Source organism: Canis aureus, chromosome 6 (genome assembly GCF_053574225.1).
Source record: "Canis aureus isolate CA01 chromosome 6, VMU_Caureus_v.1.0, whole genome shotgun sequence".
Lineage (NCBI taxonomy): Eukaryota > Metazoa > Chordata > Mammalia > Carnivora > Canidae > Canis > Canis aureus.
This window is the reverse complement of record NC_135616.1, coordinates 5,345,315-5,462,700: the sequence shown is the minus strand read 5'-3', so window position 1 is coordinate 5,462,700 and position 117,386 is coordinate 5,345,315. Positions and strand designations below refer to the sequence as shown.

At 41.2% G+C, this 117,386-nt stretch overlaps 1 protein-coding gene, 2 long non-coding RNA genes and 1 pseudogene across 8 annotated transcripts; 1 reads left to right on the top strand and 3 right to left on the bottom strand.

The window, feature by feature from the left end:
* Positions 1-11,084: 11,084 nt before the first annotated feature.
* On the bottom strand, positions 11,085-72,386 carry PPP4R1 (protein phosphatase 4 regulatory subunit 1). 6 transcript variants are annotated; one of them, XM_077899960.1, is made up of 20 exons: positions 72,272-72,386; positions 72,049-72,093; positions 51,942-52,077; positions 51,001-51,107; positions 46,324-46,466; positions 45,482-45,628; positions 43,067-43,174; positions 42,873-42,938; positions 42,047-42,205; positions 37,892-38,019; positions 30,451-30,974; positions 24,653-24,825; positions 23,235-23,330; positions 21,216-21,401; positions 20,307-20,468; positions 17,312-17,412; positions 14,044-14,164; positions 13,812-13,946; positions 13,175-13,316; positions 11,085-12,236 (listed from the first exon to the last, which is right to left on the bottom strand). In XM_077899960.1, the coding sequence occupies exons 1-20, from the start codon at positions 72,276-72,278 to the stop codon at positions 12,073-12,075; spliced, it is 2,850 nt and encodes a 949-aa protein (XP_077756086.1). In that variant the 5' UTR covers positions 72,279-72,386; the 3' UTR covers positions 11,085-12,072. The 6 variants fall into 6 exon arrangements, with proteins under 6 accessions (XP_077756086.1, XP_077756087.1, XP_077756090.1 ...); XM_077899961.1 differs by having other exon boundaries at positions 51,942-52,026; XM_077899964.1 differs by lacking the exons at positions 72,049-72,093; positions 72,272-72,386 and adding an exon at positions 71,221-71,629 and having other exon boundaries at positions 51,942-52,026.
* Positions 72,387-72,566: 180 nt separating this feature from the next.
* On the top strand, positions 72,567-76,586 carry LOC144315444 (uncharacterized). Its single transcript, XR_013381149.1, has 2 exons — positions 72,567-73,182; positions 74,694-76,586. It is a non-coding gene; the product is annotated as an uncharacterized LOC144315444 (long non-coding RNA).
* Positions 76,587-77,457: 871 nt separating this feature from the next.
* Positions 77,458-102,156, bottom strand: LOC144315445 (uncharacterized). The gene is made up of 3 exons (XR_013381150.1): positions 101,903-102,156; positions 80,095-80,293; positions 77,458-77,840 (listed from the first exon to the last, which is right to left on the bottom strand). It is a non-coding gene; the product is annotated as an uncharacterized LOC144315445 (long non-coding RNA).
* LOC144315098 (alpha- and gamma-adaptin-binding protein p34 pseudogene) lies at positions 84,645-85,455 on the bottom strand (annotated as a pseudogene).
* Positions 102,157-117,386: the final 15,230 nt, after the last annotated feature.

Below are 117,386 nucleotides of genomic sequence, written 5' to 3'. Positions count from 1 at the left end.
TGAAGGAGTCACTGAAGCCGACGGGCTCATTCACAGATCTTAGCTAGCAGAGTCTCACCTTCCATGTGGGCATCAGTTCAAGTCCAGCAAGTGGCACTGGCCACAGCACACCCATCTCCTTGCTCAGCTGACAACCAAGGGCTTCATATGAACAAGAGTGTCTCTGGTGAGAGAGCTAAGGGTTTGCTTATTACTGTTGCTGTGGTGCAGCCATTGCTTTAGCAGCAGATTCTTCAGTGTCCTCAGGAGTGAAGAAGTTCCTGGTCATAGCCTTATTTGCACTTATGCTTAGCCAGGGGAATCTCCTGGAGGAAGTGAATTTGGAATCATGAATGCTTCCTGGAGAGGCTGGTCTGAGTCTGCGGCTTGGGACTGGACAGCTGACACCCATGGAGTCCAGTACAGTCTCAGGATCTGTGGACTGCACAGGTGGTTTTCTTCTGGGGAGTGTCTCGTATCTGTTTCTTCATCCAGAGCCTGGGTGCAAGGTTCCCTGGGTTTGGGGTTGGTAACTGGTGATGGGGAGATGGACTCCAGGGGTGAGGGAGCCTGACGGGACTGAGAGAACACTGAGCTTGTTCAAAAGAAACCGAAGTGTTGGAAATCAGAAGTTTGGCATGGGCAAGACTATAGGATCACCAGCATCCTGGCAATCCACCAGCAGTTGTTTAGATGTCGATTACCCACTTCAAGTATGTGAACAAGGTAGTTTCTGGGCCAGAGGCGAGGCAAAAGGTGAACAAAAGAATCCTAAAGACCTTCATGGTGCAAGAATTGGGAAAAGGTCAGAGAGGGAAGGAGTAGAAAGAAACATTCTTGGCCTCACGTCTTCCGAGGAAGCCTTCTACCTCAGTGTTGGCTGCTTCTCTAGGATCCCACTTTTATTTTCAGGTCTCCAGCCGTTTGCACAGGACTAGGCGTCAGGTGGAGCCGTCTTCAGAGTGAAATATGCACCCAGGGTTTAATACCTTGTAGGTCGGCAGCAGTGTCAGTAGTCAGAGTACTGATTAGTAGGGTCCTTTCCATGAATTTCAATCTACAAAAGCTTCAGAGGAAAGCGACTGTAAATGACAAAACTAAAAATGCCCACAGTTAATGATCTGATGAGTTCATTGGGGGAAGGAAATGTTATTTCTGTGGCTTACAATCATTTAGGGTAATAGTCGGACAATGAGAGTTTTGACAAACATCTAGAAACTTCAATTTCTGGAATACTTATGTTAATAACATATCCATACACATATAACCTAAGCATTTGACAATGCTTCCCATGTATTTTAACATGTTAAATTAATGAGAGACATCCTTAGATTTTCTAGGAGCCCTCTGGGAAATCTCAAAAGTTAGCTGGAGGTCTAAAAGACTATTGAGAATTTTATTTATTTATTATAAAGATTTTACTTATTTATTTCTGAGAATACACAGAGAGGAGAGAGAGAAGCAGAGACACAGGCAGAGGAAGAAGCAGGCGCCATGCAAGGAGCCTGACGTGGGACTCGATCCTGGGTCTCCAGGATCAGGCCCTGGGCCAAAGGCAGTGCTAAACTGCTTTAGCCACCTGGGCTGCCCAGACTATTGAGAATTTTAAGAAAATATCAAAAAGTTTCAACATTTGATTAAGTAGGATCACAGATAATTATGAAGTAATAATTGTCTAGTGAAAGTGACAAGAGGAGATACTCAGGTAAATACACAAATTCTATAGTTGTGAAACAAAAGTTAGCTCTGAATATTGTGAAGACTGGGTTTTATGGAATCAACAAGTCTGACAAAGACCGTGTAAAGCAGAGTAAGTAATTTGGGAGAAAAAAAAAATCTTTGCTGTCCAAAGGTTAAAAAAAACCCACAAAACAACCTTTGCAATTTCTCATTAGGAGAACAATCATCTAAGAAAACTTTGACCTTTTAACAGAAAACTAAATTCTAATTTTGTAGTTTTGTTATTAAAACTCATTTAAAAATAACTTGAAGAAACCTCTTCCAATCTTAGCTTGCTTCACCACACATAAAATTCCTTTCCCAACATTGCTTTCCACAAACTTTCTACAACTTTTTTCTATCCATTCAGATTTTGTCCTGGGTTTTCTCTTTTAATTCTGGAAAATTCAGCCATTTTACTTTCCTTACCTACTTTCCATACACAGATGTTTCCTTTCACCCTTTTTTTCCCCTTTTCTTTGGAGGTGGGGAGAACGGAGCGGGGGTGGGACAGGGAGAGGGAGGGAGGATCTTAAGCAGGCTCCATGCCCAGGGCTAGCTGTCAGGGGCAGCGCTGGATCCTTGACTGAGCAGAAATCGAGTCTGGGATGCCTGGGGGCTCAGTGATTGAGTGTCTGCTTTCCGCTAGGGTTGTGACCCCAGGGTCTTGGGATTGAGTCCCACATCAGGCTCTCTCCAGGGAGCCTGCTTCTCCTCTGTCTCTGCCTCTGGGTCTCTCATAAATAGATAAATAAAATCTTAAAAAAAAAAAAATCAAGGAGTCTGATGCTTAACTAAGTCACTCAGGTGCCCCCCATCTGAGTGACTTATTGCTGAGTAGCTTTCACATTGATTAGAATTTGTAACCTTTAGGATCCTTCATTCCTAGTGAAAGTGAAGAAGTAAGAAATTGTGGACTGTTAAGCTGGCATTCTGTGGATCGGCAAATTTATAAATACATTTTCATGGTTTCTAAATGCATATTCGTCTCAGTAAATTTTCCATCTAGCACAAAATGTGTTTACTGATAAAGTGGAATGTCTTTACCTCCTCTGTAAAAGGAAGCCAAAGTGGTAAACCTTTGTTCAGTAGTTAATGTTTCAGTATTTTTTAAAAAATATTTATTTAGAGAGGGGCATTCAGAGGGAGGAGGGAGAGAATCTCAAGCCAACTCCCCGCTGAGCATGGAGCCCCCCCACTGAGCATGGAGCCCTCCACCTGGGGCTTGATCCCATGACCCTGAGAGGATCATGACCTGAATTGAAACCAAGAGTCGGTTCCTTAAACTGAGCCACTAGGGTGCCCCAATGTTTCTATATTTTCATCTTCTTGGAAAGTGATCTAGATACTCCATGAATATCCATTATTTATCTCAGTGTAACTTTAAGGTTTTAAGTTACCAAAAAACTATTTTTAAGTAGACTTCTCAAAAAGCCTAATTATTGTTGAAAAGTTCATTTATAAAGTTTTGTCTTATTTACATCTATTTGATTCACTTGTTAACAATTTAGACCACTTGTGAAAATTTAACAGTATTAAACCCTAACCACCATCTTTTCTTGCTAACAAATACTGTCACAAACTAATGTAGAGTAAGTTGTATGTTCACATTATATTTAATGTTAAAAACTCAGAAGACATGCCTGTTTTAATTAAGCCAACAAACTAGATTTTATTTACTGAAGATTATCCTAGATCACATGAACTTGAAAAACATTTGGTTAGTTTCTGTGTTTGAGCATATACTTGATTGATAGAATATTTGTCTTAAGCCAAATTGGGCTCTTTACAGATGAATTTTGGCAACATCTGCAGCTACAAAAGACAGCGCATGTTTACAGGGTGCACACATTGACACACCTATGCCCATAGACACAGAGCTCTGGTAGCTTTCAAGAGTTTAGCTGTAAGACAGTTAAAATAGTGCAAAACTCACTAGTTTATTTTTTATTTATTTATCCATAAGACACAGACACACACACAGAGAGAGAGAGAGAGAGGCAGAGACACAGGCAGGGGGAGAAGCAGGCTCCATGCAGGGAGCCCGATGTGGGACTCGATCCCAGGACTCCAGGATCAGGCCCCGGGCGGAAGGCGGCACTACCGCTGAGCCACCGGGGCTGCCCAAAACTCACTAGTTTATTTTTCGCTTTGGCAGAATGGAATACATTAAGGTTACCTGCTCAGATGGCTTAAACTTTTCACCAATATTTTGTGGAGAAGATTTTAAAGATTTTTTTTCTCCCGATAAGAATTGCGCAGAGTAGAACTCTTCCATCATAGGAGGCATGCAGAGAGAACGCAAGTTCCGCTAAGAGGGACTTGCCCAAAGCCTCCTGAGGTGCACAGGGAGGTTTGGGGGTTTGTAGAGATGACGGGGTGAGCGGTGAGATGACAGGAGTGCCTGAGAACCACATTTCTATTCTTATCAAGACTCAATTTGTTAAGCACGGTTGTTTTTATTTATTTTTAAAAGTTTACTTGTTTTTAGTAATCTCTTACACCCATTGTGAGGCTTGAACCCATAACCCTGAGGTCAAGAGTTGCTCGCTCTGAGCCAGCCGGACACCCCAAGTACGGTTGTTTTAAATTCCTCAAAAAACTGGGCTGCAGCCTGAATGGTATCAAGAGGTTGACCCAGCCATCCAACTACATTATCGTCAATTTGCTTTTCTTTCTTTTCAATTAGGGAGACTATCTTCAACTAAGATGGGAAATCAAGAGATTTCCTACATTCTAGACTGAGAGCTGTGTGTCTCTGGAATGTTTTAGTAAATCCTTCCACAAAGACTTCAGAATGTGCTTCTTTCCTTTGGACACGTAGGAACTTCATTGTATGCCTTCTCCCCAAGGCTACAATGAAACTATCAGGCTCTGAATATCAGCTTCTTGGCCAACTTTTGGCCGTTTAGCTAGTTAAAAAAAATTTCTTTCAAACAGCTTGTTGGGTTTCAGCTGAGACAAACAGTAAATATTCCTGTCAGTGTTGAGCCACCCTGTGGTCCCAAGAGGTGTCCCCAAAGGAGGTGTGGAAGATAGTGCCATGTGACTACCCAGAGCCACCCCGAAAGACAATCCCTGAGAGCCCGCAACAGGTGCTTGGACCCTGGCCGCAAAGGGAGAGTGCAAGCCACCACTTCTGTCCCGACCATATTTCGGGGTCCCCAGCTTGACAGTTGACAAGCCAAGTTCTGTGGACACAAAATGAGACAACAAAGCAACAGAACTGTCCATGGGAGAGAAGGACCAACAACCAATGGGTAACTGAAAACAAATTTCAAGTTCTAACTCAAAGATCTAATTCTTAACAAATGCTTTTTTGCCTGCCAGTCTCAAGGTGGAAAGGAATGGACGAGGTCACATCTTAGCTTCCTCTCTAGTCCAGGCACCAGATATGGAAGACTTCTCTCATGGTTTGCTGCTCCTGCCAGTTTTCCAGGATCCCACCTGCAGATTCCAGGGCAGGTGGGTTGTCCCAGCAGGGCTCTTCCTGGTTCCCAGAAACTGTAGAGGGGAAAAAAATAACTTCCTACTTTAAGTGGGGAGGGCTTTGGCTGAGACCCATTCTTTCTCTAGACATCTCATAAATGGATAAGCTTATCTAGATGAAAAGTTGTCCACTGCTGCCACTAACCCAGGGTTACCCTTGGTAAGGAAAACCTGCTTGCTCAGCCTTAAAATAAAATGTTCCTCGGGCTGTCTGGGTGGCTCAGCGGTTGAGCGTCTGCCTTTGGCCCAGGGCATGATCCTGGGGACCCAGGATCGAGTCCCACGTAGGGCTACCTGCATTCTTCCCTCTGCCTTCTCTCTGTGTCTCTCCTGAATGAATAAATACAAACAAATAAAAAAAAAAAGTTACTCATCTGAGGCCTCACACTGGACCCAGTGCAGCTAAGTTAGACCTAGTCCTACCCTAGAGCCAGTCTGGTTTCCGCCTTGGCCCCAGTCCAGTTTTCTGGTTGGACCCAGATTTAACTGGTTAAACATTCTGGTTTTTAAGTCTGACCCAGTCTTGGAAAATAATGCTCAAATAAAGTCTGAAAGCTCACAATGCAAAAGCTGCGAGGTTGGTTGGATCTGAGGGCTGCCCACCACCTCCGGTGGCAACTGGAAAGCCAGGGGCTCAGTGGGCTGCAGAAGGTCTCCTTCAGGTCCCGCATCCAGCACTGGAGCGGTTACAGACGGAGGCATGCTACAGAACTCGAGCCTATTTGAGCAAAGATTGACTTGAATCCGGCAACAGCCCATCTAGCGGACGGAGAGGAGTTCGAGGCGCGGAACAAAGTCAAGGCTCATGGGCAGAAGGGCGCAGGGCAAAGAAGTCACAATCGGCAAAACAGCAGGTTGGCTATGCAAAGCCGCGACCTCGGGGGCCTGGCTGGGTCTGTCCCCTCCCAGGGTCACGGACGTTCGGTTCCGTGTCTGGGGAGCTGAGGCTGGAACTGGAGTCTGGGCTTGGGGCCGTGGGGATGGGCACAAGCGACTCCATTTGCGCGTGTTGTCTCGTTCCTGACGATGGCGACCGCGGCCCGAAGCGGTGGCCCGGCCCGCAGCTGGCTGTGGCCGAGCCTGTGGCCGCACATCCTGGGGCGCAGAGGGAAGGAAGGGGCGCCGGGCCCGCCGGAGGGGCTCAAGCCGCGGGGGGAGAAGCGGGCGCGGCCCCTGTGGCCAGAAGCTTCTGGGCTCACCCGGGGCCCAAAGGACACGGCGTTTGGCGCCACCAGGCCAGCCCGAGGCCTGACGTCCTCAGGGGCGGCGCAGGGCCGGGCCGAGCAGAGCAGAGCCGAGCTCCACCTCCTCCACCTCTGTGCAGTGCAGCCGTCCTGCCCTCCTCTGCGGCCGACGGGGACGGGGCCGGCGACCCTCGCGGCGGAGCCCTCAGCACCGCACGGAAACGGAGGGGGCCGCGGGCGGCGACGGGGCGAGGCACGGCCGCAAGGGGAGCTCGGGGAGCTCGGGGGGAGCAAGGGGAGCTCGGCCTCCGCGGTCGGGTGCGGGGCCGGGGCTCCGGGGCTCCAGGGCCGCAGCACAGCCGAAAGCCGCGGTTTGCAGCAGACGATTCAGAGATTCAGAGATTCCATGAACCTGATAACTGCGGGGGGAGTTATCCGAACAGTAAGGTCCCACGGCTGCCTCTAGGATCCTGGTATTTGAGAATGTCACCTTGAGGGCAGCCCGGGGGAGGCAGCGGTTTGGCGCCACCTTCAGCCCAGGGCGTGACCCTGGAGACCCAGGATCGAGTCCCCATCGGGCTCCCTGCGTGAAGCCTGCTTCTCCCTCTGCCTGTGTCTCTGCCTCTGTGTGTGTCTCTCATGAATAAATAAATAAAATCTTTTTAAAAAAGAAGTCACCTTGATCCTTGGGAGAAGTGCCAGATCCCACGCCCGACCCCGGACCTGCTGGATCACAGTGTGTACTTTAACATCCGAGTCCAGGTGACCGACATGTACATGAACGTTTGAAGGCAGCATCCTGAATTGCCAGCAATATTTAAAAGCCAGAATGAGAACTAAAACCCCAGAAGAATCTCATAAAGAACGGCCATCCAAACCAAGTCGATGGCAGCCCTATGATGCACGCAGATGCAGCTCGCAGCATGTTCTTACTGGGCAGGAGACCGAGACTTCCTCATGGACTGCGGGGCCGTGTCCCTGCTGTGACATATCAGAGCTTAAATGGCAGCTGGGCGGCCTCTGGGGAGCTGAGTCTGTCCCGTCCCGTCCGCAGCTGTCCCGCTTGCCCTCCCCTGGGTGACGGCTGAGGCAATGTTCCCGTGCAACTTCCCCTCCTCCAGGATTTCTGCTCCCAATCTTGTGCTTTCTTCGTGCTGGGCTGCCAGCAAGCTCTGGGCCGCGACAGCTCACGGGGACCGGATGGGGACCTGAGCTGAGCACAGCTTCCTCACGGGACATCTACAAACACTACCCAAGTGACGCTTGGAGTCCAATTCCTAACAGCCGTGGGCATTGTGAACCCTAAACACAGTGGGGCATGGTGAAAGATTTATAGGATAAAGTTTCTGACTAAAAACCCAAGTATCAAATCTTGCCACATGTATTTCGGCAAGACTTGACTTAAAATGAGACCTGGTGGAAATAAACCTGAAACAGCCACATAAAACGCTGCATGGAATAAAAGCTGACCACTGAATGAACACCTGCTGTCCCCTTTGCTACTAAAGGGATCAGCCCTGCTCTTGAGTTTAGAGAGGCTGAAGATGGGGAATTCACAAATACACAGAACTGCCAGGTCTTGCTTACATTTCCAGATTCAACTTCTTTCCCTCTGGTTTGACTCAGAAGATTATTAATTGTAGAGAGGCTGTTTGCTTGGTGTGAGTTGCCAGGAGTTTCTTTTCCTCCCATCACCCATTCCTTCTGTCTCCTGGAATCTTGCATGGAAATATTCCCATTAAAGGAAATCCTCGCGTGTGTCCCGGGGCAGGGATGCAACGCTCTTTCCTCTAGATGGTCAGTTGAAAACCTGCCACCGCCTCCCACACCTCCCTCCTCCTTGGAGCAGCATCTGTGAAGAAGTGTTGCTTCCTGATGCTCCCCCAAAATATCAGCTTGGCGTTTCAGGCATCCACGGTCCCCCGACTGCAGTGCCAGACTTTCGAGTTGCTTCCTTCAGCACATTCAGCTTCCAGCACGCCAGGAAACAGTCTTGCCCAAGATGAAGTGGGCCCTGGACGGAACAGGTACGAGAAGAATTGGCCACACACCGTGCACCTGACCACCTGCCCCGCAAACTAAGAATCAGGGTGCCATCACCTGGACAGCTCAGAAGGCATTTGCAGTGTAGTTAGGAACTCAGCATTTGCCAATTCCGCTAGAAGGTTCCAGACAAACCATGGTCTGGCATCACAGAAATACCTCCAAGACTTACGCACAAGGATCACAGCCCGAAGGCAGCCCGCTGAGCCATTCCACTCCGCCAACAGGAGGTCTGGTGGCCTGGGGCCTGGGTGAAGGGACACTCTGAAAACGCACCAAAGCCTGCAGACAATTTCTCCCGGACAAGGGGGGAGCAGCTGAGATTCCCCCGGGGACGCAGGGCAGAGGCAGGAGTGCGGCCTCCGAGTTTCCCTCGGGGGGACTAAGCTCCAGCTTTTGAAAAATACCGTTTTCCTCCTCACCTTTGTTGACATCACTTAAGACTCACGATCAGAAAGATAGAAAGAGATGGAGTACTTCCAAACTCGTTCTATGAAGCCAGCATCACCTTAATTCCAAAACCAAACACCCCACCAAAAAGAAGAATTATAGACCAATATCCCTGATGAACATGGATGCAACAATTCTCAACAAGATACTAGCCAATAGGATCCAACAGTACATTAAGAGGATTATTCACCACGACCAAGTGCGATTTATCCCCGGGACACAAGGCTGGTTCAACACTCGTAAAACAGTCAATGTGATTCATCATATCAGCAAGAGGAAAAACAAGAACCATATGATCCTCTCAATAGATGCAGAGAAAGCATTTGACAAAACACAGCCTCCATTCCTGATCAAAACTCTTCAGAGTGTAGGGATAGAGGGAACATTCCTCGACATCTTAAAAGCCATCTACGAAAAGCCCACAGCAAATATCATTCTCAATGGGGAAGCACTGGGAGCCTTTCCCCTAAGATCAGGAACAAGACAGGGATGTCCACTCTCACCACTGCTATTCAACATAGTACTGGAAGTCCTAGCCTCGGCAATCAGGCAACAAAAAGACATTAAAGGCATTCGAATTGGCAAAGAAGAAGTCAAACTCTCCCTCTTCGCAGATGACATGATACTCTACATAGAAAACCTAAAAGCCTCCACCCCAAGATTGCTAGAACTCATACAGCAATTTGGTAGCGTGGCAGGATACAAAATCAATGCCCAGAAGTCAGTGGCATTTCTATACACTAACAATGAGACTGAAGAAAGAGAAATTAAGGAGTCAATCCCATTTACAATTGCACCCAAAAGCATAAGACACCTAGGAATAAACCTAACCAAAGAGGCAAAGGATCTATACCCTAAAAACTACAGAACACTCCTGAAAGAACTTGAGGAAGACACAAAGAGATGGAAAAATATTCCATGCTCATGGATTGGAAGAGAATATCTCCTAAGATTAGCCGCCCCGCATTAACCCTATGAGGACATACTCACCACCTGATTCCTCTTCTGATTATGAAATTAGTTTGAGCTGGTTTGCAGTTTTTACCTCCTGGAGGGTTTCAAAGATCTGCTGGGACGGTCAGTTTTCCTCCTTTGCTGGGTCCTGTGCTGCCTCCGGAAGCCCACTTCTCTCCCTTAGAAGCCCTGGCGCTCCCGCCCCGAGGCAGGAGCAGCCCGGCTCGGCCCACGTGGCGCTGAGTGTGGAGCGGAGCCCCCACCTCCTGCGGCCCGGCCCGGCCCGCGGTTCTTCAGACGCGACCACGTGGGAGGGCTCCAAGGGCAGCGCCGAGCAGCAGCGAGGTCGCAGAGAGGCCGGGCCAGCGGGGAAGGGGCCTGTGCTGCCTTTGTACGCTTGCCCTAAATTCAAGTCCTTTATCCCAAATATACTATTACTGCTGTCGCTTACGAGAACACGCAGCACTGGGACGCCCAGGGGGGCTCGGGTGGAGCACCGCCTTCGGCCCAGGGCCTGATCCCAGGGTTCCGGGATCAGGTCCCACATCAGGCTCCCTGCATGGAGCCTGCTTCTCCCTCTGCCTGTGTCTCTGCCTCTCTCTGTCTCTCTCTGATGAATAAACAAATAAAACCTTAAAAAAAAAAAAAAACCACGCAGCTTCGTGTGGGACGGTCACGTCATTTACACAACTGAAATTCTGGGGCTGCGCCCTCCTCCCATCTGTGCCCCCCTTCTGGGCCAGGCCCCACCAACCCCCCCGACCCCCTCCATAGACCGCCGTGCACCCCCGCTTCCTCCATCCCAGGGCAACTGGCTCACACTTCCGCTTGCAGGGTTGTAATGCAAGAGGCAGAGACACAGGTCTCACCTGCGATAGTCGCGATAGTCTGTACACAACACGGCCTACGTGTTCCCCAATCCGCACCCCGAGGCTCGAGGGGACCCTGCCAGCTGAGTCATGGAAAGCAAAGCTCACAGGTGCACCCCAGGGACTCAGGCCAAGGGTCCTTCAAGCTGGGCTCAGAAGAGCGACTGCCACCTCCATGCAGCAGTCTGCAGCGTCCCAGTCCCAGCTTGTGCAAGGCCGCTCGGCCACAGATGGGGCATGGCTTCCCGTTCCCACTGTGCAGAGGCCGTGGGGACTCAGAGCTGCAGGACTATGTGTCCGGGGCCTTGGGCTGAACTCCGGACACCCCACTGTCTGCTGGGAACAGAACCTGGCCCCAAGTGGCACATGCAGATGGCAAACAAATTACTAAACTAGGTAAAAGACAAATATTTTAATCTAGTTTTCCCACTTCATACTAAATCATTAATACAGGTCACAAATTGCATTTATTTGCAGACATCTAGAAAACAATCAGAAGTGTATATATCTCTCTATATAATCTTATTAATAAATTTTATTCGGACAAGAGAACTTGTGCCACAAGTTTAGACAGCATGATTAGACTGCAGCACTCCCAAGAGTGGTCACAGGTATGTACACGTGGGAAGTAAAGCTGCACCTCAGAGCCGATCATGATCAAGTTAAAAACACCTGACATACAGCACGCGCCAATCCACTCCTTCGGGTCATGACCAGCATGAAGAAAATCGGGACATAGATACTCAGCCAACATTCTGTAAATGTGCACAGCAATATGCTGCATTTAAGAGTTAAAATCAGATTCTACTTTAGTGTTAGCATCAAGCCCTTAGGAGAAACCCACCCCCCAATCTCCTTTCGCATTTACACACGTCGGCAACTATTCACACTTAGGGCCGGGCTGGGCGGCTGGCCACGGAACCAACAGGTCCTTGCCTGCGTGGGGACAGTGCGGGCTAATACTGAAGGTCTCGGTCACATCCTGGCTTGCAGCCACCTTCTGGCTGCCACTCCATCTATCTGGCATTAAATAAAACCAGGAGAAAGCAATGCAGGTCTCTGGGAATCTCCTCCCTTCCATACGGAAAATGCTCTGCCAATTCAAGTTTCATTCAGTCAGGAAGACGGAAGGATTTAAGGCTTCGGTGACAATTATAATCCTCTGAGAAATTATTTTCCCTTAAAGTCAAGATAAGATAATAGTGTTTACTGTACTTTCTCTTGACTCTTAAAATCCCTGGTATCAATGTAGGCAACTTGCACCTGCAATTAATCTGCAAGCGAGGAAGGTCTCTCCTCCTCCCCAAGGCTGGCCCAGATCGCATGTGTGGAGCACTTGTCAGCCCTTGGCTCCCTATGAAGCGGAAGGATGAGGTTCCGGCCTTCTAGTAGGTTGAGGAAGCTGTGCTCATGGCATCATCAGAGATTTTGGTACTGGCAGGGTGGATGCTTGCAAAATACTTGACGTCACTGTCACGATCCATCTGAAGAGCCATGATGGTCTGTTCTACGGCTTCCTGATGACAGCTGGCAGAGGTTAGGAAATATTCTGGAGATGCAAAATGCAGATTACAAATAAAATGAGTTTAACATTTCAGTTTTATCAAGTATGAGTATACTAAGTTCTTAGTCATAAACATAATTTCTCCAAGTATAAACACAAGCTATGTCGAATTACAAATAGTAATCCAAGTTGATTGGTGTGATATGAAAAATATCCCCAAGCCTAAGAGAATTGTATGATTTATCTTGTTTTTAGAACAGACTAAATGGCAGCAAAGCTAATAAATATATTAACATTTATACTTGTGATAGGTATTAATTCACTCAGTACAAACACCCCAAGTACCAATCACACAGGTTGAGAACCAGTTTTCTTTAGCTATTTCCTTACTGCTATTAAAACAATTTAAATGAATTCTAAAGGAGGGAAAAGCAGTTTTCATTTACCCATATTCTTAGAAGCCTATTAACAAACGTTTCTATGCTTCATTCACGAGTTCATGCATTTAAATGCTATTTGTTAGATATGGGGGGGGGGGGGCGCTGACAATAAATAAAACACAGCTGAATCTTGAGCAGCTTATTAGTATGTGGCAGCAAAGCAAATACCAGGAAGCATCTGTCTTCTGCCTAAGGAGTGAAGAGGAGGAAACACAAACATGCCTCCTGGCCCTGAGCAACAGTAACACAGGTCACGTGGGACAGACTGACGGCAGTTTCTCATCCTGTCTTAAGAGAATACCTAATCTTTCAAATGACTGTCTTGATTATAGAAGAAATGCCCCTGGAGCAGGAAGGTGAACAAGTCCCTGTCATCTAATCTGTGCCCTCTCTCAGGGGGAGCCCCCACTTGACAACTCAAGTCTTCTCCCATCAGATAACACGTAGGAACATATAGTGCTTCCGCTCAGCTACGTCTCCATCCGTGCAGTCCGTGTACCTCCTCCCCGCAGCACACGGTTTTCCTAACAGTCACCTACCCACCTTTCTCCAGGAGAGTTTGTCTTAACGTCTTTGCAAGCAGCACTCGAACGTTCGGAACCCGATCATTTGCCAAGGTTAGCAGATGCGGCATCAGATGCAGAGCGAACTGGTCCATGGGAAGGCAGTCGTCCTCGATGACAGTCTAGGAGGACAAACAGTTCCTTTAATCTGCCAAGGTAATCGCCAAACCCTGGAATACTGGCTAACATTCTCTTTTGTTAACAGCCCAAGCACTACAGATTTCAGCTACTTCTTTTTAAACTATCATTCCACGCGCTCGGGAACCCCAAACTAAGAGGACATAATTTTAAGTCCTCACAGACAAATAGATTTTTAATGGCTCTCCTGAGTCCCGGAGTGTGCAGTCATGCTCATTTACACACACACACACACACACACACACACACACACACACACACACGCGCCACAGGCTATGCCATGGACCCCGAGCGCCCCCTAGTGGATGGCTGTGGGATGAGCCAGGCAGACACCAACTGGGGAACAGGTGATCCCCTGGAGAGCCAGATGGCAAAAGTGTTCCTTAAGGATCAGAAAGAGAGTGTTGGGAAGCACAGTGAAAGAAGAAACATAGTTTTAGATAGAAAAATGTGTCACGCACGCATAAGTCTTCACTTACCTGGCAGACAAAAACAAAGGCTTGCCGGCCAGACCACTTGGGACATCTACCAAAGTTTTCTACGAGCTCATTGATGAGGTCAACTCCAAACGTGGGGGGCGTTGCCATGTGCAGCTTCTTCACCATCTCACTAACCTAGGAGGGGGAGCGCAGAGACATGAGGAAGACTTTCTGTTCCAGGATCTTATTAAACAGTGTGCTGTTCTAAAATTGAAAAAATTGTAACACATACCAACTTGTAGGAAATCCAACGAACAGAAGAAACTTTATCTGCACATAGATTCAGAGCAATGGGACGTAAATAGTCATAAACATCTCTGGGACTATATAATTCTAGAAGTAAAATCAGCTGTCTACAAAAATGAATTATAAAAATAAAAATATAATTAAAATTTTAAAATAAATAAATGAAAATAAGTTAATCATCTGAATAATTTGTAATACTGGATACTATTTGTAAGATGAACACATGCAAAGACTAGTGAGCAATGTGGTCTCTCATGCACAGAGTCATCACCAGTCTGTATGTCTCTAGAAATGTTTTTAAACACTATGCAAGTTCAAGTATCTCCTCCCCTCAAAATGTAAGGAAAACAAATGTGGAATTCTAAGTCCACAGGGACTGAGACAGAGCAAAGCACTTCCTAGTATGTTCAGTTGGGACATGGACATATGTAACTGTTCAGAATGCTGAGAAACTTCCTTCTACAAATCAGTTTCCTAAATAAGAAGTTCTAGTAAGTAGTATTAGGTAGCCTGAGGTGTGTGTGTCCAAGCTCTGAGCGGCTCCTAAGGGAATGACACCCCTATTAGAGATAAGAGAAGCAGAGAGGTCCTCTAGTGACTGTTTCTATCACATCTGGGTAGACCTGAAGACTGACCGTATCCGCCTGGCTACTTTGAGTAGATGCAACAATGCCCGGGAAAAAAATACCTCCAATACCAGTGAGATTTTGCCTTTCAGATTTCATGTTTAAGACTATTTACATTCGTTATCAGCAGGGAGTAACTAGAGGCATGAATATACATAATGTAGCAATGACCAAGGTACCTGTATGTATGTATGTGTGTGTGTGTGTGTATATACACACACACACACACACACATAAATACTCAGAAATGAGAGGCACAATGATTGACTCCATTTTCTTTTTTTCTTTCTTTCTCTCTCTCTCTTTTTGAAGATTTTATTTATTCATCACAGAGAGAGAGAGAGAGAGAGAGGCAGAGACACAGGCAGAGGAAGAAGCAGACCCCATGCAGGGAGCCCCATGTGGGACTCGATCCCAGGTCTCCAGGATCACGCCCTGGGCCAAAAGCAGATGCTCAACTGCTGAATCACCCAGGCATCCCTCGACTCCATTTTCTGACTCTGCAAATGTTCTTGCTGGCTTGCCCTGGGTGCATACCTCAGGAGAAAGTCTGGGGTCAGGAAAGCAAACTGGAGAGAGGCCCCTCAGCAGGCAGGAAATGAGTGACACATGTTGAGGGACAGGGGTAAAGTCCCATGCACCGCCCCGGGGTCCTCTCTTTACCAAGCCTGAGCCTTAAGGTGCTGACAGAGGGGCAGCAGAGCCCGTCCATCCACGGGCACAGGCAGACACACTGCAGCCGGGGGCAGAGGAGAACGAACTCTACCCCAGAGCGCGGCGCGGCACGGCTTCTTGGGCTAAGGCCCTACCCGGTGACAAGCGAGGTCTCCTCCTGCTGAGGACGGCAGCGGCCTCTGCCCAGCACTGGCCACAGACACAAGGCAGAGGCTGCGTGCCATGGGGAGGGGGAACCTGACGGAGCCAGGCACACGCGGCGCCTCAGCGCCTGGGGCTGAGCCCACGACAGCTTCCCCCGTTTCCAGCACAAGCCTCCCACATCCGCGCAGTGGTCTGCAGCCGCAGCCGAGGGAGGGGGGACACCCGCCGGCTCTGCAGGGGTGCACGAGAGCCACCAGCTGCCGGGGGACAGCTGACCAGCTCCCGCTGCCAGCAAGGGGCCCCGGCAGGCCCGGGGAGAGGAAGCCAGGCGCGCTGGGCGCTCCAGGCAATCCTGGCGACCACAGAGCCAAACCCGGCCTGCTCGCGATCAGACGGCCTCTCCCCTCACACCACCAGCGGAAGACATGTGCCTAGTCCGTCAGAACCCGGCAGGCCAGCACTCAGCGGGGACCCCCTGCACGTACAGAGAAAACAAGCAAGACGGCCCGTCCCAATTCTGGACCCAGCAAAGACGTCTTTTAAAAATGTCAGAGGGGATCCGTGAGTGGCTCAGCGGTTTAGTGCCTGCCTTTGGCCCAGGGCACGACCCTGGAGTCCCGGGATCGAGTCCTGCCTCAGACTCCCTGCGTGGAGCCTGCTTCTCCCTCTGCCCGTGTATCTCTCTCTCTCTCTGTGCCTCTCAGGAATGAATGAATAAATAAATAAATAAGTAAATAAATAAATAAATAAATAAATAAATAAATAAATAAAGTAAAAATGCCAGAGTTCTTTATATATTCCAGATTCCAGACCTCACTTGCAACTTACGACAAACAACCCCATTAATAAAATGGGCAATGGACCTGCATAGACATTTCTCTGGATTATATACAAATGGTCAACAAGCATATGAAAAGGTGTTCAACACCACTAGTTATTAAATGCAAATCAAAAGATCACCACAAAATACTGCTTCACACCCACTATATTGAGGGCTATAGTTTTTTAAAAAAGGAAAATACCAAGTGTTGGAGAGGATGTGGCAAAACTAGAATCCTTGTACACTGTGCTCATGGGAATGTAAAATGGTACAATTGTTGTGGAAAATAGTTTAGTGGTTCCTCAACAAATTAAAAAAAAATTGTCAAATAACCCAGCAAATCCACCACAAAATAACTGTTCAAAGAAAAATTTATACATGGATGTTCGCAGCAGCACCACTCACATCAGCTAATACAGAAACAATTCAAATGTGTTGACGGGTGAATGAATTTTAAAAAGTGGTATGCAATGGAGTATTCAGTCATAAGAAGTAATAAAGTTCTGACACATGCTACAACACAAATGAATCTTGAAAACATTATGCTAAGTGAAGAAGTCACACACAAAAGGCTACATACTATAAAATTCTACTTATGTGAAATGTTCAGAATAGGCAAATCCACAGAAAGTAGAAGTCAAGGGCATAGAGGGATGAGGAATGACTGTGAAAGGGCATGGCGTTCCTTCTGGGAGGATGGAGTGTTCTAGAACTAGACAATGGTAATGGTTGCACAACACTATGAATGTACTAAATTTCACCAATAGCAAACTTGGTTATGTGTATTTTTCACAATAAGAATAAAAAAGGTGAAATAGTTAAAAAAAAAAAAGCTGAAAAAAATTCACTGCAGGCAAGACCCTTCAAGAAATGTTTTAGAGAACATGAGACAGAAACTTAATCTATACAAAGTAATGAACAAATCCAGAAAAGGTAAACATGAAGTAAATACCCCTCCAAACATGGTTCAATAAATTGTTAGAACTTACTCAGCCAGTTCAGCTCGAAAGCGCCAATTTCTACTATTATCTGTCACCAAAAACTCCTGAAGCTGATAAAGATATTCTCTTCTTTTGTCAATATGAAGAAGCTGAAGTGACAAAATAAAATTCATTTTTTTATTTAAGTGACAAAATGTAGGCATTATAACTTTTACTAGACTGCTTGAAAAAACTTGTAATATAGTTATTAATTCTTCTGAGAACAGATGTAGTAGGTACATTTACTTGTTTTAGAATTGACATTAAGTTCATTTTCCCTGATAATCCCATCTACTGTCAAGAGTCTTATTTTCTTCTGAAATATTTGTTCCTTGAGCCATGTGTGACCTTCTCTGAACCCTACAGTACCCTGGGCACAGATATATGGTAGGACTAACCTGCTATGTTCATAGGACACCCTCGTTACTGTGGACTCTTTGAAGACAGCAATATGTTCTTATTCACAGATGTGAGCCCATTGCATGGCACTGTGATGGCACATGGTAGGTGCTCAATCAATATTTGATGAATGAAAAAAAAATTATCCCAATAATTGCTCCACAGTCATTTTAAAGTAGGTTTATGGTCGGTAAGGGGGGAAACCTTAAAACTTGATATAAACAGAAGCAAACAAACTTAACTGAATATCAAACAGAAAAAAAGTACTGTGACCATGAACACATTCTAAGGACAAAGTGCCGAAAGAAGTCTTGGAACATTACACTTAGTGGAGTTGATGTCAGAAACATTGGTGGAGTTATTTATTTATTTATTTTTTAAGATTTTCCTTACTCATGAGAGACACAGACAGAGGAAGAGACACAGAGGGAGAAGCAGGCTCCCTGCAGGGAGCCCGGTATGGGACTCGATCCCAGGACCCTGGGATCAGTCCTGAGCCAAAGGCAGCTGCTCAACCACTGAGCCACCCAGGTGTCCCTGGTGGAGTAATTCTGAAACTACTTCATGTATGCTGTGGAACTGAGTGAATGACTGAATATGCTCATGTTCAGAACAGAGTTTTTACCTTGAGAAAAGAAAAAACAAAGTGGAAAAAGGAGAAGAAATGGTCTTGGACTGGAAGCTGAGCTCAGTTATATATATATAAATACCCCAAACCAAAAGCCCCTCCTAGCTCCTGTCCCTTGAGAAGGTGTAAAGGACAAGACACCCCGGGAGCAGTGTGCACATCCAGTGCCGGGGTCGTGGCTTCTAACTACCGCTCTCCACTAGAAAAAGCAGGCTCCTTGGAGAAACAGCTGAGGCAAAGAAAGGAGCTGGGGCAGAGAAAGGAGAAAGTGGCTCTGAAAGTAAGGATGTGCTTAAATGTGAGGGGGCCATCAAAGGGGCACAGGAGGCAGCTTTCAGGAGTTCCTGTTAGCCAAACTGATGTTCAGAACCAAGGACAGAAACGGATTACACGGAATAAAAAAATAATTCCAGGGTTCACACACTAAAAAAAAAATTTTTAAGTTTTTTTTTTTTTTTTAAGATTTTATTTGTTTATTCATGAGAGACACAGAGAGAGAGGCAGAGACACAGGCGGAGGGAGAAGCAGGCTCCCTGTGGGAAGCCCGATGTGGGACTCAATCCTGGGACTCCAGGATCATGCCCTGGGCAGAAGGCAGGTGCTAAACTGCTGAGCCTCCCAGGCGTCCCTAAAAAAACTTTCAAGAAGGAGGATGGAGAGAAGGAAAAGATCAACTTTATATGAGAATGTCACCTAATAAATGGAGAAGGAATTAAAAAATAGAAAACTGGTATTTTACAACCAACACAGCAACAAAGTGTGTACAAATGTACAGATGCAAATGCTCTCAAGAGACAAAGGTGTTGGGAGTTTGAAAGCACTGCCCCACCAAGTCATTACTAATCATGAAAGAGGTGGTTTTACAATGGAGGAAGTGAGCTGACACCACCATAATCAAGTAGCTGGAGTCAGCATCACCAGGGATTGTGCTCCTCCCGATGTGATGCAGATAGGTAATGTGCCTGCCCAGCAAACCTGTGTAAACTGAATCTCACTGTGTAACACCACCAGACAGACCGAGGGGCATCTGCAAAACTGGCTCAGCCTCTTCAAAAATGCCAGTTACCTTAAAGACCAAAGTCAGGAAACCATTCTTGATTTAAGAGAGCTAACAAGACAAGATATTTAAATTCAATATGCAATTCCTGATTGGATTCTGAATTGGGGTTGTGGAGGGAACCTATAACAGACATTACCGGGACAGGCCGAGGAATCTCAGTATGATGTGTATAAAATATAACACCACAATACCAACGTTTTGTGAAAGTGAGATCACATTACTTCTGTCCCCCAAAACTTCAAACTACAAGAGCCAAATTCAAGGTTACATTCTGAGAAACAATAGTATTCTAGGACTAATAATTTGTAAGATCACAACTGTTCACTTCTAAAACCACTTTTATTTTATTTTATTTTATTTTTTTTTTTAAAGATTTTATTTATTTATTCATGATAGTCACAGAGAGAGAGAGAGGCAGAGACACAGGCAGAGGGAGAAGCAGGCTCCATGCACCGGGAGCCCGACGTGGGATTCGATCCCGGGTCTCCAGGATCGCGCCCTGGGCCAAAGGCAGGCGCCAAACCGCTGCGCCACCCAGGGATCCCTAAAACCACTTTTAAATGCACACCGACTTCTAAAATACAGACTCCTAGAATATCACATAAAGGTTCCAAACTATGTTCAGGGAATTTTTGTACACATATTTAACTCAATAACTTTGAAAAGTGTTTGTAATCATGATCTAACAGTGTTTAAAAATGAAATTCAGTGTAATTATTTTAAAATTAAAAATTCAAAGGACACCAGCAAAAGTGATCAGAATGGGACTTTTTAAGTCATATCTCATTATCAACTCATGGCTACACTTTCTTTCTGGGAACTTACAGAAACTCCATCTTGGTGGGAACAGAAAACTAAAAATTTTGGCCTATGGTAGAACTTTAGTGTGTTTTTATGCAGAAGAATTTAAAGGTTACCTTCAGAAAATCATGCAAATGTTTAAGAACACCTATCCGGACTTCGTCAAGGTCTTTTAAAAATCCATTGAAGATCGGAACCAGATCTGCAGCTGTCAGCTGATCTCCCAGAATAACTGCAAGCTCATGGATGGAGAAGGCTAACGTTCTTCGAACCTTCCACTGCAGAAATAAAGAGGACAGTGTTCGTAAGTGAAGTACACGGTAATGAGTGGTTTAGCCCTCAGCTGGCCTATGAAGGCTAACAGATCTGAATGTTACTAATCAATTTCAAACAATTAGATAGGAACAGAATAGCAGGAATAGATGCTTATTTTTATTTTTATTCATTTTATTTTCAGATTTCATTTATTTATTCATGAGAGACAGAGAGAGGCAGAAACAGAGGCAGAGAGAGAAGCAGGCTCCATGCAGGAAGCCCGATGTGGGACTTCATCCCAGAAGTCCAGGATCATGTCCTGAGTCAAAGGCAGACGCTCAACCACTGAGCCACTCAGGCATCTCTATTTTTATTTTTTAAAAGGTTTATTTATTCATGAGACACAGACAGAGAGAGGCAGAGACACAGGCAGATGGAGGGAGAAGCAGGCTCCCTGCAGGGACCCAATGCGGGACTCGATCCCAGAACTCCGGGATTGTGCCCTGGGCCAAAGGCAGACGCTCAACCGCTGAGCCCCCCACGCATCCCAATGGTTAGTTTTAAATCCCTGCTCAGTCTTAAAAACTGGCAGAGAAATTTCTGGAAGAAAGCTCTCTGGTATTCCTCCTAAGCTTTTCCGCATATGATTTCCTCTAATACCAAGTATCTGCTGGAACATGAACAGAAAATGCTACTGGGCTCTGTAGGGACGATCACAAGGCCGTCCACCCACGCATACCCTCTGTCAACGCCTTTGTCGCCCCACTCACCTGCATGTCTGACGCCAGCGTCTCATACGTCTCTCTCAGGCAGTGCCAGTTCTGCCTGCCGAGCGTCAGGGCCACTCCGGGAAGGCTGTATGCACAGTGCTTAGCAATCTCAGTGTCGACCGTCTGTGCACGAGACGGGTCCGTCATAGATAAATACTGATCTAACAGAGCCTGAGGCACAACATCCTAACGAAGAGAGAGACACGGCAGTGATGCGTTTTAGCAGTCTAGACATAAACTGAGTAAACTTTCACCTAGTTGAGCATCTCAACTAGCAGAGAAAAACCCAGTCTCAAAGCTTCAGGTATATCCTAAGAGGCAGGAAAAACATGTTAAAGGACATACATAAATAAAACAGCAACTCCAGAAGAAAAACGTTAAGATCTTCAAACAGAATACAGCGTAGAGGATGATTAGAACTGATCACTAAATGTAAAAGACCAGCACCTCTTAATGTCGGCAAAGATCATCAGGTCTGACATAATCTTGTGAAAGTGATAAAATAGGCGCACTATCACCAACATGGATTTTATGAAAACAAAACCCACCTTTCGATGGAAATTGAGCAATTATCTATAAAAATTTGAAGTGAATAAACATCTAACCATTCATATAAATGTGAGGAAAAGAAGAATGTATACAAAATCTTGGTTGCTTTAGGGGAAGCCAAGTGGATGGTAGAAAAGAAAATCGAGAAGGAGGTATCATCAATGGCTTAATATCTTTTGAATTGTGAACTATATAAACTTATTTAAAAAAATATTTTAAAATGGAGTTAAATTCATTAAGAGAATGAAAATACATATATATTTTAAAGATTTTATTTACTTGACAGAGAGAGAAAAAGCATGAGCAGGGCAGAGGGAGGAGCAAAAGCAGAGGGAGAAGCAGACTCCCCACCGAGCAGGGAGCCCAATGTCGGACTTGATCCCTGAGCCGAAGGCAGACGCTTAACCAACCGAGTCACCCAGGAGCCAGAGACAATGTTTTTATGAGCTTGAAAATATGTCTATAATAGAAGTGGTGAAAGCAGGTTTACAACACTATGAGTACTACACTATGAGTACTAACTTCATTTTTTTACTAAATCGAATAAAAAAACATATGCCATTTGACCTAGGAAAACCAGTCCCAGAAGCAAATAGCACACACAATCACGATGAATGCAGCACTGCGTGTAAAATCACTGAGCTAAATTTGGAGGTGTGTATGGCACCACGGAAGGCAGAGCGCCTTTTTCAAGATGGAGGCCACGCTGCGCTGACACTGTGCTGCTGTGGTGGGTGGGGGTCGGGGGTTGGGGGAGTGAGCATATGGAAAGATACACATACACACACACAGAAGAAAGGTACAAACTGTCATAGTCCAAATATTTCTTAAGTGTATTTTCCCACTTTTAAAATTTCTGAAATTGGAGTAGTAAAACTTGCCACTGATGGCACTTTATATGGTTTTGGGACTTTTTTGGTATTTTCATCTGAAATTGACTTGTTATCTTGTAATTCTTGGCAAATTAGGCATCATGAAATACCTAGGTACGACGGCATGATTCTGTCTTTGACAGACATAAAGGGGTGTGTGTGCATGATTCTGTACCTACAAAATGTTTATGAAGAAATACACAGGGGAGTCTGGGTAGCTCAGTCAGTTAAGCATCTGACTCTAGACTTTGGCGCAGGTCATGATCTTAGGGTCCTGAGTTCAAGTCCCGTGTCATGTCTGTGTTAGGTGTGGAGATTCTCTCTCTCCTGCTCTCTCTACCCTAGGCCCTCCTCTCGAAAGAAAGAAGATAGAGAGATACAAGGAGTTGTGATCCATGGTTACTCTGAAGAATGTGATCACAGGTGTGAAAAGAGGAAGATTTCTGCTTGTATTTTACTCTATTTGAATTTTATCACAAGTATGATATAGTAGTCTTATTTTTAAAAAGCTCATTGTAAGGAGAACCAAATTCAGTGGGAAATGGGTTTAGAAGACAATTAACAAGAGACCCACACAGTATAAAGACTTGTTACTTACTTGTACTTTAGATCTCCTCTCCTCATCAGGGCTGAAACTACTGTTGGTGCTCAAGTCTGAATCATTATGAATATAGCGAAGGGCGGAGTCCATATTCTGTTAGGAAAAAACATTTACGTGAAGAACCGTCCCTTCTGTAAGTTTCCTTCACTTAAACCATCTTACAAGGTTACTTACCTTTTAGGACTGCCCAAAGATATAAATACATATAAATTTTTCATGTTTGTAAAAGCTTATGAAAATACCTAAGACCTCATAAGAACTCCCCTGACTTGAGTTAAACTTGCTGAATAGGTTGCTAACTGTATGAAAATGAATTCCAGAATAAGCTCATTAAAAAATGTAAACTGGGAAGTAATTCTGAAGTGGCTCAAATTTCTAAAATTAGCTTACTTATAAATAGTATTTAGGGGGTGCTCTTGGTCAACATTGTAGAGGCCATGGGATATCCTATGTAATTTTTCTTCTACTGTTTCTATTCCTGGCTGTTTCTAATTTCACAAATATACTTTTTTAATAGCTCCAAGAAACTCCAAACAAACAAAACACCTTCTAAAATGCAGAGATACCACAGTATTCAAATCTCCAATGACGACAGGTAGCCAGGGTTTCATTCTGAAGCACTGGTATTATGTAAGATTTCTAACTTGACTGTCACCTAACACAAAACAAAACAGAAATCCACTGAAGCTCTAAGAACCCTCTCCATCCCCAGTGTGCTTGCAGGCACTCTTTCCTGAGCTTATCACTCAAGCTGCTCTGATCTGTGACCTTTTGATTCTAGCAACCAGTGGTGCTATTCCTTCCCCTCGTTTATACAAACAAGGGATAAGAAATATCAATACCACAGGATGCTGGCCGGGGGTGAGGGACGTGGTAGGAAATTAGGGAAGGATCACACAGAACAGCTCCAAGTACACAGTGAAGATGATGCTAGTAACAGTACCCACCCTCACACTCCAGAGTCCAGATAATGCCACTGGCCCCTCCGCAACATGGCCTCAAGTCCCGATCTTCTGCTCAGAATACTGTGTTGCTTGCTGCAGTGAAATGGTCCGATCAGAAACAAAGCACCTCTCCAAAAAGAAAAGGGAAGAGTTAATTATTCTTGATAAAGGGCTTTGTTTCCAGTAAGACTATTTCACTGCAGTGAGCTACGTTAACACGTTGAGGCTACTCAAATGGTCATGTAGACGAGATTGGGATTTACATTTCTAAGCACTGAACATGACACACTAATGTCACAAAGACAGGATGTGGTGACAATTACTATTACTTTATGCAAAAGAGAGAGCTGAGAAAATCAGTAACAAACAGAATGTACTAATTTGAAAGTGATTAGCTACAACTATTCCCCAACAAAAGACTTCTGATTGGAACGATTTTTCACTAGATAAACACTTTACTGAGTGCATTACCTCAACAGCATCGCTGATTAAAGGCACGGAGGCGGTGTGATTTATTTTACAGTTTGGTAGCTCATTTACACCCAGCTCATCTTGCATGTCACTTCTCTTCTCTGCGTCGCTGGCCTCCTCACGAGCATCCAGGCTGGAAGCGCGCAGCGCGGCGGACAGCACGTCCACTTGCGCTATGGGCGGAACAGGGAAACGGCATGTGAGCGGCAGAATGGGCAACGTGCTCACAAGTTTCTTCTCCATTTGCATTACAGGTTATCAATGAAATGTACACTTTTTTGACACTGCCATCAAAAAGCTGAAAAAAAACTACTGTGGTAAATCATTAGTCCTTCAAGAGGAAAAGGAGAAAACTAATATGCTTTCGTGAGATTAAAAATGTTTATCTACTACTGTACATTATTCTGCGTTAGTATGAAAGAGAAATGCTATCTAGTTTTGGAGGTACCTCCAGTTTATTAAAAGGAGTCAATTTCAGTGTAAGTTAACTATGTTTTGGTAGTGCATGAATCAAACTGACAAGGCTTACTTACTAAGCTATTTTAGCAGAAGAGCAGTCACACAAACCCTGCCAACATAAAACAATGGTAATTACAAAGATTTTTGTTGCAGTTACATTTCAACATCTCATTTCTTATTCCAGTTTATATTATTTTCCTAATTCCTTTTGAAAATGAAATTAGTGACTTAGATACCCCCAGGTGAGCACATCTTGCTTGCAGCAAACCAAAACAACAAATTACCAAGCAGTTATTCCAAAATCTGGCAAATTTCACTGTCTACATTTTCAGTTATAAGGCACTCTTTCTTCTCCCAAACAAATAAGACATGCAGGAAAAAAAAAATTTTTTTTGATTCCTTATTCAAGTAAAATCCACCTGGATGTTCAAAATATAAAAATTCATCAATTTTAACTTTGAAATTAATTGGCAGAAAGATCAGAAAGTGTGTCCCCACTCCACTCAAAGATTATAAAAAAGCAATCACAGGACTTTCATGAAGACAGCCTCTTACGGTGCTGCAGCATTTATGACGCTTAGGCCCAAGCACATTGGGACCCTGGCAACACAGATACAGGATGAGGTTCTACTCTATTAGGTCATCAGCTGCTAAATTAAGTAAGTAAACTGAAGGCATTTAATCATAAAAAGTTACTCATGAAAATATGCTCATTCTTTTGAGAATTCTAGCTGCAATGTGTAATAATCCTTTTAAAATAGTTTAGGCTCCCTTCTGGAATCTTTTAAAAAGTTTCCAAAACAAAAATCAAAATAGTACTAAAGGAGATTGCACAATATATAAAGTTTAAAATGTTTTGTCCCACATAAAATGCACAGGGTGAAAAAGAGCCCTAATTCATTTTATTTGTTTCCAGGATAGTAACTAATCAAGGCCTTTCACAGAAAAGGCCTGGAGTCATTTCTCTCTAAATGGACTACATATGTGTCCACTTTAATGTTTGTACATTCACAAGAGTTTCCATGAGTTACACTGTGAAGTTACATTTCTCAAAAAAGTTGATATATAAATATCATCCAGACAGAGCCTACTGCTGATTTCTGAGGAAACCTTATGCTTCCACTTTCCAGCCAGAGAATGGAGACTCTAATGCCTGGCTAAATGCTGAAATTTCAGCAGGATACACCACAGCAACAAACAGAAGAACACCGAACACCTGGGCCTTCATCAAAATCTGCATTTTACCTAAAAGATACACAGAAATGCCAGGAACCAGGGCTGGTTTAATGGTGGACTTATGAAAAAACAGTCCCTAGTGACTCATGCTCAGAAGTAGGGACAACCTAGAAACTGAATTTTATTCCTTCCCTGAAGAAGCTGGTACAGTTAAGCTAAAAACTTTTTAGTAATCTCCAACTCTTCCATATAATATATACTTGTGGTTAGTCACAATTTCTTAACAATTTATTTATTTCAATCAGGGAACAATACGATTCTTCTGATCTTGGCTACCAAAATGGCCCAATTCTTCCACTGAGACAAAAGTGGATAGAAATCTGTATTTTGTGAGCTTGGGCATTTTTTCCTTTAGTAGTCTATGAATCTAGCTTTAGAAAACCAAGGTGGCATCACTTTGGTAATCCTACTTAGCTTGGTGATCCCAAATGCCAGAGATTTTGAAACTGCCCTAGACAAAGACAGAAAAACGTCACATTCCCTAGGTAAGTATTTTAGAAAAGGGGGGATCTCTTACAACTTCCCTCATTGGCATGCCATGTAGGGTATGTTTTTGTTCTAGGACTGAGAAACAGCTTTCTTTTTCCTGACAACAGTATCTTCCTAGTCGATGGAAACACATTTTTTGACCAAAAATCCACAAAGAAAAAAACCCCACCAATGCTTTGACAAGGGTAAGAGTTAAATTAGCAAGACTGCGAAGCAAAGGTCACCTTCTAAGAAGCAGCCCCAGCTTCGTTCCGGCTTGTGACAATACCCCTAAAGGCTAACGAGAAGGGGAAGACACAAGGGACATGGAGGCCTGGGAATGCTCAAACTTCACTTTTCAGCATCTGTCCTAAAAAGCTTTCTCTGGGCATTGCTGCTTTACCATTTTACAGCTCAGCTGACAAGAAAAAATTACACATGTGACAGAACTACTCCAAAAAGGTGGACATTTCTTGACAATTCGTGGCTGCCCACAATGGCAGAATTAGAAATGAGAATGCATCCAAAGTTAAGGTCCAGTCCCTTCAGAACACCTGCTGATACTATGGAAAATCAAGGCACAGTTACTGATATTTAACACAAGTTAAACAGACCCTCAGATTTCAATAAAATAAAACATTCAGGAATTCTGTAGCCTAAACAGAAAATGCTCAACACTGCCCACCTCTTAATTACTGCAGAACATCTGATGCACAGGCAGTCTGTGTGCTGTCACCCTCTGTGCTCTTTGAGGCTGGGACTTTTGTCTGGTTTGTTGCTGCTATATAATTAGTGCTTAGGAAAGGATCCAGCACAACAGTAGGTGCTAAGTAATGCTAAATGAATCAATGCGTATGTTATTGTCATCATTATGGACAGAAAGAACACTGTAATTTCAATTTTTCAATTCAGCAGGCTTAAGAGCTGAATTAGAAAGAGAACCAACTAAATCGCAATATAGCATTTGTATTGAAATCTCTCACCTGCAGCCTGTACATCTGCAGTACTATTTTAAATGAAACAGCATTAGCTATCTTCTGAAATAGTCATATTCTCAAACCTGTATGTGTGTACAGGTCTTTTTGAAAAAGCACACTATCGCTTTTAGCTTATTTGTTAAAAATTTTTTTTTAACATAGCTGATTCAAATATTTCAATTACCATTCGTTAAGTGCTAAGATGTGTCAGAGATCTAGCAGGTACTGGAATGCAGTGAGAGCTCCCAGAACAGGCCTAAAAAGCCAAACTAGTGATCTTTTTTCCATAAAAGTGGAATATAAGATTCACTCAATATATGAATTACTAAAGTTTGATCAACTGGATAACCTGATAAACAGTAAAACTGTTAAAGCTAAAATTTTTAAAGCTTAAAGCTGTAAAGCAAATGTTTATCAAACATTGAGTATCCTTGGCTGTAAACATCCTGAGTTTTTAGGAGTAATTCTGTGTGTCTCAATGCTTCTCATCTGAGGGGGGCAGAGAGGAAGGGATGCAGGCAAATTACTCAGGTAAGAGTCTAATGAAACTCAACTCAATTTTCGCAACCTCATCAAGTTGTCACATAATGCAGACTACTAGGTCAGGGGGTACATCAGCGACAGGAGCAACACTGAGGATAAGCAGAGAGAGCAAAGCTGTTAAGGTTTTCACAAAAAATAACCTACCACAAGAGATAAAAAATAGGATATTCTATTGGAAATATTCCATCCTCTGTTCTTGCCTTTTTTTTTTTTTTTAAAGATCTTATTTATTTATTCTCATGAGACACAGAGGGAGAGAGGGAGAGGCAGAGACACAAGCAGAGGGAGAAGCAGACTCCAGGCAGGGAGCCCAACGTGGGACTCAATCCTGGGTCTCCAGGATAAGGCCCTGGGCTGAAGGTGGCGCTAAACCGCTGAGCCACATGGGCTGCCCCTGTTATTGCCTTTGTTTCAGAATATATGAAACAGGAATGATTAAAAAAGAAAAAGCAAACAAAAGAGAGTGAATTGGTGATACATGGAATAACCAGGATAAATTTCAAATACAGATGCCAAGCAACAGAAACAGACTCAAAAAAGGCTTATATTACTTGATTCTTATTTATGTGGCATCTGAAAGAGGCAAAATCACAGGGACAGAAAATGGGTCAGTGGTTGCTAGTAGCTGGGCAGGAAAGGACAGATGGACTAGAAGGTGCACAGAGGAGTGTTCTAGGGTGGTAGAATGGTTCTGTATTTGGACAGTGGCAGTGGCTGCACACAACTGCATGCATGTCTAAGCTCATACAAGTGTCCATTCAGAATGCTAGAGTCTACTGATAGAAATTATATCCCGATAAACCTACAAGAAAAGGTTAAAAAAAAATGAAACCGATCATCTACCAGTTAAATTAAAATAACATTCAACAGTCAAGGATATGAATTTGCCTTCAGTCATTTAGTTTTTCTCTAAGTATAAAATTATAATAGGGCAACTTTTTTTTTTTTTTTAAGATTTTATTTATTTATTCATGAGAGACACAGGCAGAGGGAAAAGCAGGTTCCCTGTAGGGAGCCCAATGTGAGACTCGATACCGGGACTCCAGGATCAGGCCCTGGGCCGAAGGCAGGTGCTAAACCGCTCAGCCACCAAGGTATCCCAAGCATAACAGGTTTTGTATATTTTATACTGAAGCTATCATTTTATCTGCTTTAAAAATGGGCATTTCCCAACAATGAGCAAACTGATAGTTTAGAAGTTTTAGCTTCTGGAACTAACAAGGTGGAAAAAAAAAAAAGGGAAAGGGAAAAGAAAAAGAGGAGAAAGAAAAAGAGAGAGAAAAAGAGTGGGATAGAGAAAAAGTCCATGAAGTGATGGAAAATCTGAAGACTTGTAGTTATAGGAAATCCAAAACTGGTTTTTGTTTTGAATACTCTTTCAGATTTCACTGGTTACAAGAGTCATGAGGAGGGTTTTAGTCTTCTAAGGAAAAGACAACACCAGTATTAGGTCCCAGCCCCATGGACCTTAAGCTGTGTCCTAAGCCCCAGCAGATGGAACAACGGGGACTGGTTCAGGGTGGCTCATTTCTCACTGACTGACTTAGAACATATTTCCCCCCTTTGTAAGAGGCTCCTTTTTAACAAAGAACAACCTTTAAGGCTATCATTCACAATGAAAGGACCTGAGTGATACATGTGCAACCCAATGGAAAAAATTCGAAACTGAAGAAACAGAAATCCAAATGACTCTTATGTTTCTAACTCTTAAAACATCATATTCCATGGGAAACAGGTATTTCTGTCTACTGTTATAAGACCACAGTCCTTTCTTAAAGAGCAACACTGTATCTGCTGCTATTTTATAAAAAAAAGTTAATGAGACCCAGAGCAAAACAGCTAAGGCAGGGCTCCAGATCTGAAGTTGTACAGCACTGTTGGATGGACTGTGAAGATGTCAGGGCCAGTGACCCATCGATCTGTATGCCAGTTAGCAACAGTGATGAGCTCATCTAAATGAGATTTCCTAAGCATCAGATTAATCGTATTTCTCAAGACCCAATACATGATGACGATGGTGAAATAAGTTTTTAAAAGGCATTTTTTTCCGGGAAAAAAAGTCAGCAAATAACGTTTTATAACAGCTGTAAAGAACTTGAGAGACTCTTTCCATACCTTTAACATCTGGATCATCGATGTGTGGCTCTAGATTTTCTATCATTTCTTCAAGTTCCTTCCTGGTGGCCATAGTGATATTTGAGGAACCTGGTATGGTGACTTCAGGTGTTTCCTCTGGTCTCTCTGGGCTGAGAGTATTCCCACAGCCCTGCTCAAGCTCTACATCTAGGTCTATTTCAGGAAGAGGAGTCCTCCAGAAATGGAAGGAGTTGTACAATTCCTGATCTAAGAGAGCTGAATCTGGTGAGCTGGTGCCACCCTCTGGCCGTAATGCAGATTTGTAGTTAGCAGGCTTTTTATCATTCTCATTACTAGCTGCTTCCTGATGAGATTCTGAGGACAAAGTACAAAGTAAAGAGCTGTCCACTGGGACACTTATGTCACCTGGAGATTTCCCAGATGTTTCAGCACGATCTTCCACCATGTTTTCCAGTTTGACACTGGAATTACTAATACTGGGATCTGAAGAAACATCCTCTGGCCTGATCTGTACATCCTCTGGGACTTCTTGATCTCTGATCCTTTTATTGTGTCATTTGGGGCAGGAAAAAAATGAAAGTATAAAAATAATTACTGAAAAAAACTCAATGAAAGACACTACATACAGTATTTAGACAAGTTCAATATTAAAAATTACAGATTATTCATACAAAATGAGTAGTGTATGTACTGGTAATGCTTCTTTTTCCATCAGTTGTTCTGTGTTCAGAGATGTAAACATCTGTTAAGCATAAGTCTAGATATTAAAGCATTACATGAGTTGGAAAAGCTAACATTGCAGAGCCCCAGAATTCTTAAATACCAGGCTAATTCCAATAATAAAGAAAAATTGTAGGAAGATAAATTCCTACAATGCACTTCAAAAATGATCTGGTTCTTAGGATTATGGTATTGCCACTGCTCCAATGATGTATTGCAAAGCTGAAAATTAAAACCTATTTGCTTTTATTAAAAAAGAAAAGGAAAAAACCTCTATACAGTATTAGGAAAGATCCTTATTTACTATCTCAAAATATTAACATCCAGTTTAGTGTAAATGAAGTTTTTTTTTTTCCTTTCTTTCATACTTTCCAGCTGTACTCCCAAATGTTTTCCCAAGATAGTTATGACTCAATTGATATGGACAGATGGTACAAAGCTCCTAAATTAAAGTCCACTAATAACCACTATCCATTATCTAAACTAAAGCACTGACAGTTAAGTTTTAATGTTTATCCAGTATATTTTGACTCCATTAAATTTAACAAACACGTATTGAGCACCTACTAGGAGCCAGGGAAGGAAACCAGTATTGAGGATCCACATGTGAATGAGGTGCAGGTCTGGGCAAGGAGATTACAATTAGAAGCAAACAGGAGAAACAACCATGTAAGCAAGTAACCACCAGAAAGAGTGTTAAGTACAGAAGTACATACACTGCGCATAGCAGGCAGGATGGAGCGGAAATGAAGAGGCTCAGAGGAAATGACAGAAGCTGTGTTTAGAAGAAACCAGTAAATGTTTATGAGGCTAGGGGAAGAACATGTTTTCAAGGGAGAAAAAGCATACACAAAGGCAGGAATCACACAAGACATATTATAGTACTCCGAAAATAGCCATGAGGTTTTTTTGGTGTTGTTTTGTTGTTGTTGTTTTATGGAGAAGGAAATGTTGGGTGACTAGGGTGAAAAGCTTTGCCAGAACCACTGTATTCCATATCTGACACCTCTGGAATGGATCCTATGGGCTACAGGGAATAATGGAAAAATTAGGAGAATCGCATTTGTAGATGTGTGATTTTTGAGAGAGCATCCTGGAAGCAGTGTAGAAAATGGAGTGGAGGTGAGACAGGAGGCAGGAACTCTGGAATGGCAGTGAGAGCCAGAGAGGACTTGGTGAATGAAGGCAGTACGTCTGGGGCTATGAAGAAGTAAACACATTCAAATGATGACAAGACCAATAGGATCTGTTTACTTGTTGCATGCTGGAGATGGGAAAAAACAGAGAAATCTGGAAAGACTGCCAAATTTCTGGCTAGTGTGATGGAACAGATTCTGGTAGCACCAACTAAAAATGGAAAACACAAGAATGCTGTGATGAGAAGGCTAATGAGTTCCAGTCTGGTCAGTTCCAACCTGGTCTCCAGGTTGAGTGAGGTATCTCGGTTGCATTCTGGGTGGGGACGTCCATGGGAAACCAGTTAGACACCAGGATCAGAGCTCTATCAACTCAGAAGGACGGGTGCAGGGCACAGATGCCCACAAGGCAAGAAAGATGAATGGAAACATGACAGGCATATGGAGTAACAGAGTGAAGGCATTTTTCTTGTGATGCCTTAGAGAAAGAGGTCAGAAGAGATGTAGGAACTGCAGGCACAGGAGATGGATGAACTCACTGATAAAGCAGTGTTCTTCAAAGAAGCAAGAAAGAACGTGAGCTCAAGAACACAGGCCCACAGACTCAATGGGCCAAGACACACTTCCTTCTAAGAAACATGAGGGGCAAGTAAGAATGGGTGTAGGTAAACTTGAAAGTGAGTGTGGGAAAAAATTAAAGGTGCTCCTGTAACAATATGTGCCTTTAAATATACCCAGTAAAAAGCTATTAAACAGGAGGCTTACCAGGACCATGCAAACGGAAGGTGACATTAACACCTGTGGAACATCCCAGTTAAGTAGCTACCACACATGTTCTCATTCAATTATCAACTTCTCTCTGCTAGGCTTTATCTCATGGTCATGTTCACACTGTTTTCAAAGACATGTATTTTTAAAAATACATGATTATTATTTTTAAGATTTTATTTATTCATGAGAGACACAGAGAGAGAGAGGCAGAGACACAGGCAGAGGGAGAAGCAGGCTCCATGCAGAGGGTCTGATAACGGACAGGATGCATGTGAGACAGTTGTGCTACACCTGCAGGAGAGCTGGACCCTGACTTCTTTAATCCTTGTCCCAGAGCAGCCCGACATCACCGTAAACCTGTGAGCCTTTCAAGGCCTTGATGATTCCACATTTACTCCTCATTCATAAGATAAGGGACTGGCTTAGACATCCTTTAAGATTCCTTCCCTCTCTGAAACAGTTTTTTTTAAGATTTTTTTTTTTTTTAACTTTATTCACGAGAGATACAGAGAGAGAGAGGCAGAGACACAGGCAGAGGGAGAAGCAGGCTCCATGCAGGGAGCCCGATGTGGGACTTGATCCCAGGACTTAGGGATCACGCCTTGGGCCAAAGGCGGACCGATGCTCAATTGCTGAGCCACACAGGTGTCCCTCCAAAACAGTTCTTAAGCCTAGTGCTGTTATGCCAAATAAATGTCTTCTACACAAATTACATATTTTCCAACCACATAGTCCTTATTAAAAGACATTTTTTTCTTTTGTTTAAAAAAATTTAGTGGGGTGATTGGGGAAATTTGAATAAAGTCTCCAGATTAGATGAAAGTATTGTATCTGTGTTAATAATATTTTGGTAATTGGACCATGGTTATATATTAATGCCTGCATTCTGAGGAAATACACAGTGTAATATTTATGGTAAAAAGAGTATCATATCTAAAACCTCAAAGAATTCAGAAAAACAAAGCAGTAAAGCAAATATGGTAAAATGTTAACATCTAGAGAATCTGAGGGGCATATGGGATTCTTTGTGCTATTTTTTGCAGTTTTTCTGACATGAAAACTAAATTTAAAAAATTATAGAAACAAGATAATTGTTTGGGGGGAGTGGGAACCAAATGGGTTTAAACTTGTAAGACTTGTGATAAAGTTTTAAAAACCCTGCATTTGAAATACACAAAAAGAACCCAATTAAAAGGCCATTCAAGAAGGCACCTAGATGGGTCAGTGGGTTAAGTGTCCGTCTCTTGATTTTAGCTTAAGTCCTGATCTCAGGGTTGTGAGATGGAGTCCCACACTGGGTGTGGAGCCTGCGTAAGATTCTCTCTCTCCCTTTGCCCCCCCCCCCACCCCCCGCTCTCAAAAAACAACAATAAAGGCCATTCAGGATGCAAAACTATTCCATGGGCCTGAAATTCCTTAATTCCTTGATTGCTATTCTCACTGTGGCATTAAGATTAAATTTTAATATTCTTAGCAAAAAAAAAAAAAAAAGGAATGGCTAAATCATTCTATTTGTCTAATGTTACATTACTAGTCTGTCCAAACTTAAAACTCCTAGTGTATGGTTTTAAAGAGACAAAAAAAAAAAAAATTTCCCTACTATTAAATTCCGGGAAGAAGTACACTACATGAATATAGTTGCTTCAAACTGTCAAAAATATAAATTATCTGAATACTGATTTTTCCCAGAGCTGAGAGCTTGTCAATGCAAGATCGAGCTGCTAAATACCAAAATTCTGAGATTAGCTGTCAGATTTCCAAATGCTATTACACAAGCAAACATTGTTTTGAAAGCTGAGGAGACCTCTGATTCTGCAAAATGAGAGAATCCCCAATTTCCTAAGAGGTGTGGGTCAATAAGACCACCAGGGTAAGCCAGGGATTTCTCTAACAGAACCTGAATTTTCCTTTAGTGTCTGCATAGGTTTCCTATTAATACCCTCTGAGTTCTGCACTAGCAACTCAAGGCCTAGAAAAATAAGTACATGTATTTCATGGAGAAAATGACCTGTGGAACATCTGGTTCAAGAAGCACTATATCCTGAGACAAAAGCAAAGAACATACATCTTTCCAGTACTGTGAATTAACTAAAAGAAGTTTTCACATCAGTGAAATACTTCCAAATTTGTACCAAGAGCAATCAATCTCATTTTCAAAAGTTGCCATTGTGCTAAACTGACAAGAACACTGGCATAAGAGGTGTAGCTACTTAAGGCATCTGAGAGGAAATGATCTCCTTACAATTCATTTATGGTTTATTACGTGCCAACTATGTGTCAGGCCCATTGAAGGTGCTCTAATTTGCAAAAATACAGAACTAGACTGCTACAGCAGATGTACTTGCAGTTTGCTGGACAATACACACAAATACACAATTGAAAAGATACAGATCAGAAAGCAGTGCTCTCATTCCGGCACTATTGACAGCCAAGATGCAAAAGCTCTGAATATCCGAAAAATCTCAGGAAAAGAATTTGGGGGCGTAGTGAGTCTAGAGACAGCAAACACACTGACAATTTACTTTGTCAAACAGGCATGGATGGAACAGAACAGCTTCACAAACAGAAAGCAAAGAGAACCAAAAGAACACAGTGTATTCGGAGAACGATATATAATAGCTGATCAACTAAGAAGAAAAGAGAATGGTTATTTTACATAATTTAAAATTGCAAATTTGAAGATTTAACTCTGCTTCTGGAAGCTCCCTTTATTAACACCTTCCAAGAAGCACTAATAGCCTGATCTAGGGTGAAGAATACAACTGGTATACAAAGTCAGAGGTTTAAAATCAAGTAAAGCTTCAGAAGAGTATTAAGTGATATTAAATGTTTCCAGAATCAGATGAAACTATATAGCAAATAAATAGTAGTGGAAACAGGCTGTCAAAAACTTGTTTACTTTGTAAGATATTTGTTTGAGAGATCTGAATTCTAAGAAAACTGAAGAGGACCTTGAGAACAGGAACCAAGTTCTTTTTTTTTTTTTTTTTTTTTTTTTAGGAACCAAGTTCTTGATTTCTAGCTACAGGAGCTGGTTCATAGTAGGTGCTCAATTAATTTCTGCATAATCAACCAACCAATCTTAAATAACAAGTTTTAAGATAGAACAAAAGCTAGTACAGTATTTAAGAGGGGGTAAACAAACTAATGGTTCTGAGATTAATAGTACATAGGACTATTTTTTTTTTGAAGTTAGGAAATAAAACTACACAAAAGCTTTCACAGTATTTAACACAACTCCCTCCTTGGCCAGAAATGATCTCTTCTCTCTCCTATACCATTAACAGGAGTCAATAAAGTCTAAAAATATGGTGAAAACCCAACGCTACAAAGAGTACTGACTTGACATTAAGACATACTTCATTACAATGGAAGAGGAATTAAGGTTTGTAGGTAAACGAAAACTACCTTTAAATACCTCTTCCAATGACGTCCTACGCTGGCAGTCAGTACAACTATGGCCACGACGGCCACACCAGCTATTTTTGTCAATAAAGTTTTACTGGAACGCAGCCAGGCCATCTGCTTACGTATGATCTGTAGCTGCTTTCATGATGCAAAGGTAGAGCTGAGCAGTCACGGCAGAGCCTGAAAGTCTTTATTAGCTGGCCTTTTACAGAAAGCCTGTCGACCCCTGACCTATACAATTCTCTGTAAATTCATATTTTCACTTACTAGGCTCTCTCCAGATTTAGGTAGTGAACAAGGTATGCTGACTTTAAAAATGAAAGACAGGTAACATTTCCCCCCATCATCATTTTTGTCAAACTCCTTGCAGCAGCTATTTTTCAAAAGAACTGACCAAACTTGCTTGCTAGGAAGACAGTTTAGAGTGATTTTCTTCCTTTACAAAAAACAGTACCTCAGGTTTGTTTGGCTATTCAGCAGGACAGTAGGAGAACGGGCAAAAAGGTAAAACAAGGCAGCAGAGAAGAAAGGAAGAACTGCCAAATCAAAACACCAAGAAAGCAAATATCACAGTATCAAGACCTACAGAAGAAAATGTCCATTAGCATCATGACAAGGGAGGGACAAGACACCATGGTAACTCAAGCATTATAGAAGGGCCTGTTTCAAAAACACGTTTCTAAATTATTTCAAGCGTACACCTGTAAAAGTGCATATTTCCCATGCACTAAGATAGGCTTGGTTTTTTTTCCCCCCCTGAGTATAGAGTATAATAAATTTTAAAAACTTAAACTCAAAATTTTTTATGTTAAAAAAAACCTTAAAAAACAGAGTTGCCTTTTTTATCTTAATAAGTAGTTGCCCTGGTACTAGAGTTGATATTCTAGTTAGTAAGTACATTAATTTGGTGCTAATCATTATAATACTTTCCCCCTCAATTGTCAGATTATAATCATTCTGCAGAGTTCAAGGTCCACAATTAAATTAATTGACTGAAAGGGAAAAACAACAGTAAGAAATGGACTAGATACTGAAACATTCCTAAATTAGGTTTTACCCCTTAAAACACTAAACCCTTTACACTGTATAACCATTACTCATCTAGTCTAAATGTCAATAGATGGTTTACTAGGTAACTGATTTATTAAATAAACTTATTAAAAAATTATCATCATATCCATCATTTTGCACTTTTCTCTATGGACAGATCAAGCTCAGTGTACTACATGCATCTTCATCTTCTCACATAACATGAAACATTTAACAAATGTATTTAAAATATGGCTCTTTAAAGATATTTACTGATTTTTAGAATCAAGAGAAATAGCAAAGTCTCTGAAATGACCATTTATTATAAGATAGAAAAAATGAAAAATATGTCCACAAGCAATAAAGCTGGAAAGTAAAGCTTAAAGAAATCATACCTATTTTTGTCTTCTACTGATGTATCTTCTGAGCTTTTGCTTTCTTCTTTAAAATACTGGCCTGAGCTAGATGGATTAGCAAAAGTAGATATGAAAGGTCCCAGGGACTGAAAAGCTGCTTGGCGAACCTGGAAAGAATAAGAGAGTGGTAATAAAATATAAAAATAAGGGATCATTAACAGTCTACTTTCCATATACCAAAGTATGGTTAAGAGAGTAATAAGGTATTTTCTAAAAAACCTTCCCAGATTCAGAATCGTAAATCATTCTTCTGCTAGGATTTAGCTTCTTTATAAATTTTTTTACTTTTGATTTCTTAAAATCTGAATATTTAAACCACAAAAATATGAATATGAGACCCCATAAAGCATCTGTATAGAATTAAAGGAAATCCCATAGTGTTCTCAAGGAAAACAGAATGAAGAAAACCAAGATTGCCAAACAGAAAATGTAGAGCAATAAAGTCGACAAAATTTGATAAATCCATTTCATGTTTTCTGTTAGGAAAGACTATAATTTGCTTACTACAAGGAAACAAGGTAGGTGTGCCAGAACTATAGATGCACTTATCAGAAATAGAATATTGACTTAAAATGTTTCACAAAAATCTGGATGTACATACTACTGTTACCCATGAATGTCTCAAGTAGAAGAGCTGAAAAAGATGTTACAGAACTTTATTTCATACCGCATTCCTATATTATTTTTGTAATCTTGATTACAAAAAAAATTGGGGGAGGGTGGTTTTACAAAAGGAAGCAGAATGACAGACACCATCTGCAAGAGGCAACTATGATGGGAGAAACTGCAAACCAATGTCTCTAAGAACCTGCCCTTTAGGGGCACCTGGGTGGCTCAGTGGGTGAGTGTCTGCCTTCAGCTCAGGCCATGATCCCGGGGTCCTGGGATCGAATCTTGCATCAGGCTCCCCACAGGGAGCCTGCTTCTCCCTCTGCCTATGTCTTTGCCTCCCTCTGCATCTCTCATGAATTAAAAACAAACAAACAAAAAAAGATCCTACCCTTCTCCGTGATTTAAAATGAAGATTACATGACGTGTAAATTTTGTGAAGACAAATACAGGTGAAGCATGCCTATTATTAATATTTACCTTCTAAGGAAGCAGATACAAAATGATTCAATTGGTTCTTTAAAAGGCTAGAATTATACACATGATAGCAAAAAGAAGTGTATGTGTGAACTTACAGACTTTCTCCTTTATAGTCAATAAATGCTATTGCCATACAAACATAAAAGGTTAACTTTTAAATTTATATGCATGAGTTTACTTTGGATACTGTTAAAATTCTGAGCTTATCTCAAACAGGCATAGGATTTACATATACCTCAAATAACAGATTTAAGGAGTCCTTTATTTTAATATAAACATAATCGCAAATTAACAGGAAATACTGTATATCACTAAACCAAGACAATGATAAAGTTTCAAAATGAAAACATTGAATAAGCTTCATAATCTAACAATCTTGTATATTTTAAACAACATTAAAATCATGCTACAGCTTAACAGTCTTTCCCTCTATGTAGAAGAGTCTGTTTGGAAAATGAACATGATAAGGTCCTGAGATCTATTTCAGGCATGACAGCATAAGGAGTGCCACTGACCCATTGTCCAGTGAAACGGTTGAAAATGGAAAGAAAAACTCCCAAACCCCACCAATGAAAACACCTGGAAATAGTCCTAAGGGCAAATAACAAAAGAGGGAATAAACATTCAATTAAAAAACATTCAATTAAAAAACCTGAGCGTCTGTGGTATTTGAATCAGGGAGGCAGAACCTCTACTCCAAAACACTGTAGCCAGAAACACTGGGCTTCCTCTCTTCTAGCTTCCTGCCAGAGAGCTTTCCATGTGTTTCTCATCCTGCCCCCAGCAACCTGTTGCTTAGTGCAATAGGGGAAGTGGGGAGTACTCCCTTCTTCTGCATAACAACCACTGGTAGAATGGAGGCTCTACTTTGGATGTGGCTCAGAACACCGGGCCCTAAGAATACTCAGAATACAGTCCTGCCCCAGCTTGTAAGGCCAGGATAGATAGGCCAGAAGAACCTAGGGCTGCTGTCCCTCCCACACCCACCAAAATGTGGTCATTCCATGAGGGGATACAGGCATCTAAGCATGCCCAAAACTGTGCCTCCTGGGATGGGAGGGAGTGAGAGTTCATTGACAAATAAGGAAGTAACAGTAACAAGCGTCAGAGAGGGATACCAGTACCCAAATTTGCTGTATTATCTAAAATGACCAGTTTAAAAACAAAACAGAAACAAAACAAAAACTGTAAGGCATGCAAATGAAAAAAGTATGATCCATACACTGGGGAAAAAATTAGGGAACAGAAATTATGTGTGAGAACACTAAGATGTTGGACTTAGAAAGAAACTTTAAAGTGACCATTATAAATTGTTCGTGGAACAAAAGGAAAGCAGAGTAAAGAAGTAAAAGAAGGTGTGAGGACAGTGTCATATAAACAAAGGTTAATGAAGAGACCAGTTGGGAATTCTGGAGTTGCAAAGTACAATAATTGAAATAAAAAACTCACCACATAAACTTATGTAGATCTGAACTGGCAGAAAAAAAGAATTAGTGAACTCGAAGTATATTAATACAGATCAGGCAAAGAACAGAGAAAAAAAGAAAATGAGGAAAAACGAACAGAATCTCAGAAAATGTGGGACTCCACATTTTGGTGCACCAACATATGTGTAACAGGACTACTAGAAAGAAAGAGAGAAAAGACATAGTATTTGAGTAAACAATGGCTACAAATGTCCCAAAATAAAAATAATCTACTCATCATAAAAGCTCAACAATTAGGATAAACTAAAAAGGATCTACAAACACAACAATGCCAAAAGTCAAAAGTAAGAAGAAAATCTTGAAAGCAACAAAAGGAAAGTGATATATCACTTACAAGGGAACGCCAATAAAATAAACACCTGACTTCCCAGCGAAAACAAGAGAGACCAGAAGGCAATAGGGAAAACATATTCCAAGTGCTTGAAGAAATGAAAAAAAAAAAAAAAAAAAAAAGGTTAACCAAGAATCCTATACCCAATAAAGTTATCTTTCAAAAATGAAAGCAAAATAAAGACATATCCAGATAAAGTGAAACAGAATCTGTTGCTACCAGATTTATGTTAAAATAAATGCAAAAGGAAGCTCTTCAGGTTGAAAGCCAGTTACCCTGGATGGTAACTCAAAGAAAGAAGGATGATCTCAAACTGGTAACTTAACCTTCCACCTCAAGACACTGGAAAAAGAAGAGCAAGCTAAACCAAAAGCGAGCAGTGAAAAAACAGAAATACAGAGAAAATAAATGAAACTAAAGCTTTAAACAGATGAACAAAACAGACAAACCTTTAGCAGACTGGCCAAGAAACAGAGACCAGAGTCAAATTACTAGAACCAAAAAGAAGGGACATTACTACTGACATTACAGAAATACCAAGATTATTAAGAAAATACTGAGGATCATACACACCAGCAAACTAGGTAACTTACGTGAAACGAATTCCTAGACAAACTACCAAAACTGACTCAAGAAGAAAAAATCTGAATAACCCTCTAATAAGAGAAGAAATTAGTAAGAAAAATGAAAAACAAAAAACTATACACAAAGTAAAGCGCAAGCTGAGATGGCCATCACTGCTGAATTCTACTAAACATTTAAAAGAGAACACCCAATTCTTCACAAATTCTCCCAAAACAGAGAAGAGGAGGGTGCACTTCCCAACTTGTTTTATGAGGCCATTATTACCCTGTTAACAAAACAAACAAAAAACCATCACAAGGAAGCTATAGACCATTATCTCTTATAAAACTGATATAAAAAACGGCTCAGCAAACTGAGCCCAGGAACATATCAAGATTTATTAAACTATGGCCAAGTGAGACTTACTGAAGGTTAGTTTAACACCTGAAAACCAATATAGCACATCATATCATCAGAATGAAAATGATTTATATTTGTACAGTTTTGTCTAGTTAAAAAAATTAGTATGTAGTTTGCCTGTTGCCTATTCCTAAAAGGATTAACAATAACATACTTCAATAAATTATTTCTTAAATTATGAAATAAAAATGTTTTGTATAAAATGCATTATTTTGCAAAAACAATAATTAGACAAAGCCCTACCCAACGTGAAGGATCACTGATCAAATTAATAAACAGTGCTGACAATTTTGTCCGTCGGATTTCTTGACAAGTCGCACAGGAAACGGCCATGAAGCATTCGGCACATGCCTTCCGGACTCCCCATACGTTATCAGAACAAAGCTGGAAAAACCTGGGCAGCTACACAAGGACAGTGGTTTGTTAGGCAGACAACACGGGTTTCAGTGGTTCATTTTATTTCATTTTCTGCTTTTGCAGTGTTTCAAAATATTAGATTTTCCTATAATAAGTTAGGAGACCTGTTTCATATTAAAACTGAGTAATCTGAAATAAATCACACCTAATTCACAGCACTGTTGACTGTGGAAAAGCTGAAACAACAAACACAGCTTAAAGGTTATACAAAAGCTTGTACCTAAACTGTTTTGTGTAATGAATGGTTTCAGAAACTCCAAGTATGTTAACTTGTACAGGAAGCATGTATACCCTTGTACTAACCATTTAAAAACAAACTACAGACTTAATTTGTCACTAGAATACTTGAGAGTTGCGACAAAATGACAGATTTCTTTGAATAAGAATTGAGTTAACAGAAATGGAACAGGTAAAAATACATCAATGGTTCTTATATATCACATATCTGCATTTTTAACAAAAACTATCATCAAAACACAATTCAAGTGCTCAGATTATAGAAATTTAAACTCTCAAACTCAAAGTCATATTATCTTTCTAGTTTACATTCATGGGATTGTGTTAATAAAATCTGGGGGTAAATGTATGCATTTTCAGGTTCATGTGTTACTTTGTAACGTACTGCTTACTCCTTTATTGCTGCAATACTTACCAACATTTCCTCAGTAGCTTGCTGGCCAACTACACTGCAAATATCTCCAAAATTGGCAGCACAGACCTGAAACAAAAGCATCACTGACATTTCAAAATGGTACATACACAGTGCTTTTCAAATAAATCTTTTAAGTTTCACATATCAATAACCACTAAAATTATGTATTTTGAAACAAAATACCCAAAGAATACCTTTCTAACATGAAACATTCTGCAATCACAGCACATCTCACAAAACCTCGGGAGGATAAGACGCTCTGTAATGTCCTTCCCAACCATGGGAGCCATTTTACACATGATCTAAAATGGGTAAGAACAAAAAACACACTGAAAACATCTTCAAACTAAGACTTTTCCAGTTAAGTTTGCTAACTTATTAAAAGTATATACTTTTAAAATAAAATATATTTTATTTTATAAAATAAACGAAATATAAAAGAGGATATGGTATCATTTTATTGCATACATCACAAAAACATTCATCTTATTTATCCAAGTTGAAGACAAAAATAGGTATTACTACCAATAAAATCAATAATTACTAAATTTACAATAAAACCCAGAGAAAATCTGAAAAATTTCGTTCCTGACTATAGTTTTAATCTTATTAATCATTTTGCCTGATAACTTTAAAAGCAAACCACTCTATATTTTCCCAGTAAGAAAATAAATGGTCACTGTTCAAACAGAAAGATTATCCACAAGAAGAATTTGGATTTAGAACATTTGTACTGCTAAGGAAAGACTCTCTAGAGGCAGTCCTTACCTTGCAAAGTACCATATTAACAGAAAGTCGTGCATAAGAGAACTGTGTCCCTTGGTTCCAAGGAATGCAAGGACACAGTTCCAACACACACAGTTTCGGGTAACACAGCCCCAGGCAAATGAGGATGAACTATGTTTGAAAACTGGACCAATGCTATTAAAATAAATTCCCCACCCCACCCCACAGTTAGTATAGAAAGAAATCTGATAGTCTGTTATTATTACACCTACTTCTAGCCCATACGAACATGATTAGAAGTAAAAGGAATAGAGATTGCAAAGAAAGAAAGCTCTTCATATAGTTCATGTTTACATAGAAAATCCCAAGGAATCTACAAAGAAGCCACGAGAAAATATGTGAGCTTAGGAAGTTTGCAGAACCTAAGTCAGAATACAAAAATCAAATGTTTTTCTATACATTAGCAATGAAATAAAAACACTTAAACAGTATCATTCACAATAATGTTAAGAAATATAGTTCAACAAAATATCTATGTGTTCTGTCTACTGAAAACTACAAAACACTGATGAGATACATAGAAGATCTAAGTAAATGGTGAGATCTACCATACTCATGGATTGCTAAGGTGGGAGACTATCCCCACACTGATCTATAGATTCCACACAATCTCTCAAAATTCCAGCATCCTCAGAACTGGAGATAACATCTGTATCTCCCAAATCCCAAAGCCAGTTTTGTTTTTTCACTCCATACAGTTTCTAAGCATTTTCAAATCATAAAGATCCAATGTTACATACTGTATCACTGATCTAACATAATTAAACTTATCAGAATGAATTATTTCCAAGATAGAAAATTACTAGGAGGCCAGGGAGTGCATAACATGATCAAATAAACCAACTGTAAAAGAATCATGGGTTTCATACTAGTGATATATATCTATATATGCGCCATTATTTTAGGGTTTTTATTTAAAGTAATCTCTACACAAAACATGGGGCTTGAACCCACAACTCTTAAGAGTTGCATGCACCATCAACCGAGCCAGCCAGGCACCCCTATTTTAGGTTTAACTAGTAAACTCTCACTATCCAAAGAGATTTTTTTTTTTTTAAGATTTTTTTATTTATTTACTCATGAGAGACCCAGAGAGAGAGGCAGAGACATAGCTAGAGGGAGAAGCAGGCTCCATGCAGGAAGCCCAATGTGGGATTCAATCCCAGGAACAGGATCACGCCCTGGGCCAAAGGCAGATGCTCAGCCACTGAGCCACCCAGGCATCCCTCCAAAGAGAGTTGAATAGATTTTTAGATGGATTATACCTTTGTTATGTACATAATGATTAAATATGCATGTTTTTCTTATAATCACAATTTATATCACATATATAGCACTATAAAATTATGTGCCTGACTATCCTTCCTTCAAAGACCATATTGTCAAGGGCAGGAGCTATATTTTTTTTCCTGTGCTTACACAGTGCCTAGAAAAGTGTTCACCAGTAACTAGATTCTCACAAATGTTTCTTCACCCAATACAGCGTTTTTTGTTTTAACTGCACTGATTTCTCCTATCTTCTTTTTCCATAGTAATGAATTTACAGTTCCTTGTTATTCTCTTGATACCTATCTTGCTTTCTCAGAGTCTGGTGAAAGAGCCATCAGATTCACAGGTGTGAAGCATAATATGGGGCCCAGAGAACACAGACCTTTTTTTTTTGTATGCCTACATCCTTTTCTAGCCCTTTCTAATGATTTGTGGTTACTTTCATAGCTGATATATGTAAAACTCCGTAGCATATAATACAATATTTGAGCATCTCCTATTTGTCAATATAGTGACTAATTTTCACCTAAATAGAAAAAGCGCCTTCTACTTACAGCCACTGCTTCTGTTTTCACATCATCGTTGCTATCTGGGGCAGTTAGCTCTATGAGGATGGGGCATACTTTGGTCTCCACATCAAATCGCTCAATTAACTCCTGTTCCAGGAGAGCCAGCAAAGCTGCCTGACTTGTTTTCCTTACCTAGGGGAAAAAAAATCAGCAGTATAAACACAGTACATACACGATATAACAAAAATCTATCACTTGATTTTCACAAAATTGAAGACTTTCATCTCAACTTAAAGGGATTCATAACTGGCAAAACCTCGCAAATAAAAACTTGTTGCTATTTTCTCCAGCTATTGCAAAGACATAATGGTAAACTAGGATACGACAAATGAAATGAAACAGAAAAGCCATCCTTGTGGGACTAGGCAGCTCAGTCGGTTGAGCATCCAACTCTTGATTCCAGCTCAGGTGTCAATCTAAGGGTCTGGAATCAAACCCTGAGTTGAGCTCCCACTCAGTGAGGAGTCTGCTTCTCTCCCTCTGCCCATGCCCCCCACCCCTACCCCTGCTCATATGCTCTCACACATGCAGAAGAAGAGCCATCCTTGTGAAAGATGACTCACAAATTAGCAAATTTTCTGAGGGACACCCATAAGGGTACCACATAAGAATGCAGCTATTGGACAGTATCTTATAACACCATTAAGGAGACTTCCAAGATTTGCCAGACTCTCATATATCTTGTCTAAGACACATGGCCATTTTGAAAAACAGAATAATGAAGTTGAAGAGGAAAAAACACTCAAATGAGACCACCTAGAGTAGGCCATTCTGCATACACAGTACCATCTAAATTTCCATTAAGAACATGCAAATGGCACTCTTACCTGATTATTCTGATCTGCGAGATATCTAACCACAATAGGCAGTAAGTATTTGGAAAAAGCATATGGGATTGAAGGCCGGTTTTCTTGACAAAACAATGCAATATGAGGCACCTGTTCCATCAGTTCTGCTCTCACGGTTGGTTCTATTGAAATAATAAAAATGTGAGCAAATGCATTCTACCATACTAACAAAATCTTTGCCTGGAGTTAAGACTATATAGGAAAGCTTTGGACTTCCATCTTTGACATAAAAAGGACTTACAAAATGTTCTCTAACTCTAGGATCCTTTTCACAATCATATGCAGGTCAATCCCATGAGTAAAAGACCCTATTCTCATCCCAGACTTCTACTTCCTACTATGTACCAACTATACAATCATTTCCTATTAGGACCAAATTTATCCATCACCTACACTGTGTCATAACTGTTAATTGGGGTTAAATATCCAATATTCACATCAATAAAACATCTATTATCTATGAACTATCTAAAAGCCTCCTAGGTCAAGCCATAAAAAAAAAAAAAAAAAATTGGCTCCTAATCTAATCAACAAATGGAGATTAGATTTAAACAGTTAAATTTCACTAAGACTAAAATGGAAGTGACCATTTAAGTAGCCCAAAAGAGTCTTTAACAAAAAAACCTGAAAAGACTCAATATGTACAGCAAGTTTAAGTGTGACAAATATAGCATCTCCAATCTCTGAGTTTCAAAAGGATGAACTAAGAGTAATGGCAGGAGAATTACCTAGTTATGTGACCAAAAAAGATAATTCCTATATTGCACATCATACGTGAATTCTAAGTGCATTAAAGTTCCACATTTTTTTTTAAAGATCAAAAGCACATTAAAAGACAACATTAAAAAAGAATATTTTATCTTGAGGTGAGAAGCCCTTCCAAGGCAAACAAAACCCCAAAACCAACTATCAGACCAACTAATTCCACTTTATAAAGCCTCCATTATAGACCATAGGTACCAGATAAAGGCAAACCAGCCTAGGAGAAAATACATGTATACAGAAAATACATGTATATTGAAGTATTAATGACTAATTATACAAAGAACCCACTGTTCAAATGAACACAAGAAAGAAAATAAGAATATGAATGCGCAATTCACAGAAGAGATGCAAGTGATGCAAAACACATACAGACATGATGGATTATCAATACAAGTGATTTCATCAGACCTAATTAGAAGTTAATACCTATGCATGATTATATTATTAAAGTTACTTTAAGGTAAATATGTATGCATGGGTCCAGAGGAACTTTAGATTTCAACAAACAGAAATTAATGAAACTATTAGCAGAAAATGTACTAGCATTTTACAAACCTAAGAATCTTATCAACAAACCAATCAATATTTGAGATTTCTATTACATGGCTCTATCATCTGAAATTAGATAGTAATTGAACAAAACAGTGCTTCTGTTTTGGAAAATAAAAATGTAATTCATTAAAAAAAAAAAAAAAAAAAAAAGACCTAGGCTTCTCCTTTTCCTCACTGACCCTGAATATGCTAACACTGACTTAATAATATGTATTTTTGAAGCAAAAGAAGGATACAAGTTACAGTTCTGGTTAAGGATGAAATTGGTAACTTTTCTTTCTTCAAGCCCCAGTCAGGCAAATAGACCAATGAACAAAACAGTGTCAAGAAGTGAACCCACTCTGAGTCATTTGGGAGGGATCTCAGAGCTACCACGATGGCTGAGGGGAATGGAGCAAGAAAAGGCAATAGAACCTAATGTCTCTAACGTGGTGGGCTGGGCTGATCACGACTACTGAAAAACAGTTGTAAAGTTAATGCATATAATCCATTCTCCTAAGCAAACAAGGGGCTTAGAATCTTTACGTCTTTCCTCTGCCTTAACCTTACTGACTTTTTTGGTCACATAACTTCCTCTAAAGTTGTTATATATATACACACACACACACACATATATATATATAGTCATATATATATATTTTTAGGATTTTATATAGCAAGTGCTTATTTAGATTCACCACTAATTTGCTTAAGTTTTTCCCTCCTTCATCAGTACATCTTTCATCCAACTCTTTCCTGGTTCAATTTTTAATATCTATACAGTTACACATCAATAATATGATAAGCTTCCGAAGTATAAAGAAGCTAGACACAAAAGGATATCTTCAGTATGATTCCATAAAAAGTTCAGAGGGGCAAACTAATCCATATACTTAGTGGTCCAAACATGGATTACCTTGGGGAAGAAGAACAGGACAGAAATGAGCAGGTGCCCTGAGATGGTTTCTAGGATGCAGGTTCTATTTTTTGATCTGAGTTCTAATTTCATGGGCCTTTATTTTTGCTTTACTTCATGGAGCTGAAAATTTATAGTCTGTATACTTTTTGCAGTTAGTTTTATGCAATATTAAAGTAGCAAAGTTCCCCAGCAAGAGTTCCTGTTGCCCATCTATATCATGTCTATCACTACAAGTTAGCCTGTACTGGTACATGTAACTGTTCTAAATCACAAAACACGCTCTAGCTGGCACAGTATAAACCTTTACAATCTGGACCTCAACCACCTTATTGAACAGCCTCATTATTTTAAACTGCAGACACACTAAACCACACATTGATCAAATGGGCCACTACCTTGAACTCCTTAAGACTCCAAACTGGTCTTTTCTTCTGAGTATGCTCCTTCCCTTCTCTGTACCTCATCATTCTATTAAAGTCAACTCAATTCACTAACTTTCTAAAGCCAGCACCAATCCTCTCCGTTATAATTTATTGTTTATAAGTTAGTTGTGTTCATTAAACTGTTAATTTGATGACAAGAATTCTTATTCACCTTAGTAACTGCTCTAGCATTTATTCTAGACTCTGGCATAGGACTGTGCACTGTATTATGTTCACTGAATGAACAAAAAATATAAATGTCAATAGAGATATTTATCATGAACTCAAAGACTTGAGAATATATTTTAAAAAATACAGAAAAAAACAAAAATAAAAAAATAAATAAAAATAAAAAAAATACAGTTGACGCTTGAACAACTAGGGGGCTGGGGCACTGAATCCTCCCTGTGCAGTAAAAAATCCACATATAACTTCTGACTCTCCAAGAACCTGACTACTTATAGCCTACTGTTGACTGGAAGCCTTATCAATAACAAGCAGTTGATTAACATGTATTTTTTATACATTTATACTAATGTACTCATAAAAAAAAAAAAATCTGTATGAATGGACCTGCACAGTTCAAACCCATGTTGTTCAAGGGTCAACTATATATACACATATGTATTTATAAAAACAAGCACTATCAGTGACAAACAGGTAAAGGAAAATAAATTCCTCCCTAAAGAATATCTATTCTACTAAGAAAGCAATAGCCACAATGCAAAAAATAAGTAAAAATTATAATTGATGAGATTCTCCTAAAACCATTCTGAAACAAGGATACACATGAGCAAGTACATACACAGAATGTTGTAAATAGACAGATTTGTAAGTTTACAAATTTTTTTCTACCCTATAGGAAAATAAAAAATACTTAAGGCTATGTAAATAGTAAAATATATTCCCATAAAACAAATTGCTCACCCAAAGATGAGCCCATCTAAAAACTTAAAAATGAAACTGCTGACATGCAAAAAGTTTGTTAGGCAGTGAAAAATAACACATTTTAATAAAGAGATAATGGGCTTAAGAAAAAAATATATTTATTTTTAATTGTTTCTAAAATAAAAAATAAAGATATGCATATGACTTAAGATTAAAATGGGATGCCTGGGTAGCTCAGTGGTTGAGTGTCTGCCTTCAGCTCAGGGAGTGATCCCAAGGTCCTGGGATTGAGTCCCACATTATGCTCCCTGCAGGGAGCCTGCTTCTCCCTCTGCCTCTCTCTGTCTCTCATGAATAAATAAATAAAATCTTAAAAAAAAAAAGATTTTATGAATCTATGAATTCATGAGAGACAGAGAGAGAGGGAGAAAGAGAAGAGAGAGAGGCAGGCAGAGACACAGGCAGAGGGAGAAACAGGCTCCATGCAGGGAGCCTGACGTGGGACTCGATCCCAGGTCTCCAGGATCACACCCTGAGCTGAAGGCGGCGCTAAACCACTGGGCCACCAGGGCTGCCCTAAATAAAATCTTTTCCTAAAAAAAATCAGGTTAAAATGTTAAGTTTTATGTTATGCATATCTTGCCCCAATAAAAATATTTTTAAAAAACTTAACCATATTCCAAGCCTCAAGTCAAGTTTATCTCTTTCTTGAGCAAACCCTCCTGTCTTAGCTTTGGAGATAAAACGTTTTAGTTTTACCATGACTGAGTCACATTTTTCAGAAGTGAGAGAGCAGAGGAAAAGAAAGCATTTTATATTTGTCTAAAAAAAAACTTAAAGCCTACTCTACCCCTTTTAAATTTATTCAAAATCATTTCTAAGTTTTTAGTAATCCTATAATATCAACATATATGCTGCAAAAACAATTTTTAGATTTTTCTGATGAGAAATTTCTAAAATTAAACAGACCAACTACAAAATATAGCTCTTAGAAAGTTATTTTCTTCTTCCTGATGTGTTTGGTCATTTACTTAGGAAATCTTTTTAAAAAGTCTCATATCACACTAAGTTTTTCATTCATTTTTAAAACCTCAAATTTGGTAAAAGAAACCTTTCTCTGCATAAACATACCTGAATCATCAGCTAATCTGCTAATTCTTTCCAGAACAGCAATGCAATCTCTTTCATCATCACAGACTTCCCTCAACGTGTCCAGCAAAGTCCGGGCCACCATTTGTCTAACAGAAGAAGAAAAGGATCTGGTGTTTAGTGGCATTAATAAGTGATATTTAGAATTACAAAGAATTCCAAATAATTCCAAATTATGTAGATTTAGAATCTACATAATTTTAAGGAATTTTAAAATATATTTTATAATATATACTAAGTCACTAATTTCCTAAGTGACAAATGCCAGTATGAATTTTATTGTAATAAGAATATTTACCAAATTATTTTTCGTCTTTAGCTGATGTGACAAATTTCTAAGGTCACTGAAAATTCTATAAAATTTCCAACAGTTATCTTCAATTATCAAATAGGAAAATACACACATTCTCCATTATATAAAATATTACCTTCATGCATTTTTACTAAATGATATATACATCTATATTCAAAAAATTTAAGACTTTCAGATTTCCCAGAAATCTCTGGTACAGGTATTCTGAGGACCACAGCTGGAGAAACAATGCATTCAGAGGAGTGTCTCTCCATCCCCTTGAACATTACCTGGCACACAGTAGGTATATAACATTATCTGTTGAAAGAATAATATACTCCTCTCAGTAATCACCTTACACAAATAACAAAATTCTACCTATCAGCAAAAGTAATGCTTTTTTTTTTTGTTTTTTTTTGTTTTTTTTGCCAAGAAGCAAAGAGTGAGCTCCACATGCTTATTAAGATCATGAGTAAACAATTATAAAAAAGGTTTCGGCTGTGATTATTAACAAAACATGTTGACTGAGACTGCACGTTACTACCACTTTTAAACTAGAAAACTGTATTTTCCCTACTGAAATTAATGTAATAATCCTTCCACTTCCACAATGAAACGAATATGCACATACCTGTTAAATACGTTCTCACTTGCAGCATACTTGTCCAATCTCCCCAGTGGCGTCAACATTTCATCTTGTGAGACAAAGTCCAGGGCTGAAGGTATAATAATCACATCAGACTCTGAGCTGTAGTCATCCACACCAACTATCAGAGACATCAGAAATACTCCTTATAATACTTTGAAACTAAAAAGTACCCCTTGCCTGTCTGAAGCAGCATAAGTAAAATTGCCTTTAATGTTTCTGGAGGGGCAAAGCAGAACACAAGAGACTCTTACATCAATTCTGAAGCCATGAATAACTGAAAGATTCTCCTCTCCTTTTTCTATAGGCATTCTAGTTCTCTCTAGAAACACAGGGGTCAGAGGCTACAGAAAATCAGCATGGGGTGATCACTGACAACTTACACGTTCAATGAGAACACTAACAACTTGTAAATAAAATGTCAAACACTGATAAAGTAAATTCTGCAATGCAGTCAGAAAACCTCACACTATAAGCAAAAGAACAAACATAAGAATTACAGCAGGCTTCTCATCAGAGACAATACAAGCCAGGAAATAGAACAATCTTTAAAGTACTAAAAGAAAAAAAAAAAAAACAATGTCAACTTACAACTCTATACCCAGTAAACATCTTTATAAAGTATTTCTGAAGTTCATATCTTTCAAATACAAAGGTAAAATAGACCTTTTCAGACACGCAAAAGCTGTCAGACATCATCACCAGCAAAACTGCACTATAAGAAATATTAAAGTCCTTCAAGCAAAAAGAAAATTATACCAATTGGAAATCTAGATCTATACAAAGGAATGAAGAACACCAGAAATGGTAAATATGTGGGTAAATACAAAAGACTTTTCTTATTTAAAAATCTCTTAGATAACTGATTAAGGTAAAAATATGTACTTCAAAAAAAAAAAAAAAGATAAAAAATGTACTGTGGGGACTGTTAACTAGAGTGAACACACTGCTGGTTACCAGAGGGGAGCTGGGTGGGGGGAATGGGTGAAATAGGTAATGGAGATTAAGGAGTACAGTAGTTGTGATGAGCACCAGATGTTGTATGGAAGTGCTGAATCACTATGTTGTACACCTGAAACTAATTACACTGTATGCTAACTAGAATTTAAATAAACACTTTAACAAATGTACTTTGGGTTTATGTAGAATATATAACTATAATAACACAAAGGCAGGAAAAGGGTAAAGTACAAAGTTCTTACACCATATGTGAAGAGAGACATACTATTTGAAGGCAGACTGTATCAAGATGTATAATAATTGTAATCTCTACAGTAGCTATTAAACGTCAAAAAAACAAAACAACTCCACCAAGGAGACATAGTTAGTAAGCCAATAAAGGCCATAAAATGGAATCATAAAAAAAATACTCCAAAAGACGGCAGAGAAAGAGGATAAAAAGAAAAGATAGGACAAACAGAATAAAAATAGTAAGATGAGAGATTTAAATCCAACCTTGTCAGTAACCATGCTGAATGTAAATAGTCTCAATAGCCCAACTAAAAGGCAGAGGTTTTGCACTGGATTAAAAATAACACCTAACAGTAAAATAATTACTTACATAGTGCAGACAAGGTTAATACAGGTTATGCTGATCTACAATTCATAGCAAAGTACCTTATTTATTTTGAATCAGGAAGTTGTAAAAATCACTCAGATGCTCTCATTTGGCCTCTGTTTTCTCCTTTCTAGCACAGGACTATTGAGCTAGCATGACCTCGAAGGCACCTTTATGCAGGCTTTAGAATTCTATGACTATGACCAAACTGTTTCATCAGTCTCATACTTGTAAATCTTAAAGATAAACATTAAAAACATTGATTCTCGTCCTTAGAAAGCCAGGACTCCTGGAGTGCTGACCATCCAACATTGCCATTTACAAGACAAGCTCGGAGCACTTACCTTTAAGTGCAGACCTCTGGGTCACATAATCAAATACTGATTATGGGGGTTTGGAGTGAGGCCCAGGAGCACTCATTTTTAATAAATACCTCTACTAATTCAAATGCAGATTGTTTGCAACCGTATTTAAGAAACATACTGGTAGAAGGCAACAAAATGGTATTTTGCATCAACTTCTGTTACCATTCTATCCATCACGGTTGCCAAAGAGAAGGAGGTATTCCACTCTGGCATAGGCGCTGGTGATAGAGCTTCATTTTTATTTCCCAGAACTGCTGCTTCCTGCCAGCATCTGTGGAACCATTCTGGCCTAAACCCTCCTTTCTGAACTCAAGACTTCATCAATTCTTTTTTTTTTTTTTTTTAACATTTTCTTTATTTATTTGAGAGAAAGAGAATGCAAGACAGAGTACAAGCTGGGAGGAGAGACAGACTCCTGGCTGAGCAGGGAGCCCAATATAGGGCTCGATCTCAGAACACTTGGATCATGACTTGAGTCAAAGGTACCCAGGTACCCCTTTTCATCAATTGTTGATTGGACTAGTAAGACTATGGATCTCATCTTTATGGAGGCCACAAGGATTTGGTTACCATAGTTACAGACTGCATACTTTAGGTCTTGTACAGTCATCCTGCAAATGCCTGCCACAGGTTACAATAAAGAAAAACACGAAAATAACCAATAAAAAAAGATTTACCACTAACGGAAAATCCTACAGCATGTACCAAGTGATGGTACAGTAAAAAACACCCTCCAATGTAAAATAGACAACATAGAGGGAGTAAATGTAGCAGTACTGCTAACAAGGTTCCTATAGTTTATACAAAGCAGAACACTAAGTAGATTGTAATAAATTAAAGATATAAATTATAATCCTTACGAGTACTGTCTAAAACATGCAAGAAAGAATAGCTAGAAAGCCAAGAGGGGAATTAAAATAGAATACTAAAAAATATCATTAGCCCAAAAAAAAGCCAGGAAAAAAGCAACAGAGAAAAAAAAAAGAGCGAGACAAGTAGGAAAAGGCTGACCTAAATCCAACCAGACCAATAATTACATTATATATAAGTGGATAAACATTTAAAAGCAGAGATCCCCAATAAAAAAGTAATACCCAACTATAGCCTATCGACCAGAGACATAGTTTTAAGCCAAAATTTCAACCAAAGTTTGAAAATAATTTTTTTTTAAAAAAGATTGAACATGAAACTGTAAGCCTAAGAAAGCTGGAGTGGTGCTATTATCACTAGACAAAACAGACAAGAACAGGGACTATTACAGCAGATGAAGGGAGACATTTTATGCCTCCATACCCAAGCTGAGAGCTTTCTTTCTGGAGAACTAACTTAGGTTTATGGATTCTTGGACACTATGGCAGTAATAGTTCTTTAGGGTTTCACAGCCTTAAAAGCCTAGACTCTTCCACTGACGAAGTAAAAAAAAAAAAAAAGTCATGTCATCCCTTCATGTTGTCTGAAATTTCAAATTAACCAAAAAGCATATAAAAACAGTGATCACTCTAGGGGCACCTGGGTGGCTCAGTCAGTTAAGCATCTGCCTTCGGCTGAAGTCATAATCCCAGGGTTCTGGGATCCCCACATCAGCTCCCTGCTCAGTGGGAAGACTGATTCTCCCCACCCTCTGCCCTTCCCCCTGCTTGCGCTCTCTCCCTTTCTCTCAAATAAAATCTTAAAAACAAACAAACAAAAAACAATGATCACTCTGAAATGTTTTTTCAAATTATCTGACCTCCTCAAATTCCCATACTTCCTCTTCCCCAGTAAATTTACTGTCTTAGCTGAAGGGTAACCAGGATGGAGTGAAAAAAATGAAGAGGACTTGCAAGCTCTATGTAAGAGACAGAATTCCAATAAGTAGCCAATCTTCATTTTTAAAAACCTCATATTTAATTATAAAATAAAAGCTTCCACAAAAAAGCTGTATGATATCTTTAAAAAATTTAAGTTTTTAACTTTTAATTGCTGTATAGTTAACACACCATATTAGTGTTATATTAGTTTCAGGTGTACAATGTAGTGATTCAACAATTCTATACGTTACTCAGTACTCATCATCATAAGCGTACTCTTTAATCTTTTAATCAAAACTTGTGGGTTTTAGTGAATTCTAATAGACTAGAATCCTAATAGAATTCCTAATAGGAACAGAAACCTAAAGTACAAATTGAAGCCTTATATTTAAGGCTTAGTCCATCATATCTCAAAGGTCCAAAACATATATTAGACTCAACGGATCCTTCTAATTCCAAGTCATAAGCAAATGCACAATACAAAGAGATCAAGAAAAAAAAGGAGAAAGTGACAAGAGAAAACGACATTTCTCTCTAACTTATAAAACAGAATACTTCCCTTTGTATAAAGCTAACAGATCATATAAGAAGAGAAAAAATATCCTAACAGTTCAGGATGTATCCTCTACCTACTTTTAGCTCCTTGCACCAGCACCAAGAGAAATCCAAAGTAACAGAAAACAATGACCCAATTTTCAGCTGTTTTAAACTTAAGGAAAATGTAAAAGTTTACAAGCTGGACCCATGTGGAGTCTTGGTGATGATTAATTTAACGCCTACACAGTCACAGCAAAAGTGGTATGAAAAGGGCAGAGGCTCTTCAAAGTAAGACAGATCTGGGTTCAAACCTCATGTTTTGCTACTCATGAACTATTTATGTTAACTTATACAAATACCTAATTAATTTGTCTGCTTCCTCATCTATAAAACACCGTAAGACTTCAATAAAGCTATCAAGACTTCTAACACACATTCTAAGATAATGTCTATAAAGTCTCGAATATGGTATCAAGCTAATAAGTGTTGCCTCCCCTCTCTGCATTTAGGTCTGTTTCTAGATACAGAGAAATCTCAATGTGGTTTCCATGTGTTTTTTACATTTCAACCAGTAAGTAGGACAGCACATCTGTGAGTTCCAAGTTCTCAACAAAGAACACAGATATAAACACTAAACAAAAAGTGCATGCATGTAAGTATATATGTGCAGATATGTATACATATAGACATATATACTAAAAAAAAGATACACAGTATAAGAATACAAAATACACTGTTAACTATTACATGCTGTTAGTTGCTATATGTCTAAATCTCCCCTGGTGAGTACAAAAAGGCTTCAAAAAGTCAAGCAATTCTTGGAAGATACACTGGAGTTGCCAAGCAGGACAGAGGGCAGAAAGAGGGCATTCCAAGCACAGAGATGAGGAAGTAAAGGCAAACCATGGCATGTCTGGAAAACTGCCCAAGGACTATGTAGTACAGGTAGGGCACGGGGTTCCTACAGAAGCAAAGTAGGAAGAATAGGGGAATATGGCCAACCAAAAATCAACCTAGCCTTCTAATTTTTAAAAGTAACATTACATTTTGTAATATCCTCTTACTTGGCTAGAGAAATCACAATGCCACCCTGTAATTAGGATTGGCATACGAATACTAAGCAACGACTTAAATTTAATAGCAGTTACCTCTTTAGGGCAACACACAATTCTGGGCAGGATATACATTTATTCAACTGTGCTACACTAAGGCTTTATTAAAATTCTTGATTATTAATTAAAGCCATCATTTTTTTAAAGTTGTGCAAGAAGCAAAGATCATGATGTCTTTTCCAAGTCAAAAGACCTTTTGCTTTTACACAGCATTCTAAGAGAACCCCACGTGTCACATTACTCCTTTTCCGATTATATGACACTCTTAGTTGCTAGAGCAGAGGAGGAGGGGAGTAGGGAAGCCTTAGTCCCCTTCGAGAGTACAACATCCTAATTCAGTGGAGACAATCCTGGTTGTACCTGCATCACTACCGCAAGTAAGCCTCTTTTCTATTCCTTGTTAACAATGTTCAGACACTACAAATTCATGCTAATTTCATGCTCATTCAGTACGAATTTGGAATCTAGGATTCTTAAATCTTAAATTCTCTCAGATGTTCCAAATCTCTAAGTTCCCAGAACTAGCTTCAAAAAATCAACTCCCTTTCCTGCCTTACCATCATAACTGTATCTGATGAACTCGATATCACCAAGTCAGAGGGAAACAGTGCCAGCAACCAGAAGAACAAAAGCAGAGGAGGCCAGTCTGGGTAGTGCTCCTGACTGCCATTCTACTCTTGACTGCAGATGATTAAGAGCATGAGAAGATAAAGCAGTGCTTCAGCTGTCCTGGTACGCATCTCACAATGCAGAGGTAGTTCCCTCTGCAGCCTTCACCTCCTCCTCAAGATAAGCAATCTGTCCTATTTCTCCTTCACTCTTGTGATTCTCCTCTTAAGGATTTGCCCAAATCAGGCAGCCCTTCTTAGATCTGTTACGTCTTCGCCACAGCACTCGAGAAGGCTGACTTCCCTGATCTCAACATCCTTCCCTTAAATTCTCTTTTCTTGGGTTCTTTGGAAGTACACAATCCTGAGTATTTTCTTACTTCTCTGGACTATTATTTTTTTCTGATTGTTTTACGTAGTTTCCTTCTACTTTTGTCCTCACATTAAAAAAAAAAAAAAGATTTTATTTATTTATTCTTGAGAGACACAGAGAGGCAGAGACATAGGCAAAGGGAGAAGTAGGTCCCTCCAGGGAGCCTGATGCAGGACTCGAGATCACGGCCTGAGCCAAAGGCAGACATTCAACCACTGAGCACCCAGGTGCCTCTTGTCCTCACATTTTACACACACACACACACACACACACACACACACTCTCACTCACACACCCCCGCCCCCGCCTTCAAAATGCATGGCTTCAACTATCACTTATAATGCAAATAATCTCCAAAATTCTCCCATCCTGATCCCCAGATCCATACTTGCAGGTATTTCATAGAATCTCTACCTCAATGTCACATTTGTTCTAAAAAGTAAACTGTCCAAACTGATCTTATAAGACCCAGCTCTTCCTCAGGACTTTCTCCGTGTCCTTGAGTTCTCAAACATGAAGTTTTCAGTTACCTTCCTAAGGTACCTTTCTGGCTCCCATTATCTAATCAGTTGCTAAGAACCATAAATTCTACTTTTATAAAGTATTCTGTATTCCCACCTCTCAGTTCCTGACACCCTAATTCAGCGGCTCTGACATCTTTTGTTGACAGAAAACCAGGGCACTTGAATCCTACAAGGTACACAAAGATTTTTCCTGGGAATAAATACGATGGATGACTTTAAGGAATATTCCATACCCCAAATTCCTGGAATATTCTTATCACAAAAATGTGTGGAGGGGCTTGGATCCTAAGGCTTTCTCTTTGAAAATCTCTAGCCTCTCACAGGACAAGTAAAGACCTCTCAGGTCCAAGGCCACCATGTTACATTGCCCTAAAGCTGGAAAAACCTCCACTGTCAGACAAATGGACTTGTTGAGATACTAAAGTGTTAAGATATCAGATCACCTCTCTACTGTAACAAATACTTACACAAGTCAGATATTGATATTTTTCAATTCTTTGCTTTTAAAAAATTTGAAAGGCTGATAGCATATTATAAATGTTTTTTAAAAATTTAGCATATAAGTTGGAAGAAGTTCAAGGAAATTAATGGTGCTGTTGACAAAACCCTTTCCATCAACTTATGTTAACAAAATATCTCAGAGTACAGAAGTCTTAAAATAAAAGGTAAAAATTGATGATAAATATTGTTTCCTGGCAATAAACTATACTCATCCATGAATACGCTTTTTAAAAAGCCCCATCCCTGGGGTGCCTGGATGGCTCCATCGGTTAAGTGGCTGATTTTGGCTCAGATCATGATTTCAGGGTCCTGGGAGGAGTCCTGCTTCAGGCTCCCCACTAAGCAGGGGAATCTGCTTTTTTCCTCTCCCTCTCCCTCTGTCCTTCTGTCCCTCCCCCCGGCTTGAGTGGGTATCAAAGTGCTATGCTATACAGTTTTAACTTGCAAAACTTTTGTAACAGTTACATTTATAAGGTTTAAAAAAGAACTGTAAATTTAAAAATGCATGAGAGAGTTTTTGAAACTCTTTTAGGAAGCATACAGTAATTGTGTTTGAAGTCCACTGCCCTCAATTTCGTCTCCCCGCATTCTAACGCAGTTTACACATCACAACCACCTTCATCTTCCTAAAGTCCTACTCTGTTCAATACACTCCCTGCCCTTTCTTCCTGCTCTCCCCCATCCCAAAACTCCCAAGCAGCCTGGATTTAGGGACAACTTTCTCATGCTGTAATTCAAGGGACTACATGATCTGGGGCAGCCTCTTTCCTTCTCTTGCATACAGCCCATAGAGGGGCCCATTTCCCGTCACAGTTCCCACAACTCTCATGTCATATGTGATTATAGTTGCCCCATTTCTGCCCTTTTACCCTCATCTCAGTTTAAATTTACCTATTTAACATACCATCCAGGAAGCATTTCCTATTCTTTCCCATTAAGATCTCTTCCTCTTAGACATAGACATGGCCAACAAGCACATGAGAAAATGCTCCGCATCACTTGCCATCAGGGAAATACAAATCAAAACCACAATGAGATATCACCTCACACCAGTGAGAATGGGGAAAATTAACAAGGCAGGAAACCACAAATGTTGGAGAGGATGCAGAGAAAAGGGAACCCTCTTGCACTGTTGGTGGGAATGTGAACTGGTGCAGCCACTCTGGAAAACTGTGTGGAGGTTCCTCAAAGAGTTAAAAATAGACCTGCCCTACGACCCAGCAACTGCATTGCTGGGGATTTACCCCAAAGATACAGATGCAATGAAACGCCAGGACACCTGCACCCCGATGTTCATAGCAGCAATGTCCACAATAGCCAAACTGTGGAAGGAGCCTCGGTGTCCATCGAAAGATGAATGGATAAAGAAGATGTGGTTTATGTATACAATGGAATATTCCTCAGCCATTAGAAACGACAAATACCCACCATTTGCTTTGACGTGGATGGAACTGGAGGGTATTATGCTGAGTGAAATAAGTCAATCGGAGGAGGACAAACATTATATGGTCTCATTCACTTGGGGAATATAAAAAATAGTGAAAGGGAATAAAGGGGAAAGGAGAAAAAATGAGTGGGAAATATCAGAAAGGGAGACAGAACATGAGACTCCTAACTGGGAAACGATCTAGGGGTGGTGGAAGGGGAGATGGGCGGGGGCTGGGAGTGACTGGGTGACGGGCACTGAGGGGAGGCTTGATGGGATGAGCACTGGGTGTTATTCTATATGTTGGTAAATTGAACACCAATAAAAAATAAATTTATTAAAAAAAAAAAAAAAAAAGATCTCTTCCTGCTTTGAATTCCCCAGGCTAGGTGCCCTAGCTTTTGTTCTGCCTGTAATAGCAGTGTTGGAGTTGTTTTTTCTTCTTTCATTTTCTTCAGCCCTCCCCAAACATAGATAAATTCTCTGAAGGCAATATGGTCTTGTTAATCTTTATATTACCTAAAAAAGAGTCTAATGCTTCTCTGGAATAACACACATTCATTAACATTTGTTAGTGAAAGCCCACAGGGATCCTGGAGGGGAGTAGGATACTTCATCCTCAGCTCAGATAGAGTCAAGCTCATTAGCATTTTAATGAATCTGAGGAGTACCAAACCAAAGAGGAGTGGTTAATTTGTAGGACCTAACTTTCACCAAGCTTGATCACAATACAACATCCTTCTATTAGCTATATAGTCTCTAATAATAGCCTCTAAAACTGAAAAAAGCAGACAATGTATCCTCACTCTTCTCTTTCAATTTTTCCTTTGATACAAGTTAGACCACAATAAAACTTGCCAAATTTTGTTTCCCAATTCTTTACATTCTTTTTAAAAATGAAAACGAGATGTACTTTGGAGATTTAATCACTTTTATAAGACTTACCTATCTTAAGGTAAAGTCTTTAAGATAATGTTTTAACAAATAAACCTACAAATGAATAAGGAGGAAGGGGAAGCTCTTCTGTAAAGCAGACTGGCAGCCAGTAAATGTAAATTGATTCAAGTAAGAACCTTGGACATATTCTAACACTAATGTGTAAGTTTGTTTGGGAATGGGATATTTCCCCAGTGCCAAACTATTCCCCTTTCTAATTACAAAATAACAGAATCTTTAAGTGGAGAAACCTTGCACATATCACCTTAACCAAGTGGTTAAAATTACCACCACCAATAATGGACAACTGACATCAGGTGCCTCCTGAGATGAAGCACTGAGAAAATCACAGTACTGCTTATCTATAGTATTCTTGGGGGGCGGGGGGAAGGGGGGGAAGCACACAACCTGAATCAAATCATAAGGAAACATAAAACCAAATTGATTCTTCAAAAATATCAATATCATGAAAGACAAAGCCTTTTCATGAGGCATTATAACTACATGCAATGCTGAAGCCTAGACTGGCGAGATGGTCACCATAAAAAACATTATCAAACAACTGATGAAATTTGAAAATGGACTACTTATTACATATTTGAATTGTATCAGTGTTACATTTCCTGAATCTGATTGCTGATGAGGGAATGGCCTTGCTCTTAGGAGACCCAGGCTAAAGGGCCTGACTCCTACAGCTTATTCTCAAAAGACAAAATTAAGAACAATGTATATGTTACATTATGTATGTGTATACATAAGTGTATAGAGGAAAATAGAGCAGAGTGGCAAAATGTTAACAGTAACAATGTAGGTGAAGAGATTTTGGAATTAACTATAACACCTGTGTAACTTCTGCATGGGTCTGAAATTTTAAAAATTCATTTAATTCAACTTTTTAATTCAACTTTTTGTATTTGAAAATAAATTATAATTATTATTTGACTGCAAGTAAGGTTTTATGGTCATATTTAGCTTGGCCAGAAAAACCAAGATTCACTTTAGCATGTGCTGAAGGTCCACTATGTGATGGGCACTCTGCTTTAGATAAAGAATAAAAATGTAACAGACCTTGGACTTTACAGTGCAGGAACAACAAATTATGGCCAGCAGGTTAAACTGGCCCCTAGTCTGTTTTTGCAGAGTTTATTGGCAGAGAGCTATGCTCATTCATTTCTGTATTGTCTATGGCTGCTCCTACAATGGCAGACAAGAATAGCTGCAACAGAGACCATATGCCCCCCAAAACCTAAAATATTTAATTAGTCTGGTCTTTTACTGAAACTTTCCAATCCTGGTCTAGTAACACAGCAGAAATGCAATTAAGCCACTGCTTGGGGAAAAAAATAAAGACAAAACAAATTTGAAGGACTGTATAACTTAGTCCTTATGAATATAGCCTCAAGCAACGGGTATGCTGTTTCAATTTGTACTTTGTGACACTATGTTCATCAGATATCTTTAACTATAAACATGAAAAGCTTACTAAATCCTTACTGATACGTATAAAGTCATCCTATAGCATGTTTAATCTCCTCATTGAAGCCAGAGTAATTTCCTAAAGTTCACTCTATGTGAATATTCTAAAAGCGTTTCCCTAAAGTATACTTAAGATTAAAAGAGGCAACAGTGTGTTTATCCACTGTCAAATCAGTTACCAAGACCACGCTTCCTAAACAGTATTTGCCTGAGAAGCATACAGCATACCAAAGCCCTTGTAAGTGTGGATGGCCTATACATTATAGATGTGATGTTCGTTCACTTAAGTAGACAATTTCCTTACAGTCTTATTAACCCAATTACTTTGGTAAGTAATCCTTCCTTCCATAGGTAATCCAGGTATAAAATTAGAGCTAATCCAGGTCCAAATTACCACCAGTCTCTAATATTCTAATAAATGAAGTCCTGAATTTATTTGAAGTTACTTCTACCAAAAACTAAGTTGATAGATTTAAATGTAAAAATGGCTTATATATCAAAACCTGACTTTGACTATAAATTAAAAGTAGTATAATAAGTTTAAATATAAATTCAGATTTTGGAATGACCACTTGGATTAGCTAGTGACAGGAGTAGATCTCATCAACGTTCTTACCCACTTTTACTACGACGACTGGCTCTCTCTTGTACATGAGTGTTTTAAAACACAAAAGGTATGTATTTTGCTTTTAACATTTCCATGACAGACAGGAGCAACTTAGGACAAAAATTATTTTATCCATCAAATACTTAAGAGCATGTTACTACCTTTATATCTTCCAGAACCTTTAGGAGGTTAATGACCTAAGTGATAAATTAAGGACGTCAAGTTGGAAGACAGTAAGAATACAGTAGTAAAAGGTAATAAAGTAGAAAGATTGCGCCATAGAGGTTCATTAACCTAACACTTTCAAGTTAGGTGACTGAGCAAATTATTTAACCATCAGATGAACCTCATTGGATACCACTTTTGTAACTGTATGGTTACCACAGACCTCACGGGAATACTATAAGGTTATAGCACAATGCCCAACAGACAATAAATGGTAATTAGAAAAAATAAAATCCAGAAAAAATTTTCCCACCTCCCTTTTGCAGCTAAAGAGCTAGGTTACATGATATCTAGGAAAATAATATCAAAACCTACAAGATCTGAATCATATTCTAGCCTCTGTCACCTTGCCACCCTTATCTAGGAGACCTGGGGCCTAAACTTTCTTCTGCTTAAAGAACAAATATATAATCTGCCCTCTAACTCTTGGTTTCCTTCTTTTCTTTTTTCTTTTCTTTTCTTTTTCCTTCCTTCCTTCCTTCTTAAAGATTTTATTTGTTTATTCATGAGAGACACAGAGACAGAGAGAGGCAGAGACACAGGCAGAGGGAGAAGCAGGCTCCATGCAGGGAGCCCGACGTGGAACTCAGTCCTGGGTCTCCAGGATCACATCCTGGGCCAAAGGCAGCGTTAAACCGCTGAGCCACCCAGGCTGCCCTAACTCTTGGTTTCTATAATTCTGGGATCACTGGCTCATTAGAGGTACAGCACAACTCAGATTTTTAAAGTTTATGTCATTTTCCAGATAGGGCAAACCAATTTAAAATATAAAATTCAACTTTTGTTGACCAGTATTCTTTCGCTACCATAAAGGCTGGCCAAAAGGGTGAAATGTGCTTTGCTTGATAAAAATAAACAAGATGTTGCTTCTCTTAATCTGGTGATCAATATGAAAGTGAATTTAGTAATTATCAAATGTGCTTTATTGCAGTAGAACCAGCAAGGCAAACGTCTAAAGAATTTGGGATGCCCGGGTGGCTCAGCGGTTGAGCGACTGCCTTCTGCTCAGGGCGTGATTCTGGGGTCCTGGTATCTAGTCCCGCATCAGGCTCCCTGCATGGAGCCTGTTTCTCCCTCTGCCTATGTCTCTGCCTCTCTTTCTGTGTCTCTCATGAATAAATAAATAAAATCTTTTTTAAAAATGTCTGAAGAATTTAATCATTTAGGGGTGTATGAGTGGCTTAGTCGCCTGAGGGTCCAACTCTTGATTTCAACTCAGGTCATGATCTCAGGGTCCTGAGATGTAGCCCCATGTCCAGCTCTGTTATGGAGGTGCAGACTGTTTGGGACTCTTTCTTTCCCTCTCCCTCTGCCCCTCACCCCCACAAGCTCTCTCTCAAATAAATCTTTAAAAAACAAAAAAAGAATTTAATCATTCAAGCTTTCATTATTTACTATACCTTATTTACATAATTTACCACACCCTTTTGCTCATAGATTAGAGCATCACATCACACTTCAATACATGCCCTGTGAAATATAGTTAAAATGACACCTAGGATGTCTTTAAAGTAGCTACCTCCTCTCTTCTCCCCAAAAAAGCCCAGACGTTAGAGGGGGATAAATGAAAGTTGAAGCTAAGTAGTCAGTATACGATGACTCATCTGCTGTGTAGGTTTGAAATTTTCCATTAAAAAAATTAACAATATTGGGGCACTTGGGTGGCTCAGTGGCTGAGCATGTGTTTCCGGCTCAGGTCGTGATCCCAGGGTCCTAGGACTGAGTCCTGCATTGGGCTCCCTGCAGGAAGCCTGCTTCTCCCTCTGCCTGTGTCTCTACCTTCTCTGTCTCTCATGAACAATAAAAATCTTAAAAAAAAAAAAAAAATTTTTTTTAAATCTATGTAATTCATCATATTAAAAAAAAAACTAAAAAAAAACCATTGATGCAGAAAAAGAGGGCACTTGGGTGGCTCAGTCAATTAAGCATCTGTCTTTGACTCAGGTCATGATCCCAGGGTCCTGGGATCGAGCTCTGCATCGGGCTCCCTGGTCAGTGGGGAGTCAGCTTCTCCAACTCTACTCCTCCCCCCTTGCTCATGCTTTCTCTTAAATAAAGTCTTTAAAAAAAAGTGATAAAATCCAACATCCCCTCCTAATTGCAAAAAAGCTCTCAGTAAACTCAGGGAAGTTTCTCAACATGATAAAAGGGCATTTGTGAAAAAATAACAAACTGAACCTCAAAATTCAAAACTTCTGCTCCTCAAAATACACTTTTAAGACAACAATAAGACAAGTCACAGACTAGAAAATAATATTTACAAATCACATACCTGAAAAAGGACTTGTGCCTGGAATATATAAAGAACTCTCAAAACTTAAGAAAGCAATCCAATGAAGGAATGGGCAAAGATTTGAACAGACACTTTGTCAAAGATTGTAGATGGCAAATGAGCACAAGAAAACATGAGCATTATTAGTCATTAGGGAAATGCACATTCAAACTACAAAAAACAAAAATCAACCCACCATACATACTTAATAGGATGGCTAAAATGAAGGCCACCCACACCAAACACTGACAAAGGTGTAGAGCACCTGGAACTCTCTCACACTGCTGGTGGGAGAGTAAAATGGTACAACCACTTTGGAAAACAGTTTGGCAATTCCTTAAAAAGGGAGACAGCCATTCCACTCCTAGGTACATACCCAAGAGAAAGAACATATGTGTCCACACAAAGACTTGTACAGGAATGCTCACCACGGCTTTATTTGTAATAGCCAAAACCTGGAATCATTCCAAAAGTCTGTCAACATTTTAAAGACAGAGAACAGCTGAGAAAAGTGCAGTACCTTGCTCAAGATAATAAGTGAATAAACAGCACGGGCCAGAATCAGAATGTAGGCCTAATGTTTACAAAACCAAGTGCTATTTCCTCTGCACAGAACTCTACTGGAATTGGTGCCTGGGTGGCTCAGTCGGTTGAGCCTGCCTTCAGCTCAGGGTCCTGAGATCCACTGGCATCAAGCTCCCTGCTCAGAGGGGAGTCTACTTCTGCTTCTCCCTCTCCTTGTTTGTGTGTGCACTCCCTCAATAAATTTTTTAAAAGGAAACTATACTGAGATATATTCCAGAATTACAGTATGATAAATGCTCAAACACCAACCTGACATCAAGCAGGCCAGAGAACAAGTCTGCTCCCAAGTCTGTGGGTGGGGGGGTAGGGGGGTGGCGGGGGGGTGGTGGTGGTGGTGGTGGTGTGGTGGTATAAAGAACTAAGAACACTTGACCTAACAGGAGGATCAAAGGATGGATCTGGAGAAAAGGTGGGCCTTAGGTGACCTGCTGGCTGAAAGTCCAGTGCAAGCCCTTTAACCTCCTTAGCCCAAATCCCATAGGTGTGCCACATCCTCCTCCTCCCAAAACATTATTTTCAGATCCAAGTTAAATGCGGAGTAACACTTTATTTTTATTTTTAAAGATTTTATTTATTTATTCATGAGAGACAGAGGGTGGGGGAGAGGGAGAGGCAGAGACACAGGCAGAGGGAGAAGCAGGCTCCATGCAGGGAGCCTGATGTGGGTCTCGATCCAGGGTCTCCAACATCACGCCCTGGGTCAAAGGCAGGCACTAAACCACTGAGCCACCCAGGGATCCCCGCAGAATAACACTTTAATTCTAGTCTAGGGACGGCCCACCCTATCGTGTAGCTGATGATAAAAAGTTCTTTGCTATCAAGAGAGAAAAATTCCAAATTCCCAAATAGAAGGCAAACAGAAGAGTGAATAGTTTAAAATATAAATTCTCTGTTTTGATGAGAGGAAGAACTGAGGCAAAAGGACCAGAAATCTTAAACTACTGACCAAACAAATGTGGTAGACTAATGAACTTTACCTAGCAAAGGCTATTTGTCTTTCATAGGTGTAAAGAGCAAACAAAAACCTATGCTTTTTTTTTTTTTTAAAGTCATGCAACTACAAGCCCAGGCAGCTGACATGCATATTTACAAAGGGTTTTCCCTTTTCTTTAAAAAAAAAAAAAAAAAGTCTGATTCTATACACATGGGGACCACTAAAACCATTTTTAAGCATGCTTTTCTAGGATAATAATTATATTATCTCTAAATAAAGATTACTCCTGTCCAGTCTTGTTGGTAACAATCAAAATATGCTATCAAGTCTCATGACTCACTCTTCCAAATCCCCATTGAATAACACTTCTAAATATCATGACTTTCAAGGGCACCTTCCTATAGTTTTTTAATTGATTCCCTGGCCACTACTACACACAGCCCCAGTTTTTTTTACTCCTTACTTCCCTTAGGTGGCAAGAACTTTAAGAATCTTATCAAAACTAATTTTCAAAAGTAGTCAGAGGGCCCAGAGACTCTTTGAAAGTAGTACAGTCCAGGCAGTTATTATACCAAATTAGTTCTGGATCCACCCTTAATTCACTCATCCAACAGTTCCCTCAAACCTGAAAAACATTATAGTGTGAAAGATTTCCAAAACTTCTTCACATATAAACAATTCTGTGTATGGCATATGCCATGATACAGTTCCAAAAGCTCTTCAACATCATGCTAGTTACAGCTCAAAGAAAAATTAACATAAAGACTAAATAAGTTATATTACACCCAAGCTTCATTCAAATGACCTCTTGGTTAAATTAAACCATATGCAGCATGCTAGGTTAATCCTCGAGGTTATCCTAAGCGTGGGCTCAAGCAAATTGCCTATACAACAGGCTTGGGCTGTTCAATGTTGTAAACTGAGCAATTTAAAACAAGACAGTATTTCAAATACAATATTTAGAATCAGGAGGCCTAGCTTAAAATTCTGGCTGGAAGTTAAGGAGTTTCATTTCGTAAGAAAATAATTTAGTCCCTTGCACATCAGTTGACTTATTAATATCAGAATACTACAGCCTACATCTCACAGGCATGCTGTGAAGAATAATCTGTGTAAAAGTCCTAGCTCCCCTATTTTAGAAATGTAGCAATTGACATATAAATCAAAACTGTATCTCTGGAAAACTGACAATAGAAATTTAAAATCTCTCGCCCTGAAAGTCTGTGATTTTGCATTGCCTCCCATGATTCAGGAAACAGAAAGTGTTTTCCCAACTCTGAAGTCACTCTGCTGAAATACTCGAATGAGTGTCACTGGCTTGCTTTCACTTTGAAATTCAAAGTATGCTTCATGACACCGTATGTAGAGTATCACTTTTAACCTAGAACAACCTTAATAGCGCCTAATCATTTCCTTTACTTACCTTCATGATGTTCTGCTAGTACATACAATGCACCACTTTTCACATACTAGGATTTTGCTTCTTTTTCCTCAAGGGTATCAGCCAAGTCAGTCTTTGACCAACCCTTCTCCCAGTCTACCCACTTTTCTATGGGTTCTGTACAGAGACTTTGGGACGTAAGAGAAACCAAAACAAAAGACCTCGGACTTATCAAGGCTTGGCAATGCCTCCCCCTACCACTGTTCAAGATCCAAACCCCACCCAGATCCCCTTCTAGCCTCCACAGCTGCAGATCACCTGTACATTTTCTCTCTTCTTAGTCTAGGTTCTGCTTTTAGGAAAGACAACCAAGATTCTAGAGTTCGGCAAGAACGTAATTTCTTCCCATCACGAGCACCGACTTAGACCTAGTTGGGCTGAAGCAGCAGGACCTGGTATACAGTACCCTGGAGGCGGGCCTCCATCCCAGGGTTTGCCTGAGACAGAAAATCAAGTTCATACGATACTTTCTAGTTGTAAGGGCAGCCCAAGCTTCATTCTCTCTAACATCTCTGGTCCTCTCTACCTTCTCCAGCTTCTCCAGGAGGTGACAAGCTTTCTCATTTTCTCTCCATTTCTCTTACCCTTGGCCTAGGCATCAAAGCCAGATTTCCTCCTCATTCTTTCTCCCTTCACAACAGACAGCAGTGGTCCTTCAACTGGCCACATGTTCAAAGATCCTTTGTTCCCAAATATTCCAGGTAAAGGTAGCACCTGTAAAGCAACCTGTAAAGTTGCTAAGGCAACTGAAAAAAATATGCAATTATTCTAACGAAGTCTTAAATCAACTCATAAATATGCAAATAAACTATGCCTTCAGATGTGTAATGTTTTATCCTAAATTAAAACACACTAGGAACTAACAGAACCTTTAATAAGTTAATTGCAAGCATTAGCAACGTCTATAATTATATTAATTCTGTACTGTAATGTTCAACATCAGTATTTCCTCTTCTAAGCTTCCCTTCTTCACTCAACCACCACCACTTAACAGTATTTACCAAGTACTCAGCGCTTTACGTATCTTAATTTATGTAAGGCTCTAAACAACTCTAAATAGGCAATACTTAGTATGCTTACTTACAAACGATGAAACGTGAGCGTACAGAGGTTTAGGGAGTTGCAGGGGTCTGTCCAAAATGATAATAACAAAACTGGAACACAAGAGTCTGGCTCTAGAGTGTTGTCTGTTAACTACTGTTATGCTGCCTCTCATATCTTCTTCATCACACTTATATTAAAACTGCTAATAAACCACTAGAGGGCATAGATTGTGGCCGTCCTTTGCAGAGCTATATCCTCAGTACACAGAAGTCTTGCAGCTCATGAATAAATCATTGTTGAGTTCTTCACAGGTGTGCTTTCCCTTCTAGACTAGGCTTCTATAGACTCAATGAGGAAACGGGACACTAGCTCATCCTTTAAGAGTGCATGACACAAGAAATGAAAATAAAGGAAGGGGCAAAAGTTCTTGCTGTGTGCATTCCTAAACCCCTGCTGACTGCTGTGTCTTCTATTTATAAAGTCTTGAAGCTAATCACAGAAATGAGAAGCCCCTGTTTGAGATAACGGATCGGAGCCACCTTACCAACCTTAACTTTGCAAGCAATCACCAGCTGCCTTGAATGGCCTTTTCAACTCACTAGCAGGCAGACAGGTGGCCTAACATAAAGCGTTAGGTGAAGTGTAGAAGCTGTCCCTCACTATGTTAGTACTGCTCCCTGTGTGAGAGAGCTTTGAACTTCACAAAAAACACCAAAAACACCAACCCAGAGTTAGCGAAAGTTAATTCTGCATATGGTTCGTTTGCTTTAAAAATACTCTTTTTAGAGAACCCTTCTGAATGGTAAATTCCCCTTACCTCACTCAAAACCTAGGAATTCGAAAATGAAGCTTAATTCGGCCAAGGGAAACCACATTACACAGCGCTAAGGCTGAACCACACAGAATTTAGAAGAGCAATTTCAGAATGCAACCATCCCTGAATTACTTACCCAGGTATTAGCCACAGTAAATCTCAGCAACGGGCAGGCTTTCCCCCTAAATACGCCACAAATTCTACCGTGGTTATCATTTCCACGCAGAACAATTTCCAAATTATCTTCGGATGCTTAGGCACACACGAAATAAACAAATTCCTTTCTAAATACCAGTTCCTTCCTGACAGTCTTCTGCAGACAACGTCAAAGTTCTTTTTTCCTCCCCTTTCCTTTTTGTTTTTTTTGTTTTGTTTTGTTTTGTTTTTTCAAACAAAAGATCGCCTGTTTTAAAACTTCCCTTTCTCACGGAAAAGCTGAAATCGTCCTATTTTGGGAGGTCTGGGTGCCCCGCGAACATCTGCAATAGAGCAGTAAGCTCCCCAGCGCTAGGAACTCCAGCTAAGGCCACACCTTCCAGCCTTCCCGGAATCCACGAATCACAGGGGGGGTCCGGCATCCCAACACCGCCCCGAGCTCCGGGGACTCCCGGGTGCGCCGCCCGGGCCGGCTCCCTGCGGCCGGCCGCCCGCTGACACTCGCCGGCGACTCCGCAAGGCGAAGCCCGGGCGCGGCGGCTGGGGTCCGCGGAGGCCCGCCGGCCGCCAGCGCACACGTCGGCCCGCGCCCCCGAGCTCCCCGGGCCCACACGCCGCGAGTGCCGCCGCCCGCGGGCCCAGCGCGGGTCCCTCCTGCGGCTCGCGGCCCCGCCGGCCCAGGGCCACGCCTCGCCGAGCCCCGAGCGCCGAGCCCCGAGCCCCGAGCGCCGAGCCCCGAGCGCAGGCCGCCGCCGCCGCCGCCGCCCGTCCTCCCGCGCCGCTCCCCGCGGGCCGCCGGCGCACTCACATCCGTCCGCGTCCTCCTGCAGGTCCTCCTGGAGCAGCGAGAGGTCTGCGCCGAGGGGAGAGAAGAAAGGCCGGTCAGCGCCCCGGGACCCGGCGCGCCGCCCCCGCCGCCCGCCCTCCCGGCCCCGCGGCGCCTCCTCCCCGCGCCGGGACCCCGCGCCGGCCGCCAGTCGGGGGGAGGCGCCGCCGCCGCCGCCGCGCCCGGAGGCCAGGGGGCCACGTACCCGCCATCTTGTGGTCGCCCCCTCCTCCTCCGTCTCCCGGGGAGCCGGGGCTACATGGAGCGGCGCGAGCGGGGAGCCGGGGCGCGCGCGCGGGCGGGGCGGCGAGCAGGAGGGCCGGGCCGGCGGGGGCGCGCGCGGGCGGGGCGGCTCCGGGGCGCGGGGGGCGGGCGCCGCGGGCCGGCCTGGCCCCGCCCCTCGCCGCCCGGCCTGGCCCCGCCCCTCCCCGCCTCGCCCGGCCTGGCCCCGCCCCTCGCCCGGCCTGGCCCCGCCCCTCGCCGCCCCGCCCCGCCCCGCCTCGCCCGGCCGCTCTGCGCCGCTCCCGGGCGGCTCCCGGGCGGCCGCTCCTCCGCCTCCCTCGCTCCCGGCTGGGCGGCGCGCGCTCACACCCTGGGCCCGAGGCGCCCTGACGCCGAGAGCCGCCCGGGACCCTGCGGCGTGTGCCCGGAGCGCGGCCCGGGCGGGGCCTCCCGCGGCGCGGCCCGCTTTGTTGGGTCACCGGCCTCGCCCACCGGCCCTGCCCGGCTCTGCCCGGCCCTGCCCGGCCCTGCCCTGCCCTTCCCGGCGGGCTCGCCCCCGGGGCTGCACGCACGTCGTCGGCGATCCGAGGCCCGGCGGAGGCCGCGGGGCCCACCCTCCGGGGGCAGGAAGCGCCGCCTCCCCGCGCGCCGGGGCCCTGGCGCAGCGGCGGCGGACAAAGCGCGGGGTCCTGCCGCCAGGCGGCCGACGGACACGCTCTTCCCGGCGCCGCCCGCCCCCGGGCCTGCCCGTCGAGCGCTGACCCAGCGGGAAGAGCTCCAGCGAGGGCGCGGCGGGCCTGGGTTCGGATCCCCGTCCTGCCGTTTTCTTGGGGGGTAGCCCGTGTGCCGGTGGAGGGGGAGCCTGCGCCAGGATTACCGCGGCCGGCGACGAGCGTGAGCAACCCAGCAGGGCACTTGCTACCTGGGACGTGGTGCCCCGGGAACAGCCCTACGATTAGCCCCCCCCCACCCTTTTTTAAAAAAATTATTTTTTTAAATTATTGATTAAATTTGTAATTTATAATTAAATTAAATTAAATTTTAATTAAATAATTTAAAAATTTTTAAGTTATTAATTTAAAAATTAAATTATTTATTCATGAGACACAGAGAAAGAGAGAAAGAGGCAGAGACGCAGGCAGAGGGAGAAGCAGGCTCCGTGCAGGGAGCCCGACGTGGGACTCGATCCCGGCCCTGGGCACTAAACCGCTGAGCCACCCGGGCTGCCCGCTTTTTTTTTTTTTTTTTTTTTTCCACTTTAAATAGTTTCGCTAGCACTTCATGTGCACGACTGAAATCACTATTACAGATTTTATTATCGCCGCTTTTTTTTTTTTTCTTTTTTAACATGTATTAAGGGATTAGCTCAAGTGCAAAGTGGAGGCTGAACCCAAGTTTTCTGACTCCCATTCCACACGGTCCTATCTCCGAGACTCTAATCTATTCCAGCTCCACCTACGGGCCTCAAAAATGGTAATCTCCCAAAGTGGAGAACAAAACACCCAATCGTTTGAAGGATACCACATTGGCTGGCCTGGTGTCTTGGAGAGAGGAAATTCTGAATTATCAGCTTGTCCCTTTCTGCATTGCGGTCCTCACGGAGGACACTATGCAGTTGACCCTTGAGCGACATGGGTTTGAACTGTGTGTAGGTTTAAAAAAATAAATATATTGGAAAAATTGGGGGAGATTTGCAACGATTTAAAAATGCTCAACAGGACAGCCCGGGTGGCTCGGCGGTTTGGCGCCGCCTTCAGCCCAGAACCTGATCCTGGAGACCCGGGATTGAGTCCCACGTCGGGCTTCCTGCATGGAGCCTGCTTCTCCCTCTGCCTGTGTCTCTGCTTCTCTCTCTCTCTCTGTATCTCAGATAAATAAATAAATAAACAAGTAAATAATAAATAATAATAAATAAGTATCTTTAAAAAAAAAAGCTCAAACAGCGTAGCCTAGAAATTTTGGAGAAACTTAAGTATTATTGTAAGGATGCAGTATATAATACATACTATATACAAATCAACTAAGTTATTGGTAAGGCTTCCAGTCAACAATAGGCTATAAATAGTTAAGTTTGGGGGAGTCAAAAGTTTTACATAGACTTTTGACTGCAAGGGGTTGGGCACCTTATCCCACTGTATGGGCATTTAATGCTGTTGAAAATCAGACTTAAGGATCGCATCAATCCTCTGAAATTCATAATGCTGTGTAATAAAGTGGGTTCCAGATAGGTATTCCAAAAACTTCCCTCTCAGATATTAGAAGGTAGAACAGATTGTATACATTATGTATTACATTTCCAAAAGCAATAAAAATAAGAATAGAATCTATTACTCCAGATGTGTGTCTAATTTTCTCAAAAGTAGAATAAAGGCCAAACTCATCCTATTTTTTTCTTTCCATTGCAGAATGCCCTTATGTAAATTCAGCTGATGCTAAACCGTCAAAATGACAGAAATCCTTAATGGCAATTAGAAATTCACAAGCTATTAACAGAATCCAGTCCCAGTTGACTCAGTTCATGAGAGTTCGGCCCTGCTTGCGGGTATTTGTCTTGACCACCTACCATTTTAGCAAAAAAAGAGGGGGAGAAGATTTGGCTCTTTGCACTAACTGCTGCTCTACCAATAACACAAAATCTACAGGCTTCCAACTCTACTTCAGCCACTGGAGATACAAAGATGACAAAAACTATCTGGACAATCTACCCAGAAGTCAGATTTATAAATCTCAGTGATGGTAGTAAAATAGAGATGATGTACCAGATTGCTAGCCTGGGATACAGAAAGATGAAGGAACTCTGCCTTTGGTAGCTGGGCCTCAGTAAACTTTCTCTCACCCCTCTCTGGGAAGGCAGCAAAAGAGGAGGGTCTATGTAATTTTTGTACATGTTCTTCAAGAACTATGCACTTGTTATCCTACCTGCTTTACGTGTTACTACAGGTCCTTTTAGGCAGTATGATTTTTAGCCATTTTGATGAGGGTTTCCCTACTCACAGTTCAGCATAACTACATGTTTTTTACATTTGATTTCTTTTCTCTACTCCTTCTGTAAAGATACATGGTTTTTAAACCAGCACTTATAAAACTCACTCTGTTCCCTCCTTATGAAAAATGGTATTTAAACAAAGAATAGCCATCATTTTTCTATATGCCCTTACCCCAATTTCATTTATCATGTAGCCTGTGGATTCTAGAAGTTAAGTGGTGAAAGCACCACACAAAGTGTAAAGTCTGAACCTGCTTTGCCACTGAAATCTGTAAAATAGAGGGAATGTCACAGGTCAATTTTTCTCAAAGATTTTACTTATTTATATTTTTAGATTTATGTATTTATTCATGAGACACACAGAAAGAGAGGCAGAGACATAGGGAGAGGGAGAAGCAGGTTCCATGCAGGGAGCCCAATGTAGAACTCGATCCCAGGTCTCCAGGATCACATCCTGGGCCAAAGACAGGCTTACCCGCTGAGCCACCCAGGCGTCCCACTTACTTACTTACTTACTTACTTACTTATTATTTATTCATGAGAGACACAGAGACAGAGGCAGAGACATAGGCAGAGGGAGAAGCAGGCTCCATGCAGGGAGGCCGATGTGGGACTTGATCCCTGGTCTCCAGGATCACATCCTGGGCCAAAGGCAGGCGCCCAACCGCTGAGCCACCCAGGTGTCCCCACTTATTTATTTTTTAAGTAATCTCTACACCTGACATGGGGCTCAAACTCACAATCTTGAGATCAAAAGCCACATCTTCTACCAACTGAGCTAGCCAGCACCCCACAAGTCAATTTTTTAAAATTATTGAGTATGTGGCTATGAAAGCCTGAATTTTTCAGAACAAATCCTCTTTCAAGTGAAAACTTCCATTAGTTGCCAAGGAGCCTTGGAAATCAATGTGTTTGGCTCTTCAAACACAGTAAATATCATGAGGAAAATATTACCAGAAAAAGAAACCTACCTGGCACTGCTTGATGCTATTAATTCCTGTATTGGTAATTGAACTGTTTACTTTTTTCTTCAGAATTTTCATTCCTGAAGGTGAAAAGATATAAAAGGCAGATCTTTTAGTTATTGTTTTGAATAATAAAAGATGAACCAGTCTGAAAATGGAGAAATACTTATATGAGAAAGCGCTTTTTAAACACATTTTTATTGATTTTTTATTTTATTTATTTATTTTTTATTTTTTTAAACACATTTTTAAATTCATTTTTATTTATCTCTCTGTTTTCTAAGAGCCAGGTTGATGAAATGTCCCTCAAAGATTGCCATTGTCAAATAAAAACAACATTTTCTCTTTTTCTTTTTTTTCTTTTTTAATTAATGGCCACAATCTCTTACTGAAAGCCTCCATTACCTATTTTGGTAAATTGTAAAAAGGTAAATATTTGTGTAAAATATTTCTTATCTTTTTGTTCCCTTGCCTCTTCCAGGTCCCTTTAAGTTCTATGTCAAGGCGACATTCCAAAATGTGAAATCTTAGCCTTTCCCAGGTCTTTCATAGTTTGGTTGTTTTTCAACGACATTGGATCTCTTTTTACTCACATCAGCTAAACATCCATTTTGTCAGACCATCTGAGAAAAGAAAGACAGAATGGCAGAGAAAGTAGCTGCAGAACTGAGCCCCATCTGAGTCAGCCCTATTCAGGCCATTCTTTCTCTACTTCTAAGAGTTGAAGGTTGCCGGTGGAATGCAGCAGAACATAAGCTCTGTCCTGTGGTCAGCCACCACTGCAAGTTTTAGCACAGGCTTGTTCTGAACAGAATAGAGCATCCTGTTAGAACCACCATTGTAAACCCAGTATAAAAGAAAATAAACCCTCTTTCTTATCCACTATGTGAAGTGCTCTCCTGTTCTCCACATTAGTAGAGCCAAAAGGATTCTCCACGGAGATACAGTTATTCCAGCCGAGGTACAGCATCCTGTACAATTTGTTTCACAAGGTTTAACTTTATTGTAAATACTAAGATGTGAGAATGGCAAGCAAGAAGTGTATTAAAATAGCAGTATTAATGTGTGCCTTTCTCTTAAAATGCAGAAAATGTTAGCTGCAGTTCAAAGCAATGTTCAAGAGCCTACCCCACAAGAGTATGTGCTGAGGAAATGTTTATTATTCTAAATCTGGATGGATGAGTCAGGATGAACCAGGAAAATACCATAGGTAAACCGCATATTGAAACCCAGATAAACTCAGCGAATAAACCATACCTTGAGTCTTTTTTTTTTTTTTTAAGATTTTATTTTTATTCATGAGAGACACAGAGAGGCAGAGACATAGGCAGAGGTGGAAACAGGCTCTCTGCAGGGAGGGGAGCGGGACTGATGTGGGACTCGATCCCAGGACTCCGGGATCACAATCTGAGCCAAAGGCAGATGCTCAACCACTGAGGTACCCAGGTGCCCCTCATACATTGATTCCAAGGTCACTTCACAGGAATGTTGCCTTGTGGTTCTATGGTGGCTCTCTGGTTCAGAAGAAATTGCTTCCATTCTCATTTCACTTCTGGGTAACTCTTTGTAACCAATTGCTTGTGTTCCTGGTCTTTACTTCACTTGATGAAAAAATAAAACATTTTAAAAAGAATTAACACGACGACGCAATACAATTCGTACACAAGATAGCTAATACATTTTAAAACTGTTTAATTTGAAATAATTACAGACTTATAGGAAATTGCAAAAAAAAAAAAAAAAAAAAACGTGCAAGGAGGTCCTGTGTACCCACCACCTCATTCCCCTCAATGGTAATATAGTGCATTTGGCAACTATATTTTTTAGTTATATGTGTGAGGTATCCTGCTGAATGCTTTTATGCACTTCCTGCTTTAACCCGTAAAACAACTGTGAAGTAGATACTGGTATTACCATTTCTTTAAAAATATTTTATTTATTTATTTGAAGGGGGGAGAGGAGCTTAGTAGGGGCAGAGGTTAGCGGGGGGAGGGAAAGGGCAGAGGGAGAAACTGGCTCCCTGCTCAGCAGGGCGGGGACAAGGGGCTCTATCCCAGGCCCCCCCGGAGCCCCCAGCCCCCTGAGCTGAAGGTGGACACCACTTAAATGATGGACCCCCCAGGCGCCCCTTATATTACCATTTTTAAAATAAGGGAAACCAAAGCTCAAAGAGGTTAAATAATTTGTCAGAAGTCAGATCACAAGTAGGGGAATTGAAATTCAAACATTGGAATCCTCATTCTAATAGCATTCGTATATCATCATGTTCACGACTTTTCCATCAAAACTGTTCCTCAGCCAATTTCTCTGGCATCGGGAGAGCCTCTGTCCTTTTACGTGTAAGCTCTTGCCAACTAGGCCTTCGCTATTCCCTGCTGATTTAACCACTGAAACATTTAAGATCACCTTTTCAACTCTTTTCTCACAAAGCATCCTGACCAGAGTATTTACCACTTCAAACCACACTAGCAACTTTCTAACCAGTCTTTTTCAGTTCACTCTGGCCAAGAATGCAAAAACTATCTTTCTAATATTTTGCTTGTACTAATTCCGTGAAAATCCCAAACATGTGCCTTAATAGCATCTTTTCAGTAACTAGACTTAGTGTGGCAAACAGTTTGCAGTGTGTACAAGTGTCTCATCACTGTGTTGCACACCTGAAACTGATACAATATTGTATGCCAGTTACCTCAATTAAATATATATATATGTGTATATATACACACACATATATATAAAGACTATAAGTATATATAAATAGTCTTTCCACCAAATGCCCTTTGCTTCATTAGCTGTCATTTACCACCACCTAACACTTTTGTTTCAAGCCAAGTTATCCTGGGTTAAGACAATCTTGAACTCAGATGCCAATTCTTTGCTCCTTCAAACTATGTTCCTAGTGTTTTTGTTTGTTTGTTTGTTTTTATTGTTGTTGCTACTGGGGGGAGTTGAGGAGGGAGAAATTCTACCTCTTTGTGACATATATTCTTTTTTATTTTTCCAGTTATAAAAATAATGTATAGGGGTGCCTGGGTGGCTCAATTGGTTGTGCATCCAACTCTTGGTTTCGGTTCCAGTTGTGTTCTTGGGGTCACAGGATCAAGCTCTGTGTTAGGCTCTGCGCTGGGCATGGAGCCTGCTTGGGATTCTCTCTCTCCCCCACCCACACACACACTCTCTCTAAAATACACAAATGTTTTTAAAAAATACATGTATAAAAATCCAAAACAGTATAAAGAAAAAATAAGAATTGCCAAAAATCTCCCAATTCACCTATTATACTACAAAACGTTAGTTTATGTTTAGCTCCTTTTTTAAGCTTTCAAGGTCCCACATAAAAAAAATTTAATACTTTTATTGAGATATAAATCATATTCTATAGAAGTGATCCATTTAAAGTGTACAGTTCAATGGTTTTGAAACTATTTCATAGAGTTGTACCACCATCATCACATCTAGTTTGAGAATACTTCATCATCCTCAAAAGAAACGTACTCAATAGTCACTCCCCATTACCACCCCCACAAACCTTGGGCCTAGAAAATCACTAATCTCTGCCTGGATGGATTTGCCTGTTCTGGATGTACTATATAAATGGGTTCATAAAATATGTGGCCTTTTGTGACTGGCTTCTTTCACTCAGCATAATATTTTCAAGTTGCATCTATCAGTATTTCATTCCTTTTTATGGATGAATAATACCTTATTATGTAGGTAAACATTTTATTTATCCACTCATTAGTTGTAGACATTTGGGTGCTTTCTATTTTTTGGCTATTGTGAATAATGCCACTATACACATTTACATGCAAGTTTTTGTATAGATTCATGCTTTCTGTTCACTTGGTTATATACCTAGTATTGAGATTGCTGGATCCCATGGTAACTATATCTTTAGCATTTTGAGGAATTGCCAACTGTTGTCCAAGGCAGCCACACCATTTTATATTCCTATCAGTAATGTATAGGGGTTCCAATTTCTCCACATTCTCCTATATAAAGTGTGCCTCTTCCAAAGTAAAGCTGTCATTATTCATAAATGGTCTGATTGTATCTGCAGAAAATACAAGAATACACAAATAAATTATTAAGAAGTAAGTTTAGTAAAGTCACTAGACACAATGTCAATTCTATGTATGTCAGTATTCAATAATTGTACATAGATCTAAAAATATAATACCATTTATAATATCATTTAAAAAGTCAAATCCTAGAGGCACCTAGGTGGCTCAGTCAGTTAAGTGTCTGCTTTCGGCTTCGGTCATGATCTTGGGGTCCTGGGATCAAGACCCATGTTGGGCTCCCTACTCTGAGGAGTGCCTGCTTCTCCTTCTGCTTGTTCTCTCTCTCTCTCTCTCTCTCTCTCTTTCTCTCTTATGCATGCTCTTTCTCTTTCAAATAAATAAATAAAATCTTAAAAAAAAAGTCAAATCCTAGAAATAAATCTAATGAAAGATATGCAGGACCATTACATAGAGAACTAGAAAGACATTATTGAGCAAAATTTATTAAATTCTTAAGTAAAATGTAAGGCTACATCAAGGCCATGGATTAGAAAACTCAATTTTGTAAAGATGTCAATTGCATCAGATTCGATTCATTCTCAATAAAAATCTGAGCAATTTGTGTGTGTGTGTGTGTGTGTGTGTGTGTGTGTGTGTGTGTATTCACAGTCTGATTTGAAATGTCTATGTGGAGGGCAGCCCGGGTGGCTCAGCAGTTTAACGCTGCCTTCAGCCCAGGGCATGATCCTGGAGTCCTGGGATCGAGTCCCACATCAGGCTCCCTGCATGGAGCCTGCTTCTCCCTCTGCCTGTGTCTCTGCCTCTCTCTGTGTGTGTCTCTCATGAATACATAAATAAATAAAGTCTTAAAAAAAGATTAAAAAAAAAAAAGAAATGTCTATGTGGAAATGCAAAAGGCCAAGACAAAAATAGCCAATAATTTTGAAGGACAATGAACAAATGAGATGAATATCCTTTACTGAATGTCCAGATATATATTAAAGCTACAAAAATTAAGAGTGTGTGGTAATGGATTGGACATAACAAATACACCAATAAAGAGTCCAGAAGACAGACTCACACGTGTATGAATTGCCTGATAACAGCAGCAGCAATCTAAAGTAGTAAGAGAAAGACACTGTAGAGTTGTAATGGAAAGCTAGGTCAACTGGAGTGTCATGTGAGGGGAAAAAAAAAAAGAAACTTGATCCCTACCTCACTCCATACATAAAAATCAATTCCAGAGGGGTTGTGATACAAATATGAAATGCAAAACAATAAAGCTTCAAAATATCTTCTTGAAGAATATCTTGACCTTGGGGTAAGGGTTGACTTCTTAAACAGACATAACACTGGCCATGCATAAATTGGCCGTAGATAATAGTCCATAAATTGGACTATCTTAGAAGTTCTGTCATCCTAAGACACTATTAGGAGAGGGAAAACACATGCTATAAAGTGGAAGATAATATAAATACAAAGATATACAAAGAACTACACAAATCAATAAGAAAAGGACAGTCAATAGGAAAACGGGCAATAGACAGGGACATCATAAAGAGCATATCCACATGGCTAAGAAACATATGCAAAGGTGCTTACTATAATTTTTCATCAAGGAAATATAAATTAAAACTATGATGAGATACTATAATACACCTACCAGAATAGCGGAGAGCTTGAAATACCAAATATTGTTGAGGATGTGGAGTCTCTTATTTTATTGTTGATGATATAACAAACTATCACTAATTTAGGGACTTAAAGCAACTCAAATATATTCTCTTACAGTTCTGTGGGTCTGAAGCCTGAAGTCTGACACAAGTCTCACTGGGATATATCAATGCTTTAGCAGGGCCGTTTTCTTTTCCAGAGGATTTACAGGGAAATTCGTTTCCTTGCTTCTTCTAGTTTCTAGAGACCTCCATATTTCTTGGCTCGTGTGTTCTCCCTTCATCTTCATAGCCAGCAGCATTACCTGTCTATGACCATCCCCTCCATGGTCACATCTCCTCTGACTTTCTTTCCCTCTCTTCCACATTTTAGGACTCATGCGATAACATTGGGCCCACCTGTATAATCCAGAGTAATCCCTCTCTGTCAAGATCCTTAGTTTAATCATAACTGTAAAGTCCCTTCTGCTATGTAAAGTAATATATTCACAGGTTCTGGGAAGTAGGACAATGGATACCTTTACAGGGGTACCATTATTCCACCACATAGTGACACAACTTTCATACAATATTCTTGGAGATTTGGTTCAACCACTTTAGAAAATAGTTCGCAATATGTACTAATGCCAAACACACACAGAACCTATGATCCAGCAATTTCACTCCAAAAGATATGTACACATTATGTACACCATTATTTGTAAAAATTCCCAATTTAGAAAATATCTAAGTGTCCATCAGCATTCAGGATGGATAGGCAAAGTTGTGGTATATTCATATCATGAAAATACTATACAGCAACAAAAATGAATGAGCAAGTGTCATCTATTGTAAAATGAGTGACTCACACAGATGTAAAATTGATAGAAGCCAGAGAATGAAGCATACATTCCATATGATTCCATCTGTTTAAGATTTAAAAACAGGCAAAACTAGTCTTTGGTGTTTGAAGTCAGTTTATTTATTTTTTTTACTTTATAAATAAATCATATTTTAATCACCTGGCTTTGTTCAATCCACAAAAATCACACTCACAGCTTTTTCTAGTCTGTCTTTCCTAACCATGTGACCTGATGATTTTTTGGAACCCTTCATGTTTTGAGAAGAACATTCTGCCTTTCATTTTGCAATCCCAGAGCCACCTTCCCTTATATTCTTAATAAATAGCTAATGTCACCTCAAAGAAACAATGATGGGATGGTGTTCAACTACCGTCTCAAAGACCTTCACAATAGTTAAAAGAGGGGAAAAAAGAAAAGGAAGAGGGAAAAAAAGAGTCACCAAGCAAGGTAACTGCTAAAGTTGCCTGTGATGATGGCTCTTCCTGAGTGCTCCAATCACTGAAACCTTCCCTCCTGGTGGCTGCCCTGGTCCAGAACCTGAGACATTCCAGTCTTCCAGCCATTCTTTCTGAAGTGCTTAGAAGGCGGTGCACAGAGCGGCATCTGAAACTTGGTTCTGCTGGTAATCGAAGGAGTTCACAGTCCATGGTAGGCCAGGATTAGTTCTTAGCCAGCACCATCCAGTCAGTCTAGAGCCATGGGGCACCAGTCTAGAACCGGGGCAGTGACCACCACGGTGAAGGTTAATGGCATGCATTACCAAGTATCTACAAACACAGAAATAGGGATTTTTATTTGCTCTCTTTCCTCCCTTCCTTTGGAAACGTTCCCTCTGGCAATCAGTTCCCCTCAGGCTGCCCCTGCCTCGTCCCCCCAGCCCTGGAAGTAGCATAGGTCCTCAGAGCTTCACTGCCTAGCCCTTCACATCCTTTCCTGGCTCACCCACACTGCAGTATGGCTGTTTTGGCAGTGATCTGTTTGGCTCTCAGAGACAAAGAGGGGGAAAACTGCCCTGTTTTGAGGGTATAAAGTGTGATGGCAAAGCTCTGACATCTCAAGAGTTCTAAGGAAGAACAGTTTCTTCTTGGTGCGACTAATGCAAAAGCCTCCGGTTCCGATCACATGCTGCTTCAATGGCCCAGAACAGGGAATTCCTGAAGTTCCCTTCTCTCTCTTAAACAAAAATCCCTACCTGTGCCCCCACAACAGCAATCCAGCAAGGTAGATGGGTTTGTTTTATCTCTATAGCAGAGGAGGACACCTTTGCCTCCTCTATCATCGTCAAAAAATTCATACTTGTTTCTCAACAGCTTCTAGTGTGAGCTGAGACCCTCTATTTCAGATGAAATGTCCAGAGGCATTTTTCAGCTGGAGACTAACCTGAGGTCCACTGACTCTGGCCCCACCTCGACTACAGCACAAATCCTATCAGCAGCTGCTCCCTTTCTGCCATCGAAAGCACCGAAGCTCAGAGCAGCAAGCTCCCTGAAAGCAGAAAATCCAGAAGCCCGAGGAAAGGTAGCACCAGCTCCTGATCTGCAGTAATCGAGTGTAACTGCAGAAGACATTACATAAAAGGCGGACCTGGAATGGTGTGGTGGCCTTCTCTTTCAACTTGGGCAAATCACACAGGCCGCTGAGCCTCATTTCACTCCTGTTCCTGGAAAAGATGTATTTGAAAAACTCTCACTCCTTGTTGTCCTTGTACTCCTCACTCTCTTAAAATATACCAAGGGAGAAAAGCCCTACTATCCCCTACTAAAAACTAAAAGTAAGGGGGCCCCAGAACTAAGTCAGGTGGCCAACATGATGATGGGAAGTTCAGCAAAATAGAACTGGGTGGAGCAGGGAAGTATCTCAGGCAGTCAGACCCTAGCATGAATCATTTAGTGTTCATCAGATGAAAGACCTTCAATTTCCTCTCTGTCTCCCCCAACTGCCACCCAGAAGGCTTCGGCCACCTTTCCTGCATGCAACTGTCTTTGCTCATGAGGGAGCATCACACCCTTGTCTTTCATTTCCTTTAACTTTGTGAAGAGTCTTTCAAAATTCTCCAAATCTCCTCCACCAGTAGTAAGCCTGGCTAATTCTTGAATATCCAGATCTAACATGGGATCCACGATGCTATCAGCCTGAGCATCTGTTGTGTTAGATGCACCACCCCGATGCTCCAAGAGGGGTTCAGTCCTAGCAGGTGCTGGCAAATGGGGCTGCTCTGAATGATACGTCTCTGCTGACCCAATGCTATGGTTTGCTCCAGCCAATGAGCTAAGAGGGCTAAAGCCTTGGTTCCTGTCATTCTTCATTGCTACATTGGACCACACGTATGCATTCAAGGCTTGAACGATTCTCTTTATGCCTGTAGATTCTGGGAGGTCATCCTCCTCCTCAGGCAACTCGTCTGGACTGAGTGCTACCAATTCAAAGCCATGTTTGATACACCATTCTTGAGCTTTTTGCCGGTTTACACCATTTCCACACACTCTGTCACAGACCAAGATCATGACTACAGGTAACCATGCTTCTGCCAGCAGAAGCCATGAAGAAACACTATCAAGACCAGATTTTTGTGTGCTGTCAAAGTAAACCACAAATGCTTGGACAGACTCCATGACTTCTGCAGTGATTAGAAATTTGTTTGGCACCACACATAGATTGGTACCTGCTGAATAGTATTTATTATCAATGGTCCAGGGATAAAACCTCATGGCATCATCGGCAGTCAAGTGATCCTCTGCTCTGAGGTTATGCTGGACCAGCTGGTGTCCAGAGAAGGTGGAGGAGCAGCTGGTGACAAGCACACAGGGGGCAGCCATCGCTCTAGAAGTCAGTTTAGAGATAATGGGGAGGGGTCTGGGGGGGATGAGTGGATAAAATTAAAAGGATTTGAGCAGGGCTTCTGGGTGTGGGAAACGTTCCATTTCTTAACCTGAGTGAAGGCTGCAGATGTGTGAACTCCCTAATAATTTTTCATGCTTTATGTTACGATTTGGGTTTTTTTTTTTTTTTTCTGTTTGGATGTTTTATAAAGAAAATGTATCCTTAACTCAATTTGATTATTTAGTAACTATTTTGTCTTTTCAACCTGTTCTTCCATGAGCAAGGTAAACTTTTCTTTTCTCCAGGCTAATTAAAGAAACCATCACACCTCCTTGGTTTTATTCCTCCATCTGTTCTCTTTTACCTCTCATTTCTTCCCTTCCCTGCTGTCTTTAGCCCTGTGTCCCTCAGCTGCCCTGTTGGATGCTCAGCCTCTCCCTGCACCTGCTTGCCCCTTGGGCGTTAAGCGCTGGTCAAAGTCCCCAGGCCTGGGCCTGGAGAGAACAGGGCATCTTACACTCCTCGTGGGATCCCTTCATGTTTGCAGGACTCGCACACCCCCACCCCCGGGGCGTGGGGGTGTCAGCAGGGCTCCAGCTTAGATCCTGCTCTGCAGCTCCATGTCTGTGGATCTTGAGCAATTGCTTCACCTCTTTCTATTTGGTTCCCAAGTTTGTGAAAAGGCAAACTTTTTTATAAGATAGAAGGGCCTTTTTCATGGATCACTGTGAGGCCTGGATGGGTGAGTACCCGTGAGGTGCTTAGAGCGGCTGCCACACGGTGAGAACTCAGTAAGTAAACTCAACAGAGAGTCTATTAAATAGTCACCCATTATGAGCATCTGAAATTACTGAGGTAAGGAGTAACGTTAGTAGATCTAGCTGAGTTCCAATAAACTTTGCCTCTGATTGCTTTCTTTTTTAACTATCATTGCTCTTCAGAAAATGGAAATGACAGCCCCCCAAATTTAATGGCACTTAGGCCTGGGATCCCCACGCTCACAGAGCTCTCATTTCTATCTTTCAGCTGTTTTAGAGATAAATAATGCATAACTCAGGGATGCAATGGCATTCGACTACAGCCTTGGGGCTCAGCCCAACTCTGCTATTTAACTTTGACTTTGCTTTCAGCCTCTGGAAGGCTAAACGGCCCAGTGCTTCCGGAGCAACTTTTCGAGAATCCCTGAGATACTGCTTCTCAGTGATCAAGTATATGCACAGATTCCCAAGCATCTGATCAGTGTGACAGTGATACTAATGGCAATAACCGTGGCCTGGACTTGTTATTATCTGAAGATACCCTCTCAAATATAATTAAGCATTCTAAATATAACTTGGAGGAAAATCTCCTTACGTACTTCCTGTGTTGAAATTCCGCCAATGAAAAGTGCTCCATAAATTTATAATTGCCAGAGTAAATGCTGCAATATTCATGAATATTGTGAAATCTTTAAATGAGAGTGTTTTAGATAGTTAATTTTAGAAAGAACATTATATATTTTTGGAGCCAAAAAATCTCATAAAAATTTAATTACTGAGGCGCCTGGAGGCTCAGTCGGTTAAGTGTCTGCCTTGGGCTCAGGTCATGATACATGATTGAACAACCCCACGTCAGGCTCTCTGCTCAGCGGGAAGCCTGCTTCTCTCACTCTGCCTGCTGCTCCCCCTGTTTGTGCTCTCTCTCTATCAAATAAATAAGCCAAATCTTAAAAAAAAGTTTAATTACTAACATAAGGTAATAGGATAGATAGTGATTATATCATGATTCCAATCTTTTCAGAATTGTTTGTTGTCCTTGCAATTCTATCACTAATCAAAATAATCTGTAACAACTGCATTTGATTTAGGTTACAAATATTCTCTTTAGGCCAAGAGGCTTGTTAAAAAAAGTTCTTTTTTTTTTTTTTTTTTATGATAGTCACACAGAGAGAGAGAGAGAGGCAGAGACATAGGCAGAGGGAGAAGCAGGCTCCATGCACCGGGAGCCCGATGTGGGATTCGATCCCGGGTCTCCAGGATCGCGCCCCGGGCCAAAGGCAGGCGCTAAACCGCTGCGCCACCCAGGGATCCCTATTTGAAAATTCTTTATATCTCATGAGAGTGGTATTAAAATCATAATGTCAACTTGGCCATCTCAATTCCGCAAAGAAAAATAATTCCAAAACAGCATACAATAAATCCACGACAAGCTATCTTTAATCCAAATAGGTACAGTGAAGTGTGTCAATAGTAGGAAGAAAAGAAATATTAGAGGGGCACCTGGGTGGCTCAGTCATTTTGAGTGACTGACTTGGTTTCAGCTCATGTCATGATCTCAGGGTCCTGAGATTGAGCCCTGTGATGGGCTCCAAGGTCATCCAGGAGTCTGCTTGACACATTCTCTCTCCCTTTCTGCCTGTCCCCCAGCTCACACATGTGTGCTCTCTCTTTCTCTCTCTAAAATAAATAAAATCTTAAGAAAAAAAGAAAATTAGAGAAAAGCTAGGTATCTCAAATACATTTTGTTCCTTCGAATAAACTTAAAAATAGATGCTGTAAGACCACTTAGAAGAAAACCATTCTTTATAGATTTGAGCCAATAGAAACTAAACATTAAAATATAAAGCTTGCTGGGGTACCTGGGGGGCACAGTTGGTTAAGCACCTGACTCTTGGATTTGGCTCGGGTCCTGATCCCAGTGTTGTGAGATCGAGCATCCCCGGGGCTCTGTGCACTCAGTGGGGGGGTGGGGGTGGAGTCTGCTTATACTTCTCTCTCCCTCTGCCCCTCCCACATGTGCTTTCTCTCTCTCAGATAAATAAATCTTTAAAAAAATATGAAGCTTGCCAGATGTTTACTGTGGTCTGTCAACTATTTTTTGGTAACTGAAGATAAAGGATATTTTTGAGATTTTCCTAGGTGCACAGTTCCTTTGATAAAAGTCAGTCCTGAAAACCCAATTATGTTCTGTCATTCATAAAAGATTAATGCCATTTGTTCAATGTGCTGGTGACAGTTTAGTCACGTGAATGTGTGGCAAAGCACCTGCAAATGTGATCTCACAGATGACAGCATTGATAAATTTTGTTCCTTCACCATAACGTCAAACTTTAAAATATTGGTTACTAAAATATTTAAGGGTGAAATTATAATCCTAATTAAATTTTTGATAACATGCCACTTATTTTAATACTTCAGAGGTTTAATCTGTGATGATGACATTTAGCTTCTGCTTCAGCTTAGAGTGAATTTGGAGCTCTCCCAGCTTTGGCTGGATATGGTTTTTAAGATTTGGTTGTTTGGTGTTTTGCCATGAAAACTATTCAGTGCACTGCTCAAATGTAGGTAATGAGTAAGTTCGACTTGCCTAATGGTTTCTTTATATTTTTTATATTTTTCCTCAATGTGTCCCAAATCAATATGGGTTGACAAGGGACACTGGCCTGTAATAAGATGAAAGTATTTTTATATATATTAAAGAATTATAAGAAATGAGTTCCCCTGAATTCCAGTAAAAATTATTTATATATTTTGTGGGCAAAGGACTTGGATATTTTCCCCAAAAAGATACAAATGGCCAATAAGTACACAAAAGGGTGCCCATTATCACAATTATTAGGAAAATACAAGTCAAAACTACATGATGTATCACTCCATACCCATTAGAATGGCTATTATTTAAAAAAAGAAAAAGAAAAAATAACAAGCATTGGCAAGGATGTGGAGAAACTAGAACCTTCATGCATTTCTGGCAAGAACATACAATGGTGCAGCTGCTATGGAAAACAGTATGGTGGTTCCTTGAGAAATTCAACATTGAATTAGCATATGATCCAGCAATTCTGGGTATGAAGAAATGAAAGCTGGGACTCAAACAGATATTTGTACAACTATATTCATGGTAGCATTATTCACATTAGCCAAAAAGTAAAAGCAACCCAAGTGTCTGCTGATGGATAAATGAACAAACAAAATGTGGTAAACACACACACGTACGCATGCACACATATCCTCCATACACAATGAAATATTATTCAGCCTTAAAAAGGACATTCTGACACATGCTACAACATGATGAAACTTGAGGACATTATTTTAAGTGAAATAAACCAGTCACAAAGGACAGCTGCTGTATGATTCTACTTATGTGAGGCAGAAAATAGAATGCAGGTTGCCAGGGCTTGAGGGGGAGCAGGGAATGGGGAGTAAGCATTTCATGGGTAGAGAGTTTTAGTTTGATGGTTGCACAACAATGTGAATCTACTTAATCCCAATGAATTGTATACTTAAAATGGTATATTTTAGGTTACATATATTGTATCACAATAAAAAATCATTTTATATTTTAGATATTTCTGTGTTATACATGCTTATTTGACTACAACGGGCAGGGTGAGGATGAGGTTTTCCTGAGAAGTAAATGGGGAAAAGAACATTGATCAAGATGCTTTGACTTTGCAGATAAAGCATTTTCCTAGTGCACCAGGAGGATATAATAGAAAAAGGCATTTCTTTGAAAGATCTGATGTCCCCACTAGTCAGTGGACCAGGGTCCACAATTGGGAGCCAAGCTGGGACAAATACACTACTTTACATGGTCCAGGATTAGGAATCTTGGGGTGGGAGGTGGGGGATACACACCAGAGCTTTGAAGGAAGTCCTAAGGTGAAGAACTGGGCACGTGTCAAGTCCAAGTGGACCTTGATTGTATCAAGGGGAGAGGGAGGTAAGTCCAGAACTGGATGAGATATGAAAAAGTGAGAGCTAATACACCTGACCATGTCTGTGGTGTATGTCACGGTACTGCTTGACTTTTTTCATAATTCTAGAAATGAGGAAGATATTGAGATCAATTTTTGGAATGCAACTGGGGTGCTGTGAGTAAAAGGGACCTCATCAACTATTTACATGGTTAGACATGTCAGACAGGTCGTTTCTTATTACCCATAGTCCTGTATTCAAATGCAGGCCATCTTAGTGATGGTTAGAGACGCTGATAGTTGATCCAACTGAAAAAGCGTGTGGGGCACCTAACAGCTGCTAGTGTGTAATGGTTATATGCCATCAGCACAGTTGAGGAGCAGTCCTGGCCTCAAGGCTGTATGGATGCCATCACATGGAAGGAGCCAGTCTCCCAAGCTCTGCTTGAAGCTTCTCTGCTACTCGGCTTCCCTGGTTTTCATTCCTTCAGCTTATAGCTGGAGTCTTCTTCCCCTACTTACCTCTCTGGATGGATGACCCTCCAGATGGCTAGTCTCCATGGCTTTGCAAGTCAGCTCCTAAGGATGCTGTATCTCAGGTCTGTGCAGCCTCTGGACTCAGACTCTGAAACATCCTACGCCAATCCAGACCAGCACGGTTAGGACACCACTTATCCTTCTAGGGCAAGACTTAGCGTCATTTTTCTTGTCAAATAGCACCAGTGCTCACTGGAGATGCTGATGGACAAATAAAGCTTCCCTTTCATCTCAATTTATTCTCAGGAGATCCTGCTTCTGATGGAGGCAGATGTCCAAGAACTCAGCCTACTACATAAGTCTTATTCATTCACTCAGAAAAATATTTACTCAGTGCCTTCCATATGCTTCAGTGTTCTGTAAGAACAGGACAGGGTTCTGTAAGAAAAGCATGTTCAAGGAGCCCACAGTCCAGGGACAATAAAGAGTAAAACAGTCGGAATGAAATGTGTTGAGTGCTTTGATGGGAGATGGCAGAGGGTGCTCTGGGAACAGTCAGGATGACTCTGAAGAGGCTGGACACAGTACTGGGTCAGAGGTCCTAAGTGAGGCATGCTCTATGGGCAGCACCTACAGCAGTGTTCCAACAGAGTGCTCCTTTGTGAATGCTGGTCACCCACAGGAATCAGTTTACTCTGGTCTCCCCTCCATGGCTTGCCTGAGCCATTTGTAGGCGGTGACAGTTATGACCTTCATGCACCAAAGATGAAGTGACCTGGTCCATTCCTATTTGTTTATTGGCACCCAGAATCTTGCCTGTAGCTCCTCACCTTCTGTGAGCATGTCCTAGGTCAGCTCAAACATAGTCTCTGGAGACCAGTGAGCCTAGTATTGGACACTGTGGCCTGTAGCCTTCTCATGGGACTCTCCTGAAAATCCAAGCAATTATACCTCAAACAGCCATCGATGAGGCAAGGACTGTGATTGCCCCCATTTTACAGAGGAGGAAAGTTAATCTGAGAGACCGAGTATGGCCTGCCTCTGATCTTGTCGCTGTGCTATCCACGTCCTAGAGCACAGCTGGTATTGGTCACCCTCCCAGGAGAGCATTGCCTAGTTGCATAAGCCAGTACCACATCTTGCTGCCTCTCCCAACGAACAAAACACTGAAAATACCAACTTCTCAGGTTCCCCCTGAGAAGATTACAAGCTTGGAGAGCAACAGAAAGCTGTAGTTATACCAAAGTGATGCAGTTTCTCAGTCACATTTCTGAACAGAGAGAAAGGTCAGTGAGGACTCCAAGCCCAGAATCTGATGAGCAAGTAGGATGAGAACAAGAAAGGCCACTAAGGCCACTGAGAAAGACACCAAGAGCCACTTTTTGATTTCAATCAGACCTACGAATAAATATTTGATTTTCATATTCATTTGTTTTCATTCCTGCCACCTTCCCAATAATGGTGTCACTGGTGTCACCATGCTGCCCAGGTCACAGGGGGTTACAGGGGCTGGTGTTTGCTGCTCTTTGCTTCCTCATTAGCTACTACTGGGCACAGCCTACAAAGGACATTTTATAAATACACTGGCCTGAGTGCAGAACTGCCAAGGGCCCTATCAAGTAGGCCTTTTTTCTTTCATTTTGTAGCTTATAACACCTTTATAAATTATTTCAGTTGTTAATCAAAACAGTCTTGCGAGATCAAAGAACAGGTGTTAGTTCCAAATTACAGGTGATGAGACTGAACTTTGATGAGTAGAGACCTAGGTGAGGCCGTGTGGATAGTTTGTGGCCCAGTGAGGGCGAAACCCAGGCCTTCTGACTCAGGAGGCTTAAAGTAGGTACTTATTTATTATTTAAAGTGGGTACTTTATTTTAAGTAGGTTTAAACATTATAAAGTAGGTACATAGGCAACATGGAAGAAAAAAGGGACCACATAATTTTGAATTTTAGACAATTGTCTTTTCTGATTTTCAATCTGTATTTAGTATACACGGACCCATTTATGCATACACTATTTTTGTGTGATTTCTACACTTTTATTTTACAATAACATTTCCATGGAAGCTAACTTTTTAAATTTCTTTAATTTAAATTCAATTAGCCAACATACGGTATGTCATTAATTTCAGAGGCAGAGTTCAGTGATTCATCAGTTGCATCATCACATCATGTGCCCTCCTTAATGCCCATCACCCAGTTAACCCACCACCTCACCCACCTCCCCTCCAGTGACCCTCAGTTTGTTTCCTATAGTTAATAGTCTCGTATGGTTTGGCTCTCTGATTTCATCTTGTTTTATTTTTTCCTCTCTTCCCCTATGATCGTGTTTTGTTTCTTAAATTCCACATATAAGTGAGATCATATAATTGTCTTTCTCTGATTGACTTATTTTGCTCAGCCTAATACCCTCCAGTTCCATCCACGTCGATGTATATACCACATCTTTTTAAACCATTCATCTGTCCGTGGACATCTTGGCTCTTCCCATGGAAGCTAATTTAAAGACACCTAATGAGGTGCCGAGGGCCTCAGTTCTTTGCCTGTTCACAGATGTGCCCCCTACGGAACCTAGGTTAGCAAGAAGCACGGATTCTGTGTGAGCACATTCTACAGCCACTGACCCATAGTCCCAGCCTATAGTGAAGAGTCCATAGGGGGTACCTGGGTGGCTCAGTGGTTGAGTGTCTGCCTTTGGCTCAGGTCGTGGTCCCAGGGGTCCTGGTATCCAGTCCCACATCGGGCTCCCCACATGGAGTCTGCTTCTCTCTCTGCCTATGTCTCTGCCTCTCTGTGTCTCTCATGAATAAATAAAATCTTAAACAAAACAAAACAAAAAAGGGTGCATACCTGGACTTTGTCTGTAGGTCTGACCACACAACCAACAGGTACAAGCTGCTGCTTGTGGCCTTGTGTTTCTGTGTCCAGCCCTGCCTGCTGGCCACTGTGCCACAAACTATGCTATTACGCTGCTTCAGTCCACAGGATTTGCACAAGGATGTGAATAATTTTTATAGCATATGTATTTAAATTGTATTTGTTGACTAAAGAGATCATGTTTCTTTAAGGATGTAATGGATTCCAGCAAGTATCAGATTGAGAAAATTATGTAATCGACATGCTTTAGTTGACCATGAATTCAGTCGACCCTCTTGGGTTAGGAAGTTTAGGTGTCTGCTGAGTGTTGTGCCCAAGATTGCGAATCCGAGAAACCACCGAGGAGCCGACACCGATGCAAACACACGAGGATTTATTAGCAAGCTCGAGCTTGGGTCCAAGTGTGCCCGACACAGCAGAGCAGGGACTTGGACCTCGAAGTGGGTTACAGCTGGGTTTTTTATAGGCTGGTCTAGGGGATTTTCAGAAGGGATGGAAGAATTTCTCTAAGTTCTGTTTACATTCTGATGTGGGGCTTTCAAGGGCTTTGAGCTCTGTTCTTATTCTAAGATGAGACTTTCTACTATGGGTGTGGGCTCTGTTGTCTTTCTGATATGGGATTACCTGCCTATTGGTAAAGCTTCAAGTACGAGACACACATTGAGGACATTCTGCAGTTTTTCCCATAAAGTTCAGCTCTTATTCACAGGGGCCTAAGATGGCTGTACTTGTGCTAATGCTAAACTTGAGGTGGGATGGCCTTGATTTTTCTCGGCCTCCACACTGAGCGCATTGCATAAGCCTTGTAACAGTGGTTCTCAAACTGTAGTTTGTTTAGGAATACCTCTGGAGGTTTTCCAAAGCACAGATTGCTGGCCTCCATCCTGATTTAGTAGGTCTGGGATGGGCCTGAGAATTCATATTTCTGCTTCATGTCCTGATGCTGCTGATCTACAGGCCATGCTTTGAGGGCCACTGACATACACAAAGCTTGTGGTGAAAGCTTGTACTAATCTCACAAATGTGCATTAAATAACGATTGCTTCTTTCAAATGTTCAAATTTCCTCTTCTTAAACAGAACATCTATTACACAGCCATGAAAAAGTTTAAAAAATCAAAGGGATGCACCTTGAGATTTTCAAAATTTCATGGGTGAGAATGTACGATTATTTCCATAGAAGACACCTTTGTATTGAAAGAAAAGGGGGCAATAAAGCCAAGGCCTGTGTTTTCAATCCCTAAAGACCCAGTTGAGAAGACCCCAGGGCAGGACAGGCTGAAGACAGGCTATAGGGGTGGATCGGGGTCACATGACCAGCTTCTTTTCTTTCCCTACCTGGCAGCTGTGTTTACAGCAAAACACTAAGAATGCAAAGTAGATTAAAAAGATAGCAATGAAAAAACATGAATTACAATTCTGAAAAAGCATCTATATCCTTGGAAGTGCATGGTGACATCGAGGATATAGTTTTGTCAAACTCTCCATTTTTATGACATGCACGAGCAACGATATTGGTAAAGCTTCAAGTACAAGACACACAGTGCCTGACTTAAATCAATCCTCTATGGGCTATGTTCTTAAGTCAAGAGAGGAGAAAAAAAATCCCTGGAAGGCCCCCAACATTGCTTGTCTTGCTTTTAATTAAAGGCCTTCCCTTGGAGTCCTATAAATCATGGAATGGGGCTGGGCTATTTGCTGTTTAAATAAAAAGCTGCCTACCGATCTGCCCAGATTAATAAACACAGGACATTTGAAATGTAAGGTTGAAAGAATAGCTGGGACCTCACTTTATTTCTGCCACCTTTTAGCTGTGTGACCTTACCTTTACTCACTTAGTTTGAATATCATTATTGAAAGCTCCTCATCTGCCAGGTACAGAGCTCATAAAAAGGACTTTGTTTCTTCTGTAAAATAGCGATCATGCTAACCCATCTTCCTGTTGTTGGGGACACGTGCCTGGAACTCCTGGGGACTCTGGATCTGTGGGACCTCTTTGTCTCCTGATGACAAGCCATCCCACGAGAACCACTTCTGGGGGGCTTAGCTTATTCTATGCCTGGCTGTCTGGTGAGTGTGGCCTTCCTCAGAGTGACTTTCCAAATTTCAGCTGTTTTGAGAGCCAGATGAAACACAAAGTAATGGAAGTGGCTGGAAACAGCTTGCTCAGCTACAAGACCCCATGCACATGATGCCACTTCAAAGAGCCTCATGCACTAGGACACGCCATGCCACAGGTGGTGCCAGGGATGACACACACATTGGCTTATTCTGTCTTCATTCTTGCTTTGTGCAATGGATCAGCTTGACATTCTTACAAAATTGAAGTCCTTTTTGCAGTCCCCATTAAGGCCCTAACAAGGTGCCTTACACATGGTAGCATGAGCTCAACTATTTACTGAATTCAGCCAAGCTCCCTCAAATCTGATGCTTTTGAGCAATCATTGTCAAAAGGAATTTGCAACTGTTTTTAAGAAGAACCTAAACATTTTCTCTCCTGTGACATATTCTATCTGCTTAGGTGCCCACCCCCACCCCATATTTGAAATAAAAACAAAAAGTCTCTTGAATTAAGCATGGAATGGATATCTTCCAACTCATACTGACCCCATCTTTAGAAGTAAAATGACAACTTACCTCCACAGGAAAAAAAATATTTGTAGAAGAACAAAGAAGGAACATATGAAAGGCTAATCCTTAAGTTGCAGAAATTATATCTTTTCAGTAAGTTCTTTTGTAAACATGGTCAACTCAGCTGATTGGAAAATAGTTATAATAAGCCAGGTGACAAGTTGAATCCCTCTATAGGGTCCACACCACACACTTGCCACAGATGCTTCTTTACCCCAAGCAGCTGTTGGCCACTGAAGGGACCAGGCCAAAACTAGAGCTTGCTACTGTGTAGACCACCATGAATGTTTGGAGAAAGGACTCCAGTTTCCTTTTCTGGCAAATTAATAGCACTCTCAATTCTCTTTTATTAAATAAACTGACTAGGACAGGAGTAGTCTTCAACTTAGTCAATAGGTTGTCCAGCCTTGGCGATAATGCACCAAGAGGTGGTAAGCACCCTTGATGTGAATCTATAGAGGCACGAAGCCTACTCTAGCACCCCCAAAGTCCTCATTGGCAAGGTATGTCCTGGTTTCTTAACTTCCCGAAATGAAAAAGTCACTGACAAAGCTGGATGGATAATTATCATGGGTAAAATTTCTGTACAGAGTAATTCGGGTGATATAGTAGAACGAGAACGTATTTAACCTGAACATAATCAAGTTTTAACCATCTAACTTCCAAGTTACTGGAAATACAAGAGACAGAAGAGCAAGTGAAACGGCATCTGGAGAAAACGGAGAATTCTAGAAAGTGGGAGATGAAACAGGACGCTTCAACAAGTTAGTGTCGAGATTAAAAGCAGCAGAGAAGTACTGATGAAAAGAAAATTTTAATTTTTTTAAAGAATTCTTTTTATTTATTTGATAGAGAGAGTGAGTGAGACCAGGGGGAGCAGTAGGGGGTGGGGTGGGAAGCAGACCCCCCAATGAGCAGGGAGCCCAATGTGTGGGGCTTGATTCCAGGACCCTGAGATCATGACCTGAGCCAAAGCCCAGGTGCCCAAAATTTTAAATTTTTTTAAACAACCAAATGGAGGATGTAATCTCAATTGGAATTGGTTTGAATAAATCACCTGTCAAAGACAATTTTAGTGCAATTGGGGAAATTTGAATATTGGCTGGCTATTTGCTGATGAGAGAGGAATCACTGCTAATTTGGTTTGTTGCTAATACTACTATAGTTATGCAGGAAAATGTCCTTATTGTTCAGAGGAACATTCTAAGTATTTAAAGATGAAATGACATGTTTCTAATAGAAAACCTTTCAGCAAAAATGAAGCAAAGGTGTTGAATATTTATTGCTAAACTCGTTAATGGGTAGATCATACTACATTCTTCTTGGTATTTTTTTATTTTGGAAGTTTTCAATTATGATAGAAGGTTAAAATGTATTAGATTTCAAATTTATGGTTTTTTTTAAAGATTTTATTTATTTATTCATGAGAGACACAGAGAGAGACAGAGACACAGGCAGAGACATAGGCAGAGGGAGAAGCAGGCTCCATGCAGGGAGCCTGATGTGGGACTCGAACCTGGGACTCCAAGATCACACCCTAGGCCAAAGGCAGGTGCTAAACCACTGAGCCACCCAGGGATCCCCTCAAATTTATGTTTAAACATTTTCCTGGCTTTCTTATTTACTAACTGTATGAACCTGTACAAGTCATTTAAATTCTCTGAGCCTCTGATTCCTTCTTTGTAAATTGGTGATAATAAACCTGTATGAAAATTTAATGTATATGTGAACATGCTTCCTAAATGGGCAAGGCCCACAAGTTTTGCTCCTTCTTGTTTATATGTATGGCTTGAAATCTGGCTTGCACAGTAGTTCAACATCTCTGAATGTGATATAAGTGCTCCTATTAAACAGAACCAATAGGATATATGGAGAGAGAGACAGCGATCAACAGAGACAGAAAGAGAAAGATTTAAGAAATTGGTGACTGTGGAGGCTGGCAAGTCCAAAATCTGTAAGACTGATATTCTGGAGACCCTGGATAGAGTTAATGCTGCAGTTTGAGTTTGAAGGGAGTTTGCTGATAAAACTCCCTCCTCTCTAGGGGACCTTGGTCCTTGTTCTAGTGAGGCCTTCACCTGATTGAACAAGGCCCACCCACATTTTGGAGAGTAAGCTACCTTACTCAGTCTACTGATTTAAATATTAAATCTCACCTTTAAAAAACAAGCAAATCACCTTCATAGCAACATCTGTAATGTTTGAGCAGATATCTGGGTACTGTGGCCTAGCCAAGTTAACACATCTAATTAACCATCACAATGTTTTTTTTTTTTTAATTTTATTTATTTATTCATGAGAGAGAGAGAGAGATAGAGAGAGAGGCAGAGACACAAGCAGAGGGAGAAGCAGGCTCCATGCACCGGGAGCCCGACGTGGGATTCGATCCCGGGTCTCCAGGATCACGCCCTGAGCTGAAGGCGGCGCTAAACCGCTGAGCCACCCGGGCTGCCCCACAATGTTTAATAAATAAGTGACTAATGAGATACCTACTGTTTCTCTGTAGAATTCTGTGCTACTACAGAAAAGCAACCTGTTGTTGGTGCCATTTTGAGTCATTCAAAGTCATAGCTTTCCAACCAGCAGGAAATATTTAGTTTTTTTTTTTAATGCATCTAAATTTAAGTGGTGACTTTCCTATAACTTTCCTTCCTATTTATAACGTCCTACGCTCAACCAAAATATAGTAAATCCTCATTTTTCATAATAAGAATGTAAGACCCTTGAGAATAAGGGTCTTTCTGTCACCTTACTGCTGTAGTCTTGGTAATTAGGCCAGTCAGTGCCTGCCAGAGGGTGGGCACTCAGGAAATATTAATGAATGAAGCCTTGATGGTGGAACTGAGCACATACCAAAAGTGCAGTTAGTAAAGTGTGATCAGGATATCATGTCTATAGTCTATGATGAAATTTAGCATCATTCCACACACATAGAAGAAATTCCACTTCAGTTTCATTTGAAACATTTTACTCCTGGCCTGGATGTTTAGACATAAGTTTTATTGAAGTAGCATTTTTAAAAAAAGATTTTATTTATTTATTCATGAAACACACACACACAGAGGGAAAGAGACACAGGCAGAGAGAGAAGCAGGCTCCCTGGGGGGAGCCTGATGTGGGACTTGATCCCAGGATCCCAGGATCATGATCTGAACCAAAGGCAGATGCTCAACCGAGCCACCCAGGCGTTCCTGAAGTAGCAATTTGTAATTAAATATGAAGATCATGTCCAAATATATCTTCCATGGAAACTTTCATATAGATGGAATAACATGCTGAACAGTGAAATGTTTTTTGTTTGTTTTTTACACAGGGCTTGAACTCTTGACCCTGAGATCAAGACCTGAGCTGAAACTTGGAGTCAGACAACTTAACTGACTGAGCCACCGAGGCATCTCAATGATTTAACTTTTTCTAGTGAGAATTATCAGTGGAGTCAGTCAACTGAAGGCTCACTAGTGGGCTACTGTATGGGATGCAGGACTGCCTTTTCCCGAATATCTTCCTGTTATCTCAAGGCATAAAATGCCTAAAATACTACAATTTGTGAATCTTGAGAGGATTTGAGCTTTCCAGCATTCTCAATCAACACAAATATCTCACAAAGATACGTTAAAGCTGTCATTTAGTGCTTCAGCAGAGATCAACTAAATCTACCAATCAACTCATCAGTTGGTAGATGTCCCATGTTTCTTTTCCCTTAGTGATACAGCTTTTTCCAATTTTGACAATTCAGAAATATCCATCATCAGTTCTGCTCTTATAACTGTAGAAGAATCAAATCCCATGAAAACCAGAGTTTATATTTAGTGTTTTTCTCCCCTCCCATACATTGAATTAGATTTACATTAGAAATAATCTCATTGTGTCCGCATTTAAGAAAGAGAAGAGCAATGTTGCTAGCTCCCCATGCTGTGGGAAGAGTAAGGGCTGTGGAATGCTGTTGGATGACTTTCTGCTGGCCTGGTCTCAGTTGTTGCTAGGGTACTCACCCATATGTTTATACACTTATATAAAAATGACCTAAGAGACCAAGTATGAGCGCAAGTACTTCAGGGATTTGGTGATCATTTTCACAAACCTACTAGAGTCTGCTTTCATCCCATTCTTCCAAAGTCAAAACCATATGTTTAACAGAAAAGATGACTGCAAAATGTTTACATAATTCGCAGTTGTAATGTTGGATTCTGATAAGAGAATACTTGCTCAAATGATACTCTTATATGGGAAAATTCATTTTAAAAATAGGACCCAAGCTTGTCAGAATAGTTTAAAGCTCCCCAATTGTATGTTAAAGTTTATTTTGACTGTATCTATTTTGTTTTACCTGTTATTGAAGTTATAACTTCAAGATGATACACAAGAACTTGGATTTTTAAAAAAAGATTTTATTTATTTATTCATGAGAGACAAACAGAGAGGCAGAGACACAGGCAGAGGGAGAAGCAGGCTCTATGCAGGGAGCCCAATGTGGGACTTGGTCTCGGGTCTCCAGGATCACGACCTGGGCCAAAGGCAGAGCAGAGCTCAGAGCTCAGCCACTGAGCCACCCAGGTGTCCCAAGAACTTGGATTTTTACTAGAAAAACTGTTCAGTTCTCCTTTTTGGATACAATTTTACAATATTAGTTTGAGGATCACTCGAGATACAAATGGATTATCAATGATAAAGTCGTATTCTCTGAAAAAAGAATTTCTATGCCTTAATTCTACTTCTTTTGGGAACAGAGACTTTGAAAATGAATGAACTGAAATGAATGCCTTATTTTTGATTCAACCAGAAGTGGTGTAATAAAGTGGTCCCTAGGGCTCCTAACTACTGGTCTCCCAGGGCTCTGGTGGAAATGAAATGAAAATGTATCAAAGTCCCCAACAAAATGCCTGGTCTGTTTTAGACACTCTGCAAGTATTAGTTTTCCTTGCCCATCCTGAGGGATTTTAAATTTATATATGAAAGATTTGAAAAGTAGGGATGCCCGGGTGGCTCAGCAGTTGAGCGTCTGCCTTGGGCTCAGGGCATGATCCCAGATTCCCGGGTTTGAATCCCGCATTGGGCTCCCCGCAGGGAGCCTGCTTCTCCCTCTGACTGTGTCTCTGCCTCTCTCTTTCTTATGAATAAATAAATAAATCTTGAAAAAGAAAAAAGATTTGAAAAGTAAAATGATTTTAGATAGACAGGAATTTTTATGAATCAGGCAAAATTCTGCTATTGTAGGTCAAGCAGTTTTCTTGTGTTTCTATTTGAAATCCAATCCAATCTGTTAAAATGTTTTCTCTGACAAGACTGAAAAGCTTTCCCTCCCTCTTCTAAGGAGGCCAACCTCTTTTAAGAATGTATAAGCCCCATGTAGTGTTAAGACTATGGACGGATTGCTGCCCTTTTGCTAAGATAAAGACCACATTAGACGCTGAATGTTCAAGGGCATATCTAGAAAGCCAATGTGCCTGCATGCAGTATGACCAACATTATTTGCCAGGCGGAAATACAACTGTTTCCTCCTCTTAACTGGTACTCAGTTGTTTTGAGAAATGATGCATTGGAGAAGTCTAATAAATCAGTCACAAATTTGTGTAGCCATCATAAGTCAATCAGATTTTCTTTCAAAGTGGAAAACAATTTTAGAGTAAAAGAACAGATTGCCTTGTTATTCATTCATACTTACACAAAGCCACAGGTATTTGTGGAAATGTCTTGTGGTTCTCTTCCCACTCTGTGGCTCTGGTTCTGATGGATGCATAAGCTCTTAAAAACTCTCTGGGTTTGCTAACACTTCATTTCACTAAACAAAGGTTTGAAGCCTTATAGGTGAACATGGTTTTGCCACCTGTTACAGAGACACAGAGCTCCCAGCATCCTCTCCTTCACAAATGACCATTGTTTCTCCCTGGCCAGCCCAGCCTCTGCTTTCAGAATTCAGACACAACGATGTCAGAACTGTACTTGCCGGTAGTTACCTAGGTAATTTCAAGATGCTCATCTTTTAGAATGTTGAAAAATGGAAGTTCCTAATAGGAGATTCTCTCAAGTAACAGATTAAAAAATGAGGCAAGATAGCACTGTCTCAGTTTCTGCAAAATAAAACCTAGGCACTATCACAGATGATAGGCTGGCGCCAATGTGCTATCATTTGGGACACCAAAAACAAGTAACTTGTATCATCCACCAAAAAAAAAAAAAAAAAAAAAAAAAAAAAGTGACTCTTGTCCCCTTGAAATGTGTGATAATGTTTGGCATTCACAACTATCTTTGCTGCTTTGCCCTCATATTAAATATTTTCTTTGCCCTATTGGACTTGGTTACACATCTTTGTCTCTTTAAAACCCGGTTGAAAAGTTATTCATTTAAATATATACAAACTCTTGTATCAGTATTTAGTGGAAAATGTTTTGAGGTTTTATTGTTTTCTTTTTTGTTTTCGTTTTTGTTTTTGTTCTTTTGGGTTTTTATTTTGGGTTAGAATTTTTTCTTTTTTTTGTACTGTTCCTTTAACACAGAGTTCTTAGTAACAGGGGCAGTTCCTGAATTCAAATAAACCATTTTGTATGGGTTAACTAATTACAGGCTAAGATAAGGCCTTTTTTAGTGTTTTTAATTTTTAGAATTCACTACATAAATTGTAGGTATTGTGGGTCTCAAAAACACTAGAGACTTTTAAGTGTCTTAGCACTACCCTCAACGTGCCTGCTCTGAGTCAGCAGCGAGTGCACCTTTTTGCGTGTAACTGCACTCTGGCGTGTGGCATCTTCTTCCACGCCACGCCACACGGTGTCTAAAGCATCCCCCAGTGGCGGATAAAAAACAAAAAACAAAAACAAAAAAACCTTGAGCCAGAACTCCCGTAAGGAGCGTGGATTTCCTTAATTCCACTGTAGAATGCAGAAGGAAGGGAGCACCAGAGGCTGGCGGTTCTCTGGGCATCTAGGTTTGCACGGCTGTCTGGAAGAGCACAAGGAGGTCACGTCACAAAAGGGCTGGACTACTGTAAAAGTTGCACACATGTAGTTAGACCAATAGATTTATATAGTTGAGTTTTTTGTCATGTAATTTATTAACTATTACAAAGACACAACTAAAAATATCAAGTATTTCTCTGGCTCTTGACAGGAAAAAAACAAATCACAGTCGACTTAACTCTTTGCTATCTAAAGAGTTGGCATTTCCTGTTCTGGGTGCTACTGCCAAATGTTCTGGTACTTGGAGTTGGGATGTACAACTTCCACCACCGACCTATCAATGCAGCGAAGTGCGTGTCGTGATTGGCCTTGTGGGTGGTTACGCACCGGAGCCACTGGGCTTCAGTTCGGTCGTTTCCATAGGCATCTGTACAATATCAGCAGTTCCGCTTCATCGAAGTGCAGCAGGGGTATTCCTCTGTCCCTTCCGTTTATAGTTCTCTGGGAGACTTCTATTTTTCAGTTTTTGTTTCTGTGTTTTCTTTTGCATTTTATATCTTGTATTTATCCCTAAACATATTTTGTACCTTTTTTTTTTTAAAGAAAAGAAATGTGTTTGTGTATATATAGATACTTGCATGATATACTGTAGTCAACGTTCGTTCGGTTCCTCAAAAGGTCTTGCTGCTGTCAGGTGTTATGCACTACGTCCATCATAACTGTATTAAACACATTTCATATGTAAATAAACGTGGGACATTGGCCAAAAAAACAAAAAAAAAAAACAAAAAAAAAAAAAACAAAGCCAGGTTGATAATGGCTTTTTGCTCAGTTGTATCAGTTTTTTTCTGTTTTCTGCTCCAATTGCGTTAATAACCAAAGACTGCAAAAGTTCCCCAAGCTTGGGCACCAAGGACAATTAAGTCATTGGCTACTTCTTGTGCCTTGTTTACTTACTCTCTTCCAGTGAGGAAAACATAAATGCTTGGCACTAAGCGTGCTCCAGGAAGTTCCAGTCTGTCAGGAGCAGGGCTGAAGACCATTAGGCTGTGCCATGTGTTGCTGCGAAGTGTCAAAGTCTAGGGCAAATCATAGGAATAAGCAACAACCCAACCCTTATCAGAAAGTCAAACAAGGTGACTCAGAATTGACAAAGACCAATATGCGGGCTGGAGAAGCCAGAGGGGTCTCTTCTTCCTTAAGAAGAGGCCATGGCAGTTGGTTTCAATCCCCTCCTGGCTCTTAATAGAGGGCAACTTCTACAAATGCAAAGGAAGAAGTGCTTCTGGGGCTGGGCTCCCACTTCCTGATGCCCCAGAATGAAAGCTTTCTAGGCTAAAGACTCAATACAAACTATACAAAGCTGGATGCTGTAGGATGTACAATCCTGGTTTGGAATATGGGTACAGAGGCCTAGGAGTCTCCTTTGCCAAGTGTCTATTGTAACTCAGATTCCACGCAGGCTGCAAGTAGTGCTCACATTGAGACTGTGGGGAAGTGCCATCTCCAATGGTAGGGAGGTGATGGGAAAATTGAACCTTGGAGAAAGTAGCTTGCCAAAGGTTGCAGAGTTAGCACAAACTGGAAGTCAGATTCTTTTTTTTTTTTTTTTTTAAGATTTTATTCATGAGAGACACACACAGAGGCAGAGACACAGGCAGAGGGAGAATCAGGCCCCATGCAAGGAGCCCGATGTGGGACTCGATCCCGGGTCTCCAGGATCACACCCTGGGCCAAAGGCAGGTGCGCTAAACCTCTGAGCCATCCAGGGATTCCCCCCCTGGAAGTCAGATTCTTAAATGTGTCTGATGATGAACCTTCAATGGGTTTAATCACAAGGAGCATGACTAGGGGAGTGGAGAAAGCAGAAGAACTCACATAGACAGGATTTAGATGAAGCTTCAATTCCCTCAACCATCATCGTTCCTTCCCGCCTATTTCCTCTTGTCCCTATCTCACATTTTACAAGGGTCAAAAAAAGGTCTTGAGCTACCCACTCAGGTTTTTCTGGGCCTGACTTTCCTCATCTATCTAGAACTGGGGTGAAAAGAGGATGGTGCTGACTCAGGTGGAAGCCTGTCATAATCAAAGCCTGGCTTTGATGTGGGTGCGCCGCGTGTATACACGTTCTCTGTAGCTCGGATTCGGTGTTTCTCATTCTGATTTGACTTCATAGCCACTGTCCCGTGGTGCACCCATTGTCATCCCCGGAATACCGTATAATACAACGTGAACTGTGCAGTTGTTGATTTAGCTCTTATCTTGTTCTTAAAAATGTATGGAATTTCTCTTCCCTAACAAGTGCCATTTCATCTCAGACCACTTTAAAACAAAACCAATGCGCTGGTGATGGCTTCTAGACGAAGTGACTCAGCCCTGTGGCCACGAGCCCTGTGGGGCCCTTATCTTGGCATTAGAACTATCCCTGCACCGCACCTGTCCCTGTTCAAACTGAAGTAGGAGAGGCCTCCAGTCAGGTAAGAACTCCCTGTGCTGCTGAGGATTGTTAACAAGGCATGAAAAGGAAATGAATTCTGCTAACTCCCCGGTGCCTGTGGGCATGAAAACATTGGGTACACATTTTCAATAAGAAAGCGACAGTTCTCTGTGTGAGAAGTTTCCAATCTAAGACAATGTCATAGAGAAAATAGTGCTCTTTTGTTTCTTTTAGTTTTGATGTTGGATTGTATTTGATTTTTTCACTTTGTTTCATCTCGAAAGTTAAAGGAGCTACTCTTTTATTGGCTGCATTTCAAGGAATTCCAGGGTAACTTTGCTCCAGACCTGGTAGTAAAGATATTTAAATAGAACAGGTCTAGTGTCCGTTGTGCTGATTGATTTACATCTCTGGGAGCTAATTTTTCCTGTGAATGAGTGCTTGATACATCAAGGCCTATTTCTGTTCCATTTGCGTGATTCTACATGTTCTAAAACCTCTGCCTGAAAGCTGATCATTCAGCCCAGCAATGTTTACCGACCTCCTATTCTGTACAAGCCCCAGGGCTCACTACTGTGGAGTAGACCAAAAATGAAGGTCATGATTCTTTCTTTTTTTTTTTTTAATTTTTCAAAAAGATTTTATTTATTTATTCATGAGAGACACCGAGAAGAGAGAGAGAGACAGACAGACAGACAGAGGGAGAAGCAGGCTCCATGCAGGGAGCCCAACATGGGACTCCATCCCAGACTCCAGGATCAGGCCCTGGGCCAAAGGCGGTGCTGAACCGCTGAGCCACCCGGACTGCCCCATGATTCCTTCTTAAAGAAGCTTGACTTTTTCTTGAGGAGAAAGTGGACGAAACAGGAGCTGTCTAGAGAGTATTGTGCTAAGTGAAATAAGTCAGTCAGATAAAGACAAATACCATATGATTTCATGCATCTGTGGAATTTAAGAAACAAAACAAACGAGCAAAGGAGGAAGAAGAGACACAAACCAAGAAACAAACTCTTTTTAAAGAAATATTTTATTTAAATTCAATTTGCCAACATATAGTATAGCACCCAGTGCTCAAGGAATGAACTCTTAACCATAGAGAACACACTGATGGTTACCAGATGGGAGATGGATGGGAGGATGGGTGAAATAGGTGAAGGGGATCAATGGGTGCACTTGTGATGAGCACCGGGTGGTTATGGAAATGCTGAATCACTCTATTGTTCACCTGAAAGTACTTTGACTCTGTATGTTAATTATACTAGAATTTAAATGAAAGCTTAAAAATAAAATGTAATATGTGCGATCATAAAAAAAAAACAAGCAGACAAGAGACGTCATAGGCGATATGTAGTATATTCAACTGCTAGAGAGAAAAGGTAAACATGGGATTTTAAAACTCAAAAGAGAGATGGACTCCTAACACAGGTCATTCACTCCATCACAAATTCATTCATTTATTCAACCAATGAATATTTATGGACTCGTGTTTAGACGCTAAGGGGATTTCAAGATAAGTAAGAAATGGGCCACCCTCCTTGGACTTGCAGTAGAGCAGACAAGTTAAGTCAGGCACACAGATAACTATCATTCAAGGAAGAAGGTGATAAGTGTTGTAAGATGTTGGAATTTCAGAACGCAAAGGAATAACTCAGCTTGGAGCCAATCCAGGAAGGCTGGTAAAGTGGATATTCAAGACTGAGGTTCGAAGAATGGGCAGGATCCGTACAGGTGCAGCTGACTAACATACTTTCATCAATGGTGCACAATTTCTTTTTAAGTTGACGGGTTGGTATTTGGAATGTACTTTGCATAGAAACAATGTTCTATCTGCTCTTTGTGTTTCTGGTCTGTCCACAAGAGTTCATTTAGCCCACAATGTACTTGAGAAATGTTATAAATACATTCTTTCAACTACACATAGATATTGTGTCAGGGCTTCCATGGGAAAGTTCAGGCTGTTCAAATGTTTGGAGCTAGACACACAGCTTCCTGCTGCTCCTACATAGGATGCTGGAACTGGGCCCCCTCCTCGACTCCCCCCTCCAGATCCGAAGCCAACATCCCAAAGGGCAGCCAAGGCTTCTGGGATTGGGGAGATTGGTGGTGGTGGGGTCCAGTCTATGGGGATCCAGTCTATGAGGCCTGCAGCTTACAGAGCTTTGGGGCCTCTTTAAAAAAAAAATTAAAAATTGCTGACTTTCGCCAATTTTACAAGAACAGAAGACTGTGTGAACACATTGGTAGGGTGCCTCCCAGGCCTGAGAGAATCTCAACAAGTGAGAGACCTTAAAGTTTCAGCTTCATTAACTGTCTGGGAAGTGGAACTCTAGGATTTGAAATGCTTGGAGACGAGTGATCTGTTTATTCTCTATTCTTCACTAAAATACACTGACGTGTTTTTGCATTAGGGGGTAAAGGACCTAGAGCTCCAGCAGCCAACTCCTTCACTGCCCTTGGGGAAGAGGGAATGGGTGATGGTGAAGATGCAGGAAGACTGGGCAGGGCCGGGCTGGGGCCTGGTGTGGTCCATCACTGCACAGGAATAGGAGCCAGACAGACCTGGGCTGGTATTCCAGAGTGTTCCAGAGTTGATCCTCAACTAGCTCCCTCACCTTTCTGATCTTGAGATTTCTTATTTGTAAAATGGGGGAAAGTGCCATTATAATTTGTAATGGCGTCAACTCCAGAGGATGGGCAGTTTCAATGACACGACACATCTAAAATACCTAGGCCAATCCCTAGGCTTGCCACGAGTGTTTGATAATGTGGAGGGATGAGTCATGGGGAAATTGTGATACCACATGTTTCAAACAGCTTTGCAAAACCCATTTTCCTGCCTGTAGTGCTAGTTCACTTGTCCCTATACCCGAAAGACAGAAAAGACTATGGGAAATATTGCCAGCATTGGCTAGAACGTCAAGCATTCTGGAGGGATGGATGCACAGGTGTGTAAGTTCTTTGCAACTTGCAAATTCCGAAGCACCTGGGGTATGGTACTGAAAGGAGTGTGGCTGTCCGAGATGGCGCACAGAGTTCCCAGCTGCTAGCCAATTACAGTATTTCCAAAGGATAAAGATAAATCGGACTGGTGGGAGGGTGGGGACCAGTAAAGCAGGTCGAGCAAGGGAGCTAAAGCAATTTAGCATGAGTATTTCTATTAAACACTTGTCGGGTAGAGACCTTACTTTAAAGAGACTAATGCTGAAATGTTTCCAGGTGAAGTGATATGATGTCTGGGACTTGCTTCCCTGGGAGACAAGCAGTTGAGGGTGCAGATAAAATTGGCCATTTTGGGTATATATCTGAAATTTCTTTCTTTCTTTCTTCTTTCTTTCTTTCTTTCTTTCTTTCTTTCTTTCTTTCTTTCTTTCTTTCTTTCTTTCTTTCTTCTTTCTTTCTTTCTTCCTTTCTTTCTTTTCATTCTTCCAGATTTTATTTATTTATTTGACAGAGGGAACGAGCACAAACAGGTGAACTAGGAGAGGGAGAGGAAGAAGCAGGCTCCCACTGAGCAGGGAGCTTGATGTGGGATCCCAGGACTCTGGGATCATGACCTGAACCAAAGCAGACGCTTAACCAACGCCCTTGAAAGTTTTCATAGTAAAAACCTTAAAGAATGACCAGACAAATGACATCACCTAATCTAAAATTGGGCACATGTCAAAAAAATGTCTCCTTTGCTGTGGCTCCACACTGTCAGCAGGCACCTCCTTGACACATCTCACCTGGTCCCACCTCTGGGTCCTTGTCTGCCCCCCCTCTCCATGGGTCTAGATTTATCAGGGAGTGTGTATGAGGCATCTTGGCTGATGTAGATGGTACCTTACTTTAAAAGATTCCCCTGGGATGCCCTGTGTCTGCTGTCATTATTTTCTTCCTAGCTTCTAATCCTGCCTTGAGCTTTGAGACCCCTCTGTGGTCCCCGACACCTGCCTGGCCCGCTGCCCTGCTGAGATTTCTGGTACCCACATGTTTCTTTTTTTTTTTTTTTTTTAAGATTTTATTTATTTATTCATGAGAGACAGAGAGAGAGAGAAAGAGAGAGAGAGAGAGAGAGAGAGGCAAAGACACAGGCAGAGGGAGAAGCAGGCTCCATGCAGGGAGCCCGACGTGGGACTCGATCCCGAGTCTCTAGGATCACGCCCTGGGCTGAAGGCAGCGCTAAACAGCTGAGCCATCCGGGCTGCCCTACCCACGTTTCTAACATTCTGACTTTTCTTTTGAATTTGAACCCTGGTGTTTGAGCACCTTCCGGGTTCAGTCCAATTTCATATCCCGTGCTTATTTCCCATCCTCCCTTTCTCTCACTTTGGATACCTTACTGCATCTCCATGACCAGTTGGTACTCGCAGTTCACCCAATGACAATGGAAGATGAAACAATTATATTTTTTTCAACTCAAAGAATAATGTGCATTTCATTTCCTTGTAGTTTTATTCTGGAATTTTTAATTGGCTGCTCCTTTGCTTTAAATTGATCAGTTTTCGTCCATCTTAATGAGATCATTATACTACATTTCTGAAGCATGAAAACACATACCGCCTGTCAGTTTCCTGTTGCTGCTGGTACAAATTTCTACATAATTAGTGATTTAAAATGACATTTGTTCTCTTACAGTTCTGAAGGTCAGAAGTCTGAAAGGGTCTTACTGAGTTAAAATTAAGGTGTTTGTCTGGAGGCTCTAAGGGAAATCCTGTTTCCTTGAGTTTTCCAGCTTCTGGGAGCTGCCTGCATTCGTTGGCTCTCGTCTCCCTCCTCTGTCTTCAAAGTCAGCAGTGTGGCATCCTCAAGTGTCCTCCCTGACTCTGACCCCTCCTGCCTCCCTCTTCTACTTGTGGGTATACTGGGCCCACCTGGATGATCCAGAAGAATCTCTTTAAAGCCAGCCAACTAGCCATCTTAATTCTACCTGTAGCCTTAATTATCTCTTGCCATGTAATCTAACATATCCACAGGGTTCAGGGAGTAGTGTGTGAACATCGTTTGGGGGCAGGGGGACATTATTCTGCTGACTGCATACCATATTAGAGATTGAATGTCACTTTAAGGAGATCCAGGGCAAAAGTTATCCCAAGAATGGAGTGTTTGGTTTAATAAAAACCACACAGATGACCAAGATACCGTTCAGTTAAGTTTGTCTAAATAGACTGCTGATTGAATGAACCACTCATGCTCCCAACACCATCAGTTTTCCCGCCCACCAGTTGGCTTTCCCATAGGCTCCAGAGCTCCGGAAAGGGCGCTTGGTGATTTTGAGTGAACTCCTGATCCTCCGACACTGTCTTTAGGATAACAGGATGAATGGCATACACGGATCATTTACTGCTGTTGGTCCAGGACAAGCCCGGGCTTGTTCTCCGCTCAGGCCCAGGGCGCCAGCCGTGCTGCATGAGGGCGCATGTCCAGGGACGTGGCCTCAGTGTCCAACATGCTGGGCCCCAGCACGGATGCAATTAAATGTGGGAGACCCACAGGCAGAGAAGAGAATCCTGACCTAGAAGGGAACCTGAGATTGTCTGCTTTTTTCAGCTTAGTTTACAGGTGGAGAAAATGAGGCCCAGGATGCTAGGTGACTTTATTATTCATTTATTTATTTATTTTTAAAAACTGTTTTTTTTTTTTTTTTTTAAGGTTTTATTTATTTACTCACAAGAGACACACAGAGAGAGGCAGAGACACAGGCAGAGGGAGAAGCAGGCTCCCTGTGGGGGGCCCGATATGGGACTGGATCACTCCCTGAGCCAAGCCAGACACTCAACTACTGAGCCACCCGGGCGCCCTGCTAGGTGACTTTAAAAAACACATGTGGTGGGATCCCTGGGTGGCTCAGCGGTTGAGCGCCTGCCTTCAGCCCAGGGCGGGATCCTGGACTGAAGCCTCTACTTGTGGCTATACTGGGCTCTGCCTGTGTCTCTGCCTCTCTCTCTCTCTCTCATGAAAAAATAAAATCTTAAAACAAAACAAAACAACTACAATAAAACATGTCTGGTGGTGTCAGAGACCACAACCAGAAGCAGACTTTTGAGGGGCCAAGTAGAACCCACCCTGTTTTTTTTTTTTCCTAAATCACCACACGTGACATCTATCATTTCTTTAGAAAATAATTGTTTTTCACTAGCAGCTCAATGTCACACCCGTCCGTGTTAGGAGACTAGAGCCCTGCGATAACAGACGAATGAAAGACCTTTGTTCCAAAAGTAGAAGTGAGATAAGATGTGCTGGAATAAAGTGAAGAAAAGTAGCAGTTAAGATACAGGGCAGGCCTGTATTCAGAAGAAGCAGTGAAGTGGAGCTAGATCCCCGGCCAAGGCCTTATCCCAGCACCCTAGGCTCTGTGCCCCAGGCGACCGCACCCCCAGACTACGTGTTTCTCCCCGTGCCCTTGCTTGTGCCAACTCGAGTCCTTCATCCACTGATGTTCATTCATTCATTCTCAGTCCACAAATATGCAACAGGCTCCTGCTCTGAGAGCCAGAGCAGTAGGGACCTGAGAAAACCAAGAGGTGAGCGCTCCTGTGGGTGTTGACAGGTGGTCTCCTGTCCGGCTGAGCTGTTGGCCAGATGAAGCTTTCACACAACTGAGCTAAGGAACCTTCGGAAGTACCCCAGCTAGCAATGCGTGAGTGTGCAGAAGGCCCGGGCAGCGACTGAGCGGCTGCCTTCGGCTCAGGCCATGACCCTGCGGTCCCAGGATGGGGTCCCACATCGGGCTCCCTGCAGGGAGCCTGCTGCTCCCTCTGCCTGTGTCCCTGCCTCTCTCTGTGTGTCTCTCGTGAATGAATAAATAAAATCTTTAAAATTTTTTTTTTTTAAATTTTTATTTATTTATGATAGTCACAAAGAGAGAGAGAGAGAGAGAGAGAAAGGCAGAGACATAAGCAGGCTCCATGCACCGGGAGCCCGATGTGGGATCCGATCCTGGGTCTCCAGGATCGTGCCCTGGGCCAAAGGCAGGCGCCAAACCGCTGCGCCACCCAGGGATCCCCAAATAAATAAAATCTTAAAAAAAATATAAGGCCCTCCTGAAAGTGAACCAGAAAAAGGGCACTCAGGTGGGTACCCTGAGACAGGCCAGATGCAGGTCCCTTTCCTAAAGAGTAGAGTGTGTGTGCTGTGCGGCCCAGAGCTAGTTCATCCTCCCCTGGAGAACTGGTCATAATTCAGTCCACTCATTTCAGCCCTTCTGGGGAGCCACTGCTCAGGCAAGCAGTTAAGGAATAGATGTTCATCGCTCTTGGGGGCCTGGAGGTTGGAATGTGCAGAGTGCTTCCTTATTTGGCAATTCCGTTTGTAAATGAACCCAGACCCTTCAGAAGGGGAAAGCCTGGTACACTTTGCGACATATTTGGAGGGACTTGTGTTAAAATGGTGTATTTAATTGTGCGATGTCCTCCCCGTCAGGGACTGACAGTCTGATGCAACAGCAGTTTGTCAGTGGCTTCTCCCACAATCAGACATCTGTGTAAGCTGTGTTAGATGGAAAGAAATATGTTTCCTGAATAAAGGATATTGAGATGAGTTATACAATTTTTAATGCACCAAAATGATGTCTAGTTGAACAATAAATCCTTTTATGTGTTAAATAATACAAAATGATGAGAAATAGATGTCAGATTAAAAAAAATATGTAGGCTATTTAATTCAGTTTTACACTCTTTGACCTTGATATTCTGATTCATTGCTATGTAAAATGAGCTTTCACAAGAGAGACTGATTCATTGCTGTTACTCTTCTTTTTATTTTTTTCCAGTACTTTCTATTCTTTTTTACAGTACTCTTCAAATAGGGTTAGAGTTATTTTTAAAAACCAAGCTCTTTATGTGTGTCGGATGAACAGCAAAATAACCTAGAATTTCAAATAAAGCAAATTGGAGGGTCCTCCTAAACCTCACCATGGAGACCAGACAGTGAACTGTTACCATGGAGACATTTTTAAGTCCACTATGCCTGGAGTGATGATTACCACACATTCCGATATTATTAGCACAGAGCAGATATTATATGAAAGCATTTTAAGTTCCTCACTGGAAGCATGGCATTAATATCAAACAGACTTCAATGCACTAGAGGTGTCCTCATCTCTGGTACACGAAGGGGAAACTCACAGCTCCCAGACTTCATCCCAATTCCTGATTTAGTCTGGAGTGGAGGCTGAGCAATTCATATTTTACCTGAGTCGCTCAGGAGCCACTGAGAGCCAGGTTAGTACGAGAATCTCACAAACAAGGGTTTCCAGGTAGGTAGTCATCAGGAATGCTGTCTCAGCTTGGTTTTGGCTAAGAAGAGTTTTTCCTGCTCTTTTAGAGTTTTTTTTTTTTTAATATTGGGAAAATGAGTCACAATTAATTAAAATTTGTAAAAACTTAGTTCTTTCTTAAGCATTTACACTCCATTCCCCACCTTTTTACTCTATTAATTTGATACCTTTCGGCCATTGCTTTTAGAGGGATTTTTTACAACTTAAATTCCCTTAGATATTTCAAACTGTGTAATATACTCGATTTTTTAAAGCACCTTGAACTTGAAAGCTTTCTCAAGTTTTTGTTTTTGTTTTTTTTTTTTGGCCAGGAGGGGCAGTCAGAGAGAAAGAAATGTAAGCAGACTCCCCACTGAGCAGAGCAGACTTGGGGCTCTATCTCACCACCCTGAGATCACAACCTGAGCCAAAACCAAGAGTCGGTAGCTTAACCGACTGCACCATCCAGGTGCTCCTCAAGTTCTTAAGTAGATAATAAAACTTCATAAATTGAACTTCTGTTCTCTTCTGTTCTCAGTATTTTGACAGTATATATGCATGGTCAGATTTCAACAAAATACAAATCAAGTAGTTATACATTTTATTTTATTTTTAATTATTTATTTTTAAAGATTTTGTCTATTTATTCATGAGAGACACACACACACACACAGAGGCAGAGACATAGGCAGTGGGAGAAGCAGGCTCCATGCCGGGAGCCCAACAGGGCACTCGATCTCTGGTCTCCAGGATCACGCCTTGGGCTGAAGGCGGCGCTAAACTGCCGAGCCTCCCCACCCCCCCCCCCCAGGCTGCCCTATATATTTTAAATTTGAATTACTGTGCTAACTTCTCTGACTCTGATAATCCAATCATTAAAAACTTCGCAATTATATCAAATTCAAATTTACAAATTCCACAACAAAAATGCATTTATTGAACTCTGTAGATTTTATTTCCTTTTTTTTTTTTTTTAAGATTTTGCTTATTTATTCATGAGAGACACAGAGAGAGAGGCAGAGACACAGGCAGAGGGAGAAGCAGGCTCCCTGCGGGGAACCTGATGCAGGACTCAATCCCAGGACCCTGGGATCACACCCTGAGCTGAAGGCAGAGAGGCTCAACTGCTGAGCCCCCCAGGCATCCCTTCCTTTTAAAAAAATTTTTTTAAAAAGATTTGTTTATTTATTTCTGAGAGAGACAGAGTATACAAGTGGGGAGAGAGTCAGAGCTCCAGAGAGAGAAGCAGACTCCTCGCTGAGCAGGGAGCCCTATATGAGGCTCAATCCCAGGACCTGAGCAGAAGGCAGACACTTAACCAACTGAGCCACACAGGCACCCCAGTTTGATTTCTTAACCATTTCTAGACATTTAACTCCACTTGGGGAGAAAATTTCCTCCTTGTTTATTAATCCAAGATTTGAAAGTGACACTAATGGTGGTATATGCTGAAGATGAGTTTTAGTAGCCATTTATTAGAGTTTAGAGTTGTTTTCCCAGAGATCCTAGGTGGCAGCCCTCATGTGGCCAGAGATAATTATCACTGATACGGTGACAATGTGGAGATGTAGAGCCCAGGGTCTGTGAACACAGTCTCCTAGTGGAGCTGTGTGTCCCAGCCACCTGACCTAGGCACCATAGGGTAGTAAGTATGTGGGGTTATAGTTTTTAAAAATTATATATTAAAGAATTGTTTGTTTGAAAGAATTTAAGACATATGGAAGTGATATTGTAATTTTATGCTGGAGCTCTTTAATATGCTCTTCCATTTGAAGGCCTAGAATTGAAACGGGGGAGAGGGGGCAGGACTCTAGGGCTCTCACTTGATAAATGTATCTTCTAGGAGAGGATAATTACAATGGATTTCCATTATGGATTCCCTCTAGGGACAGTAGGTCCCAAACAACCAGGATCTGAGAAGTAATTCACTTGGAATCGGTGAAAGGGTCATAAGTTCATGAATTCACTGAATAGTGGTCTGTATTAGTGTAGGTAAAAGCTAAACTGCTATGACAAAGAGCCCCCAGATAGGATGGCTCATCAAAAATAGAGCTTTATTTGACCTTTACATAATAGCCCTGTGGAAAATGGGCCAGGTGCTCCAAGAATTGTATATTTTTGATACAGAATATAAGAATTTTCTTTCTTTCTTCTTTCTTTCTTTCTTTCTTTCTTTCTTTCTTTCTTTCTTCTGCTTTTTCACTGAGTTATATATACAATAAAGTGAATAAAACAAACACAAATATCATGTGTATCAGTTGGTAAAAATACTCATTCTGATGGTATAGAACTTTTTCATTACCCCAGATACTTCCTGTGTCCTTATGTGGTGTATCTCTTGCAAAGGTAATGATTATTTGGACTTCTGTCATCATTAATTAGTATTATCTGTTCTTGACATTCCTATAAATGAAATTATATAGTGTGTATACTTTTTTTAAAGAGTTTTTAGAGCAGTTTTAGGCTTCCAACAAAATTAAGAAGGAGGTACGAATTTCTCATAGTCACCCTATTCTTGCACATGCACAGTCTCCTCCATTAACAACTCTCCAAAATGGTACTTTTTTTTTTTTTTTTTTTACCAAGAATGAACCTATATTGACACATCATGATCACTCAGTCCATAGTTTACTTTTGGGTTCACTCTTGGTGGTGCATTTGGACAAATGCTTAATGATGTATATCTATTGTTATAATATCATGCAGAATGTTTTCACTGACCTAAAAATCCTCTGTGCTGTGCCTATTCATCTTTTCCTGTGACTCTGGAATATTTTTTTTTTGTTGGGATCTAATTGGCATATAAAATTATATTGATTTCAAGTGTGCAACATAATGATTTGATATTTGTGTTTATTGTGGAATGATAACTACAAAGTTTAGTAAATATGTATACACTTTTGTGTTGGTTTCTTTCACTCAACATAATGTCTTAAGATTCATCCAAGTTTTTATGTTTATTATTAATCCATTTCCTTTATTTTGCATAGCATTTCATTTTATGAATAGGAACAATTGATTTGTCTATTCTTCTGTTGATGGACATGAGTTACTTCCTGTTTTTGACATAAATAAAGCTACTACAAATATTCTTATATATGTATCTTTTTTTAAGGTTTAGTTATTTATTTTAGAGAAAGAGAGCATGTAGTGGGGAGGGACAAGGGGAGAGGAAGAGAGAAAGTCAAGCAGACTCTGCACTGGGTGTGGAGCTTGACTCAAGGCTCAATTACATGATCAGGGGATTTCCACCTGAGTGGAAACCAAGAGTTAGACTAAGATCAACTGACTCAGTTACCCAGGCTCCCCAATATGTATCTTTAGTATATATGTGCACTCACTTCCCTTGGATTTAATTGTATGGGTGGGGTTGCTGGTCATGGGTAAACATATGTGTAGCTTTCGTGGATACTGCCAAACTATTTTTCAAAATGGTTGAATGAGATTATACTCCTGCAAGCAACGTATGAGAGATCCAGTTGCCCCACATTCTCACAAATATAAAGGATTATCTGTCTTAAACTTTAGTCACTCTTGTAGGTGTTTTGTGGCGTGTTTTATTTTATGCACTTATTTTTCT

Excerpts from the sequence above, each read along its gene's own strand:
- PPP4R1 (XM_077899960.1), bottom strand. Across the intron at positions 51,108-51,941 it reads AGTGAGAACGTATTTAACAG|ACAAATGGTGGCCCGGACTT; the intron begins GTATGTGCATAT and ends TTCTTCTGTTAG. Across the intron at positions 43,175-45,481 it reads TGAAAACAGAAGCAGTGGCT|ATCATGTGTAAAATGGCTCC; the intron begins GTAAGTAGAAGG and ends TACCCATTTTAG.